Genomic DNA, 144,179 nt, shown 5'->3' with positions numbered 1-144,179 from the left:
AATTGGTTTAAATGGAAGTAAGATGTCACTGAAAGAAGGTTAAGAAAAACCCAACAGGGGTTTCCATATATTGGCTATCCTATTGTGAATAATGCTGCAATAAACATGGGGGTGCAGATATTTCTTCTAGGTACTGATTTCATTTCCTTTGGAATATAAACCCAGAAGTGGGATTGCTGGATCACAAGACAGTTCTATTTTTAATTTTTCACAAACACCCGTACTGTTTTTTATGATGGCCATACCAATTTACATTCCCACCAATAGTATACAAGGGTTCCCTTTTCTCCACATCCTCACCAACACTTGCTGTCTCTTGTCTTCTTGATAATAGCTATTCTAACAGGTGTGAGTAACACCTTATTGTGGTTTTGATTTGCACTTTCCTAATGATTAGTGATGTTGAACACCTTTTCATATACCTGTTGGCTATTTGTATGTCTTCTTTGGAAAAAAATGTCTATTTGGGTCTTTTGCCCATTTTAAAATCAGGTTGATTTTTGCTATTGAGTTGTATGAGTTCCTTAAATATATTAGATATATAGTTTGTATATATTTTATGCAGAAAGGTTTCAGTTTGATGTAGTACCACTTGTTTATTTTTGCTTTTGTTATATGTACTTTTGGTGTCATATCAAAAAAAAATCATTGCCAAAACCATGTCAAGGAGCAAACCCTTATGTTTTCTTCCAGGAGTTTTATGGTTTCAGGCATTACATTAAGTCTTTAATTCACTTCGAGTTAATTTTTGTGTATGGTGTAGGATATGGGCCTAATTTCATTCTTCTGCATGTAATCCCAGCTACTCCAGAGGCTAAGGTGGGAGAATTGCTAGAGCCCAGGAGTTTGAGACCAGCCTGGGCAACATGGCAAGATCCCCATCTCCAAAAAAGAAAGAAAGAAAGAAAAAGATGTGTGATGCTCCAGCTTTGTCTTTCTTTCTCAAGATTACTTTGGCTATTCAGCATCCTTTGTGGTTCCATACAAAGTTTAGGATTGTTTTTTCAATCTCTGTGGAAAATATTATAGTTTTGATAGAGATTGCAGTGAATCTGTAGATCACTTGGGGGTAGTATGGACATTTTAACAATATTAATTCTTCCAATCCATAAGGACAGGATATCTTCCCATTTATTTGTGTCTTCTTCATTTTTTTTTCATCAGCATTTTATAGTTTTCAGCACACAGACCTTTCCCTCCTTGGTTAAACTTATTGCTAAGATTTTATTCTTTTTGACACTATTGTAAATGAGTTTATTTCTTAATTTATTTTCCTGCTAATTTGTTGTTAGTGGATAGAAACACAGCTGATTTGTGTGGGTTGGTTTTGTATCTTGCAACTGTACTGAATTTGTGTATTTGTTCTAACAATTTTGGGTGGCTTTTTAAGGGTTTTTCCTATTCATAAGAAAATGGTATCCAAAAACAGAGATGATTTAACTTCTTTTCCAATTTGGATGTCTTTTACTTCTTTTTCTTGTCTAATTGCTTTGGCTAGGACTTCCAATACAATGTGGAAAAGAAGTGGCTTTGGCATCTTTGACTTCTACCTGATCTTAGAGGGAAAGTGTTCAGTTTTCGCCATTGATTATGGCATTAGCTGTGTAGTTTTCATACATGGTCTTTATTGTTTGAGGTAAGTTCCCTCTATACCCATCTTGTTGAGAATTTTGTTCTATTAATTATGAATAGATGTTGAACTTTGTCAAATGCTTTTTCTGTGTCTATTGAGATGATTATTTTTTCTTTCATGTTGTTAATGTATTGTGTCACATTGATTTAATTTGGAAGGTTGTTGAACCACCCTTCCATCCCAGGATAAATCCCACTTGGTCATCGTATATGATCATTTGAATTCAGTTTTTTAGTATTCTATTAATGATTTTTTGCATCTGTGTTCATCAGGGATATTGGCTTATAGTTTTATTTTCTTGTAGTGTTTTTGTCTGGTTTTGGTATCAGGGTGATGCTGACCTCATAGAATGAGTTTGGAGGTGTGCCTTCTCCTTCTCCTTCTCCTCCTTTTCTCCTTCTCCTCTTTCTCCTTCTCATTCTCCTTCTCCTTCTTCTTCTTTGTTTAAGAAGGATTAGTATTAATTCTTCTTTGAATGTTTGGTAGAATTTACCCATGAAGGCACCTAGTCCTGGGCTTTTCTTTGTTGGGAGGTTTTTGATTACTGGTTCAAAGTCCTTATTTGTAATTGGTCTGTTCAGGCTTCCTATTTCTTTTTGATTCAGTTTTGCTAGGCTGTATGTTTCTAGGAAGTTATCCATTTCTTCTAAGCTACCCACTTTGTTGCCATACAATTATTCATAACAGTCCTTTGTGATCCTTTTTATTTCTCAGGCAATGTCTCACATTTCTGCTGTAATATCTCCTTTTTCATTTCTGATTCATTCATTTGTACCTTCTCTCTTTTTTCTTAGTTATTCTAGCTAAAGGTTGGTTTATTTTATCTTTTCAAGAAATCAACTCTTAGTTTTGTTAATTTTTTCTGTTTTCTAATTCTCTATTTCTGCTCTAATCTTTATAATTTCCTTCCTTCTGCTAACTTTGGGCCTAGTTTGTTGTTCTTTTTCCAGTTTTTTGAGATGTAAAATTAGTTTGTTTATTTGAGATCTTTATTCTTTTTTAATGTAGACATTTATCCCTGCTAGTACTGCTTTTGCTGTATCCCATATGTTTTGGTATGTTTGTTTTCATTTTTGTTTGTCTTGAGATAGTTTAAAAATTTCTTTTGATTTTCTATTTGACCAAATGGTTGTTCAAAAGTGTGTAGTTTAGTTTCTATATATTTGTGAATTTTCTGTTTTTTTAAAATTAATTTTCTGGTTTTCTTGCTATTATTGATTTCTAGTCTCATTCCATTGTGGTCAGAAAAGATACTTGAAATTATTTTGATCTTAAATTTGTTAAGACTTGTTTTGTGACCTAACATGTGATCTATCCTTGAGAATGTTCTGTGTGCATTTGAGAAGAATGTGTATTCTTCTGCTGTTGGGCAGAAAGTTTTATATATGTCACTTAGGTACATCTGGTCTGTAGTGTCATTCAAGTCAGTTGTTTTTTATTGATATTCTGTCTGAATGTTTTATCTATTACTGTAGGTGGGGTATTGTAGCCCTCTATTCTTATTGTATTGCTGCCAATACCTGTCTTCAGATTGGTCAATATTTGCTTTACATATGTCTTAGTCCATTTTGTGCTGCTGTAACAGAATACCTGAGACTGGGAAATTTATAAATAGCAGAAATTTATTTCTCACAGCTCTAAAGGCTGGGAATTCCAAGATCAAGGCACTGGCATTTAGTGTCTGGTGAGGGCCTTCTTGCTGCATCCTCACATTGCAGAAATGGCAGACTAGCAGAAGAGAGAGTGAACTCACTCCTAAAAGCCCTTTTTATAGCAGAATTAATTTGCTCATCAGGGTGGAGCCCTCATGACCTAAACACCTCCCATTAGGCCCCACCTCCCAATGCTATTGCATTGGGGATTAAGTTTCAACATTTTTCTTTTTCTTTCTTTCTTTCTTTCTTTCTTTCTTTCTTTCTTTCTTTCTTTCTTTCTTTCTTTCTTTTTTTCTTTTTTTTTTTGAGACTGGGTCTCACTCTGTCACCCAGACTGGAGTGCAGTGGCATGATCATGGCTCAACCTCCCAGGCTCAAGCGAGCCTCCCATCTCAGCTTCCATAGTAGCTGGGACTATGGGTGCATGCCACTATGCCCAGCTAATTTTTGTAATTTTTGTAGAGACAGGATTTCACTATGTTGCCCAAGCTGGTCTTGAACTCCTGACTTCAAGTGATCCACCTGCCTTGGCCTCCCAAAGTGCTGGAATTACAGGCATGAGCCACCGTGTCCTGCCCAACATGGGTTTTTGAGGGGACAAAAGCATTCAAACCATAGCATTATATTTAGGTACTCTGATGTTGGGTGTGTATATATTTATAATTGCTAAATCTTCCTGTTGAACTCACCCCTTTGTCATTATTTCATGACATTTTATGTATTAGAGACAGTTTTAGACATAAAATCTACTTTTTCTGATATAAGTATCACCATTCCTGCTTTCATTTGGTTACCATTTGCATGAAATATCTTTTTCCATCCCTTCACTTCAGCCTATGTGTCTCTTTAAATCTAAACGCAGTCTATTGTAGAGAGCATATTGCTGGATCCTGTTTTGTATTTTTATCCATTCAGCCACTCTGTGCTTTTTGATTAGTTATTTTAATTCTTTTACATTTAAGGTACTTATTGATAAGTGAGAACTTACTATTGCCATTTTGTTAATTGTTTTCTGTCTATTTTGTAGTTGTTTTGCCCCCTTTTCCTCTCTTGCTGTCTTCCTTTGTTATTTGGTGATTTTTTTTATAGTGACTTTCTTGTATTGTCTTTTCCCTTTATCTTTTCTGAATCTATTATAGGCTTTTTCTTTGTGGTTACCTTGAGGCTTGCATACATATCTTGTAGTTACACCCTTCTATTTTAGGTTGATAGCAGCTTAAGTACAATCCCACCCCAAAACACTGTACCTTTACTCACCCTGTCCCAACACTTTGTATTCTTGTAGTCAGAGTTAGCTTCTTTTTATATTGTGTATCCATTAACGTATTCTTATCTTTTAACTTTTATATCAGGGTTAAAAGCAAATGATGCATCATCCCTAAAGTGTTATATTAATCTGTATATGTCTATGTATTTGCCTTCACTAGTGAGATTTATACTTTGATATGTGTGATGTTGTTTAGCATGTTTTCATTTCAATTTGAAGAACTCCCTTGAACATTTCTTATAAGGCAGGTCTAGTGATGAACTCCCTCAGTTTTTATTTGTCTGGGAAAGATTTTATCTCTCCTTCCTTTTTAAAGAATATTTTTCCAGGTTTAGTATTCTTGGACAGCAATTTTTTTCTTTCAGTACTTTGAATATGTCATCCCACTCTTTCCTAGCTTGAAAGGTTTCTGGTGAGAAAGCTACTGATAGTCTTACGGGAATTCTCTGATATATGATAGTTTACACATACTCTCTTTTCTCTTGTTGCATTCAGAATTCTCCTTGTCCTTAACTTTAGATAATTTGATTATAATATATGTCAGTGAAGATCTTTTAATGTTCAGCCTATTTGGGGTTCTTTGGGCATCATAGACCTACATATTTATTTCACTCCTCTGTGGGATGTTTTCCATTATTACAATCATGTGCCACATAATAATGTTTTAGTCAATGACAGACTGCATATATGACTATGGTCCCATAGGATTATAATGGAGCTGCAATTCCTATTGCCTAGTGACATCTTGATGATCCTGACCCTGTGTAGACCCAGGCTAATGTGTGTTTGTGTCTTAGTTTTTAACAAAAAGTTGAAAAAAAGTAAAATAAAATGTTTAAATATAATAGAAAAAAGCTTATAGAGTAAGGATATAAAGAAAAAATATTTTGTATAGCTGTACAATGTGACTGTATTTTAAGCTAAGTGTTATTTTAAAAGAGTAAAACAGTTCTAAAAAATTTAAAACACAAAAAGTTTATAAGGTAAAAATTACAGTAAGCTAAGGTTAATTTATTATTGGGGGAAGAAAAACTCTTTGAAAAAAATTACTGTGGCCTAAATGTACAGTGTTTATAAAGTCTATAGTAGTATATACTAATGTTCTAGGCCTTCATGTTCACTTACCACTCACTCACTGACCCAATCAGTGCACCTTTCAGTTCTGCAAGCTCCATTCATGGTAAGTGCCCTGTACAGGTATACCAGTTTTAACTTTTATGCTATACTTTTTCTATGTTTAGATACACAAATACTTACCACTGTGTTACAGTTGACTACAGTATTCCTTTTGATTAACTCAAAATCAACTGATCTGTGATTTTGACTATATATACAAAATTCCTTCACCTTTGCTATATTCTTTGGCTAGAAGCAAGTCATGGGTCCTGTCTATTCTCAAGGAGAGGGAATTATGAAAGGCATGAATACCAAGTGACAGGAATCATGAGGTAACCATAGGGTCTATACACCACAAGGTGCACCACATTGTAAATGGTTGATATTTCTTTACATGTATTTAATCTATAGATTCTCTTCTATAATGGTTTTTCTTACATTTTATTTATTGTTGCAAAACCCAGGCCATTTGTCCTGTACAGTTTCCCACAGTATGCATATTGCTGGTTACATTCCTATGATGTTGTCAAACATGTTTTTCTATCCTTTGCATTTCCTACAAATAGACAGTCTTATCTAGAGGTTGATCACATTCAAATTTTATTCTTTTTTTTTTTTAAGACCATCGCATAGAAGACCATTACAAGAGACACATATTGACTGGTGATCTCTCTCTCTCTCTTTTTTTGAAACAGGGTCTCACTCTGTTGCCCAAGTTGGAGTGCAGTGGTGCTATCATAGCAAACTGAAACCTCTGCCTCCCAGGCTCAAGGGATCCTCCCACCTCAACCTTTTTTTTTTTTTTTTTTTGAGACGGAGTCTCACTCTGTCGCCCAGGCTGGAGTGCAGTGGCGCGATCTTGGCTCACTGCAAGCTCCGCCTCCCCAGGCTCACGCCATTCTCCTGCCTCAGCCTCCTGAGTAGCTGGGACTACAGGCGCCCGCCACCACACCCAGCTAATTTTTGCATTTTTAGTAGAGAAGGAGTTTCACCATGTTAGCCAGGATGGTTTCGATCTCCTGACCTCGTGATCCACCCACCTCGGCCTCCCAAAGTGCTGGGATTACAAGCATGAGCCACCGTGCCCAGCCCCACCTCAACCTTTTAAGTAGCTGGGACCACAGGCATGCGCCACCAGCTTGGTTAATTTTGTATTTTTTGTAGAGACAGTGTCTTGCCATGTTGCCCAGGCTGGTCTTGAGCTCCCGGGCTTAAGCGATCCACCTGCCTCAGCCTCCCAAAGTGCTTGGATTACAGGCATGAGCCACCACAGCCGGCTGGTCATCTCTCTTGTTATAATGGTATCACCTGTTGATGATCACTTTCTATATCCATTAATTCACCATGGTGAACTCTAATTCTCTCATTCTTTCTATAACTGTCTCATTTCATTGAAGTATAGTTCACTTAAGAAAGTCAGGATAAATGCTTAATTATTTCCTTTTCAAACCAATTATCAAATAATGAGATGATTCTCTAGCATCCTCCAAAGATGACCAACAATATTTTAAAAGTATCATTGTGAATTCATGAATTTAAACACATTTGGTGTATTTTAATCCATTACAGTTATTATTCCTATTGATGCATAGTTGTTCCATCTTTGGCTGATGGGAACATATTTGGGTTGGCTTCTGAGTCTGACATGAATTTAGTACTTTTTGAGAGTGTCTTTGCTTTCCGATGTTCTATTTTCCAGGTTTATCATGTATCTTTGGTGTCCAGACCTGGAATCCAACATTTCTCCAAGGAGCCTTAGCGAGAAATGATATGTGAGATCACAGTCTGGGTGCTACGCATGCTCATGGCTCTGGATTTCCAGTTCTTTTTAATGAAACAGAGTGAGAAAATATACATTTTAAGAGAAGATATATCATGAATTCATATTAATATTTCTAAATCAAATTTGGGACAGCAAAAATGATAATAGAAAGGATTGTGGGACCCATTCCTAAAGATCCTTCAGGGGACAGAGGCCATGTCCCAATGGTCAGCACAAAGTATCTGTCTCTGAGTGTTTAGCTCCAGAGGGCCAGGACATACTGGGATGGGCATAGATTTAGCTGTGGTTGGCTGGTCCTTGGGGCAGTGTCTTGGGAGCTGGGGGAGTTCCTAGGAGGGCAGCCCTGGATACCTGCACTGGTGGAGTTGGGCCAGAGGGAGAGTTCTCTACAGAGGGAAAGACAGAGGGCAAGTGTATTAGTCTGTTCTCACACTTCTAATAAAGACATACCTGAGACTGGGTAATTCATAAAGAAAAAGAGGTTTAATGGACTCACATTCCACATGGCTGGGGAGGCCTCACAATCACAGCAGAAGGCAAAGGAAGAGCAAAGGCATGTCTTACATGGCAGCAGGCAAGAGAGCATGTGCAGGGGAACTGCTCTTTATAAAACCATCAGATCTTGTGAGACTTATTCACTATAACGAGAACAGCATGGGAAAAACCCACCCCCATGATTCAGTTACCTCCTACTGGGTCCCTTCCATGACCTGTGGGGATTATGGGAGCTACAATTCAAGATGAGATTTGGGTGGGGACACAGCTAAACCATATCAGGAAGGGAATGAGACTTGTGCCTGCAATGAGAAATATCATGCTGGGGTATGTCCTCTGATAGATATAACCACATTGATCTTTATTTTGGGATTTTTCCATGAACCAGAAGTTCTGGCCCTTTCAAGAGCCTTAATTGTTTTTGAGGGGCAAGAGGAAAAGGAACACTGGGACTGAGGGATGTTTATGGTGTCAGGGGCTGAGTTCTCAGCAGTTCAACAGGAGCTACTGGGCTCCAGGAATCCACCCCACTCCCACTACCAGAGCGGAGTTGAGGTGCTTGTGTTCTGGTGGGGAGACAGATGTGGAAAAAAGGTAGGCAGGTGGTCCTGCTGAAGTTTGTCAGGTAATAGTATATGGCCTAGGTGATGGAGGGTTTGGTTAGGAATTGAGTCAAAATAACTGCAGGGAGGCAGAAATGGGTCAGGGATTCACAGATTCAAGGTCTCTAGAAGACAATGTGCAGACCTATCTCCCAGGCTACTCCCAAACAGCCATATCAAGAGGTGGCATTCCCAGCCCTTCTAGAGCCTCCTGTTGTGACATCCATCGCAGGATATTTTCAGGAGTCTGTCCAGACTTACTCAAGTCCAAGTCGCATTAAACAGACTTGAGGTGCAGTAGGTAACATTTGCAGACGTGCCTATGAGTGATCATGGACAGAGGGAGGAAAAAAGCAGCGGTCAGCAAGAAAGTTGGGTGGAGTCCACCTTAGGAGCTTTCAGGAACAAAGATGGGAAGTTGAGGCATGACTTCTCCCAGCCCGGCTTGCCATCTGCCTCTAGCAGAAGACAAGGATTATCTCAGAGAGCATCTACGTCTCTTGATTCTCAGAGGCCTGTGAGGATGGGGAGGGGATCTGGACCCTGTGTTCCAGTGGAGGAAGGGACACTGATCTAGTTCCCTGAACACAATGGCCCCATCTCTGTTAGTGTTTTCTCTCCATAAACATTCATCAGGAAGCCCAACAACAGTGGATTGTAGCCTGGGTGGGGGCTGTCCATGTGAACCATATTCTTGCTGTTTAATCCTCCCTACAACTCACACCTATAACTTCCTAACTAAGTGGGAAACTGATGGTGGGGGAGTGTTTTTGGAACTCTAATAGCTTCTCCCACTCCCCCCGCACTAGGGTTATACTATTTTATTTTTCTTGAATAGGTAATACATTGGTAATACATTTATGTGGTTCAAAAAGCAATGTGATATAAAAATACATAAGTTAAGTCTAACACATACAGACATGCGTAGATCCTGGTAAAATTTTACTTCATTAGCTCATGGGTTTACTTGAATTTCTTTTTGCAAATATGTATAATTTGCAAATAGATAAAAATATATATTTATAAATGTATATTGCATATATATTTAACCCATATATATAGATATATAACCCCCTTTCTCACACAAAATTGAGCTTACTACACTGTTCTATACCTAGTTTGGTTTTCTCTTCTCAATATATTCTAGAGATCTGTCTCTACATGGTTTCAGTGTATTCCAATGTGTATATTGCCATATTTTGTTTCTATTGATGGGCAATTAAGTTACCAGTCTTTTAATAGTATAAACAGACAATGCTGCAATATAACTATGTCTATATTTTATTTTTTCATAGACTTTATTTTTAGAGAAGTTTTAGGTTTATAGCAAAATTGAGCAGCAAGTACAGAGAGTTCCCATACTCCTCCTGTCCTCCCCCACAGCTTCCCCTTCTATCAATATCTCTCACCAGAGAGATACATCTGTGAGAACTGACGAACCTACATTGACACATTATTATCACTCAAAGTGCCTCATCTACATTAGGATTCACACTTTATGTTGTGCATTCTATGGGTTTGAACAAATGTAAAATGACATGTAGGCACCATTATACTATCATCCAGAGTAGTTTCACTGACCTAAAAATCCTCTGTGTTCTGCCTATTCATCCCTCTTTCTCCCCAGCTTCTGACAATCTGATCTTTTTACTGTCTCCATAGTTGTGCATTTCCAAAATGTCATATAGTTGGAATCATACAGTACATAGCCTTGTAGACTGGCTTTTTTGACTTAGTAATATGCACTTAAGTCTCAGCCTTGCATTTTCATGGCTTTAATAGCATCTTTCTTTTTAGTGCTGAATAATATTCCATTGTCTGGATATACCCCAATTCATTCATTCACCTACTAAAGGACATTTTAGTTGCTTCCAAGTTGGGGAATTACGAATAAAACTGCTACAAACATCCATGTGCAGGTTTTTGTATGGACACAAATTTTCAAATCTTTTGGGTAAATACTAAGGAGTACAATTGCTGAATCATATGATGAGAGTGTGTTTAGTGTTGTAAGACACTGCCAAACTGTCTTCCAAAGTTGCTGTACCATTTTGCCATCTCACAAGCAATGAATGAGAGTTGCTCCACATCCTTGTCAGCATTTGGTTTTATCAGTGTTCTGGTTTTGGCCATTCTAACAGGTGTGGTGGCATCTCATTGTTTTAATTTGCAATTCCCTAGTGACATATGATGTAGAATATCTTTTCATATGCTTATTGGTTTGCCATCTGTATATCTTTTTTGGTGAGGTATCTGTTGAGGTCTTTTGCCTATTTTTAAATTGGGTTGTTTGTTTTCTTACTGTTGAGTTTTAAGAGTTCTTTGTATCTTTTGAATAATATATCTTTTGCAAATGTTTTCTCAGAATCTGTGACTTGTCTTTTTATTCTCTTGACAACTTTTTTTTTTTTTTTTTACATTGTACACCTGTAGGATGAATTTCCGGAAGTGAGAGTGCTTAGTCAAAGGTAAATAATTTTCTGATTTTGTTAGAAGCACTAAATTAGCCCCAAAAGAGCTGTAATATTTTTATTTTGCACTTCCAACATCACTGTATGAGACTGCATGTGCCCCCTCTCTCATCAACTGGGTGTTTTTGTGTTTGTTTTTGTTTTTGCCAACGTTATAGGTAAAGGATAATATCTCAGTGTGGTTTAACTGAGTAACAAATTACCCCAAAACTTAGCAGTTTAAAATAACAAATAGTAATTATGTCACAGTTTCTGTGGGTTAAGAATCTGTGAGTGGTATAGCTGGGTGCCTCTGACTCAAGGTCTCTCACGAGGCTGCAGTCAAGATGTCACGTGGGGATACAGTCATCAGAACGATTGACTGGACCTGGAGGACACACTTTTAAGCTCATTCACATGGGTCCTGAATGGAGGGCCTCAATTCTTTGTGGGCTGATGAACTAAGGATCTTGGTCCTTGCTACACCATATGGACCTCTTAATAGGGCTATTCAAAACATGGGATCTTTCTTTTGCCAGTGCAAGTCATCCAAGCTAGAGTACCCAAGACAGAAGCCACAATCTTTTCATAACTTAATCTTGGATGTGTCTTCACATCACTTTTGCTATATTCTCTTCATTGAAAGTTAATCAGTAAGTCCAGTCTACACTCAGGAAAGGGATTACACAAGAGAGTGAATATGAGGAGGTGGGTATCATTGTGGCCATCTTAGAAGCTGACTACCATAATACACATTGATCTACCACATGTTGGTGAAGATGTACAGCAACTGAAGCTCCCATAAATTCCTGGTGGGAGTGTGAAATGGTATAACCACCTCGGTTGAGCAGTTTCTTGTAAAGGTCAACAGTTCAATAGTTAAACAGTTTCTTGTAAAGTTAAGCATATACTTACCATGTGACCAACAATTCCACACCTAGATTTCTTAAATCATGATCATTCATGAACTTTTATTTAACTGTTTATTTTGAAATACTTTTAGACTTATAAAAAAGTTGAGAAAATAGTACAGAGTTCTTATATTCCCTTCACCAAGTTTCCCTTCATGTTAACATGTTTTATAACTATGATATAATGATAAAAAGTAGAAATTGACATTAGAACAATATTATTAACTGACTTACACACTTTATTCCTACTTCGCCAGTTCTTCCACTAATGTCCCTTATTCAGATCCAGGATCCAATTCAAGATACCACATGGAATTTAGTTTTCATGTCACTTTAGTCTCCACTAATCTGTGGGAGGCCCTTCCTCTTTCTTTATCTTTCATGACCTTGACACTTTTGAAGAGTACTGGTCAGCTATTTTGCAGAATGTCCTGTAAGTTGAGTTTATCTTATGTCTTTTTTTTTTTTTTTCTTTTGAGACTGAGTTTTGCTCTTGTCGCCCAGGCTGGAGTGCAATGGTGCGATCTCAGCTCACTGCAACCTCTGCCTCCTGGGTTCAAGCGATTCTCCTGCCTCAGCCTCCAGAGTAGCTGGGATTACAGGTGCACACCACCATGCCCAGCTAATTATTGTATTTTTAGTAGAGACGGGTTTTCACCATGTTGGCCATGCTGGTCTTGAACTCCTGACCTCAGATGATCCACCCATCTCGGCCTCCCAAAGTGCTGGGATTACAGGTGTGAGCCACCGCACCCAGCCTGTCTTCTTATTAGATTGAGGTTACACATTTTTGGCAAGAATACTACAGAAGCAATGTGTCCTTCTCAGTGCATTATATCAGTGGTCACATAATGGCTACATCATCTTACTGGTGATATTAACTTAGATCACTTGATTAACCCAGTGGTATCTACTAGGTTCCTTCACCATAAAGTTACTATTTTTTCCTTTGTAATTAATAAATATCTTGGGAAGGTACTTTGAAACTATGTGAATACACTTTCTCATCAAGGTTTTACCCACTAATTTTAGCACCCATGGGTCAATCTTCCCTGCAACAATTATTACTGTAGTATTCTAATAACAATTTTCTACTTCCCTCACTCTTTCTACATTTGTTAATTAGAATTATTCAGTAAGGAAGAGTTGTCCCTTTTACCCCCATTTATTTATTTATTCAATTATTTATTTACAACAATTTAGACTCACACATATTTATTTTAATCTATGGGTTATAATCTATCATTATTTATTTTCTGTCTCAAATTATTCCAGCTTTGGCCACTGCAAGCTCTTTCAGTTTAGTTTATGGTGCTCTTTTGATATGCCTCCATCTTTTTAAAAAAGCACTTCATTACCTTTTCAGACTAGAAGGTGCTCCAATTCAACTACTTTTTCATGGAACCCTGGTTCCTTTTATTAGAGAATGGTATTTAAAAACCAAGATCTGACTGCTATATGTGCTCACTGGTACTGAGTTATTATTGCTTCTAGACCCTCTCAGCTAACTTGAAAGCTTGGAAATATATGTATATATATTAACCCATGCATGCACATATATTCATTCTCATTCTCTCTCTGTCTCTCTCTCTCTCTCCACCTCTGATTCCAATCCAACACCACAGGATTCATTCCAGCCTTTCCCATTTCCTTAATTATAACAGTGAGAAATCTAGCTCTCACTAACTATGATATATTTACTTACTTGTTCAACTCTAGTATTAACATAAAGAACTTTCAGAATTGCTAACTCATACCCCTGAGAACAACAAATTTACTAACTAGAGAATAATGTTTTTTGTCTATACCCTTACAGTATCCAATAAAAGTACTATGTCCTAAGTTATGTATTTCTGTCTTTTCTGCCCACCCCCTTCAGTGTAGTGTTATTAATTTATAAGATAGTTGGGTTCTTTTTTCTTTTTTTTTTTGAGATGGAGTCTCGCTCTGTCACCCAGGCTGGAGTGCAGTGGCACGATCTTGGCTCACTCCAATTTCTGCCTCCCAGGTTCTAGCAATTCTCATGTCTCAGCCTCTCGAGTAGCTGGGACTACAGGCACGCGCCACCACGCCCGGCTAATTTTTGTATTTAGAGATGGGGTTTCACCATGTTGGCCAGCCTGGTCTTGAACCCCTGACCTCAAGTGATTCGCTTGCCTCGGCCTCCCAAAGTGCTGGGATTACAGGTGCGAGCCACTGTGCCTGGCCAAAGATAGTTGCGTTCATTTTTTAAAGTTTGTGTTCCACTTTGGGTTCCCCCCCAAATCCTTTCTAAAAATTTTCCATATAGTCAAATCTGCTTCTTTTGGTATACATTTCTATGGGTTTTGATAAATGTGTGGAGCCATCACCACAGTCATGATACACCAGTTGAAGGGCGTTTGAGTTCTTTCCAGGTTGACAATTGTGAGTAAGACTGCTTAAAACATTCATGCACAGGTTTTAGTGTGTATATAAGTTTTTATTTATCTTGGGTGGAATACCTAAAAATGGGATTGCTGAGTGGTATGATTAATTTTATATGAAACTGTGTAATGTATAAGAGCTCCAGTTGGCCCACATCCTTTAAAGTACTTGGTATGGTCAGACTTTTTTATTTTAGCCATTCTAAGAGGTGTGTAGGGGTATTTAGTTGTGGTTGTAGTTTGCATTTCCCTAATGACAGATAATGTTGAACATATTTTCATGTGCTTATTTGTCATTTTTTGGTAAAGCATCTGCTCAAGATTTTTGCCCATTTTTATGGGTTGTTTACTTATAGCATTTTGAGAGTTGTTTTACATATTTTTTTCAGACAGGGTCTTGCTGTGTTGCCTATGCTGGAACGCAGTGGTACAATCATAGTTCACTGTATCCTTGATCTCCTGGGCTCAAGATCCGCTTGCCTCAGCCTCTCCAGTAGGTACGACTACAGAAATGCACCACAATGCCTGGCTAGTTTTTTATTCTTGTAGAGATGAGGTCTCACTATGTTGCCCAGGCTGGTCTCAAACTCCTGGCTCAAGCAATCCTCCTGCCTTGGCCTCCCAAAGCGCTGGGATTAAAGGCATGAGCCACCATGCCTGATCTACATATTCTTAATATGAGTCAGGTATATGTTTTGCAATTATTTTACCCTAGTCTTTGGCTTGTTTTCTTTTAATACAGCACAGGGTTTTTATTTAAAAATCCAATTTATCAATACATTTTAATGGATTGTGCTTTTCCATGTCATATCTAAGAAATCTTTGCAAACCCAAGATCATGAGGTTTTCTTCCTTGTTTTCTTCTAGAAGTTTTACACTTTTATGTTTTACATTTAGATCTATGATCCATTTTTTATTGTGGTCAAATATACATATAAAATTCACCATTCTAACCATTTTAATGGTTATTCATTTGGTATATTCACAAATTTGAGCAACTATCATCACTATCTAATTCCAGAATATTTTCATCACTACAAAAAGGAAACTCTATACCCACTAAGCAATCACTTCCCACTCTCTCACCTCAGCCCTTGGCAACCACTACTGCTTTCTGTCTCTACAGATTTGCCTATTCTGGATATTCCATATAGATTAAATCATAAAATACTGTGGCCTTCTGTGTTTGGGTTCTTTCACTTAGCATAGTTTTAAAGTTTATCCATATCGTGGCACATATCCATGACACAATCCTTTTTATAACTGAATAATATTCCATTGTATAGATATACCACATTTTGTTTATCCATTCATTGGTTGATGGACACTGGGTAGTTTCTATCTTTTGGTTTTTGTGACTAGTGCTTCTACGAATGTAAGTGTACAAGTTTTTCTTTGAACACCTGTTTTCAATTACAGATGGTCCCCCAACTTACAACGTTTCAATTTTACAATGGTGTAAACATGACACATTGAGTAGAAAGTGGTATGACAGTCTCTCACAATGCTGGGCAGTGGTAGCGAGCCACAGCTCCCAGTCATTCATGTGTTCACAAGGGTATACTGTAAGAATTAAAGAAAGAGGAAAGAAACATGAAAGGTGGCTCAACAGTCAAAGACAGGTTCATTTTAGAGAAATACACCTGAGAGGGGTAAGAGTTTTTAAGGATTTAGGGCAGGAGAGTTTATCAGAGACTTTGACTGCTTTTGTGTCTCTTAGTTGTGCTTATCTGGGAGGGAGACTTATGTGTCTGTCCCCATACATCTTCCTGCAGCTGCAGGCATACCGCCGCACCCCTCCCCCCGCCCCCCGGAGAGTCTGCTTTTAGCTTCCCTATCTTACTGCACCTGAAGGGGAAGGAATGTGCTTATTAAGACCCACTGTTTCATGGGGCCCATTGTATGACGGTGAAGTTTGGCAGTTACCCAAGAGACATCCCCCGCCGCCCGCCCCTGCCGCTGCCCGCCCCAGCTCAGTGCCTGAGCTGTCTTATCTGTATTTTACTGTCTGCTCTTTTCTGGTTGCTTGCAGTTAGGAGAGAAGTGATTTCCTTGAAATGCATGAGGATAGAAAGGGAGCTGGAACTGAAAGTGGCGGTGTTTGTCTGAGATGACAGTACTCCTGCTCTGTCATTGCAGACCCTATAGTTATAAAAGGACAAGGGGCGATGTGTTCTTTCTGGCTACTTCCTGCTGAGGGGTGGGGCGGAGAGTTTCTTGGTCTCGGATTGACTGCTGGAGCAACACCATCTGTAGATGTTTTTGGGTACTTGCCTGTGAGGTGGCCGTGATCCTGTCAGTTAAAAATCTTTGAAAAATGTTAATTAGGCAGGGCAAGAACATTAGTCCTAGGCATATTATTAGGAGAGGGCCCAGGAATGGGTTGACCCATGCTGTGATTTTGTTTTTAAACCAATAATTTATTTGGTTGTTTTGGTATTTCCTTAGCTCTTTAGCCCCCCTTTTATTATTATTATTTTTAGTTTTTCAGCAGCACGTTTTACTGGGCCCAACTGGTTGAGATAGAAACATTCCTCACCCAATGAGAGGCAGAGCCGCATGTTTGGAAAGGCCCGTGTGTTATTTTTTTGTTAGTAACTGTTATTCCTGCTATGAGGCTAATAATTAAGCAAAATGCTACAGTAATTGAGATTTTCTGATATTCCACCCTGAGGGTGCTACAGCATATAGTCCTACTGCAAATAGTAGAGTGAGTAAAGCAATTCCCACAAGGGTGGCATAGTAAATAATTTCCATTAAAAAGGTTTTAATATTTGGCTTAAAAGGAGAGAAACGACAAAAAGTATTTGTAGGGGTGAGACTGAGTAAGATGAGTAATTCTCACTCAGTTACTTATTTTTGGGATTTTCAGCTTAAGATTTCTTATTTCTTTACATTGATATTTAGGATGTTTCTCTGGGCTGTTAGGGGTTGCTTCCTTAGCTTTTCAGGCTTTGACTTGAGTGTGATGTAACCAGGAGTTGGTTTTTCTAAAGGATATAATTTAAACTGTAGCAAATGATAAAAATTGAAAAACATTACGCAAGGCTAGAATTTAACAACAGGTGTGCTACAGTTTTTGAAACATAATTTTCATTCTCCAGTTTCCCATTTTATTAAAAGACAAATTATGGTAGGACTGGTTTGCTTTATTATACTTGGCTTAATTATTTGTATACAGTGCAGCAAGAATAATTATTTGCTATATAGGCCTTTTAAATTGGCTTTGATGGAACTTTGTTTCATAGAAGGAATTTGGGATAAGACTTTTTAAAGCCGAGCCCAGCCATGGATTTGTACTATCAAATACCTATGAGTTGGGCAAATTCCTTTTCTCTTGAGGTTTTAAGATAACTTGGGGTTCCTGGCCTGTTAGAAAGTGACATTCTTTACTTACTACAGATCACAAACCCTGTACAGGGACTGTGTACACAAAATATAAGGCCAGTTTTCCAAGGGCTTTATTGGTTCCATAAGTTAAGTTTGATTCCTTAAAGGAGAGCACACCATTCCAGTCAAAGCCTTGGTAAAACAACCAGTTTTTCCCATTGCGTTCTGTTACAAAAGAAAACAGAGTCTTATTGCACTGATGCAAACAACGATATTGTTGTAATTTAAGAAAACTTATAACTAGTTTTCAAATTGTAGAGGAACTAGGTAGAGAGAAACAAACACACTTTAAATCCTATTTACAAGAGTATAATTTACTTAGTTGTTAAAGGCTGTAGCTAGCTTAAGACAAGTTTTCTTGACTTCGAAAAGTAAGATAAGGATTAGCAGTGTTCTAAGCAAAAGGTAAAAACTTGTTTTTGCTTTTTATTGGTTTAATCAATTTTATTAACTTTTGTTTTGCTTGATATCTTGATATTTATAAACATTTTCGCTTTTTATGAGTTCTGTACTTCTTTTGTGTGTGTGTGTTGTTGTTGGAAACCTGCATTTGAGAGCACCTGTTAAAGTCCCACAGCTTGAATATAAACCATGTTTTGAAGAGAATTAAAACAAAATAACAATTGTCTGTAAATAACAAAATGTCCAGTTTGGATACAGTTAGAAACACAATTGACAAAGAAACTTGGTTATTTTTGTGGTTTACAATAACCCAACATATACAACCAATACTCTATTGTGTTCTATGTTGCCAGATAATTTTGCCTAACTGTAGGCTAATGTAAGTGTTCTGAGTGTATTTAAGGTAGGCTGGGCTAAGCTGTGATGTTCAGTAGGTTAGGAATGTTTAAGTGCATTTTTTACTTGTGATAGTTCAACTTATAGTGGGTTTATCAGGACATAACCCCATCATAAGTCAAGGAGAATCTGTATTTTGGGTATATACCTAGGAGTAGAATTAATGGGTCATATGATAATTCTACACATTTGATTGATTGAGGAACCACCAAACTGTTTCCTCAGAGGCTGTACCATTTTACGTTCCCACAAACAACGCATGAGAGTTCCAATTGCTCCATATCCTTGCCAAAATTTCACAACACATAAACTCTTCCAGAAAAAAGAGGAGGGAACACTTCCCAATTCATTTTATTAGGCCAGCATTGCCCAAATACCACAACCAGAAAAAGATACGACAGGAAAAAAAACTGTAGACCAATATCCCTCACGAGCATGACATAAAAATCTTCCCCAAAATATTCGTTTTATATATAGATATATGTAAATATGATTTTATATATAGATATAAAAACATATCACAACAAAGGGGTTCATGCCAGGAATGCAAGGCTGTTTCAACATTTGAAAATCAATCATTGTAATTCACCATATTAACAGGCTAAATACAACACATCGTATAATTATCTCAGTAGATGCAGAGAAAGGATTTGACAAAACTGAATATCCATTTGTGATTTTTAAAAACTCATAGCAAACTAGGAATAGAATGAAAATTATTTAACCCAATAAGTGGCATCTACAAAAACCTACAAGTTATATCATACTGAATGAAGAGAAATTGCATGCATTCTCCCTAAGATCAGAAGCAAGGCAAAGGTGTCCTCTTTGATCATTCTTATTCAACATTATGCTACAAGTTCTAGACAGCGCAATAAGATAAGGAAAAGAAATAAAAAGCATTCAGATTGGAAAAGAAGAAATACAACTCTATTTCCAGACGTTATTGTCTATGTAGAAAATAGTACAAATCTACAAAAAAAATTACCCAGAACTAGTAAGTGAGCTAGCAAAGTTACAGGATACGTTGTCATATACAAAAGTCAGTTGTATCCTATGTACTATCTATGAACAATCAGAATTTGAAATTTTAAAATATAACATCTACAATATTGCCAAAAATGAAGTACTTAGGGGTGTGTGTGTGTGTATACATAAATATGTGTGAGATCTATATGCTGAAAAATTTAAAAAAGAAAAATAAAAGATCATCTAAATTAAGCTTGTCCAACCCACAGCCTGCGGGCCACATGCAGCCCAGGATGGCTTTCAGTGTGGCCCAACACAAATTCGTAAACTTTCTTAAAACATTGTGAGATGTTTTTGTGATTTATTTTTTTTGGCTCATCGGCTATCATTATTGTTAGCGTATTTTATGTGTGGCCCAGTACAATTCTTCTTCCAATGTGGCCCAGGGAAGCCAAAAGATTGGACGGACACCCCTGATCTAAATAAATGGAAAGACAGACCATGCTCATGGAGTAAAAAATGATGAGTTCATGTCCTTTGTAGGGACATGGATGAAGCTGGAAACCATCATTCTCAGCAAACTATCGCAAGGACAAAAAACCAAACACTGCATGTTCTTACTCATAGGTGGGAATTGAACAATGAGAACACATGGACACAGGAAGGGGAACATCACACACCGGGGCCTGTTGTGGGGTGGGGGGAGGGGGGAGGGATAGCATTAGGAGATATACCTAATGTTAAATGACGAGTTAATGGGTGCAGCACACCAACATGGCACATGTATACATATGTAACTAACCTGCATGTTGTGCACATGTACCCTAAAACTTAAAGTATAATAAATATATATATATATATATAGTTGAGATAGCAATTCTCCCTAATTTTATCTATAGATGCAACATAATCTCAATCACATTCCCAGAAAGCCCTTTTGAGGTACCAACAAGCTGATTTTAAAATTAACATGATAAAATAAAGGAGCAAAAATAGCCAAAACAATTCTGAAAAGAGAAAACAAAGTTGGAGAACTTGAACTACCCAATTTCAAGACTCACTGTAGAGCTACAGTAATGAGGAAAGTGTGGTATTGACAAAAAGCCAGAAATAAAGATCAAAAGAACAGAATAGAGAACCCCCAAATAGGCCAACACAAATGTAGTCAACTGTTTTTCTTTCCTGACTTATGGAGAAAGAAGTAAAAATAAGCAAGGGCAGGGAGAAGGCTAGAAGGAACCCTGTAGTGCTGGGTTTGAGCTGGAGATGTCAGTATGAACTTATGTTTTTTTAATTAATTAATTAATTAATTTATTTATTTATTTATTTTGTTTTTTTGAGACGGAGTCTTGCTCTGTCACCCAGGCTAGAGTGCAGTGGCATGATTTTGGCTTACTGCAACCTCTGCCTCCTGGGTTCAGGCAATTCTCCTGCCTCAACCTCCCAAGTAGCTGGGATTACAGGCGACTGCCACCACACCCGGCTAATTTTTGTGTTTTTAGTAGAGATGGGGTTTCACCATGTTGGCCAGGCTGGTCTCTAACAACTGACCTCAGGTGATTCGCCTGCCTTGGCCTCCCAAAGTGCTGGGATTACAGGCGTGAGCCACCGCGCCTGGCTATGTTTATATTTAAATGTGTACAGATAAATAGCTAAAGAAATAAAAATAGGTATGTGTGCACACATGGATTAGAATACATACATGAATTTCCTAGCTCTGTGACATTCCTAGCAGCGACACACCAGTAACAATGAACACACCTAATCTTAAGAGCTTGATTTCCAAATGCCATTTTCCAGCAAAAGGAACCAGATCTCCTTGGAGAAATAAATAGCGAATTCTTTGTCTGGGACAAGGAAAATACAAGATGAGCCTGGACCACCTTATAGTTCCAGGAAGTAAGAAAATGCCCCCCGCAACTACCAATAAAAGGATGGGGTCATGTAAAGGGAACACAAGAACCAACCTGAAAGATCTAACAATAGCCAAACCTGTAACAATTTGTGCCACATAATTAATAATGTACTATTCGATTATAATACAAAGAATAAAATAAATGTCCCTTCATCCATACTGACATAAGTAAATGACTGAATAAACAAATAAGCAGGGGAGACAGGACATATCTTCCTTACAGAAGAATCCCAATTAACAATTGTGAAAGCAATGAAGGAAACAGAAAATCACTATTAGAAAAACACAGTAGTTGCTGAAGGCACGATTCACTGATGAATGCTGAAATTACTGGGCAAAACTTTTAAGGAGAAACAGATTATCTGTGTAACATCAAAGCAATTCCCCTGTGGTAATTTTAAGATATGACCACAAAGTCTTTGATACCCCTCTGTCCAGAAGGTGGAGCTTAATGCCACTCCCCTTTAGTATGAGTGGGACTTTGGCTCACTTCTGATGAAAAGTATGGAAAGAGAAAAAGTAATAACTTTGCAACAGAAAAACTCAGGAGACAACATCATAACAAAGTGATAAAGATTAACATTACTAGTAATAAATCATGTTGACATAATCTTGTTTCCTGAAATAATTCAATAAGAAGGGACTAAGATTTGGTGATATCCATCCCTCAAATTCATAACCTCAATCTGCTCATGATAAAAAAAAATCAGATGAAACCAAATTGAGGAACATTCTACAATATTCATGACTATTCCTCAAAAGCATCAAGGTCATGAAAGAGAAAGACCAAGAGCTGTCACAGATTGGAAGAGACTAGGGAAACATGACAACTAAGTGCAATGTGATATCCTGGATTGGATCCTGGAACAGAAAAGGTCAGTATGCAGTAAAGGATTAATCTTGCTCAAAGAAGTTTTGGTTTTCTGTTCCTGGCTCCTAGGAGGTAACCTCTAAGCCCTTGGAATGTCCTGCTTGATAAGAATGTCCTTGGTTACCTGGGGGTCTTCAGCCATGCAGTATCGCTTAACCTCTGGAGGATCTGGAGAATTAAGGTCAGCAATGCAGGCACTCAGTCATGTCTATGTAACCAACTCCCAATAAAAACTCTAGACATGGCTCAGGTAATCTGCCTGGTTGGCAATATTCCATGTGTATTGTCATACATCATTGCTCATAGAAATAAGTGCTATCTGCATTACTCTACTGGGAGAGTACAACTAGAAACTCTATGCCTGGTGTCTCTTGGACTCTGCCTGATGTGCCTCTTCCCCTTGTTGATTTCAGTGTGTATCCTTTCACTGTAATGAACTGTAACTGTCAGTACAGTGGCTTTTCAGAGTTCTGTGAGTCTTTCTAGTGGATTATTGAATCTGAAGGTGGTCTTTGGGACCTCCAAACTCACAGTCAGTAATAAAATAACAAGGGAAATCTCAATGAAGTATGTAGTTTAATTAATACTATTATTAATTTTGAGAAAATCTATCAGGATTATGTATAATGTTAACATTAGGGGAATATGACTGATGGGTATATGGGAACACTCTGTTATCTTTATAACTCTCCTGTAAGTATAAAATCATTTTAAAATAAGAAGATATGTAGATAGTAGTGGAAAAATACATACTTGCTAAAACTGAGAAAAAGAAAAATGGAGTGGCTATTGTAATACAAGAATTTTACCAGAATAGTGTCATTCCATAGTGATAAAAGTGTCTACTTAACAAGAGGACTTAACAATCCTAAATGCTTGTGTACTCAATAACAGAGCTTCAAAATAGACAAAGTATAAACCGGTATAACTAAAGGGAGAAATAGAAAAAATATAATTTTAGTTAGAGATTTCAATACCTCTCCCTCAATAATCGATAGAATAAATACAGTAGTCCCCCCTTATCTGTGATTTTGCTTTCCATAGTTTCAGTTACCCACAGTCAATTGCAGTCCAAAAATATCAAAGGGAAATTTCCAGAAATTAAAAATTCGTAAGTTTTAAGTTGTGCACAGTTCTCAGTAGCATGATAAAATCTTACACCATCCCACTCTGTCCTGCCTGGGAGTGAATCCTCCATTTTTTCAGCATCTTCATGCTGTATATGCTATCCACTTGTTAGTCACTTAGTAGCCATATTGGTTATCTGATCAGAAAAACAGTATATAGGGTTCAGTACTATCCATGGTTTCAGGCATCCACTCAGAGTCTTGAAACATATCCCCCGTGGATAAGAGGGGGACTACTGTATAGGAAAATCTGTAAGTCTATAGAAGGCTTGAACCACACTATCAAAAATCTTGACTTAATTAACATCGATCATGCCATACAATGATAGTAGAATACATATTCTTTATAAGTATGCATGGAACTTTTTAACAATACAGACCATATTCAGGGCCATAGAGGAAATCTCAGTTAATTTGTAAGTATCCAAGTCCTATAAAGTATGTTCTCTGACCACAATGGAATCAAATTATAAATCATAGGGAAAAATAAGTAAAAAATACTCAAATATTTGCATACTGAATAATACACTTCTAAATAACCTATGGGACAAACAAGAAATCCTAAAGTAAGTTAGGAAGTATTTTGAATGAATGAAAATGTAAAAACAATGTAAAAATATCGTTACAATACAGTATCAATGTAAAAATGTAAAAACATCAAAATATATGAGTTGCTACTAAATGAGTGCTTAGAGGATAATTTATATCACTAAAAATTTATACTACAAAAGAAGGAAAATCTTAAAGCAGTGACTGCAGCTTCAACCATAGAAACTAGAAAATGAGCACTTCTTTTTGTTTTTTTGTTTTTTTTTTTTTGAGACAGAGTCTCACTCTGTCGCCCAGGCTGGAGTGCAGTGGCGTGATCTCGGCTCAGTGCAACCTCCGCCTCCCGGGTTCAAGCAATTCTCTTGCCTCAGCCTCCTGAGTAGCTGGGATTACAGGCATGCGCCACCACACCCGGCTAATTTTTGTATTTTTAGTAGAGACAGGATCTCACCATGTTGGCACAGCTGGTCGTGAACTCCTGACCTCAAATGATCCACCCACCTCGGCCTCCCAAAATGTTGGGATTACAGGTGTGAGCCACCATGCCTGGCCGAAAATGAGCACATTTAAGTCAAATAAGCAGAAAAAGGAAATAATAAAGAAAAGAGCATAAATCAATAAAATCCAAAATAGAAAAACAATAGAGAAAATCAAGGACACTAAAAGCTTCTTGAGAAAATCAATAAAATTGAGAAACTGTAGCCAGACTGATCAGGAGAAAAAAAGTGAAGACACAAATTACTGATATCAAGAATGAGAGAAGAAACATCATTTCCAATGCTACAGATAAAAAGGGGATGTGACAAACAACTTCACGTTCCTAAATTAGACAACTTATGTAAAATAGACAAGTTCTTTGAAATATACAAACAAAGCTTAATGAAGAAGAATATGACAACCTGAATAGTTTCCTAACTATTAAGGAATTGAAGTTGTAGTTAAAAGCCTTTTCACAAAAGAATTCTAGGACCAAATGACTTCACTGGAAAGTTGTATCAAACATTAAAAGGAGGCATAATACCATTTCCACACTAACTCTTTCAGGGGAGGTACCACTTCCCAATTCATTCTGTGAGCCCAGCATTACCCTGATACCAAAAGCGGACAAAGAAAATACAAGAAAAGAAAACTATAGACTAGTATCCCACATAAACATATATGCAAAAATTCTTAACAAAATTTTTAGCAAAGTGAATCTAGTGAAATATAAAAATGGTAGTACGTCACGACCAAGAAGAGTTTAATTCCAGGAATACTAAATCTATCAATAGTCAATGTAATTCAAAAAATTAACAAACTAAAAAAGAAAAACTATATGATAATCTCGATGGAGAAAAAACATTTGACAAAATCTAACACCTATTCCTGATAAACTATCAACAAACCAGGAGTAGAGGCAACTTCATCAACCTGATAAAGATCATGTATGAAAAACATATAGCTAATATCATACTCAATAGTGAAAGACTAAATGTTTTCTTCTGAAGATCAAGAAAAGGGCAAAGATATACACTCTGACCACTTCTATTCAACATTATATTGTAGGTTTTAGTCAATGCAATAAGACAAAAAAAGAAAGAGCGCCTATAGTGGAAAGGAAGAAGTGAAACTATCACACTTCACAGATGACATGATTGTCTGTGTAGAAAAGCTTACAGGATTTACAAAATTACTAGAAATAATAAGTGAGTTTAGCAAGGTTATCGTATACAAGATCAACACATAAAAGTGAATTATATTTCTATGTACTAGCAAAGAAATATTGGAAATTGAAATTTAAAAATAACTGGTACCATTCAAAAGCATAGATATGAATTATTTAGAGATGAATTTGACAAGATATGTCTAAGGCTTGTACACTTGAAAACTACAAAGCACTATTTTTTGAGACGGAGTCTCGCTCTGTCGGCCAGGCTGGAGTGCAGTGGCACCATCTCTGCTCACTGCAAGCCCCGCCTCCCGGGTTCACGCCATTCTCCTGCCTCAGCCTCCCGAGTAGCTGGGACTACAGGCGCCCACCACAATGCCCAGCTAATTTTTTGTATTTTTAGTAGAGATGGGGTTTCACCGTGCTAGCCAGGATGGTGTCGGTCTCCCGACCTCGTGATCAGCTCGCCTCGCCTCCCAAAGTGCTGGGATTACAGGCGTGAGCCACCGCGCCCAGCACTACAAAGCACTTCTAAGAAAAATTAAAGACCTAAATAAATGGAATGATATGTCCTGTTTATGGATATGAAAACAATGTAATTAAGATGTCAATTCTCTCCATATAGATCTATGAATTCAGTTCAATCTCAAAATCCCAGCAGGCTTTTTTTTAATAGTAACTGACAAGGTGATTCTAAAATTTATATAGAAATTCAAAGAAAAACCAGAATAGCCAAAACGTGTGAAAAAGAGGAATAAAGTTAGAGGATTTGCATGATCTGACTTCAAGACTTATGAAGCTACAGCAAAGAGTAATGCTACAGTAGTACAGAAGCTACAGTAGTACAGAAGCTACAGTAATGGTGTAGTACTGGCAGTAGTGGTACTGGCATAATAGAAAACTAGAGCAGAAATAGAACCAATCAATTAATTTTTTGATAAATATATCAAGGCAATCCAATGCATTATCATTTTCAACAAATGGTTCTGGAACAACTGGACAGCCATATGCAAAACAAAATCAACCTAAATCCTTATCTTTGGAAAGGATTTACATCATATGCAAAATTAATAAAAATGGATTAGGTAACCAAATATAAGAGCCAATATTATAAAACTTCTAGAAGAAAGCATAAATCTTTTTAAAAACTTTTATCTTAATGACCTTGAGCTTTGCAAAAATTTATTAACCATGACCAAAAAAGCATGAAGTATAAAAGAAAACAAAAATGAATTGAGCTTGTTAACATTAAAAACTTTTGGTCTTCTGTTATTTAAATGAAAAGGCAAACCTAGAAGAAACTGTTTACAGAATGTACATCCAACAAAGGACATATATCTAGGATATATAAAGAACACTTACAACTCAATAATAAGACGAACAACTGAGTTTACAAATTGGCAAAATATTTAAGAAGACACATCAACCAAGATGGTATACAGATGGTACATAAACACAAGAAAAGATGCTCAACAGCATTACTTATTAGGGAAGTGTAACCTAAAACCACAGTGAAATACCACTACACTCCCATTAAATGACTAAAATTAAAAATAATAATCATACCCAATGAAGCAACTGCAGCACTTATATACTGCTGGTTAAAATGTAACATAGTACAACCACTTTGGAAAGCAGTTTGACAATTTCTTAAATAATTAAGTATATACCTACCATATGACTAAGCCATTCACTCCTATGCATTTACTCAAGAGAAATGAAAACTATGTCCACACAGACTTGTAAACAAATGTTCACATCAGTTTTATTTGTAATAGCCAAAAGCTGGAAATACAAATTTCCATCAAAACATGAATGGATAAACAAATTCTGGTATGTCCATATAATGAAATAACACTTAGCAATAAAAAGGAATGAACATAGACGCATATAACAACATGAATGAATCTCAAACTTATTATGCTGGATGGAAGGAGCCAAACAAGAGTACCTATAGTATTATTCCATGTGTATAAAATTGTAGGAAACGCAAACTAATCTATAACAATAGAAAACAGATCCATGATTGCCTGTGGATGTGGGAAGAATGTGGGGAAAGGGGGCTGAATGACAAAGAGGCATAAGGAAACTTTTTTGGGGTGATTGATATGTTCATTATTTGTATTGTCATGATGGTTGGAAAGGTGCACACGTCAAAACTCATCAAATTGTACACTTTAAACAAGTTCCACTTTCTGTATGCTAATTCTACCTCATTAAAACTGTAAAATATGTTTTGGGGACAATGGGAGAAATTTGGAAATGGACTGGATATATCATAGAATTAGATTGATAATGATATTCCAGGTATGTGGGAGAATGTCCTTATTTTTAGGAGATGAATGCTCAATTATTTATGGTTATAATGTTATATCTATAACTTACCACTGGTATTTCAGGAAAAATTACATATAAATTGTTAAATCTAGATGGATGTTATATAGGTTGTACTGTGTTTTCAATATTTCTACATGATTGAAAATACACATAATTAAGATGTGAGGGAAATAATGTTATATTGTTTTATTGTCCATCCTCTTCTTTGGGTATATATATATATAATCTTTATTAACCTGGAATGCAACCAAATCTTCTCTGGGAAAGTCTCCAGGGAGGGAGACATTCTCTATCTTTACTATCCTGGAATGTAAATAAATCTGAGCAAATTGCTTGTTAATGTCTAAACATGAAGAACATGAGATTCAAGGAGAATTGTCTCTGAAGACAAGGCTAGAGTCAATCACACAAAACTGAAAAGAATAATGATGTGAAATGGATGTTGATTGGTAGAAGATGAATGTAGAAGGTGACAAAGACATCTTACATATGCATAATTGATGTCCCTGAAGAAGAGAAGAAATGGATCAGAAAAAATGTTAAGCAAAATAAAACTTCCTTGAAATGAATGATTGGAATGGCTCACTATAACTCAGGTAAAATTAATACACAAAGATCAGGACCAAAGCATATGCTTCCATAGATCCTTAACTTCAAGAATAAAAAAAGAATCATATGGCAGAAAGGCACATTATATACAAGAAAAAAGAGAGCAAGTTTGTCTAAGACTTCTTAATAACATCACTCAATTTTAGAAGAGCAGCATCTACCAAATTCTCAGGAAAAGAAAGTATAAATATGTCAATCAGGGAAGCATAATAACTATGAGCATTATGGAATAAGGGATGCATGCACAATTTATAGAGGTAGCTGGGGAAGGTTTAGAAGGGGGAGTTAGAAGACTAAAGAAATCACTAAACCAGCCCTTTTGAGACATTAGCATGGGTGGATAAATCAGAGCTTTCAGGAAAATCTGAGAAGCCAGGCACATCTAGCTGCTGATGTGGGACTGCCATGAGAAGCTGGTGGAGAAGTCCATGAGAAGCTTTTGTGAGCCTGCAGCCAAGCATCTGGTGGTAGACCTGGGGCTACTGTTGGTCAGCAGGGCTGGAAGATGGAAAGAAGGGCTGGATATAGAGTGGAAGATAGGAAAAACTGGAACCTGCTGGGTACCTCTGCATCTGTCCTTCACTGTCTCTAATTTCAAAGACTTTCACAGCAATAGTTGCTCCTTCCCTTTGACCTTCCAAATCTCATGTAATTTCTACTTTAGCCAACTCTTATTTCTCAGTATAACCCAAACGACAGAATAATCTAGTCCAATGGCTTGATATTTTTCTATGAGAAAAATTGCTTCATGGTGAAGTAACACCACCTGAATTCAGAAATTCCTCTGAGTTTGCTCAATTGCTTTGTTTAAATTTACTTCCAAAATAGCATTCATCAAAGCCAACAACAACCTCTGTGTCATAAAATCAAGAACCAATTTTCCATCCTCATATGAATTGATGTCTAATTTGGACAAGTCCTCCATTAAAACACTTGTTGGAAACACTGTTCTCTATGAGCCCCTTGCTCACCTGGTATGTTTTTACCTCTCTGGCTGCTCCTTCTCATTATCTTCTATAGGCATATCCTTCTCGACCCAAAGCACAAGCTTTGGTCTTAGGCCTGCTTTTCCTGTTACTCCCTACATTTTCTTTAGATAGCTGGATGACACTAAGATGCCGGAAACAAGCTCTCAAATCCCACCTCAGTGTCCCAAGCACAGAGAGTTGTAGGGGGACCTGTGCGGGCTCAGGAAGTGAGGTGTATCTAATACCCATTAAGAAATTCTCTCCATGCATAGTTCTAAGAGCTCTACACAATATGCATTAACTTCTTGTTAATGAACTGTGTACCTGCAAAAAAGATACGTGGAAATCCTAATCCCCAGAACCTCAGAATACAATTTTATTTGGAAATAGAGTACAGAGGTAATTAAGTTAAAATGGGGCCATTAAAGTGAACCCCACTCCAATATAACTAGTGTCCTTATAAAAGGGGAAATTTGGAAAGAGAGCCAGACACACAGAGGGAACATGATGTGAAGAAACACAGGGAGAAAACAGCCATCTGACAGGAATAATGCATCTATAAGCCAAATAACACCTGAAGCTCTCAAAAGCTAGGAGAGAGGCATGGAACCGTTCCTTCCCTAGCACCTTCAGAGGGAGCATGACCCTGCTGACACCGTGATTCGGATCTCCAGCCTCAAGAACAATGAGACAATTTCTGCTGTTTTAGGCTGCCCAATTTGTGGTACTTTGTTATAGCAGCCCGAGGAAAGAAATATGCTTCTTAGTCAAATCTATGATAGGTGGTAGTGTGTACATCTTTTATAGATGAAAACCATCAGGACAGAGGTTAACTAACTTTCCCAAGGTCACATAAACTAGTAAATTGGTAGAGCCAGGATTGAAACCCTGGCAGATGGGTTCCTGAGCCTATCTACCTAACCACTATGCAAACTATCTTTTAATATTTTTAGCAGCATTGTTCCCAGTGACAAAAAAGGGTTGAAAATGGGAGTGAATAAATTTTAACAATGCAAATAGTTTAATACATTATTGTACATCCACCCCATAAACTATCATGCAACCATTCAAAACAAATATTGTTGAATAATAATAAAGCAAGCTGCAGAGATGGTTGTATGTTATGATCCCATTTTTGAAAATCAAAGGAGGAAACAATCTTATATAACTTCTGATTACAAGCATGGGAACGTATGTATGTCTATATATGATTATGAGCACAGAGCAGAGATTAAAACATGAAAGTGTTCACAGTAGTTTATTAGTATTGGTCATCTGTTAGAGAAGAATAGTGGAGGAAGAAATGCAATAAATAATCAATGTATCAGTTAGCTTTTTGCTGGGTTGTTATCATGCTGCCCAAAACTTAGTGACTTAAAACAGTTAACGTTTTAATCCATTATTCTGGTAGTTGTTTGGGATGGCTGGGATGGATGGCAGAACCTTCCTAATCTGGGCCAGTGTATTATTAACCTATTACTGTGTAACAAATTACCCTAAAATTTAGCAACTTAAAACAACATTTATTGTCTTGCAGTTTCTATGGGTCAGGAATTCGTATGGCTCAAAAGATGCCTCTGGCTGAAGGTCCCTCATGAGTCAAGCTATCTGGCTTACAGTCAAGCTATTTGGCTGTGGTCCTCATCTAAAGGCTAAACTGGGGGAGGATATGCTTCAAAGTTCACTCATGTGGACCTTTCCACAGGGCTATCTCATGATGTAGCAGCAGGTTTCCCCTATGATGAGCCATCTGAGAGAGTAAGCAAGCACCCAAAATGGAAGCCACAGTCTTTTTGTAACCAATCTTGAACATGACATCCCATTACCTCTGCCTCATTCTATTCACTAGAACCAAGTCACTAATTCCAGTCCAAACTCAAGAGGAGGGGATTATATAAGAGTGAGAATACCAGGAGGTGGGGATCATTCAGGGTCATCTCAGAGACTGCCAGCCAAAGTTGCCTTGACCAAGACTGCATGCCTAGGATAGCTTCATTCATATGTCCAGCAGTTGAAAATCTGGTTGGTGTAGGGTATCTCAACTGGGATGGCTGGTCTTTGCTCCATTACTGCTCCATGTGATCGCTCTCATTTTCCAACAGCACAGTTCAGGCTTTTCCACACATGGGTTCAGGATTCCAAAGAGCTGCAAAAGTGGGCAAGCCTCATTGTGCAGGCACTTCTCAAGCCTCTGCTTGTATCATACTTGTTAATGTCCCATTGGCCAACAAAATAGCCAAGCTCAGTTGCAGGGGTTGAAGAAATAGATTCTACCTCTTGATGGGTGAAGTGGCAAAGTCACACTGAAAAGGGCACATATTCTGATAGTAGGAGACCATGGAGACTGTCCAGACTTCTAGTTTCTGCCTAGCATGTAGACATCTGGAAAGAACACTGCTCCCATCTTTATAACAAGAACAAAGCTGGGTAATCTGCAAAAACATAAGTTTTCTCGAACCCATCAGAGAGCTAAGATTACAGAGCAACCAACTAGCTTGAAATATAATAAAAGACAAGTGCCTCTCCTGGGCCATCTGTGGTACAGCAGGAAGGAAGATGAGGCCACTATACAAGCAGTAAGAATTCAACAAGAATTTTTAATGAATTGCTAAAGGCTGAGTGCGGGAGACTCATGAGAGCTGTAGACCTAAGGGTAGTTGGTCTCTGCTTGCAGGCTCTTCTCCATAGTCATCCACTGAGTGCTCTCAAGAAACACGGGGACAAGGAAGAAGACTGGAGAAAGCCTACCTCCATGGGGTAGGCCTGCAAGGGGGCTGCTGTTAACATAGAAATGGCACAAAGCTCCAATGAAACCCTACTCCCCTACAGAACAAAATCCTTAAGCCACTAAAAGAAGTGCAGCAAACCCTGTTGCCCTCAGGACACAGTTAAAGATTCACTGTGACTAGAGTGAGGGAAATGGAAAAAAAAATTCCACCCATGATAAAAGGGCAGGAAATCATCCTGGGCCCAGATCATTAAAGGCCTTCTACCAGTGGAAGAGGGCAGGATCACTAAAAAATCCCACCCTCAAGACCCAGGGATTCATGGCCTGACAAAAACTGAGGCTGGCCCAAGACAACCCCTGCCCCCCAACTCACCAGGTCAGCAAGAACCAAGTAATAACAGTTGTCTACTACTAACATAGAGGCAACAACATGGAGAGAGACCCTCCCTGAGATGCAGGCACACAGGAAAGGCCTACAGGCCTAAAGGCAAGTGTGGTCTGGGAAAAATAAAAATTCTCTGGGCAAACCAGTGCCTACCTCAAGCATAAGATAACAATAGAGGAATTTTAAGTCTATGGTACAGCAAAGGTAACACTGGCAACAAAGAAACACAAACTCAGCCCAACTCCTGATTAGATGGATTCAATCTCCCCATGCTAATGGCCTATCAAAAGGGCAACCATGGCTGTTTCCAGGAATAATTACTATTTACCTCAGTTTCTACTGTCCTACATACAACATCTGTGACATTCAGCCAAAAATTATTAGATGCAAAAGAGCAAGAGAAGACAACAACAGACCTAGACTCAGTTGACCTAGTAGTTGGAACTATCAGACAGGGAGTTAAAAATAACTATGATTAATATGTTAGAGGGTATTATGGGCTGAATGATTGCATCCCCCCCAAAATTCATATGTTAAAATCCTAATCCTCAATGTGATGGTATTAGGAGGTGGAGCCTTTGGGTGGTAGTTAGGTAATGTGGGTGGAGAACTCATGAATGGGATTGGTGCCCTTATAAAAGGGATCCCAAAGAGTTCTCTAGCTGTAGACATGGGAAAATGCAAGAAGTGAGCAGTTTGCAACCTTGAAGAGGGCCGTCACCAAGACCTAACCTTGCTAGATTCTGATCTCAGACTTCCAGGCTCCAGAACTGTGAGGAATAAATTTCTGTTGTTTATAAGCCACCAAGTCTATGGTGCTTTATTATAGCAGCTCAAACTGACTAAGACAAAGGGTAAAGGGGAAAACATGAACATGCATGAAAAGATGGGGAATTTCAGCAGATATATGAAAATTGTAAGAATCAAATGGAAATATTACAAATAAAAATAAAACATAACTGAGTTGAAGAATGCCTTCAATGGGTTCAGCAGTAGACTTGACAAAGCCAGGGTGAGAGAAAAAACATCAGTGAATTTGAAGACAGATCAATAGAAATTATCCTAACTGAAACACAAAGAGAAATAAAGACTGAAGAAGGACACATATACAGGGATGAAGACATCTGTAGCATTTTTCTACCTAACACAGTGTGTCTTCTGGTCACAAAGTATTCACATTACCACCCCATGCAAAATGTGTTCACCCCTATTCCAGGACCTCCAAATTTCTCATCCAAAATTGTGGCATCAAGCTCCAATCCAGAATCTCAAGTCTTCTGTATCAGGTTCAGGTGTGGCTGAGGTTCCTTGGGTACAGTTTTTCAGTTTCTTGATCCAGATACCTGTGAGCTAAATGACAAGTTACATGCCCCCCAACATACACCCAATATATACAATGGTGGGATAGGTACAGGATAACTGTAATAGACACTCCCATTCAAAAAGAGGAGGACCATGAGGCACATATCAGTCACTGTTCCATAACGATTCTGAAATCCCACAGAGCAAATGTTGTCGGTTCCCTTGGCTCCAGGGGCAGATACGTTTCTTGATTAGGGCACAGTTCTCCCTGGGAACGGCTCCCCAGCTCATTTTAATATATTGTTCTTGGGTCTTCCCTCTGAGATGCCCTTCATTTTCCATAAGAAATGGACCGTGTTTGCATCTGAGTAACTTTCTCAGCTTGTATCCTATTCATAGAAGTTAGGGAGGGGAATCCAGAGGCCACTTTTCATTTTGAACTGTTTCAGTCCCTGGAAGTCCAACCTGGAGGTAGTTTTACTAGTAAAACTCTATTAAAAACTTTGTGAGTTTCCTATGAATCTGGTTTGGATCTACTCCTTTCCCCAAATGCCACATCAGCAATTCTTTTTAAGATAGGTCTCTCTCCACTTTGAGTAGTATGTCAGGCTTCTATGGGACAACGTCATGAAGATTTTTAGAAGCCCTTAAGTTTAGCTGAGATGGTCTCCTAAGCACCAACTGAACTATTTCACACACTGTAATAAAGAGTCTTACAGACACAACCATGATTTGATCTTTACCCTGAGGCCATTTTTTACCTTGCGAATAGTTAGATAGCTGGAGAGACTAGTGATGTGAAAGCATTATTTTTCAACCCAGCAATCCTTGGCTTTTCCATATTTCTTCTGAATTCTGCTTGCCAAAGAAACAGTTATTTCTTTAGTTCATTTCTCTCTTTCTGTATCGTATCATATGCAGCTAAAAGAAGCAAACTGATACTTCCCATATTCTGCTGCAAATCTCCTTAGCCAGATCCACCAGTTCGTTTGGTCCATTCTCTATCTTCCCACAGAGTATGGTGATGACTGTTTTTCTGTATCTTTCCCTACTAAATAACATGGGTTGCCAACTATCCAACCTTTGTTATTTGAGGAAAAACAGTTTTCCTCACTGTTTTTCCAGTTTCTACGTGCCACTCAGACCCAAAGCCAATGCCACTTGTCACGTTTTGGTCCACTATGCCCCCTCCCCCAAACATATACTTTCAAATATTACTTAGCATTTTCTGTACAACAAACTAACCCCAAAACTCATGTTGCTTAAAACTATCATCATTTTATTTATCTCACAATTCTGTAAATCAGCTGGAATAACTGGTATGGCTCTTCTGGGCTAGGCTGGCTCAGCTGGGGCTAGAGGTCTTGGAAAACCTCACTCCCAATTCTGACAATTGGCAGGCTACTTGGTCTAAGGGGCCTCAGCAAGGCTGGCTCACCACTGCTCCATGTGGTGGCTCCTCACCCCCGAGTAGGGCAATTTGAGATTCTTCAGGTTTGCAAAGAGCAGCAAGAGAGGGTAAGCTTCAAGGCAGGCTTTGCACACTTCTCAAGCTTCTTATTGATTCTCTTTGCTAATTTCCATTGGCCAAAGAAAGTCACGTGGCCAAGTTCAAAGTCAAGTAGTAGACAAAGAGACGCTACTTGGGATGGGAGGAATCTGTGGCTACTTTGCATTGTACCACAATGAAAGAAAACAAGATACTATGTCATGGAAACCAGTACGAATGACAGGATTATATTTGTGTGTTCTTATAAAATTATATCTGCAGATGTGTGTATATATAAAACCAAAGTGACTTTTAAATTGTGGATTCACTTGATAGAAATATTCAATAAGAAACATATTTGATAGACATATTCAGTAAGAAACATTTGATGGACATAATTATTCTAAATTTGAAAAAAAATGTAATATTCCTCCTGTTCTGCACTGTGTTCTGCCACAAACACCCTATGGAACTGAAAGTAGGTCTACTCACCAGTTATATTATTTTGCTGCACTACCTTTCATTTTGTTATCACTTTAAATTGCTTAATATAACACAGTAAACCTGACCATCATTTACATAATTTTGCACTCTCCTTCCTATAAAGAATTTGGTAACAATTTAACTTATAATACTTTCTATAGGAAGGCTTTTCCTAACACACCAAACTGACAACATTTTTCCCAGTATGACTTTTACTATATTTCATGAGGCTGTGCAAATTCTCTCTCCTTCAATGCATTTTTAAGAGAGTTTCTTCTGAATAATTTTTTTCCATCTCAAGTGAGATAGCCTGATGCTTTTCCTTATACAATGTATTCATATAGGATCTGTCTTGGATGAATTTTATAATATATAGTTAGACCTGACTTTTGTCAGCCTTATAAGGCTCTCATTTTCAAGAAACAGGATTACTTTCATGTATGAATATTGCGATGCATACTGAGAACTGATTTCTGGGTGAACCCCTTTCCACAGTCGCTGCATTTATACGGTTTATCTCCAGTATGAATTGTCTGATGTTTATTGAAATTTGACCTATCAGTGAAGGCTTTCCCACATTCTGCACATATATATGGTTTCTCCCCTGTGTGAATTCGTTGATGTACTTTGAGATGTGGTTTCTTGGAGAAGGATTTCTCACAGTCAGGACATTTATAAGGCTTCTCTGTAGTATGAATTCTCTGATGTGTAATCAACTCTGACTTCTGGATGAAGGCCCTCCCACAATCAGCACAAACATAGGGTTTCTCTCCAGTGTGAATGGTCTGGTGTTTATTGAAATTTGACCTGTCGGTGAAGGCCTTCCCACATTCAGCACATATATAAGACTTTTCTCCAGTATGAGACTTCTGGTGAGTATTGAGATTTGACCTGTTGGTGAAAGCCTTCCCACATTCAGTGCATATATAGGGTTTCTCTCCTGTATGAATTCTCTTATGCATCTGGAGTTGTGACTTAGAAGGGAAAGATTTCCCACAGTCACTGCATTCATAAGGCTTCTCTCCAGTATGAATTCTTTGATGTGCAATCAAGTGTGCCTTCTGGATGAAGGCCTGCCCACATTGAGTACAGATATAGGACCTCTCTCCTGTATGAATTCTCTGATGCATCCTGAGTGTTGATTTTTGGGTAAAGGCTTTCCCACACTCACTGCATTTGTGATGTCTCTCTCCAGTGTGAATTTTCTGATGTATATTGAGGGCTGAGTTCAGGGAGAAGCCTTTACCACATTCACTGCATTCAAAGAGTTTTTCTCCAGTATGAGTTGTCTGATGCCTGAGTAGAGATGACACCTGGAAAAATGATTTCCCACATTCATTGCATTTATAGGGTTTCTCTCTAGTATGAGTTTTCTCATGCATAATTAATTCTGAATTCTGGATGAAGGCCTTCCCACATTTAGTACATATGTAGAGTTTTTCATCTCTATGAACTCTCAGATATATACTGAGTAGTGGCTTCTGTGTAAAAACATTTACACATTTGCTAAGCTCATGAGGTTTTTCCACAGTATGAATTTTTTGAGGAGCAAAGAAATGTGACCTCTGGGTGAAGATCTTCCCAAATTCAGTACATGTGTTTGCTTTCTCTCCAATGGGAAATTTCACATTTTGACTGAGTGAGTGTTTGAGGCTGAGGACTTTTCCACATTGATTACGTTCACAGAACTTCACTCCTGTATGTGTATTTTCGTGGTGACTATAAGAAGAGTTCTGGGTAAAAACTTGACCATGCCCAATAGTTTTATCCAGGTTCTTTGCTGCATTGCTTTTATTATGAATATGTAAGTCTAAATTATGCTTAAAACTCTTCCCAAATGAATCACGTTTATGGGGTCTTTTCTGTGAAAGAATGAGATTTGGGCTTGGATGAACAAATTTTCCAAAGTCTTTATATTCATAATCCCACTCTGTATTCAATATTTTCTTATTGAGGAAAGTAGTGCGACTCAGAAGTTTGTTGTGTTTTTCCTGACATCTCTTTATCTGTTCAGCATCTTGCCACAATTCTTCTAAAATAGAGTATAATGAATCATCTCTTGTGTCTTCACCCTCCATTTCACTATGAAATGTAGATTTCCCAGAAATTCTCCTCTGGGAAGGCTTAATTCCAAATTTCCCATCTAAAAAGAGAAAGAAAAAGTAAAATTGACACAAACAATAGACCGCAAGAGATTAAAAGGTACACATAAGCTAATACAAATTGAACACATGGAAATCAGTAAATCTCATGATGACAATGATGACAGGAAATACATATATAGCACTTTTATGTGCCAAACTCTTACACGACACTTACAATATTCCAGGCACCATTCTAAGAAATATATGCAGTCAAACATTGCTTGACAACAGGGGTACAGTCTGAGAAAGCTGTCATTAGGCAATTTCGTTGTTGTGCAAACATCATAGAGTATACAGTACTTATAAAAACCCAGATGGTATAACCTACTACACATCTAGGCTATATGGTATAGAATATTGCACCTATGCTACAAACCCATATAGCATGTGACTGTACTGAATACGGTAGGCAACTATAATACAGTAGTAACTATTTGTGTATTTAAACATATCTAAACATAGAAAAGGTAATGCATTGCACTACAACGCAGCAATAGCCATGATGTATGTAGGTGATAGCCATTTTTCAATTTCATTACAATCTGAAGTCACTCAATATCATTATGTGGTACATGACTGTACATATGAATTCATTTAATCCTTTCAGAGGTCCTATGAGGTATCTATTATTACTATCCACCTTTTGTAGATAAGAAAAGTGAAGCTCATGACAGTTACATAATTTGCCATAAAACATGGTTATTAAGTGTTGGAGGCTGGCATTCAACATAAGCAGTCTAGTCCTATTTTGGTAGGAAGCTTGGCTATTAGGTAGGGTGGACAGAAGATTGATAATAAAAGAGTTTTCAGGGGAAAGATCTAGGAGGGCCTAGGCTTGGAGTTTAAGTCCTCATTAGCTTTCAATTCTTTTTTTTTCCACTAATAGATGATACTTATATTGAATCCTGGTATGTGTACAAGTCCAAAAATGCATACACATGTATCTTCTTGCCTAAATATTAAATATAACCATCAGCTTACTTCTGACATTGTGTTTAAGAGTGAGAACCCTGATTGACAAGGATGAGTGTTCACACTTTGAATCTTGCTCTCTGCAACAACTCTTCTCGATGGGTTTCAATTCTTTAATTCTGTGGGGCTTCTAATATAGGTAGGTCCTTTGCTATGTGCTTAAAGGTTTTCTTCATAGGGACTAAAGGTGCATGTCTTACTTTGTTGACACCACACTGTTCTCCTAACAAGCACTGCTTGTAAAAGATAACAAAAAATGTTTATTGAATTTAATAGAGGGGGTGATAACTACAAATTTAAGTGGTCCTATTACTGTCTTTCATGGAGCTGGCTCAATACATAGTGAAGAATGAATATGATCAAAATACAATAAATGAATGAATTTTACTTCACCTTGATGACAAAATTCTCCATATTTTTCTTTTCTTTATTCTTTTTGAAATAGAGTCTCACTCTGTTACCCAGGCTGCTGGAGTGCAGTGGTACAATCATAGCTCATGGCAGCCTTGTACTCTTGGGCTCAAATGATCCTCCTGCCTCAGCCTCCCAAGTGTTGGGGACCATACCCCACCAAGCCAGCTAATTTTTACATAATTTGTTTTTAGACAAGGGGTCTCACTATGTTGCCCAGGCTGGTCTCAAACCCCTAGCCTCAAGCCATCCTCCTGCCTCAGCTTCCTGAGTAGCTGGGATTGCAGAACTTTTTTTTTCTGTTATAACAAATGCTCTGCTATTTATACTCATTTTCAATTCTAAATCCTCACTAATCTTGCTTATCAGCAAACATCCAAAATTTATGTGATAAAAATAATTTATTCATGTCTATAAAAATATTGTAGTCATAGCCATCCTAACCTATACAAACAATAAATAGATGTCTATACTCCAACTCTACATCCAGATGTAATTGTTTTCTTGGACCTACATTATATATATATATATCTAACAAAAAAATAGCAGAAAAGACAAGTCATCTCTGGTAGAGACTGAAAGCTACCCACTAGAATCTGTTTCCCCATTCTTTTGCATTTAACAGAGTAGCATCCAGGCATATGGATGCCCAGTCATAGAGCATTTCTTAGCCTCCTTTGAAATTAGTGTGGCCATGTGACAATGTTCTCATCAAGAGAATTTGAGAGAAAATGATGGTGCCACTTTCAGATGGGAGCACTGAGACCACAGGCATGTTTTCTCCACACCCGCTTCTACCTTCTTGCTTACTAAAACCTGAACTTGGCAGAAACACAGAGTCAAGCACGCAGATCCCACAAAAATCCTAAGAGATGGTGGAGTAATGTGTGTTGGAAGGAGCTTGGATTCCTGAACAATCATGAGCAATGAGGTTTCCTATAAGAGGGAAATACAATTCCTTACTATTTTAGTCACTATATTTGACAATCTATTGCTACAAATTAGCATTAGTATAATTCATACATTATTCTTGCCCAGAGTGAGAATTACAGATGTTTCCATTCCTAGTACAGTGCATGAGACATACTAGATTACTGATAAATAATTTTAACATGAATAAATTATACCACTGACTTTTTCAATAAGAGATTTTTAGATACTGAGAATGCTCTGAGTCATCAAATCCACTTATCCCCTTTTAGTCGGTTTGATACTGTACTTCAGACACATGTCCCATCCAAAATCTCATCCTCCTATTCTTAGGTTGCATTTGTATTCTCACACATCTGGCTTTAATTTATTCTGGAGATACTAAGCACTGGATTCCTAGGCATGGCTTCAGAAGCAGTTCTACTTTTTACTTTATTTAAATTATAAATCCCTTGCTGTACCAGACAATTATTTTTTATGTCACTAGTACCAATGTTCATCATAAAAAATTTGCTCCTGCAATAAAAAGCTTCTTTATACCTCTCCTGAGCCCCCGATTCTATGAAGAGTACGTAAATGAAGAGTCATCACTCTAGAAAAAAGAGCTGCTCACGTGAGCTTACATTCTACTTGTCACACACAAAGATGCCTCAAAAGAGTCCAGTTTATTTTCAAATCAAAGGACATATTCATGTCCTCTTTCCCCATTAAGCCTGCTTAGCATTTTCTTTTATGCCATTAAAAAAGGTATGTGTGCTTCATCAAGCAGATTAAGAATTTTTACTTAGAAAACTAATCTAATTATATTGCTAGTAAGTTTTTTTCTTCTGAATGTCAAAAGCAGGCACTCTCTATGCTATTCATTTTGCTAATCCCTGTAATAGACTCCTAATTATAACAGAAACACAATGTGTAAGAGGGTAAACTTTTAAATATTTGGTGCCATTGTGTTTACTTTCCAATAACAATCTTCGTTGAATTCCTCTCAGTATAATTTTTTAAAATCCCTCTAAAACACAGCAAAATTCTATTCTTATCCCCCACAAATTCAATTAGTTAATATTGGTAAGTATTTTCTTCATGCTCAACATTTGAATGATGAAAATAAGATACGAGCTCTTACTTTCAGAGACTTTCAAAAATTACTGGGGGCAAAAGCATCTGGGACATGGGGAAACAGAAATAGGGAAGAATAATAAATAATGGAGTAATAAATCTGGAGTAGGTAAGGGCCATTTCATGGAATAGATGAAAGCCTGAACACAAAAGGAAAATGTCTATTACCTGGACGGCAGAGCACAAAATAATAAAAAGCCCAGATACACAGACACACTTCATATATGACAGGCATTAAAGACCAGGCAAACAATTTGAAGTAAGCATAAATTAAGGAAACCGTACAGATAAAATTTTAAACTGGGAATAATGGTAATCTTATAGATGGCACTGAGAGAAAAGTTATTGGTCATGTGTTATATAATATGGAGTAACTGTAAGACTACTTCATGAAGCTAATGGCAAAGATAAATGCAATGTCTTAGGTAATGAAATCTATCAGTAGCATTTCAAAGATTAACTAGAAACAAGAATGGAATCTGCAGCTTCCATTAGGAACAGAATAATCCAAGCATAAGAAAATACAGACCTGTTTTGGAGTGATGTTACTGGAACTAGATGAGAGACTAAGTAGCATTCTTTAAAAAAGAAAAAATAGGAATTGCAGTAGTAAGAAAAGACAGCTAAGAGGGAAGAAACAAGAAACAGCAGAATCTGACAAAATTTGGAATGTGAGGATTCCTGATTTGGGTAATGATGATCCCAATTCCTCCCATATTGAGGATGAATAAAGTAGAATATTCAATGGGAATTGTGTGGTATGCAGGTAAGTAAGTACTAGAGCACTATTATAATACAGCACCTAGTGGTGTCAACATGGAAGTCATCAGAATACAAATAAAAACCTTAAGTGTTCCACCAACAGTGTAAAAGTGTTCCTATTTCTCCACATCTTCTCCAGCACCTGTTGTTTCCTGACTTTTCAATGATTGCCATTCTAACTGGTGTGAGATGTTATCTCATTGTGGTTTTGATTTGCATTTCTCTGATGGCCAGTGATGATGAGCATTTTTTCATGTGTCTTTTGGCTGCATAAATGTCTTCTTTTGAGAAGTGTCTGTTCATATCCTTTGCCCACTTTTTGATGGGGTTGTTTGTTTTTTTCTTGTAAATTTGTTTGAGTTCATTGTAGATTCTTGATATTAGCCCTTTGTCAGATGAGCAGGTTGCGAAAATTTTCTCCCATTTTGTAGGTTGCCTGTTCACTCATGGTAGTTTCTTTTGCTGTGCAGAAGCTCTTTAGTTTAATTAGATCCCATTTGTCAATTTTGGCTTTTGTTGAAACTAGTTCAACCATTGTGGAAGTCAGTGTGGCGATTCCTCAGGGATCTAGAACTAGAAATACCATTTGACCCAGCCATCCCATTACTGGGTGTATACCCAAAGGACTATAAATCATGCTGCTATAAAGACACATGCACATGTATGTTCATTGCGGCACTATTCACAATAGCAAAGACTTGGAACCAACCCAAATGTCCAACAACGATAGACTGGATTAAGAAAATGTGGCACATATACACCATGGAATACTATGCAGCCATAAGAAAGGATGAGTTCATGTCCTTTGTAGGGACATGGATGAAATTGGAAATCATCATTCTCAGTAAACTATCGCAAGGACAAAAAACCAAACACCGCATGTTCTCACTCATAGATGGGAATTGAACAATGAGAACACATGGACACAGGAAGGGGAACATCACACTCTGGGGACTGTTGTGGGGTTGGGGGAGGGGGGAGGGATGGCATTAGGAGATATACCTAATGCTAAATGACAAGTTAATGGGTGCAGCACACCAGCATGGCACATGTATACATATGTAACTAACCTGCATATTGTGCACATGTACCCTAAAACTTAAAGTATAATAATTAAAAAAAAAGAAAAAGAAAAAAAAGCCTCAATAAACTAGGTATAGAAGGAACATACGTCAAAACAATAAAAGCCATGTATGACAACCTAAAAAACAAACAAACAAACAAACAAAAAACCTTAAGTGTTCCAAATGGAAGACCCCTTTAAGTTAATTACTATTAGAACAGATATCCTGAAGACAGAAATGGTACCCCTAGCTAGTGCATCTTAGTGGGAAAAAAGCCTCTATGAAAAGTACATGAGACAAAATAGGAACAAGCAATTAACAAAGGGGAAACCTAAATGGACAGCAGATACTAGAAAGGGGGGAAGATAACACAATACCACTTTACATCCATTATATTGGCCACAAGATAAGAAATCTGAACGATGCTGAGTGTTGGCATAAATGTGGTAAAATAGGCACACTTGTGGATTGCACATATGATCCAGTGATCAACCAATACCAATTCTATATAAACATACCTGAGGAATAATCTCACAGGCTAATTATTTTTTATTGAGGTATAATTTATATATAGTAAAGTGTAGATATTAACTGTAAAGCTCAATGAATGTATGCAAAGCTATATAGTATAGATCTTAGCTATAAAGCTGAACTCCAATACTCATATGTATACACCCATGTAACCACAACTCAGATGAAAGTAGAAAACATTTTAATTATCCCAGAAAGTTCTCTGGTGGCCCTTTCCTGTCAATAATTGACTCTCAGCGGTAACCACCATTCTGACCATAGATTGCCAATCACTTATCAATATTATCACAATCATAGATTAGTTTTGCTTGTCCTTGCTTGAACTTTATGTAAATTGAATCATATAGCATATACCCATTTGCATGTCTGGCTTCTTTTGTTCAACAAATTTTTTGAGGTTCGCCCAAGTTCTTGTAACAGCAGTTCATTCTTTTCATTGTTGTGTAGTATCACATTGCAAGAATATAGCATAATGCTCATCTATTCTCCCACTGATGGACATTTGAGTGGTTTCAAATTTTGAGCAATTACGCTAAAGCTGGTATGAGCATTCTTGTACATTTCTTTTAGTGAATATATTTGCTTGTTTCTCTTAAATATATGCCTAGGAGTGGCACTACTGGGCCACAGAATTGGTGTACATTTAGTGTTAGTAGGTAATGCCTATCTTCCAAAGTGGTTGAAAGAATTTACACTCCTACCATCAATGAATGTGAATTCCAGTTGCTCTAAATACTCATCAACATTTGATAATTGTCAGTCTTAAATTTTAGCCCTTTTTTTTGTATGTATGTATGTGTGTAGGGCTGCCACATTGTGGTTTTAATTTACATTTCTCTGATGAGTAATGATCTTTAGCACCTTCTCATATATATAATGCCCATTTGAATACCTCTTTTTTCAAGTGCCTGTGTCTTTTATCTATTTTTTTCTCTATTGATTTGTGAGAGTTCTTTATATATTCTGAATATAAAGTCATTTGTCAAATATATGTATTGCAAATATCTTCTCCCAGCTTGTGGCTTCCCTATTAACTTTCTTAATGATGTCTTTCAAAGAAGAGTAATTCTTTATTCTAATATAGTTCAATTTACTATCATATGAGATATGAAGTATTCTCTCTTTATTTCCTTCAAAAGAACATGAATAATATTGGTATTATTTCTTCTCTAAAAGACCAGAGTTCACCAATGAAGCCATGTGGGTTGAGAGCTTTGTTTGTGGATAGGTTTTAAATTATAAGTTCAATTTCTTTAATAGATAGAAATACTACTAAGATTTTGACCTTTTTTTCTTGTGACATTTCTGGTAATTTCTGTTTTTCTAAGACTGTTCATTTCATTTTGGTTATCAAATGTTGGGGGATAAAGTTGGTCATAATATTTTCTTAGTATCCTTTTAAGGCCTGTAAGATTTGTAATGATGTTTCTTTTCTCATTTATGGCATTGATAATCTGTGTTTTCTTTCTCCTCCTTGATTGAGCTTGCTAAATTTATCAATTGTGTTAATCTTTCAAAGAAGCAAATTTTGGCTTTGGTAGTTTTCACTTTTGTATGTCCTGAGGTGCAAACTTATATGGCCAATTTTTTTTTTCTACAAAAAATGCTTTATTTAAAAATATGATCTTTTTAAAAAGGAGACAACTTTTATACACACTTACTTTAGAAACAGTCAAAAACACAACAGAATCAATCCAGATTTAGAAATGATGATTTGTAACATACAATATTGGTATGCTGAACAAGACAGTTTAAATGTATGATTCTTTTTGTCCCTTCACATTTCAATAATTCACATTTGTTAAAACTAGTGGTTGGGACTAAAGAAAAGGTCATATCTGAATCCTTTCCCCTTCAGAAATCTGTCACCCTTCTGGGCAGTTACAGAAATGGCAGCAGCTAGGCAATGTTTGTATTTCTTTGGGTGCCTCTGTGTCAAAAAATATATCTCCGCTTTTATTCTTTTTCTATGAAATTTATATTTATGTGGCTATAGGGCCTGGTCGTATGTCCCACGCCTTTTAAAATCTAAATTTCTAAAAACAGACACTCCGTAAGGGCAAGGAGCATACACTGCTATGACCTCACTGGACTCAGAGCTTAATGCTCTTAGGTTATCAGCAAGAGACATGATTTTGATCTTCCAGTTAGCACTCCAAGCTGCTATCAACCAATCTTTTTCAGCACAGTAGTGAAATATTTCAAACCATATTCAAACATCTAATATAGATTTATAATAAAACAGGAAAAATGGCTTGCCAAATTAAAGTGCTATGAGCTATTGCATTCAAGAGGTTATCTTGATTTTATTTTATTTTTTGAGGTGGAGTCTCGCTCTGTCGCCTAGGCTGGAGTGCAGTGGCATGATCTCAGCTCACTGCAACCTCCACTCCTGGGTTCAAGCAATTCTCCCTGCCTCAGCCTTCTGAGTAGCTGGAATTACAGGCGCCAGCCACCATGCCTGGCTAATTTTTGTGTTTTTAGTAGAGACGGGGTTTCACTATGTTGGCCAGGCTGGTCTTGAACTCCTGACCTCAGGTGATTCACCTGCCTCAGCCTCCCAAAGTGCTGGGATTACAGGCATTAATTATTAAATGTATCTGATGATAACTTGATTTACAGATAATGTTGATGACATTGACCCTTTGTTTAAAAAAAGAAACTGTAAATTTGACATAATTTCATTTGCAACTTCATTTTGTTTTTTATAAATGTTATTTATACAGAAAGTGGCTACTGACTTTCTATTTGACAAGTAGTTATAATTGGCAAGCAGCTTGAGTTTATACTCATGACATACTGAAAGCATCTCTTTGGGGTCAAGAAAGAATCCCTAGTGGATTTGGGATTCTAGAGGAGGTGTTATAATTAATTATTCAGAAAAATGCATGTATTTACCTCTTCAACCAAAAGGGCAGTAAAGAATAGGGATAATATATTTTAATGTAAATTTGGAAGAAGGATAAAATCACCCACAGTTACTCTCCCTATTATTTTCACTGGGTCAAGTTTTAATCTTTTGGCTTCATGAGTTCCACTCCCTTTGATGATATATGTTGTATATTTTTAGTTGTAAAGCAGTAATCTTTAACTGTAGCATTCCTCTAATTATAAACAGTGAAAAATCAAAATCAGTCCAGAGTTCTTTTGTTGACTTAATTCCTGATCAGTATAGACAGGACTATATATATTTAATCAGAGAATTACATTATATCTGAAGATGGAACTCAGGAGAATGCACCAAGACTTTGAATTGTATTTACATTCACTGTCAGTAAAGATCTGGCTACGCTTTGAGAAATCAGGATCTCCTAGGTCATTGCTTCGCAGCTGTAATTACTGAAATTCTCCTCATAGGAGATAAAGTACGAGGGGTAGAGTCCAAGATGTCAACTTGTAATTTCTTTGAAGTCATATGTTTTATCTTTAAAATTATTCTTATTTTACCTGTGAATATATACAACAGGACTTTTTAAGATTAAAAAATTTTTAAACTTCTATGTCTGAAAAAAAAAAATGACACTCCTGGAAGATGGCTAGGGTTCCCCAGTTTGAGAAGCAGTGGCCATGGTGAAAAATAGTTTTTGAAAACATCAGATTATAAAATCAAGATAGGCCAATTTTTAATCTTTTTAATTTTCTGGTAGATATATATAAAATAAGAAACTTTCATCATAGTGCTTCAGTTTCATCTCACAAGTTCTTTTTTTTTTTTTTTTTTTTTTTTAGATGGAGTCTCACTCCATTGCCCAGCCTGGAGTGCAGTGGTGCCATCTTGGCTCACTGCAACCTCTGCCTCCTGGGTTCAAGTGATTCTCCTGTCTCAGCCTCTCGAGCAGCTGGGATTACAGGCACCCGCCACCACATCCAGCTAATTTTTGTATTTTTTTTTTTGGAGTTGATTTTTTTAAAATTTTATTATTATTATACTTTAAGTTTTAGGGTACATGTGCACAACATGCAGGTTTGTTACATAGGTATACATGTGCCATGTTGGTGTGCTACACCCATTAACTCGTCATTTAGCATTAGGTATATCGGCTAATGCTATCCCTCCCTCCTCCCCCCACCCCACAACAGTCCCTGGTGTGTGATGTTCCCCTTCCTGTGTCCATGTGTTCTCATTGTTCAACTCCCACCTATGAGTGAGAACATGTGGTGTTTGGTTTTTTGTCCTTGCGATAGTTTACTGAGAATGATGGTTTCCAGCTTCATCCATGTTCCTACAAAGGACATGAACTCATCATTTTTTATGGCTGCATAGTATTCCATGGTGTATATGTGCCACATTTTCTTAATCCAGTCTATCGTTGTTGGACATTTGGGTTGGTTCCAAGTCTTTGCTATTGTGAATAGTGCTGCAATAAACATATGTGTGCATGTGTCTTCATAGCAGCATGATTTATAATCCTTTGGGTATATACCCAGTAATGGGATGGCTGGGTCAAATGGTATTTCTAGTTCTAGATCCCTGAGGAATCACCGCACTGACTTCCACAATGGTTGAACTAGTTTACAGTCCCACCAACAGTGTAAAAATGTTCCTATTTCTCCATATCCTCTCCAGCACCTGTTGTTTCCTGACTTTTTAATGATTGCCATTCTAACTGGTGTGAGATGGTATCTCATTGTGGTTTTGATTTGCATTTCTCTGATGGCCAGTGATGATGAGCATTTTTTCATGTGTTTTTTGGCTGCATAAATGTCTTCTTTTGAGAAGTGTCTGTTCATATCCTTTGCCCACTTTTTGATGGGGTTGTTTGTTTTTTTCCTGTAAATTTGTTTGAGTTCATTGTAGATTCTGGATATTAGCCCTTTGTCAGATGAGTAGGTTGCAAAAATTTTCTCCCATTTTGTAGGTTGCCTGTTCACTCATGGTAGTTTCTTTTGCTGTGCAGAAGCTCTTTAGTTTAATTAGATCCCATTTGTCAATTTTGGCTTTTGTTGTTGCCATTGCTTTTGGTGTTTTAGACATGAAGTCCTTGCCCGTGCCTATGTCCTGAATGGTATTGCCTAAGTTTTCTTCTAGGGATTTTATGGTTTTAGGTCTAACATTTAAGTCTTTAATCCATCTTGAATTAATTTTTGTATAAGGTGTAAGGAAGGGATCCAGTTTCAGCTTTCAACATATGGCTAGCCAGTTTTCCCAGCACCATTTATTAAATAGGGAATCCTTTCCCCATTGCTTGTTTTTCTCAGGTTTGTCAAAGATCAGATAGTTGTAGATATGCGGCATTATTTCTGAGGGCTCTGTTCTGTTCCATTGGTCTATATCTCTGTTTTGGTACCAGTACCATGCTGTTTTGGTTACTGTAGCCTTGTAGTATAGTTTGAAGTCAGGTAGCATGATGCCTCCAGCTTTGTTCTTTTGGCTTAGGATTGACTTGGCGATGCGGGCTCTTTTTTGGTTCCATATGAACTTTAAAGTAGTTTTTTCCAATTCTGTGAAGAAAGTCATTGGTAGCTTGATGGGGATGGCATTGAATCTATAAATTACCTTGGGCAGTATGGCCATTTTCACGATATTGATTCTTCCCACCCATGAGCATGGAATCTTCTTCCATTTGTTTGTATCCTCTTTTATTTCATTGAGCAGTGGTTTGTAGTTCTCCTTGAAGAGGTCCTTCACATCCCTTGTAAGTTGGATTCCTAGGTATTTTATTCTCTTTGAAGCAATTGTGAATGGGAGTTCACTCATGATTTGGCTCTCTGTTTGTCTGTTATTGGTGTATAAGAATGCTTGTGATTTTTGTACATTGATTTTGTATCTTGAGACTTTGCTGAAGTTGCTTATCAGCTTAAGGAGATTTTGGGCTGAGACAATGGGGTTTTCTAGATATACAATCATGTCATCTGCAAACAGGGACAATTTGACTTCCTCTTTTCCTAATTGAATACCCTTTATTTCCTTCTCCTGCCTAATTGCCCTGGCCAGAACTTCCAACACTATGTTGGATAGGAGTGGTGAGAGAGGGCATCCCTGTCTTGTGCCAGTTTTCAAAGGGAATGCTTCCAGTTTTTGCCCATTCAGTATGATATTGGCTGTGGGTTTGTCATAGATAGCTCTTATTATTTTGAGATACGTCCCATCAATACGTAATTTATTGAGAGTTCTTAGCCTTAAGGGTTGTTGAATTTTGTCAAAGGACTTTTCTGCATCTATTGAGATAATCATGTGGTTTTTGTCTTTGGTTCTGTTTATATGCTGGATTAAATTTATTGATTTGCGTTAATTTTTATATTTTTAGTAGAGATGGGGTTCACCACGTTGGCCAGGCTGGTCTCAAACTCCTGGCCTTAGGTGATCCACCCGCCTCGGCCTCCCAAAGTGCTGATTACAGGTGTGAGCCACTGCGCCCGGCCCCACAAGTTCTGATGTGTCGATTTTCACTATCACTTCACTCAATACATTTTCATTGTGATATCTTTTTTGACTTATGGGATATTTGGATGTGTGTTGCTTACTTTTCAAACATTTAGATATTTTTTAATTGTTTTTCTATTCAGAGTTTTAATTTAACAGTGGTTAGAGAACATACAGTCTATGACTTCAATCCTTTGAAATTTGATGCAAACAGCTTTATATCCCAAAATAGTCTATTCTGGTGAATGTGCCATGTATACTTGAAAAGAATGTGTATTCTGTAGTTGTTGGATGTAGTAACCTATGTATGTCGATTACATCATATTGGTTTATCATGTTCTAGTCTTCTACCTCTTTAGGGATTCTTTTGTGTGCTTGTTACAACAGTTAGAGAAATAGGTGTGTTAAAATCTCCAACTATGATTGTGCATTTTGTCTACTTCTCCTTTTAATACTGCCAGTGTTTACTATATATTTTGAGGCTATGTTATTAAGTACATAGAAAATTAGGTTTATATATATATATTCCTGTTGAATTGAAATTTTATCAACTTCAGAGAAAGAGAGTACATTGGCGAAGATACAAGACATTAAAGTGACAATACAGAAGTATTAATGAAAAAAACTTATGTCGAAATATTGACATCTTAGATGGAATACACGAACTCCTTGAAGGAACAAATTATTAAAACAAGAAGAAATAAAAAATCTGAATATTCCTATATTAAAGAAACTGAATTTGAAATTAAAGACAGTCCCACAAAGAAAACTTCAGATGACCCAGATGAGTTCACTGGTGAATTTTATCACATATTTAAGAAAAAGAAATTTAAAGTAATCTTATACAAAATCACAAGAGACGTGAACACTGAAAAATTCTAGCAAATATAGCAAGTTTACACAAACTCTTTCAGAAAACAGAGCAGGCATGAAATTTCCAAACTAATTTTATGAAGCTAGAATTAACATGATACCAAAATCAAAGATATTATAAGGGAACCCCCCCCCGCCCACAAAACTAAAGACCAATCTCTCTCAAAGACATGGAGATTAAGATCCTTACCAAATATTAGCGAATCAAATCAAGAAATACATAAAAAGATAATACACCATGATGAAGTAAGGTTTATCTCAGGAATGTAAGTTTAGTTTGACATCTAAAAATCAGTAAAAATTCACCATATTAGTAGGATAAAATGCACTTTTCAATAAATACATAAAAAGCATTTGGCATTTAGAAAATTCAACATCAATTCATGTTTAAGACTCTCATCAAACTAGGAATAGAAAGAAATTGCCACAAATTAATAAAGAGCATCTAAGAAAAATCACAGCTAATACACCTAATGGTGAAAGACTGAAAGTTTTTGCCTTCAGATTGGGAACAAGATAAAATAAAAATAAACAGCATATAGACCAAAAAGGAAATGACAGAAAGGCATGATAATGTTTGCAGAAAGTTTTATGGTATTTATTCACAAAAAGACCCACTAGAATTAATAAGCAAAATGTAGCAAAGTCTCGGAATACAAGGTCAATGTACAAGAATCAATGGTAAGAGTTCTACTTCCAGTATGGAGAAGTAAGCTTCTGAAAAAGACCCTTCTACAGATAGTAAATGTAATCTCTAGAAAAACAAACAAAAATAAAAAAACAAACAAAAATAAAAAAACAAAAGCAGGCAGATTTTGTAGGGGGGTCAAAAGTTAGAGGAAGTGACTAGCACGTAGTGAGTTCCCCTTTTCTCGGGTTTCTGTTGAGAGTAGCTGCACTCCTAGCAGCAATGTGGAGCAGCTAAAATTCTCATAAAAGCTTGTAATCCTTTTGCGAGAGGAATCAGGGGAAGAAGGCCTGGGTACCCGGGGCCACTAGAGATTAAGGGGGCAACTCAAAAAGAAAGAATCAAAAAAAGCAAATTCCTAATTCTGTGTATAAAATCTGCCTAAGTCTCTGGCTGACCCCTCAACTTTGCATGGGTAGAGCAAAATTAAAGCAGGGCTGAAGTGCACCTGAGTTGCCACTCGCCTTAGGTGAGACAGCATTTCCAGTGTCAATCTAACCTAGTTAATTGCCTGCTGTGATAAGAACACTGACATTCTTCAGAACAATATAACAGAATACCATGTTACCATAAACATTGATAATGTTCAGGACGCAATCCAAATTACTCAAAATATGATGGAGCAGAAAAATGTTCTTTTGATCACTTTCCAGCATCTTCAGTAGCTAGTTTTAAAAATATGCTTTCCAGGGTTAACAATTTTTTATCTGTCTGGCAGGTTATTTCAATATAAACAATTCTATAATACTAGAACTTGAGTTAATTTTTGTATAGGATGTGAAGTATGGGTCAAAGTATGAATTTTTCCCCCAATACTGACATCCATTTGTTCCAGCACAATTTGAAAAGACTTTCATTTCTCCCTTCAAATTACATTGGCACCTTTGTCAAAAATCAGTTGTCTATATATTAATGGGTCTATTTTTAGTCTTTCCCTTCTGTTCCATTTATATATTAGTGTGTCTTTACACCAATAACATACTGTCCAGATTGCTATAGCTTTAAAGTAAATCTTAACATTTGGTAGTGTCAATCCTCCGTACTTTTTCTTCTTCCTCAAGACTGTGTTGGTCATTCTAGGTCTTTTGCATATCCATATAAATTTTTAAATCTCTTTGACAGTTTTAACCCCCCCAAATTACAAATAATTGAATGAACAAGTAGAAGACAAATTAGTAAGGCATTAGAAGATTTCAACAACATGGAACCAACCTGAGTTATAGATTATAGAACACTGTACCCATCAACAACTGAACATACATTCTTTGCAGGGACACACAAAACATTCCCCTAGGTAGACCATATGCTGAAATCATAAAGAGTATGCTCTCAGACCACAACAGGATTAAATTGGACAACATAGAGGAAATAGACAAAATTCCTTGAAAAGTACAACTTACTATGTCTGGCAAAAGATGAAACAAAAAATCTGAATAGCTCTACATCTATTTAAAATATTAAGTTTGTCATTAAATCCTTCCTGTCAAGAAAATTCTAGGTCCAAATGGCTTTCTTGGTTAATTCCATGAAACATTAAAAGAAATAATAATCTCACACAAAGTATTTCAGAAAATAGAGAAGGGAACACTTCATAACTCATTTTAGTAGCCAGTATAACCATAATATCAAAACATGACAAAGACATTGAAAAAAAAGAAAACCATGAACCAAATCACTCATGAAAAACGCAAACTTTTAAGTCAAATATCAGTAAGTAGAGTCCAACAATATATAATAAAGCTAATACGTCATAATCAACTAGTATTTATCTCAGAAATACAAGGTTAATTCAACATTTAAAAATCAATGAATTCACCATAATAACAGAACAAAAAATGCTGATATATATAATATCTCTCCAATAGATGCAGAAAAAGCATTTGACAAAATTCAACACTCAATCATGATTTAAAAAAAAAAACTATGAAACAAGCTAGGATTAGAAAGGAACTTACACAGCCTGTTAAAGGGCAGGTACAGAAAACCTACAGCTAATATCATAACTTAATGGTGAAAGACTGAAGTTTTTGCCCACAATATCAGAACCAAGACAAACATGCCCACACTCACCCCTTCCATTCAACACTGAACTGAAAGTCTTAGACAGTAAAATAATGAAAAGAAATTAAAACATGAGTTTGGAAAGGAAGATGTAAAAGTGTCCCTATTTTTAGGTGATAATGATTACTTATATGAAAAATCCTGAGGAACTTACAAGAAAACTAATAGGTAGATTTAGCAGTGCCTCAGGATACAAAGTTAATGCACAAAAATCAATCACTAGCAACTTATACTAGCAATAAACAATCTAAAAATAAAATTTAAAAAACTTTATATTAGCAATGAAAATCAAAAAATAAAACTAAAACAATGCCATGTAAAACAGAATCAAAAGCATCAAGTACTTAGGGATAAACTTAATGAAGGTTTCCTATGACCTCTATGCTGAAAACTATACAATTCTGCTAAATGAAATTAAAGAACTAAATAATTGCAGAAATATGCCATTTTCATGGGTTAGAAGGCTCAATATTGTTAAGATGTCAATTCTCCTAAAATTGATCTACAGAGTTAACTGAACTCCAAACAAAATCCCAGTAGGCTTTTTTGTAAAAAGTACAAACTGATTATAAAATGTATATGAAAATGCAAATGACCTAGAAGAGCAAAGTAATTTTTAAAAAGCAAAGTTGAAGGACTTATACTCCCTGATTGAAGATTTACTGTAAAAACTACAGTAATAAAGATAGTATGGGTTTGCTAAAAGGATAACGTATTAACTATATTTTCTTATTTTCTGTACCCTTGATGTTCTGGCATCTGGGGCTTAACTGATCCTGGAGAGACTGCCCACTCCCAGTGATAGCTAATTCTAGAGATTAGGAAATAACTTGACCTTGAGGATGCCTTTCATATGCAAAGCAGCCAATACACAGCCCATACCCACAACTGCCTCTTTTATTGAGCTCTCACAGGTTGAGCCACTATCCCCCTGCTCTAATCACCCCAGGGCCAGGTACCAAGCAACTGGGGAGAGTCCCTATACCCTAGAGCCCAGTGGAATTATCCAAACTAGCCAATCTTAAATCTGCCTAGCCTTCTGACCTTGCCTAGTCCATTCCTTCCCACAAAACCTAAATAAAGGCTCTGGCCTATGCTTTCCCCTCACTCCTTCTAGATCCCAACTGACCTTGGTGCTTCCACATGTGTGGTATGCATGGCCCTGTATGGTGTGGTATACCCCCGCCTCTTGGGAATTATAACAAACTGTCTTTCCAATGGCAGTTGTCTCCTGATCTGTTGGCTTCATCGAACCTAAATAATAATAAAACCTATCTTTTAAAGCAGACAGACAAATAGATTAATTGAACAGAAATGAGAGACCAGATACAGGCTCATACACATAAAGTCAATTGATTTTGATAAACATACCAAGGAAATTCAATAGGAAAAAGAAAGCCCCTTCAACAAATGTTTCTGGAACAATTAGATATCAGTATTGAAAAATGAATCACAGACCTAACTGAAAAAGTTAAAATGATAAAACTTATAGAAGAAAGTATGAGAAAATCTTTGTGCCTTGTGGTAGGCAAAGATTTCTTAAACAGATCGCAAAAGGTACTAACAATAAAACAGATGATAAATTGGACTTCATCAAATTAAAATGTTTGCTCTTTGATGGGCACCAAAAAGAAAATGAAATTTCAAGCCACAGATTGGAACAAAATATTAGCAATACATATATCTGGCAAAGGAGTTGTATCCAGTAAATATATTAAAACTCACTAATAAGAAGACAAACAACCTGATTAAAAAATGAGAAAGATATCTGAGTAGATATTTCACACCAAAAAATGTACAAATGGTCAATAAGCACATAAAAAGATGCTTAACATCATTATTCTCATAAGAGAAATGCAACTTTAAATTATAATATCCGCTACAATAGCAAAAATAAAAGAGTTTGATGATAACAAGTGTTGACGAGGATGTAGAGCAAGAGGAATCCTTATGTATTGCTGCTGGGAATGTAAAGTGGTACAGCCAATTTGGAATACAGTTTGGCAATTTCTTACAAAGGTAAGTATACACTTATTACATGACCTAGCAGTTCCAATCTTAGGTATTTACCCAAGAAAAATGTAAACGTATGTTCACACAAAGACATACGAGAATGTTCACTGCAGCTTCATTCATAATAACCAAATATTAACCACCTATCCATCAATAGGTGTAGAGATTAATGAATAGTAATATATTCATTCCATGAAATACTATTTGTCATTCAAAAGGAATAAACCAGAGATATACTTAATAACATGGATGAATTGCAAAATGATTATGCTGAACAAATGAAGCCAGACCCAAAAGAGTATGTAAGGTATTATTCCATTTATATAAAACCCTAATAAAGATAGATCTAATCTAGAGTGACAAAAAGCATGTCAGTGGTTGCCTGGGGCTGTGTGTACTGACTGCAAGGGGCATGAGGGAGCATTCTGTGTGAAGGAATGGTATATATCACAATAGGGGTGGTGGTTACACTGGTGTATATCTTTATCAAAACTCATCAAACTGTCCACTTAAAATAAATACATTTCATTTTGTGTAAATTCTACCTTAATAAAATGGATTTTAAAAGAAGAAATGCTAAGTGATAGTGACCATAAAGTCAGAAGATGGGAGAGAGGTACTAGGCCATGGGAAGGTGGAGAGGAGTGAGGAATCTGAAGGTGATACTTACAAAGGCAACAGGAGGTGAGGCTGGTTGTAGATGAGAGTTTGTTGGTACCTTAGAGTGAGAAGGTGAGAACAAAAGAAAGAATAAAGTGCAAGAGTGCTAGGAAGAACAGAAGTGAGGCAACCAACGGATTTTCAAAAAGTCAAATCCAGTAAAACTGAAATGTATGTGATAAGAATCTAAGACTCTGGGGTGTGGTTTAAGGAATTACACATAAAAATGGGACTGAAGGAAGGAAAGAATATCCAAGAAAGCAAGACCGCTAGTGAGGAAGACTGGCATGTAATCCAGAGTATAGGAATTGGGGCAATTCTCCTGGAAGAAAGCCAAGCAAAGAAGACAGGTGATAACAGTAAGAGAAATAAAAGGAGAGAACAATTTGGCACCCGAGAGGCCAATGCTACCTATCCTCAAGCAATTTATAAAGTTTCCAACCTTTAAGCAATAACAGCATTTTAAAGGCATCGGTCTTCCTTAGGGAAAAAAAAAATTACTTCGTGTCCCCATCTGCCTGGGTCACACCCACTCACCTGAACAGCTCTGATGTGGGGCTTCCCCTTCCAATGTCCATGGCCCCTCTCCTTGCTCCAACTTGAAGATGACCTCTGGTTTAGGAACTTCGAACCCTGTTAACAGGACACGATAGAGAATTGGGTCCAGCAAATTGCTTTCCATTTGTTCTTTGGAGAAGTAACCACATTTCATGGGGAACTGAGTAATAATCACAGAGGTGAAAAGGGACTGAAGAATCTCAGACAAGTCAAGGAGGACATCATCATAGGGTTCTAATGTCCCAGATAGCTCAGTGGTGGTGAAGGGAAACACAACGAGGCTCTGTATTGGTGTCCTAAGGCTGCTATAACACAGTACCAAAACCTGGTGGCTTACAACAACAGAAATTTATTGTCTCTTATGTCTAAAGGCTGGAAATCCAAAATCAAGGTGTCAGCAGGGTCATGCTCTCTCTGATGGATCTAGGAGAGAACCTTTCAGCATCTTCTAGTTTCTAGTGTTTGTTGGCACTCTTTGGCATTCCTTGGCTTGTGAATACATCACCCCAGTGACATGTCTGTCTTCTACCTGCGTATCTTCTTATTGTCTTCCCTCTACGCATGCTTGTAGCAGCAATACCCCAATTTCTGCCTTCATCTTCATATGGCATTCCCCCGTGTCCAAATTTCCCCTTTTTATAAGGACATCAGTCAGATTAGAGTAGGGCCCACCCTAATGACCTCACTTTAACTTGATTACCTCTGCAAAGACTCTATTTCCAAATATGGTCACATTCTGAAGTATCGAGGGGTAGGATTTCCACATAGTTTTGGGGGAAGACAAAATTCTACCCACAAGAGTCTGCCCTCTAGTCCCCCAAAATTCATTTCCTTCTCACATGCACAATACATTCACCCCATCCCAACATCCTCCAAAGCCTTAGTCATTCTAACATCAACTTGTAAGTCAAAAATCACATCTCGACATCGTCAACTAAAAGTCTCAAATCTCATCATCTAATTCATCCAAATAAGTTATGGATGAGAGAGGATATAATTCATCCTGGGGAAAAATTCCTCTCTATCTGTGAACCTATGAAACCAGACCACAAGTTATCTGCTTCCAAAATACAATGGTGGGACAGGTATAGGATAGATATTCCCATTCCAAAAGGGAGAAACTGGAATGAAAAAAGAGATAATGGGACCCAAGTCTGAAACCTAGCAGGGAAAATTCAATTAGATTTTAAGGCTTGTGAATAATCTCATTGTCTCCATGATCTGTCCTCTGAGCCCACTGGGTGGCAGGTAGCCCTGGGCCAGGAATGACACCCCTATTACCCCTAATGGTCCACTAGCAAAATTTTTGCTACCTGTCTCTGTGACCTTATGCTCTGCTGTTCTAGAGGTCTTAATTCCAAAGGGAGAAATACTTCCACCAGGAGACACACAATGATTCCACTAAACTAAAAGTGAAAACTCCCACCCGACCACTTCGGGTCCCTCATGCTCCTGAATCAACTGGCAAACAAGGGAGCTATGGTTTTGGCTGGGGTAACTGATCATGATTACCAAGGGGAATCCTGGCATTGCCTAATTTTAGCAAGATTCCTGTTAAGTCAGTTTAGCTAGAATCTCCCAGCCTCAATATCTGATCACCCTTGATATCTGATCAAATTCCTCATCTTGTACTATCCCCCACGTAATATTTGATCACCCTCACCTGCCTTCAGCAAGAATCTTGTCAGGTCAGTTTAGTAACAATCCCCCTTTACCCCTGATGTTTCCTCGCATTAGTCATTTTCCATCGACTGGCCCCACTCTGCTCCTGGGCTATATTTATAAATCCCCACTTGTCCACGTTGTATTTGGAATTGAGCCCAGTTCTATACCGAAGTATCTTTTCCCCTATTGTAATAGTTCTGAATAAAATCTATTTTCACTGCTTTAACTATTGTCCAGCTCTGGTTTTCTTTGACAGTTTTGGTGCTACAACTCGGATAAGATCAGACTGATCACTGGACCCCAGACTTCTCACTCAGAATCTGAAGTATGCACCTTCGAAGCCTTTGTCTTCACTCCTGACTGATTGGGGACCCATTGATGAGTCCAACTCCTGAGCCTCTGGATGACAGTCCACTGAAGCACAGTAAGGACAGATTTTGATTTTTTCTTTTTTTTTTTTGAGACAGAGTCTCACTCTGTCACCCAGGCTGGAGTGCAGTGGTACCATCTCAGCTCACTGCAACTTCTGCCTCCTGGGTTCAAGTGATTCTCATGCTAGAAGGTAGGTTAAAGTTCCAGGTAAGCAGCTGTTTATAAGAAAGTAAGTTAGAGTCTCATGCAAGGAAAGGCTGGGTTAGTCTCCTAGGTTTCTCTTTTTGTAAGAGGCTGGGTTCTGTAAGGAACAGAAGCTGGGTCAGAGTCCCAAGTTTCTCTATTTATAACCATAAAAGTACTATTAGTTAAAAAACATGGGAACTTCTCAGTCTACCAAAATATCCATTTTTGAACCCCTGCTGGCTATATGCTCCACCAACTCTACCTGTTTCCTGTCTTGTTGGCATGATTTTACTAAGGATAATTTGGAACTTCAGGGGTTTCCTTGGGAAACTTTACATCTCCCCCAACTGTCTCCTCCAAAACCTCTCCCTTCCCATTGCTTCTGCTCCTCCTTCTTCCTTTTACCACCTTTGATCTTCCCTTTAAGCTCTCTTGAATCCTCGCATAGGTCACTCTTCAAACTCCTACCTCTTCCACCCCTCTATCCATTCCTGCCAGACCTTTCCCTTCCTACTTCAGTCTCTTAACTCCCTACAGTCACTTGAACTTTGGGACCCCTCCTCCCATCAGGGGCTCTCAAGAGACTGAGGGAACCCTAAAAGCAACCATCTGAGACTAAAAAAGAAAAAAAAACTAATTGGAAATAGACTAGACATTGAACCTTTAAATTCTTGAGTCTCCTTTGCCAGTAGAGGCAGCCCTTCTACCCTATCTGAGAAGGTTAACCCTACTTTGCCTGAAGCACTTTCAGTGGCTTCCCCTGAGGTACTTGCCTTGACAGGCACTGCCAATTCCCTTAAGAGCCTATGCTCACCACCCTTCTTTGCTTTTAGACATATAACTGGACTTAAGTCAAAGCAGGTCCCAAAAGGTGAAGTACAAAGAATGACCCATGAGGATGTGTGTACACCAAAAGAACGGCACGATTCATTTAATTTATGCAGACAAATCTAAAGACTATACATTGATATGGATATCAAGGGTGTATGATAAAGGTGGAAGAAACAAAAAGTTGGATCAGGCTGAATTGATTGGTATGGGCCCACTAAGCAGAGATTCTGAATTTGATATTGCTGCTGGAGGGGTTAGAAAGGGCTCTAACAGTTTGGTTGGCTGGTTGGCTAAACATGGACCAAAAGGTGGCCTACACTAAATGAAGTTGAAATGCCAGAACTGCCTGGGTACTCTGCAGAGGAAGGTATCCAAAGAATTGTACTGTTGGAGGGGATTTATCTTGTGATACCTGTTCATCTACTCTGGGAGGGTCCAGAGGACACACCTGTCACCAATGTGAGAAACAAATTTTTAAGGGGAGCCCGAGCATCCTTGAAGATGTCCAAGTGCTCTTGTCTGTAGGCTGGAACTTACAGTGGGAACTGCAGCCACTGAGTAGGGAAACCTAAGTGCAATGGGGGTAGTTGGATCCTGGGGTGGCAGGGGTTAAAGGGAGGTACTTAATCGCCAAATGCAAGGTGAACATGGCTACCACAATGGACAGCAGAGTCAAAGCAACAATCAGAATAGTCTGATTCACAGAGACCTATGGCACTGGCTAGTTGATCATGGTGTCCTGAGAAAAGAAACAGATAGGCAGTCTACACAATAATAAGTTGATCTGTATAAGTAGAGGAATTCTAGGTCAAGTGAACAAAACTCTAACTCGAATCATAAAAGCACAAAGTCACAGCCCTTCAATCAATTCCCAGACTTGAGCCTATTTACAGACTCAGACCCAGAACCCCTTGAATGAAGGGGAAGCCAGGTTCCCTTAGGGAAGGACCCTGGTACACTGTCAAAAACTTATACTATGAAATCTTTCTCCCAGTGTTCCCCAAAGGGACCTATGGCCTTTTATCAAGATAACTATGTATTGGGAAAAAAGAATAATCAGACATTTTGGGAATTACTGGACACTGGCTCTGAACTGCCACTAATTCCAGGAGACCCAAACACCACTATGGTCCACCAGTCAGCGTAGGAGCTTACAAAGTGTAGTGGTTAATGGAGTTTTAGTTGAGGTCCATCTCACAGTGCATCCAGTGGGTCCCTGAACCTGTCCTGTGGTTATTTCCCCAGTTCCTGAATACATAATTGGAAGGACATATTCAGCAACTGGCAGAATCCCCATATTAGTTCCCTGACCTGTGGAATGAGGGCTCTTATGGTGGGAAAGGCCAAGTGAAGCCACTAGAGCTGCCTCTGCCTAGGAAAATAGTAAACCAAAAGCAATACCACATTCCTGGAGGGATTGCGGAAATCAGTGCTACCATCAGGGATATGAGGGATGCAGGGATGGTGATTCCCACCACATCCCCATTCACCTTGCCTATTTGGCCTGTGCAGAAAATAGATGGATTTTGAAGAGTGACAGATTACTGTAAACGTCACCAAGTGGTGACTCTAATTACACTTGCTCTTCAAGATGTGGTTTCATTGCTTGAGCAAATTAACACATTCCCTGGTACCCTATGCAGCTATTGATCTGGCAAATGTTTTTTTGTGATACTTGTTAGTAAAGACCACTAGAAGCAGTTTGTTTTTGGCTGGGAAGGCCAGCTATACACCTGTACTGTCCTACCTCAGAGGTATATCAACTCTCCAGACCTATGTCATTATTTAGTCTGCAGGCATCTTGATCACCTTTCCCTTCCACAAGATATCACACTGGTCCATGACACTAATGAGATAATGCTGATTGGACCTAGTGAGCAAGAAGCAGCAACTACGCTAGACTTATGGGTAAGATATTTACATATCAGAGAGTGGGAAATAAATCTGAAAAAAAATTTAAGGGCCTTACACCTCAGGGAAATTTCTAGGGGTCCAGTGGTATAGAGCATGTCGAGATATCCCTTCTAAGGTGAAGCAAAAATTGTTGTATCTGGCCCCTCCTATAAGAAAAAGAGAAAAGGCACAATGCTTACTGGGCCTCTTTGGATTTTGGAGGTAACACATTCCTGATTTGGGTAAAGCTACTCTGGCCCATTTATCAAGTTATCCAAAAAGTAGCTAGTTTTCAGTGGGGACCAGAACAAGAGAAGACTCTACAACAGATCCAGGCTGCTGTGCAAGCTGCTCTGCTGCTTGGACCATATGATCCAGCAGATCCAATGGTGCTTGAAGTGACAATGGCAGACAGGGATGCTGTTTGGAGCCTTTGGCAATCCCCTATAGGTGAATCACAGTGCAGATCTTTAGGATTTGGGAGCAAAGTCCTGCCATCCTGTAGTAGTGGATAACTACTCTCTTTTTGAGAAATAATTTTTGGCTTGCTATTGGGCCAGAATTTACTCACCCACTGAATTTAAGCACACTAGTTAGTGGAGAAGAAACTTAACAAGGATTCCCTCAGTAACAGCAAGTGAACATGGAAGAGCCCAGTGCTAAACCTCTGCCCCACAGTGGGGGTGTTGGAAATGTGGCATAGAGAAGACCCACTCCCCACTGCTGCTTATAGCACCCAAGTCCTTCTGATTGAGGCCCAGCCTGATGATGGTATAAGGCCAGCAGCAGGCTCTGGTGCACTGGGCCTGGGCATTATTGGGGCCATGTTGCTTGAGAATGTACCCCAAAGTGGGTAGTAAACTCCATCTACTAAGGCTAAATACGTGCACAAAATTGATAGTCAACAAGAACCATAAGGGAAAGTTAAAAAGATATATATATTTGGTCTTCATCACCTGATATGGTTTGGATCTTTGTCCCCTATAAATCTCATGTCAAATTGTAATCCCCAGTGTTGGAGATGGGGCCTGGTGGGAGGTGACTGGATCATGGTGGCGGATTTCTCAGGAATGGTTTAGCACCATCCCCTTGGTGCTGTTCTCATGAAAGTGAGTGAGTTCTCGTGAGATCTGGTTGTTTAAAGGTATGCAGCATCTCCCCCTCACTCTTGCTCTTGCTCCCACCATGTAATATGCTTGCTTCCCCTTTGCCTTCCGCCATGATTGGAAGCTTCCTGAGGCTTCCTCAGAAGCAGGAGCCACTATGCTTCCTTTACAGCCTGCAGAACCGTGAGCGAATTAAACCTCTTTTCTTTATAAATTACCCAGTCTCAGGCATTTCTTTATAGCAATGTGAGAACAAACGGACTAATACATGGTGTAACTAATACATGGTGTAACCTCAGATCAGACATGATAACCCTGCAACCTTGGCCCTGCCCCCTCAGCCCTGAAAACAGATGGCCCTGTTCTCTGAAACTAAGGAGGCAATGGGTCCCCCCATCTCCCCAGCCTGTGCCTTCAGGGCCTGTGGTGGCAGCTGCAGCCCTACTAGCTTCTGAACTATCCTCAAAGTCATTCTTCCCTTTTCTTGAAGGATGACACATGTTCACAGTCGAAATAGCTTTATCATCACATTTCCTGCTTATAGAATCCCAGAAGTCCAACAGCCTTCCTTCATTTTCTCCTGTCTCTGTCCCCTTCAGTCCAACCTGGAAGCATTTCTAGTGAGACAGTTGATTGGATCCACAAGTCACACACCTAATCTCTTTAGTAATCGGTTGTCCAGACACACCCTTGGTGTTCTTTCCAGAGTACACTTTCTGAATTTTTGCCATATGGATAGGCTGAAAATTTTCCACATCTTCAAGTTCTGGTACCTTTTTCCTAACAATTCTTTCTTCAATTTATCTCTTTCTTCTCACATTTTACATAAGCAGCACAGAGAAACCAGGCTGTGCTTTCAACACTGCTTGGAAATCTCCTCAGCTAAATATTCAGGTTCATCACATACAAGTTCTACTTTTCACCCAACAGAACGCAATTCAGCCATGTTCTCCGGTACTTTATAACAAGGATCGCTTTTCTTCCAGTTTGCAATAATATGTTCCTTATTTCTATCTGAGATCTCACTAAAAGTACCTTTAACATTCATGTTTCTACCAATAGTCTCGTTAACGCAATCTAGGCTTTTTCTGTCAAGCATATCAAAACCTAGCCCCTAGCTCCAGCCTCTACCCGTTACCCAATTCCAAAGCCACTTCACATTTTTAAGGTATTTATCACAGCCACACCCCATTTCCAAGTGTAAAACTCTGTATTAGTTTCCTAGGGCTGTTATAACAAAGTACCACAAACTAGGGGGCTCAAAACAAGAGAAATTTATTGTCTCACAGTTCTGGAGGCCAGAACTCCAAAACCAAGGTGTTAGCAGGGCCATACTCTCTTTGAAGGTGCTAGGGAAGGAACTGTTCCAGGCCTCTCTTAGCTTCTGGTGGCCTCAAGTGTTTCTTGGCTTACAGATGTATCATTCTAGTCACATTCCATCTTCTCCCTGTGTATCTTCATATTGTCTTCCCTCTGTGTGTGTGTTTGTGTGTGTGTGTGCGTGCGTATGTGTATATGTGTCTGTGTCCAGTTTTCTCCTTTTTATAAGGACACCAATTATATTAGATTAAAGCCCACCCTAATGATCTCATTTTAGCTTGATTACTTCTGTAAAGACTCTATTTCCAAATAAGGTCACATTCTGGGGGGCTGGGGTATTAGGACTTCAACATATTTTATTTGGGGGCACAATTTAACCCATAACAGGCTCCTCACAACTTCACAGGATGGTTGTCCTTACCCACTGAGAGCAGGTGGCTGTAGTTCTCCAACATTACATCCTGGTACAGGCGTCTTTGAGTAGAGTCCAGTTGCTGCCACTCCTCTCTACTGAAGTCCACAGTCACATCCTCAAATGACACTGATACCTGTAACAACACAATCTTGTTCAAGGCAACATGATCAGCACTGGAGGATGGAGAGAAAACAGATAGGAAGCTCTTTTTGATACTTTTTCATCATAATATACGATATGGTATGCCCATTAAATACTTAGTTTATATATATACACATATGTAATATTGTGTAGAATATAAAAATCTAATCATAAATTTCTGCTATTTATTATGTATGACATTTACTCTTCCATTTATTAAAAATTATAATTTTTAGTAAGGATTTGACCTTGATCCTATTTTGTTGCTCATTTTTATGAGAAATTTGTGCCCTATAACTTGTAGAAGGAAGCACATATATCCCTTCCATCCCAATTTTTAAAAATTTCACATAGCTCCCTCTCCTGTTGCTTTCATTTACTCTTCAAAAATATGGCCTCTTTCTCTTGATGCCCTGTTATTGCTCATTTCTAATTTAATTCCGTCATGGTCAGAAAGTATACTCTGTATGATTTCAACATATGGTCTATCTAGGATAATGGTCCATGTCTCCCTGAAAAGAATATATATTTGGCTATTGATGGCTGTATTGTTCTGTAATGTATAAATCAAGTTGGTTGAGTGTTGTTGAAATTTCCTGTTGCATCACTGATTTGTTTTCTACTTGTTTAATCACTTATTTGTCAAGATTTTGGTAAAAACTGACAAATGTTAAAGTTTATATGGCTATGCGAAGGACCCAGAATAGCCAAAAGCAAGAAAAAGTATGAAGGATTTATACCCCCTAATGTTAAGATTTACTGTAAAGCTACAGTAATACAGGCAGTATGGGATGATGTATGCACAGACAGATATATCATTAGAACAGAATAAAGTCCAGAAACAGACCCACACATGTACGGACAATTGTTTTTTGACAAAAGTGCCAATGTGATTCAATGGGCGAAAGTGAAGTCTTTTCAACAAATTGTGTTGGAAGAGATAGATATCAGTATTAGGAAAAAAGCATAAACCTTGACCCACGCCTCACACCATATACAAAAATTAACAAAAATTAAGTTTCAGTATGACTGCATTGCTTTTATCAGACCAACCTTCATACACATAACAACTATAAACTCTGAACAAAAAATATTTTAAAAACTATCTAAAGATACTAAGGAGCAACCCAAGTCAGGCATCTATGGGAGGAGAGCTGACACTTAGAAGAGAGGCTGGCACTTTAGCTTGTGAATAGGCCCAGTCAGTGCCACGTGGGGTAACTAAAATTCCAAGAGAAGTGGTACATGCCTGTGGTCCCGGCTACTTGGGAGGCTGAGGCGGGAAGACTGATTAAACCTGAGAGGTCAAGGCTCAGTGAGCTATGATTGTGCCACTGCACTCCAGCCTGGGTGACAGAGTGAGACCCTGTCTCAAAAAAAAAAAAAAAAGAGAGAGAGAGAAAAGAAAAGAAAACCACCAGTGTTATTGACTTGAAGAATTGAAGGGGAGTTCTGCAGTCATCACTACCATTGGAAAATCAAGGGGGAATCCAGAAAGGCATTGAAAGAGAGAAGGGTGCCTAAATTCTGTGAATGAACTCTGCCCAGATCTCTGATTGACCAGCTGAATGAACTGGAATTTGAGCTACCACATACCACAGAGAAAACATTTCCTAGTTTGAGTCTAGCCAAGTTAAGTGCTCCCTACACAAAGCAAAACAAAAAAATCAACAATAGTCAGAGGAATTAAACAGAATCAAGCATCTCTAATGTATGTTTCACAACAAAGATACAATCCAAAACAACTCAACAGAGAAAGAGACAGAAAGGTGTGGAGAGAAAGGGAAGAGGCTCAAGAGAAAATGCACTCAGAGACTGACCTGAGGTGATCCAGATGCTAGAATTAGCAGAAAAGCACTTTAAATCAGTTAGTTATAATTATGCTCAAAAACATACAAATATGTTCATAATGAATGATTAAATAGGATAGGCCAACTAAGAAATATAAACTATTTTAAAAAACTGAAAAATACAATCTGAAACTAAAAAGTTCACTGGATGGGCTTGACAGAAGAATAGAGGTAACTGAAGAAAGAGGTAATTAACTTAAACATAGACCAACAGAAATTATCCAATCTGAAAAGCAGAGAGAACAAAATTGAAAATAAAAACAAACGGAGTCTCAGGGATGATGCTATGGTTTCAATGTTTGTTGTCCCTCCAAAATTCATGTTGAAATTTAATCCCAATGTAACAGTATTAAGAGGTATGACCTTTGGAAGTTATTTAGGTCATGAGGGCTCATGAATGGGTTAGTGTTCTTTTAAAAGGGCTGGAGGGAACTAGCTACATCCTTCCTTTTTGACCTTCCACACTTTCCACCACGTGAGGACACAGAATTCACCCCCTCTGGAGGACACAGCAACAAGGCGCCATCTTGGAAGCAGAGAGCAGCCCTCACTGGACACCTAAGCTGCTGGTGCCTTTATCTTGGACTTCTCAGCCTCCAGAATTGTGAGAAATAAATTTCTATTGTTTATAAGATACCAAATCTCAGGAATGTTGTTACAGTAGGACAAACAAACTAAAACAGATGAGTAAGACAAAAATCAAAAGATCTAACATACATGCAATTTAAGACCCAGAAGGAGAGAAGGGCAGAAAAGGTATTTTTAAAAATAATGTGCAGAAACTCCTCAAATTTGGTGAAAGACATACACTTATAGATTCAATAAGTTTTGCAAATTCCAAACAGAATAACCCACATAAAACCATTCCTAGGAGCATCATAGTCAAACTATTGAGAACCAAAGAAGACAAGATTTTAAAAGCAGCCAGAAAAGCCAAAAACAAACAAAAAATCCCCCCAAATATTACATACAGAGAAATGGTGATTCAAGTGACCACTTACTGCTCAACAGAAGAAGTGGAGGCTAAAACACAGTTGGATGGTACTTTTAAAATGCTGAAGAAAGTAAAGTATTATCTGACTGGTTAAATGTTAGGAGTTCTTTGATTAGGTCTCGAGGCCTAGGAATAATTCTTCATGGCTTTTGGTTCCACACTCTGGGTCCTTGGCACCACCATCTGAGGTATCCTTCCTTTTTCATGAAAGGCAACAAAAGAGTTTGCTCAACCTGCTTCCTGCCAAAGAATTTTGGGGGGCCAACATGTTTTTCCATTTTTTATTGTTTATATCCCTTTCAGTCCAAAGTGGTAGTATTTCTGCTAATATAGTTTGCTCTAAAATTTTATTTTCTGTGAATCTCACTGGGTTCACACCATTAGACAAAAGCTGTACACCCATAGATCTCTCTGAAATTTAGGATTTCTCTAACATTCTCCTTAAAATCTTTTCCAGCCTCCACCAACTTCTCAGTTTGAAGGACACTCCCACATTTTCAGGCTGCCCCATTCCCAGTACCAAAATCTGTGTTACTTATCTATTTGATGCATAGCAAATCACTCTAAAACTTAGTAAGTTAAAACAACTGAATCACTCAGCACAACAGCCTGCAAGAAACTGAATCTTACCAACAATCACTTGAGTAAGCTTGGAAGTGGATCCTTCCCTTCAAGATGAATGCAGCCCCAGCCAACATGGACTGCAGCCTTGTGAGAGACCCTGAGTGAGAGGACCCATGTAAGCCACACCTGGATTCCTGACCTACAGAAACTGTGAGGTAATAGATGAGGGCAGCTCACAACATGGCACCTTCCTTCATCAGAGCAAGCGAGAAGAGCCAGAGAGAGTATGCCAGCAAGCTATCTTACAATCTCCTTTTTTTTTTTTTTTTTTTTTTTTTTAGATGACGTCTCGCTCTGTCGCCCAGGCTGGAGTGCAGTGGCGCGATCTCAGCTCACTGCAACCTCCGCCTCCCTGGTTCAGGCAATTCTCTGCCTCAGCCTCCCGAGCAGCTGGGATTACAGGTGCCCACCACCACGCCTGGCTAATTTTTGTATTTTTAGTAGAGACAGGGTTTCACCATCTTGGCCAGGCTGATGTTGAACTCCTGACCTCATGATCCACCTGCCTCGGCCTCCCAAAGTGCTGGGATTACAGGCATGAGCCACCACGCCCAGCCACAATCTCTTATAACCTAACCTCAGAAGGGCCATCCCATCACTTTTGCCATATTCTATTTATTAGAAGCAAGTCACTAGGTCCAGCCCACACATAAAGGGAAGTGGATTACACAAGGGTGTGAATACTGAGTAGTGGGGATCACTGAGAGCCATTTTAGAAGGCTGCTTACTACAGTGTATCAAAATTTGTGAAAAGCAGATAAAAGACAAATTTACAAGGAAATTTATAGCTTTAAACACTTATATTACAAAAGTCTAAATCAGTGTCCTCAAATTTACCCTCAAGGAGCCATTAGCTAATAGAAAATGAAGGACCAAATAAACCTAACAGAAGTAAAAGAAAGGAATTACTAAAGAACAGAAATAGAAAACAAATCATAGAAAAAGTTAACAAAAAATTAACTTGAGCTAGATTATAGACCTAAACATAAAAGCTGAAACTAAAAATGCCCTAGAAGGAAATGTAAGAGGTTATCTTTGCAACCTTGACGTAAGCATGGATTTCTTGACATAGTAGAAAAAGCCCCAGCCATAAAAGAAAATCTTCAAAAACTGGACCTTATCAAAATTAAAACTTCTGCTCATCAAAAGACGCTATTGAGAAAATGAAAAGTGAAGCCACAGACTGGGAGAAAATATTTACAATACATATACAAAACACCCATATTAAGAATGTAGAAAGAACTCCTAGAAAGTAGTAAGAAAAAGACACACAGCCCAATTTTTTTTAATGAGCAAAATACTTGAGCAGACACAAAAAAGATATACAAATGGCCAATAAAGCACATGAAAAGATGTTCACCATCATTAGTTGTAAGGGAAGTGCAATTTAAGCTATATTGAGAAAGCATAGACACTCACTAGAAAAGCTAAAATTAAAAAGAAACTCAAAAATTGCTGGTAGGAATGTAAAACCAAGCCATCACTTTGGAAACTTGTTTGACAATTTCTTTTTTTGTTTTTGTTTTTGTTTTTGAGACAGAGTCTTGCTCTGTCACCCTGGCTGGAGGCAGTGGTGTGATCTTGGCTCACTGCAACCTCTGCCTCCTGGATTCAAGGGATTCTCATGCCTCAGCCTCCCTAGTAGCTGGGATTACAGGCGTGTGCCACCACACCCGGCTAATTTTTGTATTTTTAGTAGAGACAGAGTTTTGCCATGTTGGCGAGGCTGGTTTTGAACACCTGGCCTCAAGTGATCCGCCCACCTCAGCCTCCCAAAGTATTGGGATTACAGGCCTGAGCCACTGTGCCAGACCTTGTTTGACAATTTCTAATAAAGTTAAACATATACCTACCATATAATTTAGCAATTCCATTTCTTAGTAGTTACTAAAAAGAAATTAAAACATACATCCTCAGAAAACTTATATAAGAATGCCCATAGCAGGCTTGATTCATGATAATCAGAAACTAGACACATTCTAAATGTTCATCAACACATGAATGTCTACACAAATTGTGGTGTCTTCATACAATGGAATACTCAGCAACAAAAAAGGAAAAATCCACGGATAGACACAACAACCTGGAAGAATCTCAGAAGCATTATGCTATTTTACAAACAGAAGCCAAACACTGAAGTCAGACACAGATGGTTTGATTCCATTACAAAGACAGGACAATCAAGAATTTTAATCTACAGGGATTTAAAACCTTAACAATGGTTGTTGCCTCAAGGGGAGAATACTGACTGGTCAAGAGGGAACTTTCTATATTTTAATTTGCATGGATGTGTATATATATGTACATATATGTGTGTATATGGGTGTGTATATATATGTACATATATATATACACACACATATACTTGTCAAAACTCATCAAACTATACATTTAAGATCTGGGCAATTCAGTATATTTCAAATATGACTCAATTTCAAAAACCACAAAAAACAAAAGGGCATGTTAGAAACATATTCATGCCTATAATCCCAGCACTTTGGGAGGATCGCTTGAGGCCAGAAGCTTGAGACTAGGCTGGGCAACACAGTGAGACCCCACCTCTAAAAAAAAATTAAAAATTAGCCAGGCATGGTGATATAAGCCTGTAGTCCCAGTTGCCTGGAAGGCTGAGGAGGGAGGATCGTTTGAGCCCAGGAGTTTGAGGTTACAGTGATCTATGGATGCACCACTGCATTCCAAGCCTGAGTGACAGAGTGAGACCCTGACTCTAAAAATAAAATAAAATAAAATAAATATATTGAAATATATTCAGGGTACACCGTGGGCCCCAAATAGAAAACAGTCAATTCTACTGGGGATGTAAGTTTAGGTTCCATAAAGTTGGTGCAGTTTAAATTGGCTCTTGGGGAAAAAAATTAATTGAAAAGATAAGTGGGGGAAATACTTTCCAGAAGAGACAAGGAAAATAGTGTGGAAACAGGAAAATACATGGTGAATTAAGTAAAGAGCAAACAGCTCTGTAAAAAAGAGAGAATACTATTTATATGTCAGTCCTATGGTTTGAATATCTGTCCCCTCTGTCATAGGTAGGCAGCGACTATCTGGGGCCGGTGGCACAGGGGTAAGAAGAATTTACCAAGACAGTTGTAGGTGAAGAAAGGCAGATTTGTTAGAGAAAGTAGGAAAATATGTTGCAAGGGTGCAATGGGCAGACCAGCAAGAGAGGAGCTAACTGCAAGGAAAGAAAGGCTTGCTGGGGATTTTATAGAATGGTGTTTATGATGTATGCTGAAGAGGGCTTTGTGCAGTACTGATAACATCAGCTGAAGGCCTGGTAATAGTTGGGAGCAGGAAGATTGCGAGTTATTTGTGCAGGAGGGCTATGTGTCCTGGACCATGAAGAAAGGCAGACTTGTAGCTTATCTGCTTTATCTTTTTGTTTCCTTCAGTCCCACTAGCCCAACTCCTTTTCCCTAATTAGGACTCCACACCCTCCAAAATGGATTAGTCCATTCATAGATTAAGGGGTTATCACAGGAATGGAACTTGTGGCTTTCTAAGAAGAGGAAGAGAGACTGAGCTAGCACACTCAATCCCCTAGCCATGTGATACCCTGCACCACCTCAGGACCCTGCAGAGTCCCCACCAATGAGAAGGCCCTCACCAGATGTGGTCCCTTGACCTAGGACTTCTCAGCCTCCATAACTGTAAGAAATAAATTCCTTTTCTTTATAAATTACCCAGTTTCAGGTATTCTGTTATAAGCAACAGAAAATGGAAGTAAGACAATTAGGGAGGTGATTATGAGAAAAACATTCAGGTAAGTATGCTGGAGTCTGATCATGGAAATAGCATGAATTCTTTTAAGTAACAGTTTGCCAATGAAGTGTTTTATATATCAAGAAAGAGGTATTACTGAGTTTTATATTAAAATTATTATCCCACCCACAAGTACTTCATTTCAGGGTACACAAATAATTGATTTTGGAAATTTATTCTTTACAGAAGAATTCCAGCTGAGAAATGCTAATAAAAGCAATGATCACGAGGCCAGGTGCAGTGACTCATGCCTGTAATTCCAGCACTTTGGGAGGCCAAGGTGGGTAGATCGCTTCAGCCCAGGCATTTGAGACCAGCCTGGGCAACATGGCAAAAACCCATCTGTACAAAAAATACAAAAAATTAACCAGGCATGGTAGTGCACACCTGTAGTCCCAGCTACTTGGGAGGCTGAGGTGGGAGAATAACCTGAGCTTGGGAGGTCGAGGCTGCAATGAGCTGTGATGCATCACTGCACTCCAGCCTGGATGACAGAGTAAGACCCTGTCTCAAAAGAAAGCACTGATCATCAATGGCTGCTGAAACTACTGAGTGAAAGACTGCAGAAATTTTATAATGTATGGACCAGGCTGAGAACCCCTGAACACACAGACATATTTGGTATTATGTGCCTCCTGGAGGGATGAATTAGCAAGTGTGTTCAACACCACCTATGAAGTATTCTTGCCCAAAAAAATTAAATCTGAATTGATCAAGCCTCTAGATTCATCAGTTCATATTAATATAAAGATACAGGAACACGTTAAATAACACCACAAGAATACAATTAGCAAATTCCAAAATGTGGGACATAGCACAGGGCAAATGGCCCAGTTTCTTCAACAAATAAATAGCAAGGAGAAAAACAAGAGAGAGGAGAATCTGGGAGATTTGCCATAGATTAAAAGGGACTTGAGAGGCTGTTGGGAGATGGCTCTCCACAGGTCTCTGCACATCTTGAAAGCAGACTCACTGACTGCCTTTTTTCCAACTTATCTTTTCAAGCCTGTTAATACAGCAAGCAGCCCTGGAAGACAGAGTCTCCCTCCAGAACAAAGGGCAGGTTATACTAGAAATTATACTAAACGTAATTTCTCCCTTCAGGACAAAGGAGAGGCAGATTTATTGCCCATTATAAAAGATCTGGAGTCCATAAACTTAGGCTTTCTCTCATATAATGGAACCCACTGTATGTGCAGGTATCATCTAGCCCTCTGCATTGCCTTGTGGAAACTGAGGCTTAGAGAAGCAGCACAACTGCTAACACTCCGGCTACCACAAGTATTATAAAGTCCTTTATCTCTTACTGAGGAGTCTTGTATTTTTTGCCAGCATCCATGATACTGTGCTGGGTTTTTATCTTGCAAGTAGGGTAATATCTCAGACTCTTCACAGTTCTTGAAGTTCTGGTGATTAGGATTGGCCACTCACAGAGATGTAGCTTTCTGGAAAAGGAAAGATGAGGGCCTTGTCGACCCCTGGAAGGAAAAAATAATCCCCCAAACTCCCTGCCATGGATGTCCATCGTCTAATCCCTGGAACCTGTGAATATATTATACTACATAGCAAAAGGAAATTAAGGTTGCATACGGTATTAAGGTTTTAAATCAGCAGACCTAAAATACTGAAATTATCATGTATCATCTAGGTGGGGCCAATGTAGCCACAAGGATCCTTAAAAGAAGAAGAGTGAGGAAGAAGAGAAGGTTAGAGTGACCCAATGTGAGAAGAACTGGACTCACTGTTGCTGGCTTTGAAGATGGAGGAAGCAGCCACAAGCCAAGGAATATGGGTGGCCTCTAGAGGCTGGAAAGGGCAAAGAAATGGAATTTTCCTTAGAGCCTTGAGGAAGGAATCAGCCTTGCCATCTTGATTAATTTAGACCAGTGAGAACCATTTTGGACTTCTGAACTACAGAACTATAGGATAACAAACTTCTGTTATTTTAAGCCACCAAGTTCGTGGCAATTTGTTACAGCAGTGATAGAAAACTAATATATGGGGCAATTAAGAGGATTTAAGGTGAATCAGCAGTGAATATGTTGACTAAATTGTATGGTCAACTGTGCAATAAATGGTCCTCCACTTTATTGCTTGTCATTGAGGAGGAACTGGGGAAATTCTTACACACTAAGTGCCAGGAAGTAGGTTTAAAGAGTCTCCTAGTTATTCCAAACTCTCATCCAGGTGGAGGACTTCCTCACCAATGTGATGGTCAGTCTCAGGTTCCCCCCAATCGGGGGATGTCATTGAGGGGAATGCCTGATACAGAGGTCTGGGCATACTGAAAACATGAGAGGTTCACTAGGTTGAGTCCTGAGCAGCTGCTGCATTGCTTGAAACTGAAAGTAAATGGGAAGACTTGCTTACTGGCATGGCGCCGCACCATCTCACTCCATGCCTGGTCCCTCTGTCCCCTTCTACCCTTAGTAACAACCAGTATTGAGAATCATTGGTGGGAGGGGTGGAGGTGCAGTTCCCAACCCTTTTGCAGACAATAGTTACAGAAAAGAGCATCTACACTCAAGACAAAAAGAGGAAAATTCATGACTGGTAGGCACAGAAACCAGGAAAATGGTCAGAACTTTGGCTGGTCTGGTTGCACGACAGGCAGGAGGGGATGTAAAGTTTGTTAAGGAAGAATGGCAACAGCTGGGATGTTCACGGCTCGGCCCCTCCTACAGTCGATCATGCCAACCTTAGAGCCCTTCAGAAGCAACAGGAAAAGGTCTCAGAGGTTTTTTGCAGTAGATCCTGGCTGCTGTTATTAGGCCTATAGTTAGCCCTCTTGGTAAGCTGCCTGAGACGAACTCTTGTGGGAAATCACAGATGAGGCATTGACTAGCATTGGGCTCTTACTGCCCCGTATTGGATCTATAATGCTAGGAAATGAGAAACTGACCCAAAGAATTCAAGATTTTTTTAGGTCAGCTCACACTGTCCTGGAAAACTCCCCTCGTTTTTATGTTTAAAACTAAGCAACAACTTAAGGTATGCTATCAGGAAAATGAGCAGCAAATGTGCCAGCTTAAAATGGACATCTTAAAAATAAGAAGTTGCTACTGTGCTAGTAAAGCCTGAGTTCACCAGTGGGCATGACCAGAAACCAATGTGGCCATGGCTGTAGAACTGAGGCATCCCCAAAGTCGAAACAGATGGTGTCAGTAAGGCTGATCTTGCCGCCCGATACAGAGTTCTGGGCATACTAAAAACATGAGAGTTTCACTAGGTCGAGTCCTGAGCAGCTGCTGCATTGCTTGAAACTGAAAGTAAATGGGAAGACTTGCTTACTGGCATGGCACCGCGTTCTCTCACTACATGCTTGGTCCCTCTGTCCCCTTCTACCCTGAAATCAGCTGTTTTTAATAAATTATTAGAGAGGGGACAGAGGCCTCCCTGTTTCCAAGAGGGACCAAAGGCCACCATACACGCCCCTCTGAGTGTGCTGGAGAACTTCAGGGAAGGGAGGGACTCAGACTTCTAAGGCTTGGTTGGATACAGTCGCCCAAGGGACCATCCTATCTGATCTCAAGGTGCGGGGGGGTGCACCCAAATTCAACTGATGGGGTTTAGGCAGGGATTAGTGAGGAAGGTAAACTAAAGTGACCTTGTGGATAGGGCCCTTTGGGCCAATTCAGTGTATGGTTATTGGGGCTTCCATGGCTGAGTGTATCACTGGCATGATGTTTTACATGCTTGTGCTGTGAATGCTCATCCAGTCCAAAAGGGATTCTCCTGTTCAGGGACTCCCATATGTAGACACATGGTAGTGAGACATGCAAGCCACTCCCCAATCCATCTCCCTTCCTCTCCCAGGTGGTCCAACAAAAAGGAGAGAGAGAATCCCTGGAGGACAAAGAGCAATCACAGCTTCAATTAAGGACAGAAAGGCAGCAGGTATCATGAGATATGTAAGATGTCAATACAACAGCCCTATATGGCCAGTGAAAAAGAGTAGCAGGAGCTGGAGGCTGACAGGGGATTCCCACCAACTGAATTCAGTTGTTTCTCCCATTGTCCTGGCTGTTTCAAACATAGTGACTATAACAATACACTGCACAAGCGAATGACACTTAGGACACTGTGTTGGACATTGCCTATGCTTTCTTTTCTACCCCACTGGAGGTAGAAGACACTTCCATGGGTCTCTTGTGCTCCTACACATCTTGCTGGGTATGACTACACAGCAAGGCCCGGACTGCTCTTGACCTGGACACGTCTCAGGCTTATATCTGCATCAAGCAAGTTTGAGCCTTGCTTACAGGCGGCTGTTCAGTAGCAGGTTCCCTGGGCTTGTTCATTTCCTGTAGTGCACCTCACTCACTGCATGTGCAGGCACTCATCAAGGACAATCTGAGCCACCCCTGTGGGAATTGGGATTTGGAGAACCCCTAGCCTATAAGGTTAAAAAAGAGTTGAATTTTCACTGTTGCCAAGGGGGAAAGATGCCTTTTCTCTTCTTCCCTTTTCTAGAGCATTTCCTTGAGAAGATTTATATTCTCTTCAATATGTACATAAATCTTTTTAAAAGCTAAATAAGTTTTTTGTCAGCATTACAATGCAGGAATGTTTTTCTTAAGAGCTTATGAGCCATCTCTTTGAATACAGATATCAAGAATCCTATCTCCTAGCTCCCTGTAACCCTGGAGTTTAGCCTAGGCACCAGGCTCTAAGTTGTAACTACCTGCTTATCACAGAGACAGAAGTTTGACTTTTGCCTTTGTATAAAGGCAATTAACTAGCATATGTGGCCACTCCAATTACCAAGTAAACAGGATGAACTATAAAAGAATGTATAACAAATGGTGCTGTCAAGTCATCTCACATGAGGATGAGTTATCATTTATCATGAGAACACGTATGTAATGGATTGTATCTGCTTGGCTATATAAAAGGGTGAGATTTCCTGCTACCTTTGCAATCTCATTAGCAGATTGCCTGTGATGCAAATCAGTGGGCTTAATGCTTATTCAATAATAAAACTGTTTTCTTTCTTCCCTACATTTGTAGTCAGGATTTCCTGTGTTGCCAGATTTTACTTTTAATTTTCCCCTAGCAATCTGCTGATGAGGATGGGATGGCCTGGAAGTTCCTGAATCGAGCAGACCAGCTGAAGGTGAATTATAAAATGTCTCCCTTCTAGCTCTGTGCTATTTTCAAATACTAGCCAGACAAATCATCTTTTCCAAATTCCAGATTTTATGATTGAGAAGCATGTGTAATGCAGAACCTATAACTCCATCAGGATCACCACTAGCTTTGATGGTAGAAAAATATGGGAAAGCCTGCAGGGCTTTCTCTTAAAGGGCTAACATATCTGTACATAACATTTGGAATGAAATCCATCTGTAATGAGAATCCAGTCTTATAGTGTGACCTGAGGATGATTCCTTTTATTTGGGTGAATTAACTTATTTGTGGTGATTCTTAGAAGGACCTCATTGCAAGCAAATGCATTACTCATGTTTATGGGATGAATGTCATTCTAAGAAGAAAGCTAAAAATTATTTGGAAGGATTGAGGAAAACAGAAGAGCAAATGGGAGAATGAAAGGTACTTTCTCTTTCACCAAACCCTCCTGCTCCTCCTTGCTCTGCTGTCCCCATTCACTCTGTTCCCCTTGCATCGACCTCTTTATCTCTACCCACCCCCACCCCCGTGGCCTCAAATTGATTCCTGGTAAGAAGAAAGCCATAATCTTTGAGATGGGTGGTTCCCTTAGGGGGTTTCCCTGCAAAGAGGGACAAAAGCCCAACTGTTTTCACCAGCAATGAATTATCTGCCCTGTGTGAGGTTTGTGTGCCCTGATTCCATTTCATGCTTAGCCTAGATTGCACCTCCAACAGTCCTTTATTATCCACATACCATATAGCTAGGGAAGCACAGGTAATAAAGCAACATCATCAGGGAATAACTGAGATACAAGACTGTGTCCCCATATGCAGGTGACAAGATGGACAGCAGTTGCAGTAGCTACTTGGAAAAGACAAACAAAAAAGGTGTGTTAGGCTGATATATACCAATATGGAAAAGGAATCCCAAGTGCTATCTAATTCTACATCTTTCTTGACTCAATGAGAGGACAGCAGCCCTTCCTATCTGCATCACCAATAAGGCTGATGCCATCACAAAGCTACCCCAGACCTACACAAGGGGAACCTGAAATGGTAAGAATCTATATGCCTTCAACTCAGCCAGTATTACTCACACAAGGACTTCCTTTCCTGTGCCCAGGCAAGAGCCACAGAAGTTTGCACAAGAACTTGGCTGTGTGTTTCCAGTTTACAACCCTGAATATGGGGATGTACCCTGGCTCCTGCATGGAATTCTGCAACCAGCAGGCTGTGCTTATTTGATGGAACAGGCATGTTAGGGATTGGAAGATGACCTGTCACAATAGGAGGAATAGTGGCCAAAAGACTGCTACTATCTGCCATCCCCCATGGCCATGGAAGAACAAGGACTTTAGGGACCCATTAAAAAGGGTTGCTAATGCCCATACTTGAACCCCTTTCTGCTAAAAGTGAGCTGGCAGAAATTACAGCAGTGAACCTAGAAGATGAGTGTGTTCCTTGTTGACTCCTCTCAGCAGTTTGTTGAGGCTTTCTCAAAATTTACCAGTGCAAATCCAGGGACAGATCAAAACCACTCTCTGGTCCTGTCTGCCTTTGTCTCAGCCAAGGACGGATTATTACTCAAATCTTAGCAGCAGCTACTTAGTTTTGGGACAAGTTAGAGAAAGATGAAGAAGAGAAGCAATTAAAACCCACTGTAAGGCCAGGCATGGTGGCTCACACCTGTAATCCCAGCACTTTGGGAGGCTGAGATGGGCAGATTGCTTGAGGCCAAGGAGTTCGAGATGAGCCTGAGCAACATGGTGAAACCCTGTCTATACTAAAAATACAAAAATTAGCCAGGCATGGTGGCACATGCCTGTAGTCCCAGCTACTCGGGAGGCTGAGGCAGGAGAATCACTTATACCCAGGAGGCGGAGGTTGCAGTGAGCCGAGATTGTGCCGCTGCACTCCAGCCTGGGTGACACAGCAAGACTCTGTGTCAAAACAAAACAAAACAAACAAACAAACAAACTCCACTGCGTTAACTGTTCAGTTACAACTATTTTCCAAAGGAATCACGCTACCCTGGACAATATACAAAGGGAGCCAAGGACAAAGAGAAAACTGTCATTAGAGTAAGAAGCCAGGACATTGGAAGAGGGATTATAGAGACCCCAGAGGATGCAGAAATTGCAGGAACAGAGAGACATCAGAAAAGCCCCGGAGAAAACCCTCCACTAAGGAACAACTGGCAATTGGCTCAAAACTGGCAGATTGAGGGAGTTTCAGGGGTGGAAACTAGTGAACAGCAAGTGTCAATAACTTTCCCTCAGGCTAACCTATGTTTGCCTTTTCTGGTAGATACTGGTGCTACTTATTCTACAACTGCCTCAAATTTCTCACTTGCCGTCTGGTGACAGGTTAATACAGGCTGCTGACATTTCAGGTCAGCCTTCTACTTGTTTCTTTCCCTCCACAGTTCCCATAAAGATAGGTCCTCTGATAACGAACATGCTTTCTTACTTTCTCCTGATCCTCCTGTAAAGCTATTGAAGAGAGACTTCCTTGCAGATTTGCTGTGCAAAATAAAGGCTACCATATTCTCTACTCCAGATGGAGTGCTTGTGGAGATGCCTAGAGGAAAAGGCACCTGATCTGGTTACTAGGTGCCTTTAGAAAGAAAAGGGGATGGCAGAGGGTAGCAATCTCACACCGTGCTGGAAAAGTACCCCAAACTGAAACAAATCAATGGGCCCCACAGAATAATGATACTGGTTTAATTCAAGATATCGAATCAATAAAAATAGCTTACCAAAAAGATAAGCTATGGCCATGTATAACACAATAACCTTTGTTGAGAGCTCAATCAGAAGGAATAAAACCATGTATAAAATAATTAGAAAAACCAGGAATAATTTTAAAAGGGCACTCACCCTGTAATAGTCCCATACTTCTAGTCAAGAAAGGTACATTTGATGAAGACGGACAACCACTATATAGATTTATACAAGACCTTAGGGAAGTAAATACATTTGTTGCTCCATTAACCCCATTAGTTCCTAAGCCTGCAACTACTCTGACTTCAGTGCCATTGTCTGAAAATTTTTCCTGTGTAGTTTATCTGTGTTCTGCATTTTTTTTCTGTTCCTCTAGCTAATGAGTCTAAATTCTAGTTTGGTTTTACTTATGATGAAGTTCAATATTTATGGCAAATGGTCTCTCAAGGGTTTCCGGACTCTCCTACTCTTTTTCTCGAGCCACTCACAGGAAAACTTAGGGAAATCTGTCTCACTGGAGGGATCTGTAATTATTCAATATGTAGATTATTTGCTGGTAGCCTCTAAAACTGAAGAACAATGCAAAACTGATACTTTGGCTTTGTTACAATTCCTTGCTTGGCTGGGACATATGGCCTCACTAAACAAACTCTAATACTGCCAAACTGAAGTGAAATATTTAGGGAATCTATTGTCAGGTAAAGGCTGCAATTTTGCAGATGAAAGGGCCTACTACAATAAAACAACTGAGACCATTTTGGGAACTGCTAGGGGACTATAGAGCAGGGGATTCCAGCTTCTGCAAAGAGCAGAAAACCTCGGATGGAGCAACTGCATGGTAATTCTCCAAATGTTCTGATTTGGTCCCTAGAATCCGAAGAGGCTTTTGAATAACTAAGATTCGCTATGGTCTCTCCCCTAGCTTTGGAGATTCCAAAATTTTTAAAACCTTTCCACTTGTTTTATCATGAAAATAAAAGTGCTGCTAGTAGAATTTTAACTCACAAGGCGGGGTTAGGCTATAGACCGACAGCTCATTTCCCAGTTCTTCTGGATGCTGTTGGGAATGTCTGGATGCCCCCGAGCAGCAGCAATAGCTGCCACACTTAGTGAAAAGGCTCAAACCCTTACCTTGGGTCACCTGACTCTTCTGCATACCCTTCATGCTATGACAACTATCTTACAAGTGCATAAGACCCAGCATTTATCGGTGCACTATCTTATTAATTATGAATCAGCATTATTACCCAATCCTAATCTTGTGCTTGGAAGATGCAATCTTCAAAAACCAGCTACTCTTTTACCAGATCCTGGTCAAATAGATGATCATGAGTGTACAACAGTAATAGAAGATACTAGGCAGCAACCTGATTTTTCTGATATTCCCGTTCAAAATGCATATTTGATAAGGTTTACTGAGGGGCATATACCTGGGATGAGAAGGGCCACCTTCAGGGTTCTTATGCTGTGGTGACTGCTCAGGAAATCTTGAACGCTTATGTTTTGCCTGGAATTAAATCAGCACAAGCAGACAAGCTAATAGCAGCTACTAGGGATCTACAACTCTTGGTTCAGGACTTAAAGTGAATCTATATACTGACAATAAACATGTGTTTGGTGTCTGTCATATAATAGGGGAAATTTGAAAAAATGGATTCTTGACTTCATGGGAACTAAAATATCTCATGGAAAATTAATATCCGAGTTATGAGAGGCTTCACAACTGCTGAGTAAGATAAAATAATCCACTGTAGAGACCACATAGTGCAGAAAAACAAAATTTCTAAAGGCAATGATTCTGCTGATAGGGCTGTAAAAACTACGGTTAACACACGGCTGACACCCAGCTCAGAAGCCCCAATTCTAATACAAGAAACTTTCATTTATTTTCAAAAATATGCATTCCAAAAGAAAATGGGCAAATGGATTAAGGAAGGGGGGCTGTACTATGGGAATTAGCTAACAATACAATTCCTACTCCTTGGTCTTTATTTACTTGGTTAGTATTGTGTCAGCAACAAAATCAGCTACATAAAAGATGGATTTTAAAGGTTTCAGACTCTCACTATGCCTACCAAAAAGATGAATTTATTCAAAACATAGTAAAGAGATGTGCTATTTGTCAGCAAAAGTCTTCACAGACCACTCCCAAGGTAAGCACAGGAAGTTTTCCCCAATCAACATACCAGGAACCTGGTGGCAGCTGGATTTCATAGAATCAATGCCCGCAGAAGGTAAGAGATGTTTGTCTAGTTATGGTGTGTATCAATGCCCTGAAGTTTTGCCCTCTTCAAAAGTCATTGCTCAGGCAGTGGTAAAGTTTTCCTTAATAAACATAATTCTCACTTTGGGGATACAAAAGCAGATTGAATCAGAGTAAGACCTTTTATTTTCTGTTGTTCAGGAATTATGCAAATGTTTGCAGAATCCTATAAACTATTATATGCTCTATCAATCATTTTCAGTCCTCTGGACAAGTGGAGCAAATGAATCAAAGTCTAAAAAAACTCATTGGCCAAGATTCACTGACTTTCTGAATTAAAATGGCCAATGGCTTTACCACTAGCCTTGTTAAAAATTAGAGCAACCCCTGCTAGCAAGCATGGTATCACTCCCTTTGAACTTATGTTTGGCAGACCTATGATGTGGGTCTGAGACCATGTCCTGTGCCTAACTTAATTGAATCTTCTTATAATCATATTCAATATTTAGAAGAGTTCCTCTCTTCCTTAGGAACCCTAAGATATAAAGTCATAAAGATCTGGATGGACCTGCTGGAAGAAGTCTGCCACCTTTTTCAACCAGGAGATTTCATCTACATGAAAGTGTTCCTGGGAAAAGACAGGCCGTCGCTCACCTTTTCAAGTGCTGTGATCACCCACTCTGCTATCAAAGTAAAAGAAAAATGCAGTTGGGCCAGGTGTGGTGGCTCAGTCTTGTAATCCCAGCACTTTGGGAGGCCGAGGCAGGCAATCACTTGAGTCCAGGAGTTTCAGACCAGCCTGGACAACATGACAAAACCCTGTCTCTACTAAAAATACAAAAATTAGCCGGGTGCAGTGGTGCACATCCATAATTCCAGCTACTCAGGAGGCTGAGGCACAAGAATCACTTGAACCCAGGAGGCGGAGGTTGCAGTGAGCTGAGATCGCACCACTGCATTTCAGCCTGGGCAACAGAGCAAGACTCCATCTCAAAAAAAGGGAAAACAAAACAAAACAAAACAAAATAAAAAAAAACAAAAAATACAGTTGGATCCATGCTTTCCTTGTGAAGCCAGCACTGACAAAAGACTTGAAACTTAAGTTTTCCAAAGTAACTTACACTGGTATTGAGATTCGACTGAAAAGAGGTATTCTGGAAAATGTATTACTACTATCCTCAGAGACTGCCTTGCTCTCCTGTTCTTAATAGGCTTATTTTGATTACTTAGGAATCTCATTTTACTAGAAAACAAATCTGTTATTTGTTATGCTGCTTTTTTTTGTACTCCCAGTAATGGTCTCCACAATTACACAGACCATGTCCTGTGCCCACGCCATGTCCTGTTTTTCCTGATGAACTCCGTATTATATCCTCAGAATACACATGATCTGGACTTTTAAGTCCAACAGTCAAATTATTGGCAGAGTAAAGGCAGAGCCATCTTCACTAGTAATGTTTGATAATACTAAAGTAACTTATATGCATCCAGATACTCAAGCCCTAAATTTGATACAAAAATGTTTTGTTAACTGGTTTGACTGGAAGGATCCTTAGAGGGAAAAAAGGAATCTGTTAACTATATGACAATCAAAATACCTATAGGAGTAAGCCTTGTGATTTATTCTCTCACCTTTACTATGGTAGAGGTTTGGTTCAATAAAACTACTGATAGTTGTAAAGACATCGATGGTAAATTACATCCATACTGGTGGGAATCCTTTCAACAGACTCCTCAAGATGTATATAAGAGAGATCCCCCCCACCCCCCCGCCACTATGTTTGGAACATGGCAATGCCCTGAGCCTATTTTAATAGCCCCCAGGATTATAGGTAGATGGTTTTTCTTGAACTGTCTGAGGCTGCTGTCAGTCTTCACAGCTAGACATGTATCCCTTGAGCCTTCCCAATATAAAATTTATTAACAGGCCTGTTCGGGGACAGCCAAGGGCAAAAGGAGACTTATTAGAATACAGTCCTGGGAGGAATAGGGACAGGTACAGATATACCTAACTCTTTTGAGATTGAGACTTTGAATAATAAACATAGTGCTTTGGGACAACTACAAAAGCACATAATACAATCACAAACTGGATGAATCACATCATGTAAGATATTTTAAAGCAAGGGGAGCTCAATAGGAGTGGAAATGGAAAACAGTATAGAATTGAACTATTTGGAGTAATTTAATGACGGAACCAAAAATCACCACGAAGGTCTCAGAGGTTCATTTGCACAGTCCAAGGCAATTGGTTATAAAATAGTCCCAGATACCATCACTAGTTCAGAATCACAGGGCTGTTCATCTTTAAGGAAATAGATAGGCATTAGACTATGACTATACCAGAAGAGACAGAAGAATAGTATAAAAAAAAGCATCTACTTAATAGACAAACAAATCTGGCAGTCACAGATAGAGACTGAAGAAAACAGGTTTAATGTCATTGGATTAATTTAGGATGCAGATTCTCTCCAGTCCCAGAGATAAACTGGGACAGATAAACACAGGTGGATGCCTGTTACTCATGGGGACTGACATGCCTGGTGTTACTATTGATTTAGACTAATGCAAGCAATGACCCACAGATTGGGGTTTTCCTCAAGACTTAAAACAATTAGAGCCAAGCACATTAAGCACTGGAAGTTCAATCTGTACCCTTCAAAGAATGCCTCATAATAATAAACTCGATAATAGCCAGGGGTATCTTTGTGTTCTGCATCTTGGACATATTATTTGAGAAGATGGAACAAGTACTACAGGGCTACGTTTTATAAATGTGGTGTTACTTATTGATTGACAGGAACTCAGGAGAAATTTATTGGGTGTTATAAAACTCTAAATTAAAAATTAGAATATCAGGTCCCTGGAAAGCTACTCCTTAGACTTGGATTGGGTAAGACTTCCTAAAGAACTACAAAATAATACTTAAACAATCATCTTAACAAGCAATACGGACAACACCAGCAATCTGTAAAAGTAATATATCAGGAAATGAGAATTTCTGCACGTTGCTAATCAAGAATGTGCTTTAACCATTCACCACTGGTAAGACATACTTAAAGGATTTTCCCACAATGCAAATGTTGCACTGACATTTTAAATTCATCCTATGGTAATTTTCATAATTGCTTGCTCTGCATTTTACTATGGATTTGCTGGATCTTTAGATGTCTAACTGCCCAAAGAAAGGTAGAAATGGTGAGTGACAGAGAAAATTAGAAAACCGTAGTGTTATTATAAAAGAAGGGGAAATCATAAGGAGAAAAAACATTTAAATTTTCCTTATTACCAAAAGGAAAAGAGACCTTCCTCCCTCTTCCCTTTTCTTAGAGCATTTCCTGAAAAAACTTGTATTTGTAAATCTTTCCTCTGCTCTTTTGATATGTGTATGAATTTTTAAAAGCTAAACAAGTCTTCTGCCTGTATTACAATCCAAGAATGTTTTTATTTTAAGTTCCAGCATACCTGTGCAGGATGTGCAGGTTTGTTACATAGGGAAATGTGTGCCATGATGGTTTGCTGCACCTATCAACCCATCACCTAGGTATTAAGCCCAGCATGCATTAGCTATTTATTCTGATTCTCTTAGCCTCCCCCTAACCCCCCACAGGCTCCAGTATGTGTTGTTCCCCTCCCTGTGTCCATGTGTTCTCACTGTTCAGCTCCCACTTATAAATGAAAACATGTGGTGTTTCATTTTCTGTTCCTGTGTTAGTTTGCTGAGGATAATGGCTTCCAGTTCCATCCATGTCCCTGCAAAGGACATGATCTTGTCCCTTTTTATGGCTGCATAGTATTCCATGGTGTATATGTACCACATTTTCTTTATCTAGTCTATCATTGATGGGCATTTGGGTTTATTCCTTGTTTTTGCTGTTGTGAATAGTGCTGCCATGAACACACGCATGCATGTACCAAGAATGTTTTTCTTAAGAGCTCAGGAGCCATCTCTTTGATATATAAACATCAAGGATCCTATCTCCCTGTCACCCTGGGAGTTTAGCCTAGGTGCTATCTCCCTGTCACCCTGGGAGTCTAGCCTAGGTGCCTGGCTCTAGTCTGTAACTACCTGCATGTCATATATAGAAGTTTGATTTTTGCCTTTGGATAAGGGCAATTAACTAGCACAGATGGCCACTCCAATTACCAGGTAAACTTAGGATGAATTATGAAAGAATATACAGCAAATGGTGCTATCAGTTCTTCTTACATGAGACAAGTTATTTATCTTGAGAACATGAATCCGCCCGGCTACATACAAGGGTGAGATTTCCTTCTGTCTTTGCAATTTCATTAGCAGATTTCTTGTGATGCACACTGCAGTGTGGTTTAGTGCATATTCAATAATAAAACTCTTTTCTTTCTATTCTATATTTGTGGAGAGGATTTCCTGGGTTGCCAGGAATTTTATTTTTAATCTTTTCTCCAACATGCAGCCAAGCTGATGCTGGCTACGTCTTTTTCTCTGAGTAATGGTCTTTTATCACTGACTCAGGAATCTGGTGACTTCCGCCAGCACACTTGCAACTGTGGCAAGCCCAATTATTAGCTTATAAGTAGGGTAAAATCTCAGGTCTTGACACCAAGGGCCAAGATCAATTTTCATTCATGTGGCAAAGGCCTTCAACACAGGTTTGCAGTACTCTCCCAGGGGCAATGAGTACCCTGTCATTTAACACCAGTGAGTAGGTTAGGCTTTAGTGTGACCACCTCTACCCTCTGATGTACAAAATTTTCACTATAGAGATCAGTCTTCTTGGTTGCCAAGTCAGAAGCTTCCATCTCAATGGCTCTGACGGTGGTATTAGCACACCTTTGCCATCAGAGGTGGCTGGTAAATTCTGACGAAGTTCAGGGGCCTGCTCATCAAGTAAAGCATCTGGGACCTCTGGGTGGATTCACAATGTTCTGTCCCTCTTTCAGTCAAGGAAAAATCTCCATCTCTTTGAACATCACACCTAAAAGAAAGCCCCAAAAGAGACCATTCTGGATGCTTTAGGTATGGGAGACATTATGTGCCTCACTTGGACATTCTACTAGATCCTTTATATTGGATAAACTGCAAACCAATGTCCTTTGAGTGGGGCCCAACCCAACAGGCAGTGGAGGATGCTGTCCAGCAAGCTGTGGCACATTCTCTGCTCCTTACCTTCAGGGTCCCCAAAGCCTAAATGACCCTGTTGAGCTACTAGTGTTTGTAACTGGTGATTTTGCCTAATGGGATCTCTAACAAAGGGAGGCAACCTCCACCCAGAAGAGCCCTTTGGGTTTTGGATTTTTCATTGTCCTTACAGAGTCACCAGCAACACCCCTTACGAAAGATAGCTATTAGCTTGCTACTGGGCCCTTGTCGAAACTGAACACCTGACCAGTGGAGGCCTTGTGACTCTCCAGCTTGACTGACATTCCCACTTTGGGGTCGGCTGATTCAGACTTGATGACTAACAAGGTAGGAAGGGCCCAATAGTATATTCAAGAGTATAACTGGCCTGTCCCCAGTGGCATCTCGGTTTTACATGAAAATGGGACAACTACCCCTTTGGGGGTAAATTTATTTCTCACTCTGCCAACTAGAGCAAGGCTGCTGGGCTTAATGGGGCCCTCAATTCACAAAGGTTCCCCTAAAAGCCTGGACCTGATCCACTAATGGTCTGGCTAAGCTGAAACCTGATGGTTTCCACTGGGCCATGTGGCTGTTCAACCTCAGCAGAACTGAGAATGGATGTGGGTGCTCTGCTCAGCAGGCAGAATGCAAGGCCACTGTCGTAACTCTGCTCAATATTCTCTTTTATATTTCTTAACTCTTGAGCTATTGCCAATGGCATAGCTTTTCAGTCTCCCACTTGGAAGACTACAGACTGAGATCAGTCAGCTCTTTTTGGAACCATGGACTGTAGAAACAAATTGTAGCTACTAGCTGAGTGGTTTGGGTCACCCCATAGATGCCTATGGTAAGGATCCGCTCTCTGATGAAACTGAGTGAAATCAAGCTGCTGATTCCATACTATTCATACTAAAGTCACTGCTGCCTGGATCCATCATCCATTGGTGATGGCAATGCATCCATTGTCACAGACTGGGCACAAATTACAAGATTCTTAAGTTTCTGATGCAGAAGCTACCACTGCATGCCAAACTTCTGACTCCTTCTAAAAGATTACCCATTGTGATAAGAAAGGTCACATCACATGACGTGTGGCCCCACTCACTCCTGGCAAATTGATGGCATCATTCCTTAAGCCCATTCTAAGAGCTTTCACTGAGGTTGCACCACTGTTGACGTCTCCTCAGGTAAAAGTGGTGCTGTTTCAATCTGCTCAGCCAGCTCTGGCCTCATAATTGTGGCTATTTTCAGTTTTCTGGACTATTCGCAGCCTGAAAATGGTGTACCTTTTATTGCAAAATCCATGTGACAATGGGCTGATGTCAAGGTATTCGACAGACTTCCATATTCTCTACCGTCCACAGGCATCTGGTATTATTAAGCACTGGAAAAGCCTCCTCAAAAACTGACTCAAAAGGACTTCAGAGTCTACCTCCCTTGCCTCCTCCTGGTCCGCAAACCTTAGTAAGGCAGTTTGGTCATGAATATGCCTGACCCCAGAAAGGGATCATTTTCTTTCAGCTTCTCCCTGGGTAATGATCAGAACAAAAAGTGTCGAGGGTCATATGAACATGTTTTGAAAATCTGAAATTCTGTCTTGAATATTTCTGGGTATTATCTTCTTTCTTTCCCCTAACAGCAATCCCTGACTAGAGTGTTTGGTAACCCTCTGGGTGGCAGTGATTTTCTCTTTATGCACACTATAAGGATCATTTTACCCACTCAAGGAATTACGCAATTAGAAAAAGTAGCTCCAAATCTCTCCAAAACCCTTGCAGAAGTAATAAATGATATGATACTACCTCTGCCCTACAACATAGCAAATAAGTTGAAACTCACTGGCTCAAATTAGTACAATCATGTAGCTCTTGCCTTCCTCCCAGCTGGTCAAGGAGGTGTCTGCACCATAGCTAACACCTCTTGCTCTACTTGGATGAACACCACAGGCCTTGTAGAATAGTCAATCACTAAACTCCAGGGAAAGGCTACTTGCCTCTCTAAGGTTCACATGAACGGCCTATGGGGCAAGTTCTCCTGGCCAGAATTTGGAAGTAGAAGATCTTAGCTTTCAGGTAGATGGCAGGGATTACTAATCCTTCTCCTGTGTATAATCTTACACTTTGCAATTGGGGATACAGCCTGCCCAGAGTCTTAGTGCCACACTGCAGCCAGTCTCGACAAATGATTCAACATATCACAATCCAGCAGACCTGACAACAAATGCATTGCCAACTGACTTCGTGCCCAGAGGCCAAATCTGAGCCAACAAAGTTACATGTGGAGATCAAATCTAGACTGACAATGGTGTAGACCTGGTATCCCCAGTAGCCTCATTTCCAGACAGTTGTTCAAGGACAACCTTATAGCTGCCTTGAACAAGAAGGGGTCTGACAATGTTGAATTCCACCAGAACTCTGAAAATAGCAACAGTTAAGAACCACCCTCCCCGTTTCATGTTTTGGAAACACTGTCTGCAAAAGACCCCTCTCCCCCACGTGGCTTAGATAAGGCTTGCTGTCCACTCTTTCTCATGACTCCCGGGTTTACCTGTGAAAAAGCCAAACACAGACCACTCTCCTTTTGCCTGAACCTGCCAAAACACCTGAGACAGACCCTCTAACGTCCTGTTCTGTGTCTCATGAATGATTAACTGAGATTGGAAGCTTGTTTTCCTGAAACTAGCTAGCCACAAAGATAAACATTTCCCTGTTCAGCTGACTAGGACTTCCCCTGAATGCAAAAACAACAACCCACCTCCACACTGGAACTCTCCCCACTCAAACCTATAAAAGTAAGATTCAAAACCACCCCTCCCAGACACTCTGATCTCCAGATCTGAGGCACTCTCCTTTTGCAGTAGCCTGAATACATTCAATTTCTTACACTGCTTGGATTTTATCTTAACTAATTAAAGACTATCAGTGGGCTGTGAGATCACATTGGAGGTACTCTCACCCTGTGTCCCTGGACTGCTGTGGTTCCTACTTAGGGAGCCCCCTCAGTTTTAAACAACACTTTCTTCCCAGGGTCACCCTGAGATTGTAGTTTTCTTTTTTCTTTTTCTTTTTTTTTTTTTTTGAGACGGAGTCTCTCACTTGTCGCCTGGGCTGGAGTGCAATGGCATGATCTCGGCTCACTGCAACCTCTGCCTCCCAGGTTCATGTGATTCTCTTGCCTCAGCCTTCCGGGTAGCTGGGATTACAGGCACCTGCCACCACGCCCGGCTAATTTTTTTTTGTATTTTTAGTAGAGACGGGGTTTCACTATGTTGGCCAGGCTGGTCTCGAACTCCTGATCCGCCTGCCTCGGACCTCCCAAAGTGCTGGGATTACAGGCATGAGCCACCGCACCCGGCCGAGATTGTACTCTTTGTGTGTAAGTCAGACATTAACTTGTTCCCTCCCAAAATATGGTGATTTGCATCTTGAGTGGGGCTCATTAGAGACCTGCAAGTGTGTAAGGAATCACTACCAGCGGTTCACGTAACCCTCAAATGACTCTTGAGACCTCACCAAAACAAGGCTACCCATTGTTGCTAGGAGGAACTTCCTAGAGGGATAAACTGGCTTGTTATTTATGTGTACCCTGCAAGCAGTTATTCCCATGATAGGAATCATCCAGTTAGAAAAGGTGGTAGCAAATCTGTCCCTGATTTTAGCCGAGGTGATTAATAATGCTACCTTGGCCCTGGAAACATTCTGGTCAGCCTCAACTTGCTGTCCAAGGTCGTTATGGATAATGAAATTGCCCTTTGGGGTCAAGATAGAATTTATGCGATTGCTAATATTAATACATCATGTTACCTGGATTAGGCCTGAAGCCAAGTAGAAAGGTCAAGCCAGAAAGTTAAGGAGAAAAACACCTGGTTTTATCAGGGAGACAGACCTTAATGGTTTATGGGATTTGTTCAGCTGGTTGGGCCTGGAACCCTAAGGGTTACGGTTGAGGAAAATACTGGGGATTGGCCCGGTGTTGCTGGTATTGGCCCAGTATTGGCCAGACTGCTGCTTGGAGCACTGCTGATCAACCCTTAATTAAGTGCTGCATGAGACAAATTGCACAGATTTGGCCCTAGCCTCTGACAGAATAATTAAAGTAACCAGTGGAGTAGTGTACTCATGGGAACATGTGCAGAATCAAAGACAGTGTAGAAACAAGGTGGAGATGTGAGACAGTTCTCTACGGGGCTCTCACATTTCTGCAGATCTTGTGAGGACAGGTACTGATTGCCTGAAAAAGGGAAAAAAACAACTGTTTTTCCTTCCACTCACACAGAACACTTCTGACACCAAATGTGTGGGGTTTTCCACACCGAGCAATTCTTTGCAGACTCTAACAGGTGTTCCATACTTTAATACTGAACTAACTACCCAGTGTTGGAACAGACACTAACAGGTTAAGGCCCAGCCACACAAGACTGTCCCCACTTCAGACACCAATCAGAAGTCCAGGTCTCCTGTACTTCCCACTAATTGGCTATAAATTGGGGATTCCCACAAACTCCTCCTCGGGTTCAATAATTGCTAGAATAGCTCATAGAACTCAGTAAAACACTTATTTACATTTACTGGTTTATTATAAAGAATATTACAAAAGACACAGATGAACAGCCAGATAAACAGCCTGATTAGAACAAAAGATGCTCCTATCACCCAGGAAACTGCATGGGATTAGGAGCTCTGTGTCAAGAACAAGGGTCAAAGACCAAATGTTAGAACAGCAGATGTTCCTAGCACCCCTATCCACATACATAGGGCAAGGTATGTGGGAAGGGGCGCAGAGCTTCTACGTCTTCTCCGGGCGTGCCATCCACCCAGCACCTCCATGTTCACCAATCCTGAAGCTCTCCAAACCACATCTTTTGCAGACTTCAACAGGTGTTCTACAATTTAATACGCCCACAAGTTAAGGTTCAGTCCCACAAGACTGTCCTACTTCAGACACCAATCACAAGTCCAGGCCTCTGTACTTCTGGCCAATTGGCTATAAATCAGGGGTTGGTTTATAGGGATTTTTATGGATACATCATCACATAGGCATGATGATCATCTCAATCTGCAGCCCCTCTTCCCTCCCCAGAGGATGAGGGTGAGGCTGAAAGTTCCAAGCTTCTAATCACAGCTTGGTCTTTCTGGTGATCAGCCCCACTCCTGAAGCTATCCAGGAGCCCATCAAGAATCATCTCATGGTCAGGAGATTGAGACCATCCTGACTAACACGGTGAAACCCCATCTCTACTAAAAAAAAAAATATGAAAAATTAGCCGGGCATGGTGGTGGGCGCCTGTAGTCCCAGCTACTTGGGAGGCTGAGGCAGGAGAATGGCATGAACCCAGGAGGCGGAGCTTGCAGTGAGCCGAGATCACGCCACTGCAATCCAGCCTGGGCAATACAGCGAGATTCCATCTCAAAAAAAAAAAAAAAGGTCATCTCATTAGAACAAAAGATGCTCCTATCACCCAGGAAATTGCATGGGATTAAGAGCTCTGTGTCAAGAACTAGGGTCAAAGACCAAATATTAGAACAACAGATGTTCCTGGCACCCCTATCCACTCAGGAAATTACAAGAATTTTCAGAGCTCTGTGCCAGGAACCAAATATATATATTTTTATTATGCCACACTGCCTTTTGTTCCAGGCCATCTTTTCGAGGATGTTTGCAGAGCAAACAGCCTTGGAAATATATATTGTGTCTCCCTCCAGAGCAAAGGACAAGTTTGCTTACTACTCAGTATAAAAGACTCAGGATACCTAAGCGACCCACTGTGCATCACCTGGCTCTCTTCACGTCACCCTGTAGGAATCAGGACTTGGGGAGCTGGCACAAATGTTAAGACTCTAGCTACCACGACTGCCATGAGTAATAAAGTCCTTTTCTCTAGCCCAGAGTTTCATATCTCTTTTGCCAGCATCCAGGACACTGTCGCAGGCTAACATTAGCTCACAAGTAGGGTAAAAATCTCAGACTGTTCACAGTTCTTGACAGAGTCATAGGAACAAATGTGTGGACCTTATTTGGATTCTGATTTGAAGTCATCAACTTTGAAAAGACATTGACATGACCATTTGAAGTGATTAAAAAAACAAAAAATCAATACAGATATGAATGTCTTTAACAGTTCCTGTCAAAACAGGTAGGAACAAAGAAAGGATTATGGCCAGTAAACAAAATGAAGTGGAAATCAACAAATACTTCAAAATATAATAGGGAAAAAATGACAGAAATATGGAAGAGAGGAAAATCAGTATATAATTTGTTCTTAAAAATTGACCCAGGCAAGTTGAACTGATAAGCCTTCAAATACAAGGCTGAAGGAAAACTAATAAAAGAATTATTGAAATAACATATACAAATCTTGTCACTACTCAAGGTGGACAGTTAATAGTGTTATAATAATTAGAATATTAATTATAATTTATAAAATTAATGTTATAAAGGTAACCACTTAAAGAACCAAAAAAAGAATTTAAACCTTTCTTTTCCTTTCTTTTCTTTCTTTTTTTTTTTTTGAGACGGAGTTTGGCTCTTGTTGCCCAGGCTGGAGTGCAATAGTGCGATCTTGCCTCACCGCAACTTCTGCCTCCTGGGTTCAAGCAATTCTCTCCTGCCTCAGCCTCCCAAGTAGCTGGGATTACAGGCATGTGCCACCACGCCCGGCTAATTTTGTATTTTTAGTAGAGACGGGGTTTCACCATGTTGGTCAGGCTGGTCTCAAACTCCCGACCTCAGGTGATCTGCCTGCCTCGGCCTCCCAAAGTGCTGGGATTACAGGTGTGAGCCACCACGCCCAGCCGACCCTTTCAAATTATTAGAAAGAACAAAAAACAAAGCAAAATAGAGCATATAGTGAAACATATTAAAAAGAAACATTAAAATTAGAAAGTATAATATAAAACACATCTTTCACATATTATATAGAAAAATGAACAAAGATTCAGAATGATGGTAAAAGGATAAGCAAAGGTGTATCAGAAAAAGCCAAAAGAAGGGAAGCAAGGCCTCCATCTTAATATCAACCAGAGTAGAATTCCAGGGCAAAAGAATGAAACAAGACAAAGGAAGACACTTTATAAAGATAAAAGACTCAATCTAAAATAAAGGATTCTGAACATCATCAGTGTATAAGGAAGTCCCAAAAGAAAGGAGGCATGGTCTCCATCTTAATCAGCCAGAGACGAATTCTGGAAAAGTATAAGACAAGACAAAGGAAGATGACTTATAAGGGACTCATTCCCAAATGAAGAGTTCTGGCTGTTCTTAATCAGCCTTCACTACTTCAGTGACAATCCCTAGGGTGAGTTTGGGGAAGGAACTGGAAGTGTGGGATGCTTGACTTTGATACTTTTTAAAATCAAGAATGGATGTTGAAATTTTGTGACATTGCTTTTCTCTGATGATATGTTAATATGGTGGATTATAGATTTTATAATATTGGACCACGTGGTCAGAATGAGTGACTTTTAAAGGAATTGATGGATTCTGCTTGATGATATTTCATTTATAACAGTTCCATCACTATTCATGAGTGAGGCTGATCTGTAAGTGCTGATGTTCTCTTTGGCAGGCTGTTATACCACAACATTAGGTAAAAAGTATGAGACCCTTGGTAGTAAGAATGGCAGCTTACAGAATAAAAGGGGAATAATTGAGGGTCAGGGGTTGGCATAATTGAGATTCCCAAGACCTGCAAAGAAGTGTACCACAGAGATTATAGGAGAGTAACCCCCAGCCTCGCCCCAGTTTGAGGAAATGTGTCCCTGGCCCAAAACCCACCTAACAGGAGAAGACATTAAACTGTTTTGCAAGTCACAGGTTTTGTCAGTGAGCTTGCAGGAATTACTTATTCCTCTGGTGAAACGCCTTGGCTGGGAGTGGATAAGGGGTCAAGGGCAGATTTTTTCAGATGGAAAATATTTCTGCATGTTGCATGCTTGTGAGAATGGCCCAGCATAGAAGGGGAAAAGTGATGTGATAGGAAAGAGAGGAGATAACTGGAAGGGAGGGGAAAGGGTTCAGTGGAAAGATCATTTCTAACAGGAAGGAAAGTTCATGGGTATAGGAAAGGAATAAATGGACATTCAAATCTATAATTTTCCGTCCACCTGTAAGTTTAGCTTTACTGCATAAACCTTGAAATGTGCCTCTTGATGTTTACTTGTATGTATTTTGTAAGGTGATTTATGCTTTCTCTTTAAACATATTTATGTAAAATATTTTAATGTGCATAGGGAATATTTATTTTTCACTAGCTGCTTACTTTTTATTTTTAATTTCATGCTTTCATGCTCTGTGTGATGATCCATATTACAGCAAAGTTTTAAAATTTTTTTTTCTTTGCTTCATCATCTAGTTTCTGAAAAAGGCTGGGTTAAAGTGGCTAGTGGTACAATTAACTATTTCACCTAGTTTAAATTTTACATAGTTTAAGGATATATCATTAGCTATATATGTGTTGATAAATGTTATAATTCTTGGTATTTCACAGTTTGAAGAACCATCTACTTTCATACCTTGCAAAGTTTTTCACCTTATATTCCCTCTGCTCAGGTTTTAAAATTGCAGCCACAGGCTTCTATTGGTGTTTTTTGGCCAAGTCTATCATTTTCTGTCCCTTCATTTTCATATTTTCTGGGTCTTTTAATTTTTTTCTTTTTTCGAGAAGGAGTCTCGCTGTATCACGCAGGCTGCAGTGCAGTGGCATGATTTCAGCTCACTGCAACCTCTGCCAACCTCTGTCTCCCAGGTTCAAGCAATTCTCCTGCTTCAGCCTCCCGAGTAGCTGGGATTACAGGTGAGCACCATCTAATTTTTCTATTTTTAGTAGAGATGGGGTTTCGCCATGTTGGCCAGGCTGGTCTAGAAATCCTGACCTCAGGTGATCCACCCGCCTCGGCCTCCCAAAGTGCTGAGATTACAGGTATGAGCCACCGCGCCCGGCTGGGTCTTTTAATTTCAAATGTAACTCACATTTATAAAATAATGCTGGACCTTTGGGAATTTTTCAGTTGTTTTTTCCTATCTGCTGACGATGTTTTTCTTTTAATGAATGATTTTAAGCCATATGTAATTATTGGAACACTAGGATGGATTTCTGCTATTTAAATATTTCTTTTGGTTTCCTTTAATTTCCTTGGCACATAAAATTTTTGGTGTTTTCCCCCTTAATGCTCATTTGAAAATTACTATTCATTCTACATTTAGTCTTATCACTCATCCCAACATAAGACCAGAATTCTATGCATGTTTCTCTCCCAAAGTCTATCAATATCTATATTCTTCTGAAAAAGAGTAAGAGAATCATAGGATTCTTTGCTTTTCCTTTCACTTACTTTCTTTCAACTATCTCTTCTGTGGGAATAATTGTAATTTTAGTTTCAATTTATAATGATATACATTCATATATATTTGCATTTTTTCCATTTAGAAAATAGAAACAAAAACTGATGTCAAAACATTTTTGAAGAAAATGTTAACACATTAACGGGAAATGCAAAGATTACTTGAAAAAAGCAAACATACTCAATTCTTTTTTTTTTTTTTTTTTTTTTTTTTTGAGGCAGAGTCTCACTATGTCACCCAGGCTGGAGTGCAGTGGCGTGATCTCGGCTCACTGCAACCTCCACCTCCTGGATCCAAGTGATTCTTGTGCCTCAGCCTCCTGGGTAGGTGGGATTACAGGCGTGCACCATCACGCCTGGCTAATTTTTGTATTTTTAGTAGACACAGAGTTTCACTGTGTTGGCCAGGCTGGTCTCAAACTCCTGACCTCAAGTGATCCACCTGCCTCGGCTTCTCTAAGTGCTGGTATTACAGGCATAAGCCACCACACCCAGCCCATACTCAATTCTTTAGTAGGAAATCTGAATTATCATAAAGAAGCAAATGGCCCTATCTTAGATATAAGTTTAATGCAAGTTTATTTACAATGGCAATATAATTATTTTTAAATTTGGTAAGTAAATTATAAATTGTGTACAAAAAAGAAAACAATCAAGAAAACAGTAAATTCCTGAAAAAAAGGGTAATCAGAGACAGCCCTACCATCTATTAGAAGAAATAACAAATATAGAGGAATTAGAATAATAAAGATTATGACTATTAGCTCAATGGAACAGGATAAGGTCCAGAAATATACCCAATATACTCAGAGTTATATCTTGGAATGTATGTATAGGCATACATGGTTTCATTGCACTTTACTGCACTTCAGAGATATTGTGTTTCTCGTAAACTGCAGGTTTGTGGCAACCCTGATAGAGCAAGTCTATTGGGACCATCTGTACAACAGCATGTGCTTACTTCATGTCTCTGTGTCAGATTTTGGTAATCCTCACAATATTGTAAACATTTTCATTATTATTATATCTGTTTCTTCTCTTTTTTTTAAGGTGGAAGATTTGGGGGTTTTTTTATTTTTATTTAATTAATTAATTAATTTATTTATTTTTTTGATTGTTAGAATTTTTTTTATTATACTTTAAGTTTTAGGGTACATATTTTTTTAGTTTGAGACAGAGTCTCACTGTGTCGCCCATGCTGGAGTGCAGTGGCATGATCTCGGCTCACTGCAACCTCTGCCTCCCGGGTTCAAGCAATTCTCTGCTTCAGCCTCCCGAGTAGCTAGGATTATAGGCACCTGCCACCACACCCGGCTAATATTTTGTATTTTTAGTAGAGACGGGGTTTCACCATCTTGGCCAGGCTGGTCTCGAACTCCTGACCTCGTGATCTGCCCACCTTGGCCTCCCAAAGTGCTGAGATTACAGGCGTGAGCCGCCGCGCCCGGCCTATTATTATATCTGTTATGGTACTCTGTGATCAGTGATCTTTGATGTTACTATTGTCGTTGTCTCAGGGCACCACGAACCATGCGCATAGAAGATGGTGAACTGAATTGATAAATGCTGTGTGTGATCTGACTGCTCCACCTACTGGCCCGTTCCCTGTCTCTCCCTCTCCTCGGGCCTCCCTATTCCCTGAGACACAACAATATTGAAATTAGGCCAATTAATAACCCTCAGTGGTCTCTAAGTGTTCAAGTGAAAGGAAGAGTCACATGTCTCTCCCTTTAAATCAAAAGCTAGACATGATTGAGCTTATTGAGGAAGGCCTGTTGAAAGCCAAGCTAGGCTAAAAAGCTAGGCTTCTTGCACCAGTCAGACAAGTTGTGAATGCAAAGGAAAAATTCTTAAAGGAAATTAAAAGTCCTACTCCAGTGAACACATGAAAGATAAGAAAGTGAAACAGGTTTATTGCTGATATGGAGAAAGTTTGAGTGGTCTGGAAAGAAGACCAAACCAGCCACAACATTCCCTTAATTAAACCAAAGCCTACTCAAAAGCACAAGACCTGAACTCTCTTCAATTCTGCGAAGCTTGAGAGAGGTGAGGAAGCTGCTGAAGCAAAGTTTGAAGCTAGCAGAGGTTGGTTCGTGAGGCTTAAGGAAAGAAGCCATCTCCATAACATAAAAGTACAAGGTGAAGTAGCAAGTGCTCAAGTGCTAACATAGAAGCTGTATGCAGCAAGTTATCCAGAAGATCTAGCTAAAATCATTGATGAAGATGGCTACACTAAACAACAGATTTTCAATGCAGATTAAACAGCCTTATATTGGAAGAACATGCCAGCTAGGACTTTCATAGCTAGAGAAGAGAAGTAAATGCCTGAAGTAAATGCCTGGCTTCAAACCTTCAAAGGACAGGCTGACTCTCTTGTTAGGGATTAATGCAGCTGGTTACTTTAAGTTGAAGCCAGCCAGCCATGGTGGCTCACACCAGTAATCCCAGCACTTTGGGAGGCTAAGGTGGGAGGACTGCTCGAGGCCAGGAGTTTGAGATCAGTCCTGGCAACAGAGCAAGACCCCATCTCTTAAAAAAAAAAATTTAAAAATTAGCCAGGCATGGTGGCACATGCCTGTAGTCCCAGCTACTCAGGAGGCTGAGGTAGGATTGTTTGAGCCCAGGACCTCAAGGTTACAGTGAGCTATGATAACGTCACTGCACTCCAGCTTGACTGACACAATGAGACCCTGTCTCAAACAAACAAACAACAACAAAAAAGGTGAAGCCAATGCTCATTTACCATTCTGTAAATCCTAAGATCCTTAAGAATTATGCCAAATCGGCCGGGCACGGTGGCTCACGCCTGTAACCCCAGCACTTTGGGGGGCCAAGGCAGGCAGATCACGAGGTTAAGAGATCGAGACCATCCTGGCCAACATGGTGAAACCCTGTCTCTACTAAAAATACAAAAATTAGCTGGGCGTGGTGGCGTGTGTCTGTAGTCCCAGCTACTCGGGAGGCTGAGGCAGGAGAATCGCTTGAACCCAGGAGGCAGAGGCGAGGTTGCAGTGAGCCGAGATCGCACCACTGCACTCCAGCCTGGTAACAGAGCGAGACTCCATCTCAAAAAAAAAAAAAAGAATTATGGAACAACAAAGCCTGGATGACAGCACATCTGTTTACAGCATAGTTTACTGAATATTTTAAGACCACTGTTGACACCTATTGCTAGAAAAAAAGATTTTTTACAAAATATCACTGCTCACTGACAATGCACCTGGTCACCAAAGAGCTCTGATGGAGATATACAAGGAGATTCATGTTGTTTTCATGCCTGTTAACACAACATGATTCTGGAGCCCATAGATCAAAGAGTAATTTCAACTTTCAAGTCTTATTTAAGAAATACGTTTTGTAAGACTATAGCTGCCACAGATGGTGATTCCTTGGATGAATCTGGGCAAAGTAAATTGAAAACCTCCTGTAAACGGTTCATCATTCTAGAAGCCATTAAGAACACTCATGATTCATGGGAGGAGGTTAAAATATCAGCAATAACAGAAGTCTGGAAAGACTGGATTCCAATCCTCATGGATGACTTTCAGGGGTTCAAGACGCCACTAGAGGAAATAGCTACAGAGATGGTGGAAATAGCGAGAGAACTAGAAGTGAAGCCTGAAGATGTGACTGAATTGCTGCCATCTCATGATAAAACTTTAACGGATGAGGAGTTTTTTCTTATGGATAAGCCAAGAACATGATTTCTTGAGACAGAATCTACTCCTAGTGAAGATGCTGTGGACAGTGTGGAAATGACAGCAAGTGATTTAGAATATTACATAAACTGAAAGAAAGCAGGGGCAGGGTTTGAGACGATTGACTCCAATTTTGAAAGGATTTCTACTGTGGGTAAAATGCTATCAAACAGTGTTGTATACTACAGAGAAATCTTTCAGGAAGGAAAGTGTTCATTGATGTGGCAAACTTCATTGTTGTCTTATTTTTAAAAATTGCTATAGCCACCCCAGTGTTCAGCAACCACCACCCCGATCGGTCAACAGCCATCAGCATCAAGGCAAGACCTTTCATCAGCAAAAAGATTATGACCCACCAAAGGCTCATGTGATTGTTACCATTTTGTAGTAGTATTTTTAAATTAAGGTATATACACTGTTTTTAGACATAATGCTATTGTACACTTAATAGACTATAGCATACTATAAACATAACTTTTATGTGGGAAGCCACAAAATTTGTATGACTCTCTTTACTGAGATACTCGCTTTATTGCAGTGGTCTGGAATCGAACCCGCAATATCTCCAAGGTATGCCTGTATATGCTAATGTAGTATTGCATGTTAGTGGGGAAAATATAGATTATTCAATAAATGGTATTGGGACAAATGTGTAGGCATCTTGAAGAAAAATTAAGACAGATCTCTGGCTAAGGCTTTACAACAATAGCAAAAAGAATCCAGCTAGTTGCAGCAGTAAAAGTAAAAAATAAAAACAATTAAGTATTAAACAGAAAATGTAAGGGTTTTTTTCCCAAATACAGCTGAGCAATGAGGAACAATGAGGAAGGCTTTTCTAGTTGATACAAAACTTGGAGAACAGAAAAGATTCATAAACAATGCACAGAGAAAACACTAACATTTTCATTTAAAAGACAAATGGGAAGTTGGGGAAAATAACTGGGACACATGTAACATCCTTCCATAAATAGCAACACCCTAATAGAAAAATGGGAAAAGGAAATTTTAAAATGTCTCAGAAAAAAATCATATAAATGGCTCTTTAAACACAGTCACATATATTCAACCTCAGCCATAAGAGAAATGTAAATTAAATCTATACTGAGATACTGTGTTGTAACCTATCAGACTGACCAAAAAGAAAAAATGAATATGACAAGACACTGTGTTGCTTGGGTATGGTGAAAACAGACACTCATACAACTGACACAACCCACGAGGCAGGCAATTTTTCCATATCCATTAAGAATAAAAATGTGTAAACAAAACAAAACAAAAAGAGTAAAAATGTATATATCATCTGTCCTGGGAATTCTACTTGGAGAAATTTCTCTCTAAACATACTCTCTCTTGTGTTAACTAAGATTTGTATAAGGATATTCATTGCAGTGTTGTGTACAATTGCAAAAGATTAGAAACCATTTAAATGTCTATTAATAGAAAACTGGTTAGCATATTTTGATATATTCATATAATAGAATAAGACGTAGCCTTGTAAAGGAATGAGGTAACTCATTACATGTAGTGACACTGAATAATCACCAAGCTTTATTGTTAAGGGAGAAAAGCAAGTGCTGGAAATTTTGTATGCTAATATTTCAGTTTAAAAATGGATATAGGGGTGTTGGGTTGTGTGTGTGTGTGTGTGTGTGTGTGTGTGTGTGTGTGTGTGTGCGCGCGTGCCTGTGAATGAGTGCACGTGTTTGTATGGACAGACTATCTGTAGCTGCCTTGGGAAAGAATATATAGGCCACTGGGGTCAAAATTGGAGGGTACTTTTTTTCTTTTCAAAAGATTATTATTATTAAATATAATATTCATGCAGAAAAACATATGAAACAAATATTCACCTTAACTAATCATTTGAAGCAAATACCAACCTAATTACCACCACAATCTGGAAATAGAACATGGCCAGCTCCCTGGCCGGAAGCCTTACTCATGCCTCTTTCCCTCCCTCCCTGCAACGCCCCTGGTCAAGGAAGCCACTATTCTGCCTCAGATGGTGAGCACTTCCTCACTTTGCTTTCAAGTTTTATCACCTACAAATGTACCCCTCTATACTATATGCTTTTGCTTTTCCTGTCTTAAAACTTCATATAAATTGAAATAAACACAACAAATTCTTTGGTGTCTACCTTCTTTCACTCAATATTATGTTCAATGTATTTATCCATTCTATTTTTAAAATTTTTCTTTCTTTTTTTTTTTTTTTTTTAAGAGATGGGTCTCATTATGTTGCCCAGGCTGGTCTTGAACTCCTGGTCTCTAATGATCTTCCTGCCTCAGCTTCTCAAAGTGTTGGGATTACAAGTATGAGCTGTCACACCTGGCCCCACTCTATTATTGATGGTCATTTGCATTATTTCCAGTTTCTGGCTGTTACAAGTAATGCTACAGTGAGCATTTATACATGTGTCCTGGTACATCAGCCAAGGATTTCTGGTGGGTGTTTTCCTAGAACTGTTTCCTCATATGGTCTACATATGTACGGATGAATAAGGCTAAAAGGTCCCCAGAGATTGTGTCAATTTACATTCTCATGAGCAGTGCTCCTCCTCCTAACACTTGTCATTGTACTTGTCATTGTCAGTGTTCTAAATTATAGCCATTCTAGTGGTGGTGGTAAGGGGTAGTTGTATTACATTGTGGTTTAAATTTGCATTTCCCTGATGAATAATGAGATTGAGCACTGTCTCACGTGTCTATTAGCCATCTGAATATCTTCATCTGTTACATATCTGTTCAAGAAGGCCTCTGACTAGTGGGTATTCTGCTTTTTCTTGTTGTTTTGTTGTTCTTGATATATTCTGGGTATAAGTCCTCTGTTGTTTATATCTTCTCCCACTCTATGGATTGCGATTTTCTTCTTCTTCTTCTTTTTTTTTTTTTTGAGACGGAGTCTCGCTCTTGTCACCCAGACTGGAGTGCAGTGGCGCGATCTTAGCTCACTGCAACCTCCGCCTCCTGGGTTCAAATGATTCTCCTGCCTCAGCCTTCCAAGTAGCTGGGATTACAGGCACCTACCACCATGCCTGGCTAATTTTTGTATTTTTAGTAGAGACAGGGTTTCACCATGTTGGACAGGCTAGTCTCGAACTCCTGACTGACCTCAGGTGATCCACCCGCCTCAGCCTCCTGAAGTGCTGGGATTACAGGTGTGAGCCACCGCGCCCAGCTGTGATTTTCTTCTTAAAGGAAGTGATTATCATAAAAGTCAGGGTAGTAGTTAGCTCTGGGAGTAGAGGGATTGTGGAATGCTAACTATGGACTCTTTCTAGGCCTATGGAAGGATAACTCATTCGGCCATACATGTCTGTTCTGTATGCTTTTCTGTATGTATGTTACATTTCACAATAAAAACGTTTTTAAGACATAACTATGACCCATTAACTTCACCCCCCTGTATATATTTAAGAGAGGGTATACACATGTGCATGGAGACATGAAGAATGTTCCTAGCAGCATTGCTTATAATTCATATTATATTTCACTGAAATATTTTAAATTAACAAAAATTGATAAAAATTTCTTTAATTGGCTACCTTCTGTGACATAAAAAGGAGAAAATAAGAATGTGTTCTCAGCTGCTGTTATCTGCATAAAGAAACCCTAATCATACAGAGAAAAACTAACCTGGTTTTATGTATTAGAGAGAGCTGAGCAGACAGGAGAAAGATGGGTAAGAGAATTTAGACCATGGAGCTTGAGTAGCCCTTATCCGAAATGCTTGGGATTAGAAGTATTTGGGATTTTGGACTTTTTTTTCAGATTTTAGAATATCTGCATTATACTTAGGTTGGGCATCCCTAATCTGAAAATCCAAAATCCAAATGGGCATTTCCTTTGAATGTCATGTCAGTGCTCAAAAAGTTTTGGATTTTGAAGCATTTTGGATTTTGGATTTTTGGATTAGGGATACTCAACCTGTATAGCTTTTTATATGTCTTTAATTATTTGAGCCATTTTTTCTATATTACTATTCAAAAAATTAAGTTGTCAAAAAAACTACTACTAATGTCTTTAGAATGATATGATGCTGCATCCATAAAACAAAAATAGCACGGGAATATTCTGAAGACAAAAAGAGCTACTTAAAAGAAAAAATATAACAGCATTAATGAGAGACACAAAAGAAGATTTGGAAGATAAAGTTTTTAAAAAGTACTACTAGAAGGAGGAACAAAAGAGATAGAAATGGAAATCAGTAAAGCAAATAATTTTTACAAAGGAGCATCGACAACCAAATAAAAAGAGTTTTAGAAAAGCAGAGAAAATGTACATGTGAGTAGAAAAGGCCTAGGAAGACTTTGGAAACAGGCTTTCAAATTGGGCATAAAAATGATTTCTAGGCCGGGCATGGTGGCTCACGCCTGTAATTCCAGCACTTTGGGAGGCCGAGGCGGGCAGATCACGAGGTCAGGAGATCGAGACCATCCTGGCTAACACGGTGAAACCCCGTCTCTACTAAAAATACAAAAAAATTAGCCTGGTGTGGTGGCGGGTGCCTGTAGTCCCAGCTAGTCGGGAGGCTGAGGCAGGAGAATGGTGTGAACCCAGGAGGTGGAGCTTGCAGTGAGCCGAGATTGTGCTACTGCACTCCAGCCTGGGCAACAGAGCAAGACTCCGTCTAAAAAAAAAAAAAAATTATTTCTAATCTAGAATTCTATTCTCAGCCAAAAAGACAAATTTAGTGTCAGGATCAAATAGGTATATTTCCATGGCATTCATATTTATATTTCTACACATAAATTTATACAGTTATATGTATTCAGTAAATATATTTCTGCATGACATTTTCAGACATGCAAAGTTTCATAAAATGTACCTGTCATGCATCCATTTGCAAGGATGTGCTCCCCACAAAATGAAGGGGTAAGCCAAGGAAGATGAAGACACAAGCTCCAGGAAACAGATCTGACCCAAGAGAGAAGTCAAGGGGATTTCCTGGGAGATGGTGAAGGGAAGACACCAAGGTAACAGCTCTGTATCAAACTGAGAAAGACACCAGTCCAGACTTTAGCAAGTCAAGCTCCAGGAGAGATTTCTTCAAAGAGAAGACAGTGATGCCCAGAAGTGAGAGCAGCCCCACCTATTACTGGCTATTTACTGTGTAAACCTGGGCCAAATGGTTTTCCCCTATGCCCCAGTTTTCTCCTCTATGACATGGGGATAATAATGGCACCTACTGGGCATGGCGGCTTGGACCTGTAGTCCCAGCTACTTGGGAGGCTGAGGTAGGAGGATCACTTGAGCCCAGGAGTTCGAGGTTGCAGTAAGCTATGATCGTGCCACTGCGCTTCAACCTGGGCAACAGAGTGAGACCCTGTCTCTAAAGATAATAATGGCACCTACTTCATGAGGTTGTTGTGAAGATGGGTGAACACACGTAGAGTACGTGTAACAGTGCTTGGCATGCAGTAAATGTTGTATGACTGCTTTTAATTATTATCACTGTGATTAATACCTAATATGTTTGAATATATAGAAAGGAGATTTAACACCAGGGAAGAATTTGGAGTTAAATGATTGATGTGTATATAGTAACACAAACAAATGACTGAGACAGAAAATTGTTAATTCCAGGGAAAAGAAAAAAGTTGTGCCGAAATAGTCATCACAGCATAGATACCATGGGATTCAATGATCAACACTGACCATGAATCTCACCAAAACAATGATATACCTGTCTTAGGGAGGTGGAGTTAGGAAATGTGTATGTGAGTAGGGGTGTAAAGAAAAGCTCAATCTCTATCTTCCATAGTGGAAAGCCAATAGATAACACCCAAAACATTCTTTAAAACTATTAAAAAGAGTAAGGGTGCTTGCTTCTGGGCAGCTGGAATCTGGTGGAAAACAAAGCATGGAAGAGCTTTTTTTTTTCTTTAAACAAGACTTAGAGAACTATTTGATACCTTTACCACTTGTAAATGAAACTAAGAGCTAATTGCAAATTACGAAGTGACAACAAATATTCATAAAAATATGCAAGAATGATAAAGGGCTATTAACCTAAATATTTTCAAAAGCCTCTTTTAAAATCCATAAGCTAAGATAAATAAATCAGCAATGGACAGGAGAAGGAAATTCACAAAAGGGAAATAAATGACCAATAAAAATGAGGGTGGGGGGAAATTTTCCTGCCTGCTAAAAAAAGTACTAGAAATGAAAACTATGAGGTAGTATCTTTCCTTCAGGGCTGTGGATGAATTCCAATCCCTGGGCACCTCTTCCTCCTCCTCACCTCACAGGCACTGCCATGTTCCCCTGGCTGGGGAGCGTCCTCGTTAGCTGGCATGTTCCCGACGGACTTGGACTTCAGCCCTGGGGCTTTCTTGCTGACAACTTTATAATTCCAGTGGGATCGGTGGACTCAACGGGGACTGCTGGGGTCAGAAGGAAGATCCTGCAGCTTTCACTGTGAGATCTGGCCCAGGGACTCCGCAGAGACTCCAAGAACTCTGGAAAGACAGTGTCCATATGATCAGAGGCAGATAGCACTTACTACACAGACATCTCCTGGGGGAACCAAAGTACAGTTCACTGCACTGGATACTGTGAAGTAGATAAAGTCCAAGAAACACATATTCTGCTTATCAATTAAAATAGAATATGAGCAAGAGCATGAGATTTGGACTAAAATTAATAAAGGTTTAAATTCTAGCTCTGCCAACTTTTAGCTATGAGAACATGAAAAAGCTGCTTCAGGTTTATTTTTCAAAATGAATTTGAAATATTTATCTCAAGTGGTTATGAAAATTAGATGAGATTATGTTTCAATGGTACTTAGCGCTGAACTGGCCCCAGGTAAACACTTAATACATGTTACCAAGTATTGTTATAAGGAAGCATGTAATAGCAGGTAATTTACACAACAATCCTTTCATCTGTGTGTTGTTATAATCATTATTATTTCATTTTATGCACACAGAATTAGAGGTTTAGTGGTGTTAAGTCAAACCCAGTCTACCAAGGCTCCAAAGTTCACGCCCTCAAAGTTATATCATATGATACCTTTTCCATGGTAGGTTCAAAATAAATGTGGTTCTGTTTAACAGATGTTGAAAATATGACCCTGAATTCAGAATAAAAAAGTTAAGTAAAATTTCTTGAAACAGAAGAGACATGCTATAAGAAAAATATTAATAGCCTGGGACTAAAGTTTTTTAATTAACTCAAAAATATCCAGAGGTAAAACTGTTTCCTCGTTGAGGGAACTAGGGAGGAGAGGGTGTCTCTGTGTCCAAGTTGAGGTACAATTTTATTCTGATCAATTATTAGAGGCACTGTAGATTTAGTCATTCTTGTTAAGAAAGGAAAAATATCTACTTAAAAAAGAGGAACTTAAGACAATGGAAGTAAGAATGGGATGAAGAGGAAAAGAGAAAGTAAAATAAATAAAGAGTAAAATAAAATAAAAGGCATGAACAAGTTAAATTTTAAAAACATAAAAAGGATGTTATACCAAAACAAGAGGGAAAACATACTTTATTCTCTTATAGTAATGGAACTTTTACAAAATTCCTTCAAATAACTTGGCCACCAAAAAATCTGATAAATGTTTTAATGTTGGGAATTGACAGGTTTACATTCTCTGATCGTAACATAAGATGTTCAACAACATCAGTCATTAGGAAAATGCAAATCAAAACCAAAATCTTTCATGTATTAGGAGACCATGTCACATCCACTAAAATGGCTAACATAAGAAGAAAAGACAGTAACAAGTGTTGGTGAGCTGTGAATAAATTGGGGCTCTCATACATTGCTGGTTGGATTGTAAAATGGTGCACTCATTCTGAAAAACAGTTTGGCAGTTTCTCAAAATATCAACCATAAAGTCACCATATAACCCAGAAATTCCACTCATAGATATCTATGCAAGAGAAATTTTTAAAAACCCATGTCCATTCCAAAACTTGTATACAAATATTTACAGCAGCATTATTCATAGCAGCCAAAAAGTAGAAACAATCCAAATGTTTGATGTCAATTGATGAATGGATAAACAAAATTTCGCATATATACACAATGGAATATTATAACATTTGGTAATACAAAAGAAGTACTAATACTTACTACAACATGGATGACCCCTGAAAACTCTACCCTAAGTGAAAGAAGCCGGTCACAAAAGACCACATATTTTGTGATTCCACTCATGTGAAATATCCAGAATAGGCAAATCCACAGAGACAGAAATAGAAGAGTGGTTGCCTAGGGCTGGGAGTATGAGGTGGCATGAATGGTAAATGTCTGCTAATGAGGACAGGATTTCTTTTGGGTGTGTTGAAAAGGTTCTAAAATTAGATTGTGGTGATGGCTGCACAACTCTGTTAATATACTAAAAACCACTGAGCTACATACTTTAAGTGGGTGAATTTTATGGTATTGGAATATACCTAAATAAATCTTATTTTTTAAAAGGGGAAGAAAACTTTTTCCTGAATAACCCAGGATCAAAGTGGGAAATCAATACAGAAGCTATACAAATTTTACCAGAAGTTACGGAATACAGCATTGTATTTGGAGTGAAATTTACTGCTTTAAATAGCTTTGGTTTTAATTAAAAATAAATACAACCCAAAAATGAGCTATATATTCAACCTAAAACATTAGAATTAGAAAAAACAAAATTAAGCAAAACAAAAACCAAAACCAGGAAGTAATTAATAAAACCTTAACTAAATCAAATAAATATAGGAGGTTTAAAGAAAAAAAAGAAATGAAATGACCAATGTAGCCAGGCGCAGTGGCTCATGCCTATAATCTCAGCACTTTGGGAGGCCAAGGTGGGAGGATCGCTTGAGCCCAGGAGTTTGAGCCCAACCTGGGCAACATGGTGAAACCTTATCTCTACAAAAAAATAGAAAAATTAGCCAGGCATGGTTGTGTGCACCTGTAGTTCCAGCTATTCAGGAAGACTGAGGTGGAAGGATTGCTTGAGCCTGGGAAGTCGAAGATGCAGTGAGCCACAGTTGCATCACTGCAGTCCAGCCTGGATGACAGAGTGAGAAACTGTCTCAAAAAAAATAAACAAATGGAAATGACCAATGTCATAAAAAAAACTCTCTAGCAAATCAGATAAAGGAGTCAAGAATGTGTGTGTGTGTGTGTGTGTGTGTGTGTGTGTAGATATAGGAATAACATAAGATAATTATCATCATCAGTCATTAGGAAAATACAAATCAAAACCCAAATCTTCCATTTGATTAGGAGACCATGTCTATGCAAGAGAAATTAAAACATATGTCCATTCCAAAACTTATACACAAATAGTCACAGCAGCATTATCCATAATAGCCAAAAAGTGGAAATAATCCAAATGTCCATCAAGTGATGAATGGATAAACAAAATTTGCCATATATATACAATAGAGTATTATTTGGTAATAAAAAAGAAGTACAGATACCTATTACATCATGGAAGAGCCTTAAAACCATAGAAACCATACACACACATACACATATACATATATTCAAAATGAGAGGAAAATCTTTCCCAGATAGGAAGGTGTTTAAAGCAGTTATTGCAGAACATTATGCATAACTGTATAGCAATGCATTTTAATACTGCCATAAAACAAGTGCTTCCCTAGTAAAATGCAAATTAACAAAGTTAATATAAGAAAAGAAAAGAAACCGAGTGTGGTGGCTCACACCTGTAATCCCAGAACTTTGGGAAGCCAAGGCTGGCAGATCAGTTGAGGCCAGGAGTTCAAGACCAGCTTGGCCAACATGGTGAAACCCCGTCTCTACTAAAAGTACAAAAATTAGCTAGGCATGGTGGCACGCACCTGTAATTCCAGCTACTCGGGAGGCTGAGGCAGGAGAATCGCTTGAACCCAGGAGGCAGAGGTTGCAGTGAGTTGAGATCACACAAACTGCACTCCAGCCTGGGTGACAGAGTGAGACTCTATCAAAAAAACAAAACAAAACCAAAACACAGAAAAGAAAGAAGAGGTTAGTACATGTAGAAGAGACCAGAAAAAAAATTAAAACAACAAACACAAATCAGAAGACTCTGAAAGGTAGAAAGGTAAGGAGGACAGCTTGCAGACCTCAGGACTTGAACAGCACAGTGGTTGAGTTCCCTGGGTTTTCCTTTATCCTCCCATATATCATCAAAAGGTACTGCAGAAACTTACAACTCAGAACCATCAACAGGAACAGACTCCCCCCGCCAAAACAATATGGCTCCAAGAAAAGCCATTCCTGTTAACGGACCAGGAAAAAGGTGACTTCGCTGAACAGAAAACCTTTTTGAAGATACACAGCCTTCTCCAGCCAAACACTAATGGAATGCACCTTCCTTTCAAGCACCTGCTGAACATTCTCCAAATAGACCACACCGGGGGTCATAAAACACCTCCACAAATTGAAGTCGTACAGAGTATGTTCTCTGATTATAATAGCATAGAACTATCAATCAACAACAGAAAGATAACAGGAGAATCTCCAGATACTTTAAATAATATATTTCTATATGATCCATGGATCAAAGATGAAGTCCCAAGGGAAATTAAAATGTGATGAATGAAAACGAAAAATGTAACATATCAAAATCTGTGGGGTACAGATAAAGCACTGTTGAGAGGGAACATTATAGCACTAAATGTTTATATGAGAAAAGAGGAAAGGTCTTAAATCAATAATCTAAGCTCCCACCTCAAGAAACTAGAAAAAGAAAACTCAAACTAAGCGGAAGGAAGTAATAAATACAAGAGCAGAAATCAATGAAATTGAAAACAGAAAAACAATAGAAAAAATAAATAAATCCAATAGCTGGTCTTTTGAAAAGAACAATAAAACTTGTAATCCTCCAGCAAGATTGACAAAGATAAAAAAGACACGACTAGAAAGATGGCAGAGCAAGAGCAAAGAAAAATCCCTTTGGTTCCAGAAAATCTCCTGAAAAAAGAGGAAGGTTTATCAAGCCCTCAAAGCCACCCAGGCAAAGCAGGCACTTTTGGCAAAGAAGGAGCAGAGGAAAGGAAAAAGGCTTAGGTTTAAGTGACTGGAATCATTCCTACATGATTCCTGGCGGCAGAAACGTGACAAGGTGCGTCTCAGACGACTAGAAGTGAAACCTCATGCCTTGGAATTGCCAGATAAACATTCCTTGGCCTTTGTCATACACATCGAAAGGATTGATGGCGTGAGTTTACTGGTGCAGAGAACCACTGCAAGACCGCCTAAAGAAAATTTTTAGTGGTGTCTTTGTAAAAGTTACCTCCCAGAACCTAAAAATGCTGCATATAGTGGAACCTTATGTGACCTGGGGATTTCCAAATCTGAAGTCTGTCCGGGAACTCATTTTTAAACATAGACAAGCCAAGGTCAAGAATAAGACCATCCCTCTGACAGACAGTACAGTGATTGAGGAGCACCTGGGGAAGTTTGGTGTCATTTGCTTGGAAGACCTCATTCATGAAATTGCCTTCCCAGGGAAACATTTCGAGGAGATCTCATGGTTCTTGAGCCCTTTCCACCTGTCAGTGGCCCGTCATGCTACCAAAAATAGAGTAGGCTTCCTCAAGGAGACGGGCACACCTGGCTATCGGGGTGAACACATCAATCTGCTCATCCACCAGCTGAACTAGACCCAGGTGCCAAACTGCAGTAAATTTGTATCAATGAAGTGGAAGCATGTGTTTTTATTTTTGGGGGGAATTTTTATCAAGTATCTTCAGAGAAGTTTATCTCCTGCTTTATCTTCAAAAACTGGAAAGGAAGGGTCAAAGAAAAGACAGTAGCTCGCCGGGCGCGGTGGCTCATGCCTGCAATCCCAGCACTTTGGGAGGCCAAAGCGGGCGGATCACCTGAGGTCAGGAGTTCAAGACCAGCCTGACCAACATGGAGAAACCCCGTCTCTACTAAAAATACAAAAATTAGCCGGGCATGGTGGCGCATGCCTGTAATCCCAGCTACTCAGGAGGTTGAGGCAGGAGAATCGCTTGAACCTGCCTGGGAGGCGGAGGTTGGGGTGAGCCGAGATTGCGCCATTGCACTCCAGCCTGGACAACAACAGCAAAACTCCGTCTCAAAAAAAAAAAAAAAAAGAAAAAGAAAAGAAAGAAAGAAAAGAAAAGACAGTAGCTTATGTTCATGGCAAGCACCTCTCATCACAGTCCAGTTTCAAGGAAAAATTCCAGCATTTTCTACATTGGCTGCGGCCTCATCTGAAATCAGCACATTCCACGGAGGAAGGAGTCCTGCTTTGCTGCATCTTCTATCCTAGGGTTTAATGTTGGTTAATGAGTAACTCTAGCATTTGTATAATGCTTCCTAAGAATCCTGCAGCAGTCGACCAAGCCCAGGGACATAATTGAATCTGGAGATTCCTGGGGACTTGTTTTGAAAAAGACTCGAAATACACATAGGAAGAAAGGCACAAAAATAAATGTTCACTTGTCTCTGCAAAAAAAAAAAAAAAAAGAGAGAGAAGACATGAAGACACAAATTACCAATATTAGAAATGAAACACAGAGATGTAACTGCAGATCCTGCAGCCATTAAAACAGGGGTATCTAATCTTTTGGCTTCCCTGGGCCCCACTGGAAGAAGAATTGTCTTTCACCACACATAAAATACACTAACACTAACGATAGCTGATGAGCTTTAAAAAAAATGCAAAAAAAACTCACAATATTTTAAGAAAGTTTACGAATTTGTGTTGGGCTGCATTCCAAGCTGTCCGGAGCCACATGTGGCCCACGGACAGCGGGTTGGACAAGCTTGCATTAAAAGGATAGTAAGGGAATACCACAACAACTTTGTGCACATAAATTCAACAACTTGGATGAAACAGTCCAATTCCTTGTAAAATGCAAAGTACCACAATTCACCCACTATTAAATGCAGGTTGAATGTCTCTTATCCAAAATGCTTGGGAACAGAAGTGTTTCAGATTTCAGTTTTTTTTTATTTTGGAATATATGCATATACATAATAAAGTATCTTGCAGAATGAGACCCAAGTATACACACAGAATTCATTTATGTTTCATGTACACTATGTTACCTTATAACATAGCCTGAAGGTAATTTTATATAACATGTTTAATAATTTTGTGCATGAAACAAAGTTTTCACTGCATTTTGACTGTGACCTGTCACAAAATCAGGTGTGAAATTTTGCTTGTGGCATTATGTTGGCACTCAGAAAGTTTTGGATTTTGAAGCATTTTGGATTTCAGATTTTTGAATTAGGGATGCTTAACCTGTAGTCTAAAATGATATTAAATAGATAATCTGAATAGTTACATAACTATTACAGACATTGAAGCCATGATCAAAAAGCTTCCAAATGGAAGTTTCCAGGCCCAGATGGCTTCACTGGAGAAGTCTACCAAATATTTAAATATTTAAATAAAAATTAGTACTTATTCTACACAGTCTCTTCCAGAAAACAGAAGAGGAGGAAATAGTCCCCAACTCATTCAATGAGGCCAGTATTACCCTAATACTAAAACCAGACAAAGCCAAGAGCAGTGGCTAACACCTGTAATCCCAGCACTTTGAGAGGCTGAGGCAGGAGGACTATTTGAGCCCAGGAGATTGAGACCAGCCTGGGCAACATAGTGAGACCCGGTTTACAAAAAATAATAAAATTAGTTGGGTGTGGTGGCGTGTGCCTGGAGTCCCAGCTACTCAGGAGGCTGAGGTGGAAGAATCACTTGAGGCTGGGAGGTCAAGGCTGCAGTAAGCCATGGTCACACCACTGCATTCCAGCCTGAGGAACAGAGTGAGAGCCTGTCTCAAAAATAAAAAATAAAACCAGACAAAGATAGTATAAAAAAGAAAACTATAGACAAATATTTCCCATGAACTTAGATGCAAAAATCCTCAAAAAAGCATTAGCTAATCAATTCCTTCAATATATCCAAAGAATTATACATCACAACCAAGTAGGGTTTATTCCAGGAATGTAAGACTAGTTCAATATTCAAAAATCAATCAGCATAACCCTCCATACTGACAAGCTAAAAAAGAAAAAAAATCACAAGATCATCAAAATTCAGAGTGTTGATGAAATTCAACACCCATTCACGATAAAAACTACTTTTGAAATTAAAAATAGAGGGGAACTTCCTCAACCAAAAAAGAGGGTCCAAAAAAAGAAAGCCCTACAGCTAAAATCATACTTAATGGTAAAAGGTTGAATATTTTCCCCCTAAGACTGAAAACAATGCAAAGATGTCCACTCTCTTATTCAACATAGTACTGGAACTTCTTGCCAGTGTAATAAGGGAAGAAAAGCAGAGGTATAAAGATTGGAAAGAAAGAAATAAAACTATCCCTGTTTGTATATGACATGATTGCTCATGCAGAAAATCCAAGGAATCTGCCAAAAAAGGTGTAAAACCTAATAATTGAGCTCAGCAAGATTGCAGGATACAAGACCAACAGACAAAACTCAATTGTATTCCTATATATAAGCAACAATTTAAAAGATAACACCATTTATGACCACTCCAAAACAATTAAATACTTAGGTATAAATTGAATAAGACATGTACAGAACTTGGGTGATGAAAATTAAAATACACCATTTATAGAAATTTTAAAAGATCTAAATAAATAGAGAGACATACTATGTATATGGATTGGAAGACTTGGCACAGTTAAGACTTAACTTCTTCCCGAGTTGGTATACAGGTTTAATGCAATTCCTATCAAAATCCAAGCAAGATGCTTTGTAGATAGAGACAAGATTTTCTAAAATGCATATAGGAAAGGCAAGGGAACCAGAGGCATTAAAACAATTTTGAAAAAGAATAAAGTGAGAGGAATCACTCTATCCAATTCAAGACAGCAAGGTAGTACTGGCAGAGGGATAGACACATAGACAATGAACTGAATAGCAAACCCAGAAAGAGCCCACACACAAGTATGGCCAACTTATTTTTGACAATGGTGAAAGACAAGTCAATGGAGGAAAGATAGTCTTTTCAACAAATGGTGCTTCAGTCTGGACATCCATAAGCAAATTAATGCACCTCGACCTAAGTCTCATACTTTATACAAAAAGTAACTCACAGAGGATCACAGACAGCAGTAAGGAGACACAGACAAATCACCATCACAGTGGAGAATTTCTCTCTCCTCGAAGTAATAGAAGAAGCAGACAAAAAAGGATAGATTTTCTATGACACAATTGACGACTAAATAATTAAATATTATTTTCAAGTTATATATAGAACGTTTCTAAAAATTCACCACGGACTAGGCCATAAGTCTCCTTATATTTCAAGGAATGAGCTTCACGTAGATATTTTTCTAACACAGAAAACTAAGGTTAGAGATCCATTACAGAGATAAACTTTTGCACACTGAAACCCCACTTTTGAATAACTCCCGGGTAAAAGACAAATGAATACAAGTTAACACTCTTAAAAAACATAATGCTCCAAACCCAATGGGGCTTAGAATGAACTTTAAGACCTTAACGGTGATGTTAGAAAAGAGAAAAGCCTGCAAAATGATGAGTGAATCATCCAACTCAAGTTAGATAAACGATTCCATCACTGGCCACACAGAATCGCCCAGCACTCACCCTCCCCGGCCCCCCATCACCTCCACATCCCTGGGCACTGAACGTCGAATCCTCCTGACAACTATCAAACCCCGGCTGAGAACCGGCGAGAACCGCAGCCGCTTCCGGTCACTACCCCTAGCACCGCCCTTTTTCGGGGTTTGGGACTTCACATGAATGAGGGAAGCGGAGGTTCCGCGCGTGCGCAAAACCACCTTTGAAGCTGCTGTTAGCCAGGAGTCAACATGGAGAAGTTACGGAAGTGGGTGCTTTGGGACGTTCGGTACCCCTCGGCGGCGTGGTCAGGTGGGGAACATGGCCGCGCCCACGTCGCGCTTCCCCATGGGATACACCATGTTGGAGGAGTGTCCATCCGTATTGAGGATGAGGACACCTCTGAACTCACAGAGCAGGCTGTGAGTTTAGAGCTGTCTGCTCTAAACTCAGGTGGAGCTGTCCCGCTGGTGGCAGGGAGCACGGGTGGGGACGTTTCTCTGGGCGGGCTAACTGGAGGAGGGGGTCTTTGGACCTGTAGTCTATGGATCTGTGTGATACCGCTCCGAGAAACTGAAGGGCCTCTTGGAAAGAATCAGGGGCGGCCGCGGCTATCTCCTGGCAGATACCACAGGATGAGAAGCGGGGAGATGTCAGGCTGGTTACAGGCTTCTCCTAGGACATACCACAAGGGGAGGAGGAGGAGGAGAAATCATGGTTATGCAAGCCCTCCTAGGATATGCCATGAGGTGGGAAAAAGGGAGAACTCAGAGTGCTGGGTTCCCCTCCTGCTGTGCCTGTGGGGCTTGGATGCGAGGTTTGAATGCTGCAGCAATTTACCTTATCTCCCACTCCATCTACCCCAGCTAAAAAGGGACTACGTAGTACCAATACTAATAATTTTTAATGTGTCCTTAGTCCAATGCAATATGTCAATAAAAATCTTTAGGAAACTTTATTATTTTTATTTCCTCATGAAGTAAAATATATGTGGTCATGGTGCCCTTACTTTGGAAATGTAGCTTTAATACAAGGCTCTGCTTCTACCCTTCAACCAGTTTGCTGCTCCATATCACCTCCAATGTGTAAATTCTGGAGATGCCCCTGCCCTCTGGGAGATGTCACTGGAGCAGAAGGGGAAGAAGTCGTGCAGTCCTTCACCTAAGAATGCCTATTCATCCTTCAAAATCAAGTTCAAATATCTCCTCCTCCAGAGAATCCTGACAGAGCTAGAAGCCTGTGTGCCCTCCTGAAAGCCTTTCTGAATCCTCAGGTGAAAAAAATATTTTGAGAGGACCTGGTGTAGGCTGAAGTGTGGACTTGCTGGGGGCTCTCAATCCAGTCTTATCCCCTCTGGCCCTCGGTTTAACAATCTCGAAGGTTAGAGGTGTCCTAGTCCAATTAGCCTCAAACTAATTTTTAGTCTGACAGATCCAGCAATCAATAAGGGAGACTGCACACCAGGGGCACCATGGGCAGCTCACTAAGCAAAGGAAAAGATAGAGTTCTTATAGGATTTTGAGGAATAGTGGAGTTCAGATGAAATTAAATGAAGCAGTGTTTTAGTGGGCTCAAAGGAAAGCAGGGCTGTATGTAAAGGGTAATTGTCAGGTCTGGACTGTGAAGTGAACCCAGAGTGCTGTTTCCTTGGAAACAATTTAGATGTAGAATTTTGTGTCCCCAGATAACTCTTGCCTAAAGCTTTGCACCTGGGTTGAAAATTGAATCTTGCTTCTCTGTCTGGAAGTGACTTAGAATCTCCCATGAGAATCAGATGTTTCCCTCTTACTGATATCATTTCAAACAGCAAAGTTTCTGATAGTCTATGATTGTAGAGAACAAAGTTTCTCATTGACCAAGAAAGCAATAGGCACTTAAAGTAGGGGTTCTTTATGGCATTACAACTGCAGCCTGTCCTTAGAAGAAATAATGTTTCCTGTGAATTTTGCATTTGGCTTTATATGTGTCTGTTCTTCCATCCTGATGAATAGCAAGGCAGATTTTTATAGTCCGATTTTCATTTTAATTTTTTTAGAGAGTTGGTATCTTTGTCCATTTTCTGCTACTGTAACAGAATATCACAGATTGGGTAATTTATAAAGAAAATAAGCTTATTTGGCTCATAGTTCTGGAGATTGGGAAGTCCAACTTGGTGCCAGCATCTGGTGAGGGCCTTATTGCTGCATTATTCCATGGCAGAGGACAAGAGGGCAAGCAAGTGTATGAACAAAGAGAAAGCACAAGGGACTGGGCTCACTTTATAACAACCCACTCTTGAGGTGACTAACCCATTCCCTCAGTGACAGCATTAATCAGTTTATGAGAATGGAGCCTCCATGACCTATTCACTTTTTAAAGGCCCCACCTCCTAATACTGTTACAATGGCAATTTCAATATGAGTTTCAGAGGAGACAAACATTTGAACCATAGCAGTTGAACTTTGATTATCCCAGCTTGTCATTCTGCCCCTGCATCCCTGGTCTGGGCAAATGTTTGTTGAATGAATAAATGAAAGAAGAATGGAATCAGTGGAAGCATATTTGGCATGCATACACTTCTAATAGAGTGCCAAGAATCACTGTTAGTGTTCTTGGATGTCATAATAGTACCAAAAAAAAAAAAAAAAGAAAGTTCTGTTAGACCACTTCAGAGAAGAAGGAGATATAGAGCCAGCAAACATATAAAGAGATGTTCAAAGTCATTTGTGATAAGGGAAATACAAATCAAGACATGATAAAAATGACATTTTATACCCATTCAAATTGCAAAAACATAAAAGTCTGACAATACCAAGAGTTGGAGAGTATGTGGGCCAACAGGATCTTTTTGCCCTGTTGAAGGAATGTAAATCAGTGCAACCACTTTAGAAAATATTTTTGCATTTTCTCCTACAGTGAATATATACATACCTTAACAATCCAGTGAGTCCACTCTCATGAATGTAACCAAGAGAAACACTTGCACAAGAAACCTAGGATATGCATGTTTCTTAGTCTGTTTTCTGTTGCTTACAACAGAATACCTGAAACTGGGTAATTTCTAAAGAAAAGGAATTTATTTCTTACAGTTACGGAGGCTGAGAAGTCCAAGGTTGAAGGGCAATAACTGGTGAGGGCCTTCTTTCTGGTAGGGACTTTCTGCAGAGTCCCAAGGTAGCACAGGGTATCACACAGTGAAGGGGCTGAGCATGCTAGCTGAGGTCGCTCCTCCTTTTTTTTTTGAGACGGATTCTTTCTCTGTCGCCCAGGCTAGAGTCCAGTGGTGCGATCTCGGCTGCCTGCAACCTCTGCCTCCCGGGTTCAAGCGATTCTCCTGCCTCAGCCTCCTGATTATAGGCGCGCGCCACCACGCCCAGCTAATTTTTGTATTTTTAGTAGAGACAGGGTTTCACCATGTTGGTCAGGCTGGTCTCGAACTCCTGACCTTGTGCTGGGATTACAGGCATGAGCCATTGCACCTGGCCTCTCTTCCTCTTCTTATAAAGTCACTAGTTCCACTCCCATGGTAACTCATTAATGGGGTAATCCATTCATGAGGGCAGGGCAGAGACCTCAACACTCAATCACCTCTTGAAGGCCCTACTTCTCAATACTGCTACATTGGGGATAAATTTCAACATGAGTTTTGGAGGGGACAAATATTCAAGCCATACCAGCATGGCATCCTGTTCACAACAGCAAAACCTGGAAAAAAAAATGGATGCTCATCAACAGGAGTCATAATGAATGAACTAGAACAACACCCAACAATATGGATGAATATTAAGGGGGAGGAACTGTAATCCCAAAAGATTATATAAAGCATAACACACTTTTATAAACTTAAAAGCTACTAATATAGGCTGGGCACAGTGGCTCATGCCTGTAATCTCAGCACTTTGGGAGGCCAAGGTGGGATGATCTCTTGAAGCCAGGAATTCAAGACCAGTGTGGGCAACAAAGTGAGATCCCCGTCCCTACAATAATTTTAAAAATTAGCCAGGTGTGGTGGTTTGTGCCTGTAATCCCAGCTACTCGGGAGGCTGAGGTGGGAGGATCCCTTGAGCCTCTTGAGGAGTTCAAGACTGCAGTGAGCTATGATAGTGCCACTGCACTCCAACCTGGGTGACAGAGCAAGACCCTGTCTCTTTAAAAAAAAAAAAAAAAAAGCTACTAATATAAAGGATATGAACTATTTAGGATTTTGTGTAGTTGCAATAAAATTACATTAAAAAGAAATTTAAAAACGACGAACTTGGGATTCAGGATGATATTTACCTCAGTTGAGGGTGGGGGCAAGGCAACAAATTGGGGGACTCCATGGATAGATAGAGGTTATCATCAAGTCCGTACCTTTTCTTTTGGGTGGTAGGTGCATATATTCATTCATTCATTCATTCATTTTAGAGACTGAGTCTCACTCTGCACCCAGGCTGGGGTGCAGTGGCACGATCATAGCTAATTATATTATTAAAAGTAACTACATATTTAAATTAATTGGGAAAATTAAGATGTTAGATAATGTGATAGTTAATACTGAGTGTCAACTTGATTGGATTGAAGGATGCAAAGTATTGATCCTGTGTGTGTGTGTGAGGGTGTTGCCAAAGGAGATTAACATTTGAGTCAGTGGGCTGGGAAAGGCAGGCCCACCCTTAATCTGGGTGGGCACCATCTAATCAGCTGCCAGCGCAGCCAGGATATAAAGCAGGTAGAAAAACGTGAAGAGGCTAGACTGGCTTAGCTTCCTAGCCTACATCTTTCACCCCTGCTGGATGCTTCCTGCCCTCAAACATCGGACTCCAAGTTCTTCAGCTTTGGGGACTCGGACTGGCTTCCTTGCTCCTCAGCTTGCAGATGGCCTATTGTGGGACCTTGTGACTGTGTGAGTTAATACTGCTTAATAAACTCATATATATATCACCTACTAGTTCTGTCCCTCTAGAGAACCCTGACTAATACAGATAAATATCTAACTGATAAAAAGAAAAAATCTGTATGGAGAAAAGTGGCATCTCTCCCTTTAATGGGGCAAGAAAACATTTGGCTGCAGCCCAGAGATGCCACCTAGTGGTGGGATGAACAGGGAGGCAGGTGCTCCATGGCCTTGACATTTACTGCTGCCCCTGGCTCCATGGGTCACTCTATCGAGTCACTTACCTGCTCAAATGTCTCTTCTTCAGAGGTCTTTCTTCCCTGGTCTATCCCAACACTTGAGCTCTTCGCCAGGCTTCAGTTTTCTTCATAGCCTTCCTTTGTATCAGAAATTATTGTATTTGTTTACTGTTTGCTCATTTACTTGTTCATGCTGATACTGCAGTGATTTCTGCTTCTTACATATATGGAGTAATCAACTGCTTTATTTCTAGTATCTTTATTATACAATGTAGAGGGCAGCAAAATACGCACTTCAGAGTCATTTTCTTAAAATATTAATGATTTCCCCAAAAGACTCTGCAGGCATCTCTGGACGACATGACTGCTATAATAAAATTAATTTGGTATAAGTAATGTATGAAATACCAAAGAGATGGAGAACTTATAAATACTTGATGAATTGACCATCCGGCACTGTTCTTGGTACTTGATGTTTGGTTCAACAAAACAGCCCCCAAATCCCTAACTTCATGGAGTTAACATCCTAGCAGGGAATAGAGGCAATAAGCATTTTAAAAGAGCAAATTACAAAGGTGACAACCGCTAAAGAGGGTATGTTATAGGGGAGTGGTATGAGTTGGAAATGCTGGGAGAACTGCCACTTCATGTTTTTAGTTTTTATTTTAAAAAAAAATTTTTGGCTGGGCACAGTGGCTCACACCTGTAATCCCAGCACTTTGGGAGGCTGAGGCGGGTGGATCACGAGGTCAGGAGTTCAAGACCAGCCTGGCCAAGATGGTGAAACCCCGTCTCTACTAAAAATACAAAAATTAGCCGGGTGTGGTGGCGGACTCCTGTAATCCCAGCTACTCGGGAAGCTAAGGCAGAGAATTGCTTGAACCCGGGAAGTGGAGGTTGTAGTGAGCCAAGATCGTGCCACTGCACTCCAGCCTGGGCGACAGAGTGAGACTCCATCTCAAAAAAAATTATGTTTTAAATTATGTTTTAAAATGCACAATTAAGTTATTATTGACTATAGTCACCCTATCGTGCTATCAAATAGTAGATCTTATTCATTTTTTCTAACTATATTTCTTGTACCTGCTAACCATCCCCACCTCCCCACCAGCCCCCCATTATCCTTCCCAGCCTCTGGTAACCATCCTTCTACTCTCTATCTCCGTAATTGTTTTGATTTATAGCTCCCACAAATAAGTGAGAACATGCGATGTTTGTCTTTCTGTGCCTCGCTTATTTCACTTAACAATGATCTCCAGTTCCATCCATGTTGTTGCAAATGACTGGTCTCATTCTTTTTATGGCTAAATTGTATTCCATTATGTATAAGTACAATGTTTTCTTTATCCATTCATCTGTTGATGGACCTTTAGGTGGGTTCCAAATCTTAGCTATTGTAAACAGTGCTGCAACAAACATAGGAGTGCAGGTATTTCTTCCATATACTGATTTCCAGAACTGCCACTTTAAATAGAGAGGTCAGTCGGGATTCTTTACATCTATGTGGGTACCCAGTTGAAAACCAAGAAGAATGCAGAGTTCGAGTATTTTTATATCTGCAGCTAAGGACATAATGATGAGCACCTGTGTCCTAGAGCAGATGCAAAAATTAATCCACAGCCAAGGTCTCCTGGTCACTCTTGTCTTGTGTGCCTCCCTTTAGTAGGGGAAAACATTTTACAAAGTCTTCCACTGACAGAAGTCAAAGAAACCTTTGTGAAAAGTATCAGGTTCAATGGCTGAGCAGGGACCTCAGGACCAATAACCACAACCATTTACATACTTCAGTAGATAGCAAGCAATAATACCTTATTTATTTTACACCCAGCTTTTTAATGGAAAAATTTCACACCTACACAAAAGTTGAAAGAATTGCACTATGAATATTCAAATACCTTCCACCTAGAAGTAACAATTGTTCATCTATGTCACATTTGCCTTATATTTCTGTTTGCATATATACAGGCCCCATCATTTAAAAACAGAGTCAAAAGAAAATGATTGAAGTGACTGCTATAGAGCTTAAAGGCTTTATTCAGCTGAGGTGCATCAGGTGATGTCCTGATTGAAGCAGGGTCAGGGTTTTTATGAGGGAAAGTGGAATATGTGTTCTTGCTTTTGGCTTAGGTAGCTGTATGTGTGTATACACACACACACACACACACACACACACACACACACACACACACACACACACACACACACACTAGAGAGAGACGGGGTCTCGCTATGTTGCCCAGGCTGATACCAAACTCCTGTCCTCAAGCGATCCTCCTGCCTCAGCCTCCCAAAGTGCTAGGATTATAGTTGTGAGCTACCATGCCTGGCCTGGATAGCAGTTTTTGACTTTAAGTGAAACTCGTAGTTGGTGGCAGGGTCGTTCCTGTTTTTGTGCCCCTTGCTCAATCAGAACCCTTCAGGACAGTATTTTTAGAGGATTACTTTTGCAAACATTGTGGCTTATCTGCTAGTCAGAGCTCATGGGGGCAGGGGAGAGATAGCAAAAAAGGATGAAAGGTGCAAGGTAGAAGGCAACAGAGAAACTGAGGACTCCACCGTGTTTGTTTTACAATACCTTTGTACAGTAAGCTGCAGACATCATGCTCCTTATACTCAGCAGGATATATACTCAGCATGTATCTCCTGAGGGACTGAATATACAAACAGGCAATGGCCAGACCATATATAACAATAGAATCCTGACCTACAACCTCTACAGCAATAAGCATGGGAAGCCAAACCACAACCTCAGTAGCAATCAGCCCAGATGGTCAGGATTTGATTGATGACATCTAGCTTCTCAATTTTTTTAACCCAATTTCCAACTCAGGGCCAACCAGAAAAAGCCAAATCTACTTCCCAAATCAATCGCATAGGATGCCCCACTTCAGTTAGTCCACCTCCAGCTTGTGCACTCCAACACCCTCCAATCAGGACACACCTGAAGCCTTCCCCTTTTTCTACTACATATAAAGCTTTCCCATTCTTCTGCCTGCCTTTGAGTCTTTGACAAACGCCAAGTGATAATGGCCCAATACCTTACTGTAGTAAGCTCTGAAAAGTCTCTGCTTTTTCTCATTGGATCATCTGTGTAGATTTCCACTCTCCTAAGAACAAGGACATTTTCTTGCATAGCCACAAACCCATTCTCACCCCTAAGAAATTTGAGAGGTTTTTTTAAACGATTTAAAATTTTATGTTTAAATTATCATATAGTAACATTGACTTTTTGGTGTACAGTTTAATTAATTAATTCCTTATTTATTTATTTTTGAGATGGAGTCTCGCTCTGTCACCCAGGCTGTAGTGCAGTGGCCTGATCTCAGCTCACTGCAACCTCTGCCTCCCGGGTTCAAGCCATTCTCCTGCCTCAGCCACCTGAGTAGCTGGGATTACAGGTGCCCACCACCATGCCCAGCTAATTTTTGTATTTTTTTAGTAGAGATGGAGTTTCACCATGTTGGCCAAGCTGGTCATTAACTCCTAACCTCAAGTGATCCTCCTGCCTCAGCCTCCCAAAGTACTGGGATTACAGGCGTAAACCACCATGCCCAGCCTAATTAATTTATTTTTAAGTGGAGGTCTTGCTCTGTTGCCCAGGCTGGAGTTCAGTAGCCTGATCATGGCTCACTGCAGCCTCAAACTCCTGGCCTCAAGCAATCCTCCTGCCTTGGCCTTGCAAAGTGCTGGGATTACAGGCATAAGCCACCACACCCAGACCAGTTTCATAAATTTTAATTCATGTGTAGATTTGTGTAACCACCGCCACCATCAGCATACAGAACAGTTCCATGACACCTCCCCCCAAAAAAAATCTCATCACACCTAAGAAATTTAACAATGATACAAAAATATTATGCAGTCCAAATTCCATATGTTTCTAGTTAGCTCCAATTTTTTTTTTACAACTAAAAAAAAAAATCCTGTATCCAAACAGGGTTCATGCATTGCATTTAGTTGTCGTATCTCCTTAGTCTCTAATCTCTTCTTTAGTCTTAATCTATAATAGTTTCCCAGCCTTTTTTGTCTGTCACAATGTTAATATTTTTGAAGGGCTTATGTCAGTTGTTACAGATGGTTACAGTTACAGATGGTTCTGCATTTCTGTTTTCTCAAAAACGGATTCAGGCCAAACGACTTGGAAAAGAAAACTACATGGGTGATGTGTCCCTCTCGGTAAGTCATATCTGGAGGCATGTGTCACTTCACTCTGTTGGTAATATTATACTAAGTTTGACTTCTTGGTTAAGGGATGGACCACCAAATCTCTCCATTGCAAAAAAAGCCACCTCTGCCCTTTGTATTTAGCTGTGGGGTCATTCTTTGGGAACCCTGTGAATAATCTGTTCCCCAAGAAGCATTCACAAAAATGGTTTTAGCACTTATAACTGACAGGTCACATTTAGCAGGCTTCCAAATTAACCCACCCAGGGAAGTCTTAGAATTCATGGCTTACTTCCTGTCCCTGGAGTAAAAAATCTTATAAGTTCCTCAAACTATTGACAAACTGATTAATACATAACCTACTGACACTAAAAAGGACACTAATTTGTTTCCAAATCATGATGTTTTACAAATTTTTTGCTAAGTCATAAAGTTTTACTGATTGTCTTACGTGTAGAACATTTTAGCATATGTGTTATAATCTATAGTTAATGATTATAACCTCTATATTACACCCTCCAATAAAAAGGACAACTCTGACATGAAGAGTCCTTCTCCCTTCTTCTAAATTTTCCCATAAAAGCCCTTCAGCCTGTGGCAAACTTGAACATGATCAACTTTGTTGGTGTGTCTTCCTGGGTTGATCCTCACATTTGGCTTCCAGTAAAACTTTTGCAAATTATTTGTACCTCGACAACCTTAATTTGGGTCCATTGATGATCTTTGCCTAAAATAATCATTAACTTTAGGGTGGCAAAATGTGCTTCTCTAATTCTATTATTTTTCTGTATTAGCTGGCATTTTTTATTAAAGAATTTTCCTTCCCTGTGCATGTAGGGTTTTTTTTTAGAATAATTATAGTCATGTCCCAGCATCAGATTTACTGCTTTTCTGATTGCAGATACATTGTATAACACACAATTAGTGCTTAAGAAATATCAGTGCAATGAATAAATGATAAGTACTGCTATAATATTCTACTAGAACTCCTGGACACATAATCTGTACTCATCAATTGCAGTTTTCTTCCCCAATTGCAGTATGTCAGATATACTGGTCCTCAGATGTTTGTCTTGGCTCTGAAACCACATTTTTTTCTTACTTCTAATCTAATATCTTCATGCTTCTTGATTCTAGTGACTGGAATCATGCTGATGACTTGATTTCATTAATTTATTTGAGCTCTACTGAGAAACAACTGAACTATTGAATATTGCCATATTCATCTCCATAGGATTGTATTGTTTTGACTCACCCCAGCAATAGATGAGAGTATTAGTTTTCTCATAATTTCACCAAAAGTATGGGTTGTTAAGCTTTTAGATTTTGCCAATCTGGGAGGTGGGAAATGATATCTCAAGTGTAGTTTTAATTTACTTTTGTCTTAGTATGAGGGTGGTTGAGCATGCTTTCATGTTATTAAAATCCTGTGTATTGGTTTTTCTCTCAATGAATTTTGCCTATGTTTAATTCAGTTAACATGACATTAATATACTGCCAAATTTTAAAACTTCCCTTTAACCCTAATATAGTCCTACTTAGTTATGATGTATTATTCTTTAAAAAAATTATTGATATATAATAGATGTACAGATATATTATTATTATTTTAATGTACTATTGGATTCTATTTGCTATTATTTCATTTAGGAATGTTTTTGTTTAATGTTCCTAAATTAGAATGCTCTAAACTTAGTGTTAGCAGGATATACCTTTCTTTATCCCCTTTGCTTTTAAACTATCTGTATATTTATATGTAAAGTGGGCTGCTTATAGATTGGCATATAGTTGGGTCTTGGTTTTTTATGCACTCTGACACTCCCTGTTTTTTAATTGGTGTATTTATAAGATTCACATTTGATATGGTTTGGCTATGTCCCCCACCCAAAATCTCATCTTGAATTGTAGTCCTCATAATCCCCACAGTCAAGGGAGAGACCAGGTGGAGGCAATTGAATCATGGGGGTGGTTCCCCCGGTTGCTGTTCTCATGATAGTGAGTGAGTTCTCACAAGATCTGATGGTTTTATAAGTGTGTGGTAGTTCCTCCTGTGTTCATTCTCCTTCCTGCCGCCTTGTGAAGAAGGTTCCCTGTTTCCCCTTTGCCTTCTGCCATGATTGTAAGTTTCCTGAGGCCTCCCCAACCATGCTGAACTGTGAATCAATTAAACCTCTTTCCTTTATAAATTACCCAGTGTTGGGCAGTTCTTTATAGCAGTGTGAAAACAGACTAATACATTTAAGGCGATGATTGATGTAGTTTAATTATCTACCATCTTTTAAACTGTTTTCTATTTATTGTACTTGTACTTTTTCCTTTTTTATCTTCCCCTTTTTTCTGCCTTCTTTGGTTTTAATTAATCATTTTATATGATTCCATTTTCTCTCCTCTCTCCTCTATCAATTACACTTTTTAAAAATATTTTTTAGCAGTTGCCGTAGACTTTTCAATATACATTTACAACTAATCTAAGTCCACTTTCAACTAACACTATACTGCTTCATGGGTTGTACAGGTACTTTATAGCTGAGCATTCCCAATTCCTTCCTCTCATCCTTTATAATGTTGCTGTCATTTATTTCACTTATAAATATGCTATAATCGTATATATAATACATTACTTTGAACAGTTGTCTATTAGATCAATTAAGAATAAGATAAGAAAAATAAAATATTTTAACTTTAATTATTCTTCCTCTTCCTTCCTAGTAGATCTGAGTTTCTGACCTAGATTATTTTCCTTCTCCCTGAGGAACCCCTTTCAACATTTCTTGCAAGGCAGATCTACTGGCAATGAATTTCTTCAGTGTTCGTTTATCTGAAAGTCTTTATTTCTCCTTCATTTTCGAAGGATAATTTCACTGGATCTAGAATTTAGGTTGTTGGGTTTTTCCTTTTGACACTTTAAGTGTGCCTCTCCACTCTCTTACTGTTTTCATGGTTTCCAACAAGTAGTCCAATGTAATTCTTAATCTTGTTCTTCTAGTGGTAAGATTCCCTCTCCTCTGGATTCTTTCAATATTTTCTCTGTTGTTGGTTTTCTTCAGTGCGACTATCATACGACTAGTGTAGATTGTTTTGGTATTTATCTTGTGCTATGGTTTGGATGTTTGTTCCCTCCAAACCTCGTGTTGAAATTTGATCCCCAGTGTTGGGGGAGGGGCCTAATGGGAGGTGTTTGGGTCATGGAGGTGGATCCCTCATGAGTAGATTAATGCTCTCTCTCATCGATGAGTGAATTTATACTCTATTAGTTCCCAGGAGAGCTGGTTGTTAAAATGAGTCTGGCACCTACCCACTCTCCCTTCCTTCTTCTCTCACCATGTGATCTCTGCACATGCCAGCTTTCCACTATGAGTAGAGGCACCCTGAGACCCTCACCAGGTGCAGATACCCAATCTTGAACTTTCCAATCATCCAAATCATGAGCCAAATAAATCTTTTTTTCTTTATAAATAACCCGGCCTCAGGTATTCCTTTATAACAACACTAAGTGGACTAAGACATCCTGCTTACTGGATCTGCAGTTTGGTGTTTGCCATTAATTTTGTAGAATTCTTGCCATTATTTCTTCAAATATTTCTCTTCTGCTCCTTCCTCTCTTCTCTTTTTGCTTTCCAATTATGCATATTTTACACTCTTTGTAATTATCCCACAGTTCTTGGAAATTCTGTTGTGCTTTTTTTTCATTTTTTCTTATCCTTGCTTTTCAATCTGAGACGTTTCTATTGACCTTTCTTCAAGCTCACTGATTCTTTCCTCTGCTATGTCCAGGCTACTTACAAGCCCACAAAAGCCATTCTTTCATTTCCGTTATAGTGTTTTTTTATTTCTAGCATTTCCTCTTGATTTTCTTAGAGTTCCTATCTCTCTTCTTAAATTACCCATTTGTTTTCACATGTTGTCCACATTTTACATTAGAGCCTTTAACATATTAATCATAGTTCTCTTAAATGCCCTACATGATAATTTCAAAATCTGTGTCATATCCGAGTCTGGTTCTGATGCTTGCTTTGCCTCTTCAGACTATATTTTTTCTTGTCTTTTAGCATGGTTTTATAATTTTTTGTTGAATGCTGGACATGATGTATCAGGTATCTAACAAATACAGATCTTTAGTATGAGGTTTTATGTTAATCTAGGAGCTGGTCTGTGTTTAATGTTTGCTGTAGTTCTAGATGCCAGAGGCTTCAGGTTTCTCCAGTGTTCTTATTTTTTCCCTCCCCTGGTGTCTTTGAGTTTCCCTAAGAACGCCTTCATTAAATAGGGTCTGTGTCTTGCAGCTCTTTCAGTTTTAATTCACTGTTATTATACTGCAGTAGTAAGGAGTGAAAGAGAGGAAATGTTCCATTATCTTATGATTAAATCTCACTCTTTTTGTGGGCCTTAGTCTCTGGGCTGTGACCTTCAAAAGTATTTCTTAGCCTTTTTTTCTCCCCTTAGATTATACAGGATGTTTTTGACTGGGTGCCCTTCACCCAGGTAGACAAGTCTCTGGAAAAATTTCTTCCCCTAGAGAGCAGTCCTTCGTTATAGAGAAAGCTCTGAGTGTGTTTCAAAATGGCAACTTGAACCCTCTTACCCTCCTGCCCTCCTCTTGCCAGAAACGTGAGGGGATTGTCTTTAGATCTTCATCTGAGGACCTTCTTGGCTTTCTGGAGGTAAAACCCAGGAAAGCGTGAGACCTCCATAAGAGGTTTCTCATTCTCAAGCTATTCATATTCAGCCTCTAGCAATTTGTCAAAATCACCAGTGAAGTGTTCCTATCTGCTTAGGGATCCAGCAGCTTCTGCTCCAGGTAAAGTAAGCTGATCTCAGCTGTGATTCTCTGTATTTGTCTGTCTCTCCAGATTTGGGGGTGGCAGTTTGCCTTGTGACCTAAACTCTCTGACGGCCTATGAAAAGTCATTGAGTTTCAGTTTGTTCAGCCTTTATTATTTTTGCAAGGATGGGAGTGATTACTTCCAAGCTCTTAACATGTCAGAGCTGAAACTAGAAGTCTGTGTTCACTTGTTAAATCTCATCAAATAGTGCACATAAGATTTGTGTGTTTTACTGTGTGTAAATTTTGCCTTAGAATATAGACAAATACTAAACTGTAGTTTATGATATGCATGTTGAAACTTTAGGGGTGATGTGTGCTGATGACTGTAACATAATTCGAAATGCATCAAAAAAAGAAGATGCGTTGATGAATGAAAAGAAAGATATGTGTATGAATAGATATGAGATAAAGCAAATATACTGAAATATTTGTTATAGATTTTTAGGTTGTGGTTTTGTGCATACTCACTTTAAAATTCTTTTAGCTTTTCTTTATGTCCCAAAATGTTCATAATAAAATGTTGTAATGAATGTATCATACTTTATATAATCTTTGGCAATTTACACTTTTTCACTTAGCATCCCTTTGTGTTGTTAAATATTACTGTAGTTTGTTCATTTTTACTCGTTTGGTGAGCATTTGGTTTGTGTCCAGGTTTTTATGACATGAATAGGCTTTCATGAATGTCCTTTTACATATTTTGTGGGGCACCTGGGCAAGAGCTTCTCTTGGGGCTATTTCTGGGAGTGGACTTGCCGTGTGATGAGGTGTATGAATGTCCAATTATAGAAGGAAATGCTAAACTTCTTTCCAAAGTGGTTTCCCTAATTTACATTCCCACCAAAACTGTATAAGAGATCCTTACCAACATTTAATCTTGCCCAACTGCTTTATTTTTACCAAATGAATGGATATAAGAGAGTATTTCATTATGTTCTCAATAGGCAATTCCCTGATTAGTAATGTTTTGCTCATTATTTTATTAATTTCTGTTTTTAACATTTACTTACTTCCTTTGTGGGTATTTCATTTTCCTTTCCTACAGTGTGTAGTAAAAGTTTAGATAATTCATCTTCAGAATTTCTTGCTTACTAATAAATGCATTTTATGATATAAATAATCTTAAGTATATTAATTTTCCCAGCCCATAGATGTTATATGTAGCGCTCTCATAATACTAGGTAGTTGGTAATCCATTTTAATTTCCTCCTTAACCCAAGTATTAATTGTATGTGAGTGCTTTTAATGTCCAGGTATTTGAAATATTTATTGTCTCTTTGCTTTTACCTCCATTTTTATTTCATTGTGGGTTATGAATATTGCCTTGTGATATCATTTTAAAGATTTATTATTTTGTTGCACTAGTGCAAGGATTTTTAAGGGTGTCTTGTTCATGTTTAAAACATGTGCATTCTCTTGAGTACAAAATAAAGATTGAATATAGCTATATCAAATACCAAGTTTATTGATTGTATTATTCCAGTCTTTGTGTCTTACATATTTCATCTATTTGATCTTGTCAGTTTCTGTGAGATATATTATTCTTCCTTTGTAACTGAATACTCGCAAAATTTTCCCCATTTGTGTCAGTTTTTGTTTTATGTATTTCAAAAGTACATACACACACACACACACATACACACACATATAAATGCTCACGATTGGTGCGTCTTCTTGGTGGCTTGCATGGTTTTAAATTAAGAACTTCCTCTGTTTATCCCTTTTTAAATTCTATACTTCAAAATATATTTTGTCTAATGTTAATATTGTTACTTGTGAATATTTCCATCCATTTCTTTTCTTCATTTAAAACCTTTTCACTGTAAACTTTTTGTATATATACACCAAAGTAGATCAAATAGAATAGTGACTTCCTATGTACCCAAAACTCAGCTGCAACAGTTATCAACGTTCTATTTTATTTCCTCACTTCTCCACCCCTAGTTAAACAGCCCCATTGGTTGAGTATTTTAAAGCCAATACCAGACTTCATATCATTTCATCCATACACTTCAGTATAAACCTCTAACATAACATTAGGATACTTTCCTTTTCTTTTTCTCCTCTTCCTCTCCTGTGCCTGAAACATTTTTAGATATGTATACGTGTGTTAGCAAGCTTCCACTGATTCAATTTCTTCTTTTATTTGTTCACTATATTAGTCTGTTTTCATGCTGCTGATAAAGACATACCTGAGACTGGGTAATTTATAAAGAAAAAGAGGTTTCATGAACTCACAGTTCCATGTGGCTGGGGAGGCTTTACAATCATGGTGGAAAGCGGAATGCAAAAGGCACGTCTTACATGGTGGCAGACAAGAGAGAATGAGAGACAAGTGAAAGGGGAAACCCCTTATAAAATCATCAGCTCTCGCGAGACTTATTCACTACCATGAGAACCATATGGGGGAAACTGCCCCTGTGATTCAATTATCTCCCACCAGGTCCTTCCACAACACATGGGAATTATGGGAGCTATAATTCAAGATGAGATTTGGGTGGGGACACAGTCAAACCATATCATTCACCAAATAAAAAATTATCCAATCCAGGGCTGTAGGAAAGACAGGGAACTATGTGATAATTAGATTCTAACCCTCTAATGTCTAGAATGTTGAACTGGGCTCCAAAAAGGGTGTGACTGATCTGAGGGCACAAAGATAGAGGACACCAGAGCTTAGGAACAAGCCCTTTAAAAAAGTCTTCCCTACTTGCTGGGTCAAAAGGTTCTTCAGCTAGCATAGAGTCTCCTACCACAGTCAGGTAGGGCTTCTCATAGGAGGTACTTGAACTGGGTGTTGCAGAATATGTAGCAGTTCATCCATTGAGGGGATATATGGATTCTTATTACCTCTGCCCCTCTGACATCTCCCAGAGGGGCACTGGCATCTCCATAATTTTCTATTTGAGGTGCTAAGAGGCAGCAAACTGGTTGTGGGGCAGGGTCAGAAATGTGTCTTAATGCTATGCTTCCATAGGAATTATGAACAATAAAATTTTCTAAAAGATGTTTTTGTTGACACATATTAAAGAAAACAACTAGTAGCCATATCAACTTAAGACTTATTTAATTGATACCTATTATTATTTCAGTTGAGATGGCTTGTGGGGGAGCTGATGGAGATTATGAGGATGTTTAGGTTCTTACTCCAACCACATCGCTCTCCTCCCATCACCAACACAGTGGGACTGGACAGTACCACTCTGATTTATCTCCCCTCTCTCCTCATGGTATCTCCTGGATGGGGACTGTACCACTCCCACTGCATCCTTTCACATCCAGTAGTATCACCAAGGAGAGGATGAATCTGTCCACCAGGAAGTCTACCCAAAGAAGTGTTACTGGCAGTGAGTCTGGGCAGGGTCTACAGTCCTCAATTCTTGTCTTCTTGAGAGAAAGAATTCAGCTGAGAAACAGAAGTAGATTTAAGGCAGAAATGAGAGTTTATTGAAGCAAAGTACACTTGAAAGGAACCAAGCAAGCAACTCAAAAGATGGAACGCCCCACCTGATTGTTGGCTCAGGGCTCTTATATAATAATTATAATATAGAGTTACTATTTCCTGATTCTTCCCAGTCTCATCCTTCCTCTTGGATAGGCTGTTGGCTAATCACCACAGGCACAGTGACTTGCCAGTATCTGGGAGGGGCGGCATGAGCCATTTAATTATTGAAGTTATGTGCATGCTGTCTTAGGGCAATTTTCACTTACTGGTCTAGTGCCCCTGGAGGAAGATCATATATAGGTCAGACTCCACCATTTTGCCCCTTACTGTGCATGCCTGGACATGTTCCCAGAGGAAGATCAAACTTTGCCATTTTAAGTTCTTATTGGGAAATTGTTGCCAACAAGCTCAAGATGTCTCTTGTTTGTTAGGAAATTTTCCCCTCCCTGTTACCAGCCACCTGACAACCACCTGACAGTCAACTGAGAGTCACTTGACACTCTTTGGGGCCCTATCCTCTTCTGCTCATATCTGCCTATCTACCTACTCTAACAGCAGTGCAGGCCATTTCTTCCCAGGGAAGCACCACTGTTCTGCTCTGTGAGGTGGGAAGCCACAACTTCTTTCACTGTATAGCATGAACACCCTTCCAATGATATCATCTGCAAATAAAAATGATTACCTCTCCTTTCTTAATATATAATCAGTTTATTTTATCTTCATATTTCATCGCATTAGCTAGAGCTTTTTCAAAACACCGTTGTGATAGGAACAACTGTATGTCATTACTAGTTTTACTGGTAGCAACTTCAGCATTTTACCTTTTAGTAATAGGCTTCCTGGTGATTTTGAGCCTGTAATCTTTTCTGAATTTTCATATTCCCATTTTAGTCTGGTTTTAGTTTGAGAATACTGCCAAATTGTGTCAAATGCTTTTTTAGTATCCATTGATGTGATTTTGTCGTTTTCTCCTTTATTTCTTGATGTAGTGAAATAAACAGATAGATGTATTAACATTAACCATCTTTACCTTGAAGTTGAAGTAGGAGACGTAGTCAAGAAAGTAGCCATGTCTATCAGGATGTGTTAACACAATGCTTGCTTTGTGGTCATGCTCCTCTGGCTTAGGCAAGACCTAACTTCAGTGGGGACTTCAGCCAGTAGAAAGCATGCACTTTAATTTTACTTGTCCTTGGACTGACTTTTTGCTCATTATACTAGTGAAAAACACACTGCTGGGTGGAGATTTAAGATGCTAATGAGATGTGATGTATGAACAAACATGTACAGTTACCGAACATGTGCACCTAGAGGACCACCCATAACATACTTACTAGCAATGCCCTTTCCCACCCTCTTAAGAATAATCATGTAAAACTCCCCTAAAGGGAGCTTCCCTAGTGTCAGCCAGGGGTGTCTCACTCTTGAGCAGCCCACTCTGACTCAGCTCTCAGAGTGCTCTTTCAATTTTGTAATAAACTGGTTTATGGCTGTATCTCCCTTGCTGTGTGTCTCTTGCTTAAATTCTTTAAACCAAGAAGACAAGAACTGAGGACTCACAATCACCATCAACAGCCTTACTGGAAAATCCAATTTGGTCATGGGGTAAATTTTTCTTTCCATACTTGCTGGATTCAAATTGCTAAAATTTTATTTAAGATCTTTCCATCCACAAGACAAAAAAAAAAAACCTCCAGATGTTAGAGTAGATAGATAGATAGATGATAGATAGATGATAGATAGATAGATAGATAGATAGACAGCAGGACAGACAGACAGACAGACAGACATGAGCAGGAAAGGCAGCCTCAAAGTAAGGAAGCCCTGGAAACCTTACCCCACTAGCAATCAGAAAAAACAATGGCCATATCTGGACTTGCAGTTAGGCTTATCTGGCCCTAACTGGGACTTATCTGGCCCTGGCAGGACATAACTTCAGTAGGGACTTTCCCCAGCAGTAAGCATGTGCACTTCAACTTGGCTTGCCCTCAAGGTAACGTTTTGCTCATTTTAATAGTAAATATATATACATATATATACACACACACCCCTGGGTGGAGATGTAAGACATGTAACATATATACTAGCATGTACAGCCACAACGTATGCACACCTGGGGACCACCCAAAGGTGAGCATATGTTGCATCCCATTTTTTATTGTAACATCCCATTTTTTATTGTAAAAAATGCATAACATAAAATTTAGCATCTTAACCATTTCGAGGTTTATAGTTCAGTAGCGTTAAGTATATTCACATTGTTGTGCAACTGTAGCCACCTGAGGGGTTCTTCCTGCCCACTGCACAAAGAAAGACCACAGTATTGCAGTAAAGAAAGAGTTTAGGCCAGGTGTGGTGACTCACACCTGTAATCCCAGCACTTTGGGGGGCCGACGCGGGCAGATCACGAGGTCAGGAGATTGAGACCATCCTGGCCAACATGGTGAAACCCCGTCTCTACTAAAAATACAAAAATTAGCTGGGCATGGTGGTGCACACCTGTAGTCCCAGCTACTCAGGAGGCTGAGGCAGGGGAATCGCTTCAACCTGGGAGGCGGAGGTTGCAGTGAGCTGAGATCACGCCATTGCACTCCAGCCTGGGCGACAGAGCGAGACTCAGTGTCTATTAAAAAAAAAAAAGAGTTTAATAGTCACAAGGCGGGCCACGGCATATAATAGACAGAGTTATTATAGTACTCAAATCAATCTCCTCCAAAGCTTGTAGGTTGGGGGTTTTTCAAAGGCAGTTTGGGGGAAGCAGTGGGGGTGGCTAGGCTTGCTGCTAATTGGTTGGGGCAGAGATGAAATCATAGGAGGTGAAAGCTGTCCTCCTGCATGCTGAATTGCCTCAGGGTGGGGCCACATGAGTGGGATTGGTGAGTCTAGGTGGAGCCATGGGTGTCAGACATGCAAAAAACCTGAAAAGATATCTCAAAAGGCCAATCTACAGTAGTGGTGTTATCTGCAGGAATGGCTGGCAATCTATGTCTAAAACTTAGCAGAATCAGGTTCCTCTCCAACCCCTAGCCTGATGGCCTTCCATTAGCTTTACAATGATTTTTGGGAAAGAGCTATTATCATTTAAACCATAACCTAAATATCTTCCAAAGTTAGTTCAGCCCCAAAGCCCAGGAATAATTAAGGAAAAGGCAAGAGGGATGGTGGGCTAGATCAGATCTCTTTCACTGTCATAATTTGCTCACTGATATAATTTTTGCAAAGGCAGTTTCACAACTGTAACTGAGTACTCCCGTTTTCCTAAGCAACAGTTTTTTTCTCTTTTCGCCTTTCCCCTTTCCTCCTACTTTCCATTTAGCCCTTTTTCAAGTGCAAAATAACTTCTCACCTCCCCCTCTCCAGGCATTTCCTACAGGGCAAGTTCATCTGTGTGCTCCAAGAGGGAACTCCCACCTCCAGGGTGTTGCCTCAGGAGGACATGCCCAGAGCATGCCCACTTAGCCACTTTTACAACTTACTTCTGCCCAGGAAGGTGGCAACACAACGGCCCAGTAGATAAGGTACAGATAAGGCTAGCAGAAGAGCCCTGCCCTTGCTCATTTCCTCCCCTACATTATATAAATGCCCACTTTTTCTTCCAAAGGTGAAGCAGTACATTTAAAGCTGGACACTTTGTGCACTCCCCCAAACTAGCTTTGGAAATAAAATCACTTTTCTGGAAAGTACCAGGACTCACTCTTGTTAATTGGACTCTACATTCAGCAAGCAACTAACCCACTTTTTGGTTGCAATTTTTGGTGGCCCATACAGGGACATGCTCTGTGCTCCAGGTAGGCTTCTGCCTGATCACCCAATTTCGCTATCAGATGAGACATGGGGTCACCTGTGAGTGCCAGCTGCTCATGGCTATCAGGTCCCACGATGAAAGCATTAGGGAGCTTCCCAGCAGCTGCAAAAAATGCTTTCTTATGGGGAAATTTCCCTTTTGCTCCCCACTCCCAGCACAACATTTGCTGCCTTCAATGCATTGCCTGTGCAAGGGAAATGAATTCTGGGAGAAAAAGAGAAAGAGCTGACAAACTTTGGAACTGGGTAATTTGGTTGGCAGTGCACCTGACCACCCTCTGTCTCTTTTGGGGTGTCACTGAAGCCCTGCTCTACTTAAGACCTGGCTGTTAGTGACATCATTTGAGCATTTTAATGCATTTGTATTTATTTGTATGTGCGGCACCATGGGACCTGTGCTCGGACTGGACTTAACAGCCCATGGAGCCATTTGGAACTGGGGAGAGGGATTCAGGACCTCACCCAGCCCCCTTGGTTGGGGACTCATGTGGAAGCATGCTGTCTATTTGCATATATGAATATATGACTTTGTGTATGGGCCCTGATTTCTTTCCTCTCTACCTCCAACTTCACCCTTCTATCTTTGGAGAGCCGCTTACAGCTTTACTCTTCTCAGCTGCAGGCAGCTCTAGCTCCCTCTGGCTGGAAACAGTTTGCCTGACCAGTGACTTGCAGAAGTAGGAGGAACCCATCCCACACTGTGCAGACTTAGGGTGCTGAGGCTCTCCCTGATGGGAGATAAATGATGGTGGTGGAAGTATCAACCTCACACCACTCAATGTCTGCAGGAGGGCTCCTGAGCTCCCTTTCCATTGCTTTATTCTCTCATCTCTTTCTTCCCCTCTCTCCCCCTACCTCATGCCACCCTTGCAGAAGGCAGCCAGGTGATATCTTCCTCTGTTTATTTTCGGCCTGCTTAATATGAGTGTGTATGTGTGTGTTTATGCATATGTACATGTATTTTGTTATGTATTGTGGTCACAAGGAACCAAATTCCTTAGAGTTAAGACGTACTCATAAATTAAGTAAAATCTTTAATAAATAAGCTGGCTTTACATTATTGGTAAAATAATATTATAAATATCTTAAGAATTGTCAACATACATTTTCATTTGAGTTTATTGATCAAGCGGTTTCATATTTATCTCTGCCAGATATCATTAGGTGCCAAAATTTGGCATAAGAGTTACAAAACTATAAACCCAGCCCAAGACAGAATGATCTTTGTGTAATTTTTGATAAGACATTTAATATTGTTTGAGGAAAATAGCTAAACCTTCTGAGTTATCAACAAAATGCCTATGTGTTTTAACTTTAAGGTTCTTACTTAGATGAACACATGATGTTCACAAGCTTTAAAATGGTTAACAGGGAATTAACTTTCAATAATGACTACCTCTGTGGTAAGATCTCAGTTTTCAGAAGTAATCTAAGTAAACGGTTAAAAATGGGAGAATTATATGCATATAAATGAGATAAATGCTTCTAAGTAAAACTTTTTTGTATGATTTAAGTTCTTAAAATCATTGTAGATGCTTGTTGAATGTCTGGGTCATTTCCAACTAAGAAAGGGTTATTATATAGGAAACATGTTCCAAAATTATGGACTGGTTCTCATTTATAAAATGGTAATATCTGATAGGCAGTTCAGAACTTCTTGCTTCTGGCTGCTGTGCCAATGGAGTAGCCATTCTTTATCCCTTTATTTTCTCAATAAACTTTCACTTTACTCTGTGGACTCGCCCTGAATTCTTTCTTGTGTGAGATCCAAGAACCCTCTTTTGGGGTCTGGATTGGGACCCCTTTCCACTAACATCTTCCTGGTGAACCACAAAGGGACTCTACTGAGGAGACCCCCTGATCCAGAGGAAATAGACTGCAGCACCAACTGGCTGATTTTGGGTAAGTGGTGGGGTATATTTTACCTGGGTAAAGGGTGGGATTGAGTTAGAGGCCCAACTTAGGATAGACTCTCCTAAGATAGAGAGGGTTAAAGGCCCATCTTAATAAAAGGCAAGGCTTCTTGACCAAACTTGGGTCTCAGGCCCAATTTAGGAAGGTTAGAGTCCTTCCTAAGATTTAGAGGGTTAAAGGCCCCTCTCAGTAAAGTCCCTCTTGGTTAAAAATGAATTTGGCATTATGGATTAATGCCACCGCTATTCTCTTCGGATTAATCTGTCTTATACTCTTTGCTGACGACTGTGGGTGACAGGATTAGGCATATACAAGACCGTGGAACATGGGGAACTTTTTCCTTCCCAAAAGGGGAAACTTGAGAGCTGATGGGACTGCTGGAAAAGATCCCTTCACAACTGACAAGTGGCCATTTGAACTTTTGATTCAGTGTTGCTTCAATGAGTAGGTCTTTCTCTGGCCTCCCTGAGCTCTTCACCTTCCCCACCGCAGGGAATGCTTTCTCTCTCTCTCTCTCTTTTTTTTTTTTTTTTTTGAGACGGAGTCTTGCTCTGTGGCCAGGTGGAGTGCAATGGCGCGATCTCGGCTCACTGCAACCTCTGCCTCCCGGGTTCAAGTGATTCTCCTGCCTCAGTCTCCCAAGCAGCTGGGACTACAGGTGTGCGCATCATGCCCAGCTAGTTTTTTTGTATTTTTAGTAGAGACGGGGTTTCATCATGTTGGCCAGGATGGTCTCAATCTCTTCCTCGTGACCCACCAGCCTCGGCCTCCCAACGTGCTGGGATTACAGGTGTGAGCCACTGTGCCTGGCCCTCTCTCTCTTTCTCTCCTTTCCCTTTCCTATATTTTCTGTTACTCAGAGCAACCATCCTGCCCAAAGACCACATGTTGAAACTCCTGGTTGTAGACCTGTGAAACAAACAAAAAAAACTGGATGAAGTTTCCCTCTCATCTTGTTTTATGTCCTTGGGAGCTTGACTTTGTAACCAGGTGGGTGGTACTTTCTCTTGGTCTCCACCATCAAGGGAACAGGAATTTTGGAGTTCATGTTATAGTTAGCCTTAAAAATTATCCAGAGCAGTTAAAAACCTTTGCAAGCTCAAAATTGGCTGACTCTAGATTCCTAGGAAGAGCAATGAAAACTGCTCAGTGCTGTAGCTCAGTAGCTAAGGCTTTGCCATTTTACAGTGGTAGCCCAGGCTCTCAATTCCCGGTCTAGGGAATGAGTACTTTTTGGTTGATATCTGTGTGACCTTTGCCACTTGTTGATTCTCTTCCTCTCCATGAACAACTTCTGACTTCCCTCTTGAATTTTCCTTTCTCTGAGCACCTGGGAAGTTATCTTTGGTAAAGTTCAAAAGCCAGAAATATTGACCATTTTTCTTGGCTAAAAGTTGGATAATAAGAAATTTTAAAAGACTTTTTTAAAAAGAGCACTATGGTTAAAAGTCAGCTTAATTAAAAGTGGATATTCAAGCTATGGGTATATTGAAAAGGCCTTTATGGTTTTTTCTCAAATCTTGTTTTTCTTGAGAAAAAGTTTTTCTTTTCAGTCAACTGAAAAGTCATTTTTCTCCATTTTGTTTTCTTGCCACTCTTGATGCATACATGAGAGGACCTAAGAAAATTTCTAACAGGCTGGGACTCTTTGGGGAAAACAGAGGAGGTGCCACACACGCTGTTTGGGGAAAAACCTCTGTTTTCCTCATGAAACCCCAGGAATTGAAAGTGGATAGATCTCTCCCAAAATCTAAGGCCCTGTTCTGTTTTACATTGTGTTGTCTGATGTTTTTGACATTTGGGGGTATCAGAAATTACTTCGCATTATGAGAGAACTTTGGTGTCTAATTACTAAGTAGGAAATATACTTTTAGGGCTGGCTAATGGCAGTTATGGGCTTTTATGGGAGATGGACTGATTCCCTCCTCTTTGGGATCTAAGATCTGGTATAAAAATGGGACCCTTAATTTTGGGGGATCTGTTTTGCCTTCCAGCTGTGCCTGCTTACTAGGCCCTTGAAACTGAATGGTTTCCTGGCCCTGTTCCTCAAAGGGCTCTACCCTGAAGCCAGTAATCCAATTGAGAAACAAAAACTGGCAAATGAAAAATCTTACAACTACAGAATCTTCTGACTGTTTGTGTATTTATATGTGTTGTGTGTGTGTGTGATGTGTGATCAAATATTTTGTTAGAAAAATAAAAACTGTAATGCCTTTTAGTTCACATAACTTTAGTAATCTTTGAGAAATAAAGATAGTTTTAAAGATTATTGGTAAAATAAAAATGTCTTCAAAATTTAGACATTTGGTCTAAATTAGGCAGGTCAGATATTAGGTTTGATGAATGCTTTAAGGTCATAAGTTATTTCTTTGACTTTTGAAAATTGTTCAACTTACCTGCTTTAGAGCCATTAGTTTCTACATAAGGCCTGGGGACATGTGGAGTTAGCCATAACCCCTAGCAATGCTGAAAAGAGTCAGACTTTATCTGCACTTCTGTCTGGTGTCCTAAGCCCCACACCTAGTACATAATTAAAATTGCTTACTTACTAAGTTTTTCACCAAAAATAAAAGTTACTAAGAGTTAATATTGTAACATGTAATTGAAACTACTGAGGAAACAGTTTTACATGCAAGGTGTGTAAGGAAAGTAAAATGTGTTTTTGGTAAAAGATTATAAGAAGGCATGGGAATGTGGATTTTTTTTTTTTTTTGCCTAGATTAAAGGGTTAAAGTCTTGTTTTAAGTTTGATAGGAAAAAGCTAAACTTTTGAGCAACTTATGGAAGGTTTATGAAGGATTAATCTTGTAAAAGAAATTCTATGTGTGAACACTGGCTAAAGTTAAAGGGGTATTCAGTTTTTTCATAAGTTGAACATTGGAATAAAAGCACAATAGGTTTTTCTTAGAGCACTGATCTGTTCTTTAACAAAAATCTGTAAAGGGTTATAAAAAGTTTATGAGACTCTTACCTTACGGTCAGGCATGAAAATTGGATAGATTTGTCTATAAGGTTTTATTAAGAATTGGGGTTGACATTAATAGCACACCAATGCAAAGGGTGAAATTGTCTTTCTCTCTTGAACAAGATTTTCATGTTATATTAAAAATATTGAAAGATTCTTGTTTGCCTTTTGAATAAATTATAGTAAAAAGAGAGGAAAGGAAAGAAACAGATTGTTTGGAAAACTAAGTCTTCCCTGTATTAATGAGTAAAGGTTTTATTTATTTATTTATTTATTTATAATAAATATGTTATTGGTATGTGTTCCAAAATTATGGAACCTCAAGAGGAGAGGAATTTACCTGACTCGTATAGGCATTTGACAGTACAAACCCATGGCTGGGGCTCAGCTTTAAAAAAGGTCTTATCTGAGATTCTTTATGGAACGAAGTTTCATCAAAGCCAATTTTTAAAAAGCCTATGTGAAAATAATTATTCTTGCTGCACTTTATACAAATAAACAGGCCAAGTATAAGACTAAAGCTGATTTTATAAACAAATTAGCCCTATTATGATTTGTTTTTAATAAAAATGAAGACTGGAAAGAGAAAAATTATGTTTCAAGAACTATGGCACACCTGTTATTAGATTCTAGTCTCATCAGTTGTTTTTGTTTTTTTTTTTCCTGCAATTTAGACTAACCCTACTTATTCCTGTGAATCAACCAGTGATCTTTAACTGGAGCTCAGAAGAAACAAGAGGGATGGGTACTGTAGAAATCTGGATCAATATTCTAATTCTGGGCACATATTGGAATTGGCTAGCAACCCCATATCAGTTTGGTCCCAACAGCTGCCCAGTTCATTGAATGCCTTATTTTTTTCATTTACTTAGAATAATTTTGCTTATTTTACTTTACTGTTGTGGAATATATTCCTGCTGTATTCTGTGTAGAAATGCTGGATAGGTAAGCTTACTCAATGTTTTCTTAAATTGAACACATACCAATCTTCCAGATATCACCTTTGATCAGAAGTCGGAGTTATGAATGGCCCTCAGTGTAATGATGTTTTCTCACTGAGCTCCTCTCTACCCTGGATACAAGACACCCCAGTAGTTAGGCAGGAATGTCATCGCCCTGTTTGGCCTGAAAATTACAGAAGATGGATCTTTGTCCCTCTACAATTGCTAGGATTAAGGGTTCCCTTGTAAAAGGGAGGGGGGAATATGTCAGAGGTGTTCGAACCAGAGTAACTCCATCTTGAATAGGGGCTGGGTAAAATAAGGCTGAGACCTACTGGGCTGCATTCCCAGGAGGTTAGGCATTCTTATCTCACAGGATGAAATAAAATGTCCACACAAGATTCAGATCACAAAGACCCTGCTGATAAAACAGCATACAGTAAAGAAGCCAGTCAAAACCCACCAAAACCAAGATGGCAGCGAAAGTGACCTCTGGTAATCCTCAGTGCTCATTATACGCTAATTATAATCCATTAGCATGCTAAAAAACACTTCCACCGGTGCCTTGACAGTTTACAAATGCCATGGCAATGTCTGGAAGTTACCCTATATGGTCTAAAAAGAGGAGGACCCCTCAGTTCTGGGAAATCCCCACCCCTTTCCCAGAAAACTCATGAATAATCCACCCGTTGTTTAGCATATGATATGGTTTGGCTCTGTGTCCCCACCCAAATTTTATCTCTAATTGTAATCCCCATAATTCCCACCTGTCAAGGGAGGGACCTGGTGGGAGGTGACAGGATCATGGGGGCAGTTTCCCCCATGCTGTTCTCGTGGTAGTGAGTGAGTTCTCACAGGATCTGATGGTTCTATAAGTGACGGTTTCCCCTGCTCTTTTCTCCCATGCCATCTTGTGAAGAAGGTGCCTGCTTCCCCTTCTGCCATAATTATACATTTCCTGAGGCCTCTCCAGCCACGCAAAACTGAGTCAATTAAACCTCTTTCCTTTATAAATCACCCAGTCTCAGGGAAGTTCTTTTATAGCAGTGTGAAAACGGATTAATACAGCATATAATCAAGAAATAACTATAAATATACTCAGTCGAGCAG

General features: G+C 39.2%; 1 protein-coding gene and 1 pseudogene across 6 annotated transcripts, besides 5 other annotated features; one reads left to right on the top strand and one right to left on the bottom strand.

Annotated features, from left to right (window-relative positions):
• On the bottom strand, nucleotides 27,325-116,050 carry ZNF81 (zinc finger protein 81). 6 transcript variants are annotated; one of them, NM_001378154.1, is made up of 6 exons: nucleotides 115,945-116,050; nucleotides 110,184-110,302; nucleotides 106,631-106,847; nucleotides 64,827-64,953; nucleotides 57,012-57,107; nucleotides 27,325-29,028 (listed from the first exon to the last, which is right to left on the bottom strand). In NM_001378154.1, exons 3-6 carry the CDS (start codon nucleotides 106,682-106,684, stop codon nucleotides 28,913-28,915), a joined length of 393 nt encoding a protein of 130 aa, NP_001365083.1. In that variant the 5' UTR covers nucleotides 106,685-106,847; nucleotides 110,184-110,302; nucleotides 115,945-116,050; the 3' UTR covers nucleotides 27,325-28,912. The 6 variants fall into 6 exon arrangements, 5 of the variants coding, with proteins under 5 accessions (NP_001365083.1, NP_009068.2, NP_001365081.1 ...); NM_001378152.1 differs by lacking the exon at nucleotides 27,325-29,028 and adding an exon at nucleotides 30,741-38,028; NM_007137.5 differs by lacking the exon at nucleotides 110,184-110,302 and having other exon boundaries at nucleotides 27,325-38,028; nucleotides 115,965-116,050.
• Nucleotides 51,964-52,013: an enhancer, noted in NCBI's record as "active region_29599". NCBI's record gives its function as "activates an Ori minimal core promoter by ATAC-STARR-seq in GM12878 lymphoblastoid cells {active_cell/tissue: GM12878}" and the evidence as "EXISTENCE:reporter gene assay evidence [ECO:0000049][PMID:35858748]".
• Nucleotides 71,626-72,166: a transcriptional cis regulatory region, noted in NCBI's record as "genic|chrX:47740185-47740725 region (GRCh37/hg19 assembly coordinates) targeted for CRISPR interference". NCBI's record gives its function as "negatively regulates HDAC6 gene expression in K562 cells {active_cell/tissue: K562}" and the evidence as "EXISTENCE:mutant phenotype evidence [ECO:0000015][PMID:31784727]".
• Nucleotides 111,242-111,989, top strand: RPL7P57 (ribosomal protein L7 pseudogene 57; annotated as a pseudogene).
• Nucleotides 115,923-116,302: an enhancer, noted in NCBI's record as "active region_29598". NCBI's record gives its function as "activates an Ori minimal core promoter by ATAC-STARR-seq in GM12878 lymphoblastoid cells {active_cell/tissue: GM12878}" and the evidence as "EXISTENCE:reporter gene assay evidence [ECO:0000049][PMID:35858748]".
• Nucleotides 136,115-137,314: an enhancer, noted in NCBI's record as "MED14-independent group 3 enhancer chrX:47675037-47676236 (GRCh37/hg19 assembly coordinates)". NCBI's record gives its function as "activates an origin of replication core promoter dependent on BRD2, BRD4, P300/CBP and CDK7 cofactors, and independent of MED14, by STARR-seq in HCT116 cells {active_cell/tissue: HCT116}" and the evidence as "EXISTENCE:reporter gene assay evidence [ECO:0000049][PMID:35650434]".
• Nucleotides 136,626-137,247: an enhancer, noted in NCBI's record as "OCT4-NANOG-H3K27ac hESC enhancer chrX:47675104-47675725 (GRCh37/hg19 assembly coordinates)". NCBI's record gives its function as "activates a minimal SCP1, AML or CMV promoter by ChIP-STARR-seq in primed H9 embryonic stem cells {active_cell/tissue: H9 hESC(primed)}" and the evidence as "EXISTENCE:reporter gene assay evidence [ECO:0000049][PMID:30033119]".

The sequence above is a fragment of the Homo sapiens genome, chromosome X, assembly GCF_000001405.40.
Source record: "Homo sapiens chromosome X, GRCh38.p14 Primary Assembly".
In the NCBI taxonomy this organism is placed as follows: domain Eukaryota; kingdom Metazoa; phylum Chordata; class Mammalia; order Primates; family Hominidae; genus Homo; species Homo sapiens.
This window is presented reverse-complemented; position numbering and strand designations above follow the sequence as displayed.

Bases quoted from the DNA above. Each gene is read 5' to 3' on its own strand.
- ZNF81 (NM_007137.5), bottom strand. From the start codon at position 106,684: ATGCCAGCTAACGAGGACGCTCCCCAGCCAGGGGAACATGGCAGTGCC. The intron at 64,954-106,630 runs GTGAGGAGGAGG...GTGTTGTTACAG, and splicing joins AACATGGCAGTGCCTGTGAG to GTATCAGTGTCATTTGAGGA. The intron at 57,108-64,826 runs GTAAGGACAACC...TCCTGTTAACAG, and splicing joins CAGCCACCTGCTCTCAGTGG to GGTTCGAAGTTCCTAAACCA.